At 38.9% G+C, this 114,656-nt stretch overlaps 1 protein-coding gene across 1 annotated transcript; it reads right to left on the bottom strand.

Moving 5' to 3' along the window:
* Window positions 1-28,912: 28,912 nt before the first annotated feature.
* LOC136668111 (protein NLRC5-like) lies at window positions 28,913-112,783 on the bottom strand. Its single transcript, XM_066645381.1, is given in 40 exon segments — window positions 28,913-29,497; window positions 29,828-29,983; window positions 30,070-30,240; window positions 30,622-30,798; window positions 31,470-31,640; window positions 31,856-32,023; window positions 32,178-32,351; window positions 33,802-33,969; window positions 34,056-34,226; window positions 34,598-34,774; window positions 35,835-36,005; window positions 36,222-36,389; window positions 36,547-36,720; window positions 39,599-39,775; window positions 40,233-40,403; window positions 40,744-40,914; window positions 41,075-41,248; window positions 42,792-42,965; window positions 45,278-45,454; window positions 45,616-45,789; window positions 52,277-52,450; window positions 54,275-54,451; window positions 56,341-56,514; window positions 59,041-59,217; window positions 63,258-63,431; window positions 67,988-68,154; window positions 71,877-72,051; window positions 72,269-72,436; window positions 75,634-75,794; window positions 82,217-82,237; window positions 90,573-90,738; window positions 99,758-99,931; window positions 101,631-103,371; window positions 106,250-106,442; window positions 107,766-107,832; window positions 110,086-110,196; window positions 110,587-110,697; window positions 111,334-111,444; window positions 111,936-112,085; window positions 112,728-112,783. Coding segments are annotated over 39 exon segments (7,608 nt in total). The 5' UTR covers window positions 112,007-112,085; window positions 112,728-112,783; the 3' UTR covers window positions 28,913-29,466.
* Window positions 112,784-114,656: the final 1,873 nt, after the last annotated feature.

Raw genomic sequence — 114,656 nt, 5'->3', positions numbered from 1 at the left:
TGCCATTTACAAGACCACTTGAATAATCTGATAACTGCAGAAATCTGATTAAGATAAGATTATTAAGTACTTGTTTTAAAGGCATTCAAACTGTATCTGGCACTAGTGTGTGTGTGTGTGTGTGTGTGTGTGTGTGTGTGTGTATGTGTGTGTGTGTGTGTGTGTGTGTGTGTGTGTGTGCACTCACTGCAGTTGCTGAACTACTTTGGATAGACTGAAGCAGGGGGAAAGTTAGGAGACAAAAATTATCACACTTTTGTGGCCATACTTTCTATGTTTTAAACATTTTTCAGCTTATCAAACAAAATCATTTAAAAGGAAAAAAAAAAACTACAAGTAACTTGGGGCCGTCAGGGCATTGTTCTGAAAACACCTGCAGATTATTTGTTGGATTTATTCTTTTGTGTTTATTTCCTTTTCCTTAGGAACTGCTTCTTAAAGCAAAAGTAGGTAATATATTTACCTAAGACATACAGCTTTAAAATCTCTGTGATAAGCTGTAATAAGGAGAACAGAGCCTCTGTTGTTGCTACTCCAGGCTCAGCCCCACAGAAACTGCACTATGTAACTTTTGATAAAACTGAAGTACACTCTAAAATGTAGCAAAAATGACCAATGCTTTAACAGCTCCACACCCTTCCAGACTGTATTTAAATAAGTGTGGATCTAAGATTGATCATTTCTTCTGATCAAGTGGACGTTGAGGGGAAGAACAAGGTGGGTGTTTCTAATAAAGCGGGCAGTGAGGAGGAGTGTAATCCTTTCTATATATTCACAAATAAATTGCTGTCCCAGAGTGTCTCCAATGAGCCTGGAGTAGCTTAAGGTCGCTATAATTACCAGACCTTACCCTGGCTATTACACTTATTGCTTAATCCAATCACTGTAATCTTGTTTGGGATTTTGGCCTCACAAATATGAGGAACAGTTTTAATTGATGCACCTTTTCCCAACCCTCACTGAGAACATCTGTCCAGTTCTGTATTTGGGAAATAAACCGCTCTATTTCAGAGAACACACATTTACACATTTTAAATAAGTGTGTTGTCTTAAAAAAGGCCAAACAGGTATATGTTTAACTGTGTTATGACCATTTAAGGACAAGTAAAGATTGGAATGACCAACTTCTGTCTGTCCTTTGTACTTCAGATAATAAACAACAACAAGATGATGGAATTTACAGCCTTTACTGACGAAGCCGAGCGATAAGAACAACAGCTCGTAGCTGCTAGGGTTAGAATAGGGCCTATGAAATAATCTGAACCAGTTGATCCTGTTCTATCAGCTGTAATTCACGCTCTCACAGTGTGTATTAGTAATCACAGAACTGATCTAGGTCTAAAGGTTTAGTTCAGCAACATCAGCTCGTGTCTGATCTGTTCTAAAACACCTGGAGAGTAAACACTGACCTGTCCAGAGAAGTGTAAATCATCACTCATTAATAATAGTGAATAAGTGTAGTATGTGAGTGTTGTGTATTGACTTTTTTATTTGGCAGCGTCTAAAAATGAGGTATATTTTGGATTGGAGCGGATTGAAACATGGCGAGGGTATTTTCTGAGTAAACAGTGAAGCCATTTTGTAAGTCGCTCTGGATAAATACCTTAAATGTAAATGTAAATGTAAATGTAAGTGTCATAAAGAGCTGATCTGGGGTTAGATTGTTTTCGGTTGACAAAAGTATTTCCTTCATATCAAAGCAATATAAATCAGTTCAGTTTAATCAATAGTTTCTTTAATTTTACATTAATTCACTGTGTTAAACTTTAATGACACTGCATCCTTATAAAATAGCAATACAAGTGTAATAATAATAGTAATTATTAGTTATAATAGTTAATAATTCTAATGTTTATTATTATGTTGTTTATTTTTGAATAAAAAGTCAGCAGTTAATTTTCCCTTGCCCCAAAATGATGTAATTATGATTGTCTTTAGTATTATTATTATTATTATTATTATTATTATTATTATTTTATTGATCATTTTATCACCTCATTCTTCTTGAACACAGACACACACACACACTCTTTAATGAGATGATGTACTCTCTCTTTTGAGCCTGGGTCCTTGAGGTTTCTCCACTTTAAAATCTGAGAGATGTCCTTGCCGTCGGCGTCTTTGCCTTGCCTTAATCAGGATGTGGACATCCGACGTTTCTGTTGTTTTGTCTGTGCCACAATAACCAAGTGTTCAGGCCTTGGAGAGGGTTCTGTAGGTCAGCCTCTGTGTTTCAGGGGACTGAGATGTTCTAGGTACAGGGGTGAAAACTCTTTCTTGTAATAAGCCTTTAATGTGCAGTAAAACATAGGAGTGCTGTTTACACAGCACACCCACTCTCACAGCTGCGTAAATGGTGTACTGTCTCTTTAAGACATACTGATGCGCTTCTACATGTGTGTTTTCAGTCCCCAGCAGCAGAGAGGCTCTGGAGGAGAGGCGCTGACAGCGGGGCATGTGGGCTATTCAACATCTTTACACCAGTACTCAGACCTGGGTAATACAGGCTGTCATACAGAGAGAGGAGAGGGCAGAGATCACAGCTAACCATGACTCCCCTACTCCTGATGTCCACTTTATCAGAAACACCTAGCACAGAGCTCCACCGGGCTACAGCTAAAACAGGGTGTTTCTAATAAAGTGGCCAGAGGGTATCAATAGAAGGGGGTGTTTCTAATAAAGTAGCCAGTGCGTGACAGTAGAAGGGGGGTGTTTCTAATAAAGTGGCCAGTGCATGGACATAAAAGGGGGGTGTTTCTAATAAAGTGGCCAGTGAGTGTCAATAGAAGGGGGCGTTTCTAATAAAGTGGCCAGTGAGTGTCAATAGAAAGGGGTGTTTCTGATAAAGTGGCCAGTGCATGGGCATAGAAGGGGAGTGTTTCTAATAAAGTGGCCAGTGTGTGGACATAGAACTGGAGCGTTTCTAATAAAGTGGCCAGTGTGTTTTATTTTTCCAGTATGTGGAACACAGTGAGATGATAAGGGGGGCTCCACGTGCTGTGGTTAGTGTTACTGTTACATGATTAACATTTTGCTTAAGGCTTTCCTGTTTGGTCTGGGAGCGCATGCTGTTTATAATACAGCGCATTACTGTGTCCGTGGCATTTTGATACATTTGGCAACAGAGCTGGGTTGCCAAATCTGATTTGGAAAAAGCACAACCTGTTGCATGGACAGCCATTTAATACGGTTCCCAAACTTCTTCTGCAGTTTCCTACTTATATAAATGAGGTCAATGAGGTTCAAGCTCCCAACATCTCCCACCTCCACCCCCCCGCACCACATACACGTCTTTTGCTTTAAAGATTGTAATTCATACACATCTGCAACTCTACATATTCAATAAAGCAAAGTCACAAATCAATTACAGTGGCATCATTCCAAGTGAAGTATTATGTATCAACCAGCTTGAGAACGTCACATTTATGATGTGTTTCTACACTATGTCCAACTGAGATGCAGTACTGCAGCTGCACATGAGCTTAAAGACACCTTGTCCAATGTTAACTGCCAGGTAGAGGGGTGTAAAAACCCCAGCACTGGGCTGTGGAGCAGAGTAAACTATGTTCTCTGATGAGATGGAGCTCCATCTACGTTGTTATTATATGGGATTGAGCACTAATGGCGCTTTTCCACTGCTTGGTCTCTACTCAGCTCTACTCGTCTGTAAATCTGGTCCTGGTACCTGGAACCAGGTTCTTTTTTAGTCCCTGGTAAACCTTGCAGAGCGCTGATTGTCCAGAGAGAGTCGTCAGTCTACGCCAAACAATGCAGACGACCAGCACCAACTCTCGATCTGTAAAATCGCCAGCTGCAGCAGAGATCACGTTTGTTTTTATCCGACTCACGACGGCAGCTCGTAAAATTACGCCGTGGTCTTTTGAGGAGGTTCAAACGCTCCTTGGATCGGTTCCTTCATGCAACAAGGAAGGAACAAACTCTACTGATCTGTCTGAACTGATGACGAAGCTGTGTTCAGTCCCAAACAACAACAACAACAACACGCCAATACATGAGTAAACAACGCTTAACGTTACTGCCGCCGTTGTTGTGGTTTCCGAAGCCTGCTGTTCCCATTAGAGACAGGGATTTGAGACGACACTGGATACATTTCAAAGGGGAGCTGTGGTTGTGGAAAATGAACCAGGTTCCAAGCAGAGTATAGAGTCCAGTAGAGTAGGTACCACGCAGTGGAAAAGCGCCGTAACTGTCCAACATCAGCAGCTGATCTCATTACAGAAGACTGCTGTCAAATGCTCACTGAAATGTCCCACTCTCTTGTCGTCTGCTCTGATATTCTCCACTCATCTCGCAGCTTGCTTTTCACCCTGAAAGACCTCAGTGAGGAAGAGCAGGAAAAATAGAGAAGGAATCTCCACTCGGGCCAAACCACAGCAGAGAGAGATATGGGAGAATTTTCAGCTTTGATTTTTCTCAGTCAGAAACGCTGGCCTGGTTTTGTTCTTTCGGGCCGGGTTCCTCTCAGGCCGCTTTGAACTCTAATTGCTGTACTTGTTTGTGAAAAAACAAAGCTGCTTTTGTGTAAACCCAATGCTGCAAAACAGCCCGAGGGACGGCACTGTCCAGCAGTTTTGGGTGCATGTTTTTGAGAGTGTGAGCACGTGTATCTATGTGTGTGTTAGAGAGAGAGAGACTTGCCCCCGGTGCCGTCTCTGCTAACAGGAAGTGCGGTGTGAAATGGAGCAGTCGTGCTGCTGGGCTAAAGCTCATGAGCAGTCCCAGACCTGGCTTTAAAAACCTCAGCTCTAATTAAACAAGCATCCTGTAAGTGTTTATTAAACATTTAATATTTTTTTTTTACCTCACATGAGATAAAAAAAAAAACTAATTTCCTTGTTGTCCCTGAATAAACCACTTTATGCTCCATGGAGAGGGTCCACCCCCTGGGGAGAGGCCATATTTAGAACAGGTTTAATACAGAATCTCACATCCAGACCAGTAGGTGTCAGTGGAATCATTGTTTCACAACACGAAGAAGTACTTTGTAGTTCTACAATTAGACTGTAGTCCATTGGTGGCTCTGCATGCTTTGTTAGCCCCCTTTCACTCTGTTGTCCCAATGGTCAGGACCCCCACAGGACCTCCAAAGACCCTCAGCACTGCAGTGACACTGACACGGTGGTGGTGGTGTGTTAGTGTGTGTTTTGCTGTTATGAGTGGACCAGACCCAGCAGTGCTGCTGGAGAACTGTCCACTGCAGCTGGCACGTTCCTCATTCCCTGTGTTGTGTGAGTGTGAGTGCTGGATGTTTCAGGGTGGACCGCAAGCAGGAGTTCAACAGCAGAACACTCCCACACCGCAGTCTCATTGCCACAGTGTTTAAGAGTGGCTTTCAAATACAAACATCTGGGGTCAGTGCAGTGGTCAGAGTCAATGGCCCTGTAATGAAAGGTGTGGGTGAAGTTTACTTTGCCCCTGCTCAGGGATAACCCAGCGTTGTCTATGGGCTGTGGTCAGAAACTGACCGCTGTCGAAGAGCTAAAGCATGACTAACACAAACTCTGTGTCAACAGATGGACTAACCAGAAAGAGAGGTGTTTACCAGAAGGTGGCCAGGACACAGACTTTAAAAGATTTGGTAATTGTCGAAACAAAGTCCCTGCTTACTCCGAGCATGATCTGTCAGCCAAGACATGTCTGGTGTCTGAGGTTTTGCTGGGGTTTGTCTGAGGTTAATCTGCCAAAATAAATAAATAAATAACAACAAAAAACAACATAATACTGTAATAGTGATATCCAGTGTTACTCAGTGGTAGAGTTAATAAATACTTCATTATGCTAAAGGTGTCCACAATTTTAAATTTTTATTAAATTCAGAGAATGCTTCCTCGCCATTTGCTGCTCTCTACTCACTTGAAAAAGCTGCTGTGTTCGTACTCAGCCCTGGCTCTGTAAGTAGGGGTCTCATCCTGAAATGGCTGACTGAGCCACTTCCGAGAAATGGCATCTGGTGGCGTTTGGACGGTGGAGAGACTCTGAACATTGAAAAGCATGAAAAGAGATGAGGATGTTGCTCTGTTCCTGCTCCAGGGTAACACTGGTTTATTTTTGCTGTTACAGTTACATTACTTAAGGTGGAACCGACTCCAAATTTGGAAACTGCATGAAAGTAAACACAGAGCGAAAGTGCCACAAAACTAAACAGCTTGAGTTACAAATTAGTTTCTGTAGTAATTCAAACAGCGAATAAAAACTTACAGACAACCCAGTAAACAAGGAACGTCAAGGACATATTTTAAACGTCAGAAGACGTCCAAAATGTGTTTTATACAAGTAATTTATTTCGGGACCAATTAATAACGTCAATGGACGTCCAAAATACGTCTAATAGTCGTCTTTTCAACGTTCATTTTCAACCTTAAGAGAACGTTAATTAGATGGCAGTCATTACATTATTTCAACGTTGAATCAACGGCTAAATGTTTACTGGGAAGTTGCACTTCAGCCACCAACAAGCTACAGTCTTGTTTCATACTGACATACAGTTCCACCTCAGATGTTGCGGATTATGTTTTTGCTGTGAGAAAAGTATCTCCACAGAATTGTCTACATTCCCTTAAATCAAGAGTGATGTTGATTTTAAAAAATCTATACGATCAAGAAGAACATCTGAAAACAAACTTTGTTCTTCACACTTGCTCACGACACAGTGACTACTTTTTAGAAAATAAAAATACTGTATTTATGTTTCTGTATTTATTGTAATTATATGTATATAACATTATACAAGAACCACACATTTTGAAAAAAAATAAATTATTTTAAGTAATAATAGTATTAATAATAATCGTATGTGCCTAATACTTGTATACAGTACTGTAGCTAAACATCGCAATGCCTTAAAACCAGTTAGCATCATGCTAATCTGCAGGTTAAAACTTGCCTTAGTTTTTGTAAGGTTACATTAGCATGGCTAAGAAGGGCCACTTAGCTAATTATGCTAACTTTGCTAACTGCTACACAGTGTAGTCAGTTTATGTTTTCCAAAGGCTTTCATATGTTCTTCAGATGTGAAGGGTTTTGGTCAGGAGTTTGTTAGGGGTAAATTTATTGGACCAAGTTAACCTTTAACTTTAATGATCCAGTTAAAATAATACAAGCCTGAGTTTAAAGCAGGGAAAGCACCAAAATTCACCTGGATTCACATGACACACAGTAATCCTGGATATCCTTTAATGCACCTGTGATTCTCCGTTTCCTGTGCTTTGTAATTTCAAGGAGTGAGTCAGTCCTCCCAGCCCACACACTCATGCACACACACACACACACACACACACACATTTTCACTTTTCTATGCAGGTGAATTACAGCTCTGTTTTCTGTATAAATGCTATGAGCTGTGTGACAGCAATATGTAACAGATTCATCCTCATCAGGAGCCCTTCCATCGCAGGGCATCACTCACCCAGTCACTTACACCTGTGTACAGTTTCTCACAGCTACACCACCTATCACTGTGTGTTCGGACTGTGGGAGGAAATTGGTGCAGCTAGGGTATGGTATGGTGTCTAGCTGAATTATTTCAACTTTAGGTAACATCAAAACCTGTGTAAAATAGCTAACCAACTACAAATCTCTAATATAATTTAGAATTTTTCTCACCAAACCTGCCTACTTGCCATACTTAAGTCCTTTCCTTGCAGCCTCCAGGAGTTTGTTATTGGCCAGGAATGCGTGGTACATCTCTTTACACCCTTCTGTGAGGTTCACACAGATCTGAAGCTCTGCTCTGACACCATCCACATCAAGATGATTACTCTCATTTCTCCATGCGGTGCTCATTTTCACAACGTTGTGTCACTAAGTGTGGGAGTGTTTGGTGCGTTCTCTTGGTGTCTGCATGGGTTTCCTGCCATTAGTGTGCTCCTACTTTGCCATGTTATGGTTTAAGCCCAAGGCATAGGGTTCATGCGTGGGCTCTGCGTCGAGTCAACACAAAAATATAAATCTGCCTCGAGTCTGGTCCTTTTCTTTTCCCTTTTTTTATGTGTTTTGAAGTGACTCACACATTGACATTTATTTTCCTGAGTGATGCAACACGCACCAGCACACACACACACACACACACACACCTGTTTACATACAGGAAGCTCATTGTACTGCCAGTCCACCACATTCTCCTAAGATTACTCACAATAAACACCAAAAAAAAAGGGAAATTCAGCTCAATTTTATATTCAAATTATTCAAAACATATTTACATATACAGCATATGTAACCACGGGACCTGAGGCATAATGATACTTCACTGCTGTACGCTAATACTTCATTGGTACATGCTATGTGTATAAATAAACTTGCTTTAAAATGAGTTATTATATTACTGACTTTATATTTAAACAACTTTTCATAGCCTTTGACCTGGGGTCAAACTGGGGGTCACTTTATTTGTTTTATTTTTTTAATTGTTAGATCCTTCATATTATTGATATTTATCTGCACTAATTTGCATGGTGGGTGGCACGGTGGCACAGCAGGTAGTGTTGCAGTCACACAGCCCCAGGGTCCTGGAGGTTGTAGGTTCGATTCCTGCTCCGGGTGACTGTCTGTGAGGAGTGTGGTGTGTTCTCCCTGTGTCTGCGTGGGTTTCCTCCGGGTGACTGTCTGTGAGGAGTGTGGTGTGTTCTCTCTGTGTCTGCATGGGTTTCCTCCGAGTGACTGTCTGTGAGGAGTGTGATGTGTTTTCCCTGTGTCTGTGTGGGTTTCCTCCGGGTGACTGTCTGTGAGGAGTGTGATGTGTTCTCCCTGTGTCTGCGTGGGTTTCCTCCGGGTGACTGTCTGTGAGGAGTGTGGTGTGTTCTCTCTGTGTCTGTGTGGGTTTCCTCCGGGTGACTGTCTGTGAGGAGTGTGGTGTGTTCTCTCTGTGTCTGTGTGGGTTTCCTCCGGGTGACTGTCTGTGAGGAGTGTGGTGTGTTCTCCCTGTGTCTGTGTGGGTTTCCTCCGGGTGACTGTCTGTGAGGAGTGTGGTGTGTTCTCTCTGTGTCTGTGTGGGTTTCCTCCGGGTGACTGTCTGTGAGGAGTGTGGCGTGTTCTTCCTGTGTCTGTGTGGGTTTCCTCCGGGTGACTGTCTGTGAGGAGTGTGGTGTGTTCTCCCTGTGTCTGTGTGGGTTTCCTCCGGGTGACTGTCTGTGAGGAGTGTGGTGTGTTCTCTCTGTGTCTGTGTGGGTTTCCTCCGGGTGACTGTCTGTGAGGAGTGTGGTGTGTTCTTCCTGTGTCTGTGTGGGTTTCCTCCGGGTGACTGTCTGTGAGGAGTGTGGTGTGTTCTCCCTGTGTCTGTGTGGGTTTCCTCCGGGTGACTGTCTGTGAGGAGTGTGGTGTGTTCTCCCTGTGTCTGCGTGGGTTTCCTCCAGGTGACTGTCTGTGAGGGGTGTGTTCTCTTTGTGTCTGTGCGGGTTTTCTCTGGGTGCTCCGGTTTCCAAACACACGCCAAACACACAGGTGGACTGGCGACTCAAAAGTGACCATAGGTGTGAGTGTGTGTGTGTTGCCCTGTGAAGGACTGGCGCCCCCTCCAGGGTGTATTCCCGCCTTGCGCCCAATGATTCCAGGTAGGCTCTGGACCCACCGTGACACTGAACTGGATAAGCGGTTACAGATAATGAATGAATAATTTGCATTGTACAAATGAAATCATAAATGAAAGAGATGTGAAAGCTTGGTCAATAGGTAGTCATAAGTACTGTCTGCTTGGCCTGAAGGTGGCGCTATAGAGATGGTCAATACACTAGTCGCTGGATCTCCTTTCACTTAAGTTGCATAAATAATATCCTTGTATAATTAAATAAACAAAATAAAAAACTCTTAAGCTCCACCCACTTTTTTGCATAATATCTACAAAATAGTCTCTGGGGTTTCACCAGTATGGACATATGTGGTGTCAGCAGAATCCTAAAAACCTGAAAAATAACTATATAATTATAGAATTATTTTATCAAATTTTCAAACATTTATCTTAGGAAATTGATCAGAAAAAGAAATCCCATGCTGTTGCTTGTGAGCTTGTTTGTTGATGTCCCTCCTCAGTTCAACCCCATCATGGTCTTGGGATTGTTTTAGCCTTCGCCGACATTTGAAGGGTTAACTACCCCCTTTGTCTCTTTATTTACACCGAGTGATAATCTGATGGGTCTCAGCAGGTTGAAGAAGCTGCCGCTTTCCGTTGGACTGTGATGTCACTGGATGTCGGCACTTGACCTGGGCGGCCAGCCCATCAATCTGCTTTTCCTCTGAGAAACAGATGTAGAGAGCTGATAGAGGAGAGGAGATGGAGGGGGGGGAAGGGGGGATGGAAGGAGAGAGGGAGGGCGCCTAATCGCTGCAGAGGAAGAAGGAGTGAACATGAAGGGAAGCGAAAACTTCCCGAGCGTCACCGGCTTTATCTAGGGATGCCGGCCCTTCATTGTTCCTCAATAGTTCTAAGGACCACACTCGAGGTCAAGCTCACCTACAAGAGCCTGTCGTGTTGTCTGAACACCGCTGTGAGGATTTGATTGTACTCAAACATAAGGGATTTGGCTGTGGATCAGAATGGTCAGCTGGGTTTGTCTGGGTTGTAAAAACAATGACGTTGGTATTCAACACTGGTACCTGGCCTAACTAATGACTGTTAAAGGAACGGTACATAATATTTTTATCTTAAAATTACAGCTGGAAAATTACTGCGATGATCCACTGAGCTGTAATAGGGAGAGTAGAGCCTCTGTAGTTGCTAATCTAGGTTCAGCACTGTAGAAACTGTACTATGTAACTTTTGGAGGCAAGTAGGAACACCCCCCCCCCAGCCTCCCAAACTATCCAGAGAAAAATTGTTGGTGTTAATGCTTATAATCGCTATTATTTAAAGTTTGCAATTTGATGTATTTCATTTTAGGTTTACGACCCCATACAAGACCAGCAAGGCTTACTGTACTCTACTGATTTTGATGTTCAGGCCCTTAATAAACAGCTGTCCATGTGTTTTGTTATTGGATAACCCCCACAGCCACCAACATTCCCACTAAACTCCAATGAATTGCGATATCCATATTACACATACTGTACACACTCCCTTCCTGCTGCAGACACAAATGTTCCTTGTAATGATTTCACCATTGGCCCTCAGCGTTCATGAAAAGGCATTTGTGAAGGCTAAAGCACCTAGTTGTTTTAATTCCCTATGTATCCTTTAAACACACAAGTGTATTCATCCACTGTGTCCAAGGCAATTCCCCCACGTCTTCCAGCTTAAAATGCTTAGGGGCAGATATTCATCAAAACAAAATCAAGTCCCAGTGCTGCAATTTAATTTGGCTATCACCAAGGAAATATGGCACTGGCTTGTAACTCTCACTCACCCACTGTAAGTAATTGCACCACAAGGTGCTTTTTCTCAAAAACACCCTCATAATAAGGGACTGCTCCACAAAAGACTGTGTCCTTGTTTATTCTTTCCTGTTTTTAAAAATGTCTTCACAAAATGAGTTCATGTGATCATTCCTTGTTTTGGATAACAAATATCTGAGAAAATAAAAACTGCCTAAAGTGACTAGAAGTGAAATAAAGGAAAACGTCCTGTTAAACTTAGACAGATATATTAAGCCTGAAGTTGAACATTGTCCAAACTGTAGTGTAAATCAAACTGTGCCATTGGCACTAGCCTTTAACCTAGTCCTCCTGCTGCTGCAGTGACAAGATGAGCTGTAGTGCCTCTCTTCATTTGCATGTGTGTTTGATTGTAGGTTTTTTTTTTGTGTGTTTTTGTGTGATGTACACACTTGCGGCTTCCAGGAAACGTCACATCTTTAAATGGGTAAAGCACTGAGCAAAAGTCAGAGACCACTATTTACTTATTTACATGCCAGTCCAAACAGGAAATCAGATTCAAGTCATTGTGTCTAAAACGAGGAAATCCATGCACTCAAAAAAAAAAGGGGTAAGTTTGGCAGCAGGTAAAACGTCAAGAGAGAAAACGAACATAAATATTTGTTAAACAATAAGAATGAGGAATTGAATTAAGTATACACTTCACTTTGTACAATACTATAAAACGGACCCTCTTTTCAAAATGGCTCCCTATTCACTATTCCGTACATTACTCACTATATAGTGCACAATTATAAGGAACTGAATTCAGGAGGGTAGTGAACAATAGTGCTCATGTGGATTGTGCATTGTGGGATAGTTTAGGTGCACTGAAAATTGTCTGCTAAGACTTTGGACACTACTGTAAAATGGTGGAACCCCCAAATAGTACAGTATACAGTGAATAATGCGTAACTACATATTTAACCCAGCCGGGGATTAAAAAACAAAACAAAACAATGGAGGGCGGCAGTGTGCACACACACAATCACAAACACACTAACAACCTCATAAACCTGGAGCACTTGGCTGCCACCTCAGCATTTGGGGGTTAGGTCCTGTGTTTAAGGTCACCTCAGCTGTGGATGCTGAGGGAGGATAAACTGCTGTTCCTGCACTCCACCATCCCCAATTGTTTCTGCTGGTCCAAGCAATCGAACCAGTGATATTTCCAATGGAAATCTGCTTCTGTAACTTTGTGGCCATGGATAACCCACTATAGCCATACAAGACCTGCACTATTCATTATGTAGTGTACTTTTTTTGGGGGGGGGTCCGCCATTTTGCTGTGGTGTTTGAAAACAAATTTCACTCAAACAATCCCACAATGCACCGCGATTAGTAGTGTACAACTGATGTACATTAGAGGATACCCATAATACAGCAGGATGAGGAATAGTGAATAGGGAACCATTCCGAACACCAACCAAACACATCCACAGCTGTCTCTCTCCATCCTTCCTTCCTTCTGCGGGTCTGAAAGGATGTGGACCCTGCACTGACAAAAGGAAATTTTGTAGGAGTGAGAAAATGCCCAGACGCTGTGGACACAGTAAAAACTGAACAGTATCTGACCATGTCACCAGAGTGATCTGACCACACTGTGTAACACAGGAAAACACCTGGAGAGTCCTAAATTTAGGGCTTATGTTATCTGGCTCATGGTGTGGTCAAGTCTGGTCATGCTGCAGTAATGACATACTCTCAAATCACACAGCATGACCCAACCACAAATACACTATTAGAAGTAGTGGAATATGACTTACATAAGTCCAGTTTACAGCTACACACATCTTTCACACAGCAAAACAAACTCCCCTCCCCTCCCCTTCGTGTTTATTCAGGATCTCTGCATCTTTTAAGGTGGAATGGTGTGTTTGACTAAGAAGTGACTGTAGCTTGTTTGTGGCTGAAGTGTAACTCATTTGTAAGTTTTTATTGACTGATTGAATTACCACAGAAACTCAGTTGTAACCTGAGCTGTTGAGTTTTGTCTCACTTTCGCTCTGCGTTTACTTTCATGCAGTTAGCGATCACCTGAAATCAGAGTCAGTACCACCTTAAAGGTGACATTCATGACTGTAATCAAATGACACTTTTTATAAGATTCAGAAGATGTTTCCTCATTATTTGCTGCTCTCAAGTCTGCGCTGGAAACCAGTCTAATGTGTTTACGCAGCCCAATTTTCTGTAAATAAGTTAAAAAAAACAAACTGTCTCGCTCCGGTATGCTAGGCGTTTTCTCTCTCTGCTCATGGCAGAAGCATCTGGAGTATTTTTGTACAAAGGAAAGAGCTCCAAATGGTGAACAGCATGAACTGAAAATAGGATGTTGCTCTATTCTGTCACTTAAAACTCTCCAAACCCAGAAGATGGTTAACTGCATTACCGAAAGTGCTACAAAACTAAACAGCTCGATTTACAAATGAGGATCTGTGGTAATTGAAACAGTGCATAAAAACACACCATTCCACCTTAAAGGATGCTGAGTTTCTGAATGTAAACAACCAGAGATATCTTCGTTTTCCCACAACCATAGACTTTCCCTTTAAGTGACTTAACTGTAACAGTATAAATACATCAGCGGTGCCCATCTATGAAGCAGGAATAGAGCAACATCCTGATCTCTTTTCATGCTTTTCAACATTTAGAGTCCAGAGGCTGTGGCTGAGAGAGAGAGAGAGAGAGAGAGAGAGAGAGAGAGAGAGAGAATTAGTTTCCTATCTACTGAGCCAGGGCTGTGTACTAACACTGGACCTTTTTCCAAAGCACAAACAGAGCAAAATGATGAGGAAACATTCATTAAAAGTGTATTGGATTAAAATTGTGAACATCATCTTTAGGTCCAAAGTCATGGCCGTCCAATAAGAAAAAAAACTAGTGGACATTTCAATTTGACTCAAAATGGACCTCAAGTTTTCCGAGGTTCAGTCTCGTATGGGTTCATCGTCCCATGGTTCAAAGTCTGATGATGCTGGAGGACTGACTGACATTTGACTCCAGAGCGGGTCAACACCCATGACCCACTCTAACATAACTGCAACTTACGCAAACACTCCCCACATTCTCCACAAATCTGAGTGTTTGATAACACTGTCTGACCTCCCACATCGTCTCACAGTGTGACATCGGACCATAGTGTCACACCACAAGGCCCACTGGAATAAAACACAGATAAGTGCAGCACACACACACACACACACACACACACACACACACACACACACAAAGAGACATGCAAACCCTCCCTTTGTTCACCACATGACCAACTAAAGTAAACACACACACACACACACACACACATACATTTACTTCCACATTGTACAGTGCACAAATCAGTGTTTTGCAACAATCTGGTTTTGATCATTTCTCATAGTGTGACATGTTTGAGTGACAATTACAGTGAGTGATTTTAGTGTTGGGTCACACCACATGACTCACTACAGTATAACGATTTTGCTCTCTCTTTCTGACACACACTCACACACACTTACACAATGTGCAGTCCAGAGATCAGTGTTTGCCTTCCCTGTGTTGCCCTGGAATGTTCTAGCGGCCCCTCCACTCCTCTCCTCTCCACTTGTTTGTCCCCCTGAGCGACCAGAGCCGGCGGTCCGCTGAGAACTGAACCGGACGCGGCCAGTGGCCTAAAAATAACCTAGCGGCCTCTTCTCGGGGACGCAGCATTACTCACAGTCTTATGCAAGCCTCCCCCCCCCACCCCCTTCAACAGTGAAAGGAATTGTTTGATGGCAGAACGTCGTCCACAGAAACGGACAAAGGAATTACTCAAATGACCTGCACTGAGCTTAATTAGGGCCTAAATTTTCTGGCCTAATTGGTAGTGTGGTTTTTCACCTGTTCTCTCTGAGCAGTGTGTGTGCGTGTGTGTGTGTGTGTGTGTTACTGGACAGCAGTTTATTTAAAACAAGGCCCTGGATAAACCAATGCGAACGTGCCGCGGAGACTGTTATCCGAGAGTGTATCCTGAATCCGCTGATGGCCTGTTATTCCGGAGCGGCTGCCGGTCATTCAGCCGTGTTTTTTCCTGTCACGTCGTGGCTTCAGAACGCTGCAGGACACATTGCATCACCTGTTATTATTAAACCCTTAACCCCATGAACTCTAGGATGATACTATGACAATATTATTATTATTACCTTTACTCTCATTGCCATGGTAACTCATATAAAAATTCAGTAACCATTAGACTGATTTAGCAATGATGACTCAGCTAATTAGTTACATTAATGACTAATTTATAACTACTTTTTGGTTTAATAATCCAACCACACACATAATATTGCAAAATTGTGAATTGTGGGGACTTTACATAGACTTCCATTAATATTTCCTTAAGTACAACAAGCTTAACCCTAACTCTAATGTGTACACAACTTTAAAACATGTCTTTACCTTTTATTTAAGTTGAATTAATTACGTTATAGTGTCCAGCTGGAGGACAAGTCCCCACAATGTGACATATTCCTGTTACACTCACTCACACACATATGGACAAATATTACACACGCACACATGCATGCAGATAAACGCATATGTTTATACACTAATATAACACACACACACACACACAAGCAGGTGCTGGTTTGTTCAGGTGTCGTAGACTGTAAACATGTCAGTAAACCCGTGCCCATTTTTGTGGTCCGTCTGATGATGTAACACAGTGTGAGTGAATGAAAATGGCTGTTTCTGCTCAACTGTGTCAACACTCCAATCTTCACCTGCTCTGGAGTCAGGTATTAATCAGCCCCGGACACGTCTGACTCACTGTGGTCAGGAGACATTGGGCCTGAGGTGAAGATTAATAAAACAGCTGATTTAATAAGAGAAGGGTTGTTTATTTGCGTCCCACTGAACACATTAATACCGCCCTAAACTGAACATAAAGTGTGTGTTTGTGGGTGAAATCATGTTTCAAGCTGAGGGTCAGGGTGAGGTCAGGGTCAGGGTCAGGGTCAGGAATTATAATTATGATCAAAAGTGATGGCAAATCTCAATAAAGGGAATGCAATGAAAGTAATGTCCCCACTATGTTTGGAAACAAATGTGGTTGTGTGTGTGGAGAGAGAGAGAGAGAGAGAGAGAGAGAGAGAGAGAGAGAGAGAGGGAGAGAGAGAGAGAGAGAGAGGGACAGAGAGAGACAGACAGAGAGAGAGAGGGGCAGAAAAAGAGATAGTGAGATAAGTGAGTGGTACACACACACACACAGAGAGAGAGAGAGAGAGAGAGAGAGAGAGAGAGAGAGAGAGAGAGAGAGCAGTTCTTTCTAAAGCTTCACATAGATCACAGTAAATCTTTCAACAAATGGCATTGCAGTTGAGTTAGCTCATTGTAAAGCTAACTGTGGCTGAAATGCTAATTAGGATATCTGAGAGAGAGAGAGAGAGAGAGAGAGAGAGAGAGAGAGAGAGAGAGAGAGAGAGAGAGAGAATGTGTGACTCATACATTAGCCCCTATCAGTGGGGAACAGTCTCAAAAGCTTTGCAATGCCCCCCTCCTTTCATTGGCCTTGACCCCTATTCACTCTCTCTCTCTCTCTCTCTCTCTCTCTCTCTCTCTCTCTCTCTCTTTCTCTCTCTCTCTCTCTCTCTCTCTCTGTGTGTGTGTGTATGTGTTTGCAGGCTTAGAGACTGTGTCTAGATCTTTATAAAGGTCTGTATCATGGGGTCACTGTGTCCAAAGTGTGCACACGCACACGCACACACACACACACACACTCACACACACATGAGGCCTACAGATTAGCAACACAACAGGCTGGTATGCTTGTGTGGGTGGAAAAGAGTGAGAGGGGGAGATGGGGAAAGAAGAGGAAGCTGTAGTAAGAACTTTAAAAGCTGTGCATGTGTCAGTGTGAGTTTTATTTGCTTTTTTTTTTTTTACTTTTCAAGACAAACCATATAATGCTGGAACACTGCAGCGAGGATTTGATGGCTTTCATCCATATGCACATTAAAGAGGGCAGTCCACCATTCCGACTCATCCCCAAGGTATTGGAGGGAGATCCATCACTCCAGAAAACACAGTTCCGTTGTTCCACAGGGATTAATGCTGGGGGTTTTATCCTTGTAGCACAAGCTTGGCACATAATAAACAATAGCTGCTCAGCGGTGGTCTGGGGGGGGTCTTAAACATTGATGAAAAGGGTAAAGGGGGGTTAACAAACTATACAAGGAAATAAATGGACTGTGAGTGTAAAACTGCAAAGTGCACCTGGTAAAGGGCACAACGGAAATGAGGGTATAGTACTCACCTTACTTTCCATGATAGCAATAAGGGGCCATCTTTGTTTATTCTGTGTTAGAACGTCAGGTGAGATGCAGACCCCTTGATACTGATTACACACACAACAATAATGAACACACAAACACACACACTTTCTGGACTCTAAATTCAGTGAGTGTTAAAGTTGTCTATGTGCTGTAGTCACAATCAAAAGAGCTGCCGCTGTATTTACTACTGGAGGAGCCGCAGAGGGTCACTTGTTTACCAACTTCATTTCTGAATTTTCATTTCCACCTTAACATTAGAAGCTGTGCGCTTTCTTTGACGAACTGAGACCTGGAAGCCCAGAGAGATGCTGGATTAACTCTGATTCCTTCTCACACCAAAACCAACACTGTGTGCCGAGTAAAGTCAGTCAATCAATCAATGTTTCTTATTCTCAATATTTGTATTCAAACGTTGTTTACAAGACTACTGCCGTAATTCACCAGCATCTTATTACAATATTCTGTTCCACCTTAAAACGTTGACTGGGTGAGGTACAGAGTGGGTAGCCCACTGCTAATCCATGTATATTTTGCATGTTTTTCAGCCTAAATATGAGAATTATAAGTGGAAAATGAATAAGAATTCAGCAGTAGGTGGCGCTTTTGGTTTTATTTTGTTAGTACGTGGAATCTTAAATGGTCTTGACATTTATTTATAGGTTTTTCATATATTTATTTTCCATTTTGTCCCATCTGTTGCATACTGCATCTGAAAAATGAAAAGCTAAATACATATTTAATTTTCATTTTGACACTTACTCTGTGGTTCATGAGGAAAAGTGGGTTGAATGTTCTTTATTAGCTTTAAAATTAGCTTTCATTTTTTAGATCTGACCATGGAATACAAGCATAGATTTGAAAAATAAATGACAAAATATTTTTTAATCTAAATTTAAAATTTACAGCGACTCTGAAATTTGAATTTTGAAAATTATATTTTGTCAGTTCTGCTACTCTGCCTTGTGCCCTGTGTGTATTATTGTGATTTATTGTGATTTCTTATTTTAATATTCAGTAAGTGTCCTTGGCTTTCTGGGAAGTGCTATAATATTACGTGTTATTATTGTTATGTACTACATATAGGTAACGTTACTAATTACATAAAATCAATGTAAAATGTACCTATAAATAAAGTGATATGTTCATTTGTAATTATATATATATATATATTATACAGGTACCAAATCTATAGTTTGTTTACGTCTGTTGGAAGCTAAGAAAGTTTTTCCTTCTGTAAAGTTACTATTTTTGGAGATACATGTTTTCCACTGGACAGCAAAGATATATGTTTATCAAAGACAACCACACACACACACACACACACACACACACACACCAACTGGTTGTTGTGTTCAAGTACTTCACAGCATGATCTGAGGGTGGAGTTGAACTTATAATCACACTTTGGTATGTGGTCTGATCACCTGACGTCACTCACACACACACACACACACACACACACACACACACACAGGTTGAAAGAGAGGCAGTAAAGCATGAAAGAAAACAAAAGAAAGAATGAGAATGAATGAATGAGAGCGAGAGAGAGATAGATAGAGAGAGAGAGAGAGAGAGAAGGAGGGAGTGGGGGCAGGTGGGAGAAAGGTTTCCTAGGTGCCAATAAAAAGAATGTGTAATGGACTTGGGGTGCACAATGAATAAAGGAAAGACAGAAACAGACAGAGAACAAACAAGCAGAGAGAGAGAGAGAGAGAGAGAGAGAGAGAGAGAGAGAGAGAGAGACTGTCTTCAATGCCAAGTATGAGTTCCGCGGCTATGATTCAATTAGAAACATATTCCTAAATATGAAAAACAGCCCCAAAGTCCTGAGAGAGAGAGGAGTTGTTTTTTTTACACAGGACTTAAAGTAAAACACTTAAGTAACTTACTACTTAAAATCAGGGCTGACCAAAGTGTGTGTTACAGGCCAAAGCTGACCATGGTGTTTGTGTAGTAAGCCTTACCTGAAAGATACAACATAATAATTGAGACACAGCTGTATTTCAAGTTTATTGATCACCAGCTCCTGTGTAATCGAAGACTCCCCTCAGTCACACTCAAAGACCCCCACCCTGAAGTCAACTACCGCTACTTTTCAAACTGTTAACACAACGCCACTGGAGCGCTACACGCTTAGAGGAGAACATTAACTACTAGCTACACACTGCTCACTCAGAAAATGAATGATGCCCATGTTGTTGCTAGTGTCACATGTAATCGATGTTGATGATTGAGCTGGAAAAAGCTCCAGTGTTTGTATGCAGCCCTGGCTCAGTTAATGGGAAGTGTCTCGGTCTGAACTGGATTAGGTCTTCTCTCTCTCTCTCTCTCTCTCTCTCTCTCTCTCTCTCTCTCTCTCACTCACTCTCTCGACCCCCTGCATTTATTTGCACAAGTTGAATTATGCTGAATGTTTTCACTTCGCCTCACACTGCCATTAACCGCAGTGGCTAAACCTCTAATTGAATCGAGTAGGACAAAGCACAGTTGTATATATTCTCTAAGAATGGGAGTCTTGGGAGCCCTTTTAAAGGAGATAAAAGAAAATACATTGCGGTTTTTAGCCTCTTTTGGCCCTTGTCCCACCACAAACATGAGGTTATGGCACCTCCAGCACTTGGAGACAATAACATGTGGTAGTTTGTTTCTGTTGTGATTTCCATAGAAGAAATTAATAATAATAAATGTCCTGTAACATTCAGCCAATAAACTACTGCTGAGAGAGAGAGAGAGAGAGAGAGAGAGAGAGCCTTCTGTTCCACAGCAGTTGGTACTTGGCTCTTCACCAGGCACAAATGTACAGTAATTTGAAGCATGCGACCCACAGTGGACTACAGTGTGTGTGTGTGTGTGTGTGTGTGTATGTATTCATCCACACATACAGTCAGACAGACAGATCACCCACGATCTCTCTCTCTCTCTCTCTCCCCAAAACAGGATTCAGCAAGCTATTTACCATCTATAACTCTCCTGGCCAGTTACACTGCTCCATTCAATGATCCTCACAAATGTCCAGCAGCCACCCTCCCGTGAGCTAGCCAATCAGTGTAGAGGACCCAACTGGCCAATCAGGGTGCAGTATTTAAGGACTGAACTTCATTCTCTTAATGGAGACCTTCCCGTTATTAAGTCCCTGTGGCATTACGTTGAGAGACACCTGGAAAGATTAGCCTTAATTCCTTTAACTCCACTTAATTCCTCTTATTTCCCAGATCCGTGTTTGATTTTTTGTCATTCCACTTTAGACAGAGCAGGTACCGGAACGTAACTGCTGCACCATTTATGACGCTGTGGAATCAGAACTTTAGAATAGGAAACTCTCTCTTAAAGGAGACGTAGACGATTCTGAAGACCTACTGTTCTCACAGCACAACAAACACTCCCCTGCTGTTTGTGTTCATTCAGAAGCTCCACATCTTTTAAGGTGGAACGGTGTGTGTGAGTAAGAAGCAACAGTATCTTGTTGGTGCCTGAAGTTTAACTCGTCTGTAAGTTTTTATTCACTGTTTGAATTACTAAGAAATTCATTTGTAACTCGAGTTTTTAATTTTGTAGCACTTTCCCCCTGCTTTTATGTTCATGCAGTTAGCTCTATCCTGAATTTAGAGTCAGTTCCACCTTAAGTAATATTACTGTAACAGCCAAAATGAGTCAGAGTTACCCACCTATGGAGCAGGAATAGAGCAACATCCTCATCTCTTTTCATGCTTTTCAACGTTAAGAGTCTCTCCACCGTCCAAACGCCTCCAGATGTCGTTTCTTGGCCGTGGCTGTGAGAAAGAGAGAGAGAGAGAGAGATGCCTGAGCCAAGTCAGACCCTGCGTACAAACACAGTTTAGTTCAGTGCAAAACAGAGCCATAAACAGCATATTATGAGGAAATATTCACTACATTTTACTTTAAAAAATGAATATCACTTTTAAGGTGCATTCCCATTAGGTACTTACTCCCAAGCTTCTCGTTCGGATTTTCCCGTTCCACCTTACATAGTGCAGCAGTTATTTTCTGACCCTGTTTTTGACTCCATAAGGGAGCATCTCTGATACTCATAAGGAAACTGACTATATCTAAATATGCTGAGAAGCAATGGTTAGTTAGAATCTTTTATTCCAAAGCATTGTGGCATTCGAATGGGAAGAAAACCACAGGACGGTGTGAATCCGGAAGGGACTAAACTCACGGCTGAGTTTGGTGAAGAACAGCAGGTTGATAAGCCTGTAATGTTCTCTGAGAAGGAGGGATGGAGGAAAACAGAAATCGCTGATCTGGACGGCTTTTAACTCACAGAGGAGCTCTTATGTAATAATGTCAGCTTGAGATTCATGAAGGTTTCAGAAAGACTCTGGCTCTGGGTTTCAGGGCTGATGTAGAGGAGGAGAATATTCCAAGTCTAAACTGGTGAAGTCATGGAAGCACACGTTCCACAGCTTAGATGGAAAAGACAGACAGAGAGAGAGAGAGAGAGAGAATAAAAAAAAGTTCAGGGTGATAAAACAGAGAGGGAAACAGAGCAAGAGCTCGTATCCAAGCTACGGAGGAAATAAACTCCAAAACAAGGCAGAGAGAGAGAGAGAGAGAGAGAGAGTGTGTGTGTGTGTATGTGCGCCCCCACCCCCGTCTGAAGCCCCTGCCCTCATGAGCCTCACATGACTCAGTTTATTCCTCTCTCTCCTTCTTTTTCTCATTTAATCCATTATTCTCTTTCCCCCTCTTTCTGTGGGACAAAGCAGACCTTAGTGCTGTCTTGTTATCTCTCTGTCTCTCTCTCTTTTCGCCCTGTACCCTCTCTCTCTCTCTCTCTCTCTCTCTCTCTCAGCAGTACACAGGCATCCTGTGTGTGTTGGACTGAATGGTATGCGAATCGAGTGGGTGTCTGAGAGTCCTTTCATCCGGCCGATAGAGAGAGAGAGAGAGAGAGAGAGAGAGAGAGAGAGAGAGAGAGAGAGAGAGAGGAGAGACCACCATCTAGTGGTGTACTGTATCCTTTGCAAGCAATGAACAAATAATCTATTTATTATATACAAGACTTCATTGGCCACTTCATTAAAAACAAGTTCCCTAAAGTTGGGGGGTGATCCCCCACCCCTCCCTTCATTCAGAAGCTCGTCATAGTTTAAGGTGGAATGGTGTGTTTGAGTAAGAAGCGGCTATATCTTGTTGGTAGCTGAAGTATAACTTGTCTTTATGTTTTTATTCACTGAACCTCACCTGTAACTCGAGATGTTTAGTTTTGTAGCACTTACTTTCCTGCAGTTAGCGCTCTCCTGAGTTTGGAAACAGTTCCACCTTAAGTAATGCACTCTAAAAAGAGAAGAGTTGATCCAACTTAATTGAATTGCTTCAATTGGTAACAAGTAATTCAATTAAGTTTATCCAACTTAATTTTTTAAGTTCAACCTTCAAAAACTTAAAAAATTAAGTTGGATAAACTTAATTGAATTACTTGTTACCAATTGAAGCAATTCAATTAAGTTGGTTCTTTTTAGAGTGTGTCACTAACAGCAAAAATAAGTGTTACCCACCTGTGGAGCAGGAATAGAGCAACATCCTCATCTCTTTTCATGCTTTTCAGCGTTCAGAGTCTCTCCACCATCCCGGCGCCTCCAGGCATCATTCTCTGCTGTGGCTCACATCGATAGATAGATTTACGGAGCCAGGCCTGTGTAAAAACACTGGAGCTTTTTTTTCAGTGCACACAGATCAGAGAACAACAAACATAGAGGAAACATCCTCTGAATTTTTTTGAAAAAGTGCATTGGATTAAAATCACTGTGAATACTGCTTTTAAGGGAAGTTCATGGGAAGTTGTATTGTATTGTGAGGGCAGATGAGTGTGTGTGTGTGTGTGTGTGTGTGTGTGTGAAGAAGACATTTCCATAAGTCCCACAGCTTCATGCTGCATCTGCTCAAACAGATCTGTGCTTTATGTAAACAAGCGTAATGAACATAACAGAAGGACAGCTTCTCTAAGTCACAACTTAACAGCTCCATTCAGCTGCTCCTCCATGGAAACATTAAAACTGGGGCTTATTTTTATATCCAGTATCTCATTTTACAGATACAGCTCTAGTTTAGACAACACTTTAATCACTTCGGTCGTTAAAGAAAAAAAGGATGTGGACATAAATGTTAAAAACGTTACTATGATCTAGCTTCAGTGCACAATTCTCTCTGCAGCTCTGACAATGAACGCTAGGTTACTGACTTTCTTCATTCCTCGCCTGAGAGTTGTTGGGGTTTACAAAAGGCTCTGCTGCCCCCTGCTGGTTCTATTTAGAAACTACACAGAAACACAGCCATTTGCCCTCACAACAATGCCGTTTAACTTCGTTGTGGTGTTGAATCAGGGAAATAAACCCATGTTACTCGACTCATATTACAGTTAAGTCTTAAATGTTAATAAAAGATACAACAATGAAAGAGAAGGCTTTGAATAAACCAGTAGAACAGAGTGGAAACACTTAGCTAACGTTGCTAACAGACAACTGGGTACATTTCAGAAGGACATCAAAGCATGTAGCTTGTTAAGTGCCGCAGAATTATTGTGTGTCTGCAGTGTTTTTTCTGTTTGACCCAGGGGTTCAAATTGTGGTTGAACTCACCAACACAAAGCTAATTATCTCAGGGCATTTAGGGGTCAGAAATTCAAGTCTCTAGCTTAAGGCTATGTGTGGGGACTGACCAAGGCCCAGATGAAAACTACAATGGAGAAATAAGAAACGTGAGTGAATATGGACTAAAAACTGTGGAAAATAATAGAATGGGGAAAACTAAAGTAGAAAAATAAGAGAATGGAGCAAAAACTGCGGACTATTGTGGAGAAATAATTAGAGTTTCAGTACTGTTGCATACTAATGGGAGTGAGCAGTGTGTCATTATCACAAAGTAGCACTAGGTTGCATTTTCATCTTAAAATTACAGCTTCAAAATCACAGTTACAGTTCACAGACTTGTAATAGGGAGAACAGACTATGTAAATTTTGTACTCAACAAAGTTTTGGCTCACTGGTGAACAACACGCTGTCTGTTGCTGGGTTCTCTCGCCTGACCTGTGGAAGCTTTTTTCGCAGGACAATTTTGCCCGTTCTTTACCATGACCCTACTAACCTCTATATTTTTATTTGGTCCCTTTGTCTGGTTTTCTTTCTCCTGTCTCTCTCTCATGCTTTGAGATGTCCTGCTACTCTCCAGGTGTTGCCCTGACCCAGCCCCTGTGTCCTGTACAAGATCCTGGCCTTGTCTCATCTACACTATCATGCTTGGCCATGCTGTTTTATCTCAAATTAACTCTGCACCTACTTTTAACTCACACAGAATCACTGACCACCTCCTCCTTCCTCAGACTCATACATCACTAATATTCTACATTCACATTATTATAACCCCTTCATCTGTCATCATTTCACTTTTACTTCTGTTCTCTGTTGTGTCGCCGGTGTTGACTCGAGGAGTCTTGGTTCCTTCTAAGGTTTCTTCCTCGTGTGCTGAGGGAGTTTTTCATTGCCACTGTTGCCCCTGGCTCGCTCATAGGAGGCTTGGACCCGGATCTCTTTAAAGCTGCTTTGTGACGACTTTTTGTTGTGAAATGCACTATATAAATACAATTTGATTTGATTTGATTTGATTTTGAACACCAAAGACATTCGTTGGCTAAAGAACAAAATCTAGACACAGCTATTGATAAAGGAATAAGTTTTTATTCAAATGAAACTGGCACAGTACTTGTTTTCCAATAAGAACACAGAGGTTTCCAACCATTCTTTCTTCTTTTCTTTTTCTATTATTTTCAAATAGGTGAGAGAGCATCACACACACACACACACACTTGGATATTTACCTGAATTAACAGAATAAACTAATATAAGCTAATCTGCTTTGTCAAACACACACACTTGCCGTCACACTTCAGAAGCCCATACACACATGTTGCATATCAACATTAAGACATGGAGGTGTGTCCAGACAGCTGCACAGGTTTTTTTGGTCATTGTTATTTCCTGACCACTCTGAGTCTATCACAGTGTGTGATCTGCCGTATCTGTGACACACAGTCGTTTACCACCACAAGATTAAAACCACAGAGAGGTGAGGTGAATGTAACTGATGATCTGCCTAGAAACAAATGTACTGTGAAATTTTACAGTAAAACTGTTGAACCTGTAAAAGTTCATAGTTCTACTTTGACCTTTGTAGTTAGACCATGAACACAACTGTGAACTCTCATGATACTATAAAGTACATGGTCACCTCTTCCAGTGTTTAATGATCCTGACTGGAGATTACAGTTAAACTGTAGATGTGATACATTTTAACGGTGGCCAAATTTAAGTTTCACATTAAATCTTTTAAGCAATTCATAGTTTTATGGTGAAATTTCACAGTAAATTTTTTTCCTGGGTATTTCCAGCTTACTTGTTGAGAGAGGGGTGGGGTACATATCTGGCAAAATGAACGATTGGTTCTTGAAGTTCATTCTGGAAGCAGGAGAAATGAGTGTAAAGATCTGCTTTTTCTGCATTTTGCTGCAAGAGGGTTGCCGGTCATAAACTTTCCAACACCATGAAGAGAAGAACTCCTCTGTTGGTTTGAGGAAAGGGGAGTACGGTGGAAGAAAATCATTTAGGAAATCGTGGTTGATATTGAACCACTGTCTGACCTGGATGGGACTCACATTGTCCCACACAATGACATAGACAGACTGTCCTGTCTGTTCATGTTCCTGCTGCTCACGCCCTAACACAATATCTCGAAGATCACTCATAAAAGCCAAGAGATGTTGAGTGTTGTATGGCCCTGATGTGGCATGATGGTGGCGAACCCCATGATTGCTGATGGAAGCACATAACATGACATTGCTCCCACACTGGGCAGGGACTGCAACAATGGCTCATTGGCCAATCACATTCCTGTCTCTCCTCCTCCTTTTGGCGAGATTGAACCCAGCTTCATCCATATAAATATATTCATGTGGACGGTCTGAGGAATCCAGTTGAAACATCCTCTGCTGTATTTCATGCAACAATGAGGGTCACTTGGTGTGGGTTCAACATAGACGTCCTCCCCTGCGATGTGGCAGTCTTGCGATTCTACAAAAGAACATGCCGTTACAAAATATTGCATGCAGCACTAAGCCTACAAATGATTTAGGAAAATCATGTAATGAAAAACCTTTTTACAGATCTGTACTGAGTCGTACTGTAAACATATAAAGCAATTACCTTTTCTCCTCTCTGAATGTTTGGATTATGGTGGACACTGTGAATCTACTCAGGTTGGGCTGAATTTGAAGTCCTGCTTCCCTCATAGTCAATCCATGGACAAGAACATGGTCAATGACGGTTGTCCATATTTCATCAGAAATTATCATTCTTCGTCTCGTCCCTCCTCTTCTTCCACCTCTTCCCCTTACTCTGCCTCTCTGTTTCTATCCACAGTGAAACTTCTACGACCGGGACCCTTGTACTGGTTTATATTGGTTTCTTCACATCATTTGTCATGTGTGATCAGTTTAGAGTGGCTGTGTCTAAGTTGTGATACCGGTGCTTTATTTGAGTTTCATTTTTGCTACCTGTGCTTACCATTATGCAACCCACATGCATCACAGTGCAAAATGTGTTTTAGTGGGTGAAAATATGTTTACAAATTGTGTCTTAATAGGTGAAAAGTGCTTAAGGTTCTGCCAAATGTGTGACAATTTCAATAAATGGGTTTAGGACACAGAGAATTTGATTCAGACACCAGAGCTTTGTGTTTTAGCAGTTGAGAAAAACTGTAAAGGTAGATCAGGCACACAGCACCAAAGAAAGATTTTTCTCCACCCTCACCTTGTGACATTCATTCATTATCTGTAACCGCTTATCTAGTTCAGGGTCGCGGTGGGTCCAGAGCCTACCTGAAATCATTGGGCACAAGGCGGGAATACACCCTGGAGGGATCGCCAGTCCTTCACAGGGCAACACACACACACACTTTTGAGTCGCCAGTCCACCTACCAACATGTGTTTTTGGACTGTGGGAGGAAACTGGAGCACCCGGAGGAAACCCACGCAGACACAGGGAGAACACACCAACTCCTCACAGACAGTCACCTGGAGGAAACCCACGCAGACACAGGGAGACCACACCAACTCCTCACAGACAGTCACCTGGAGGAAACCCACGCAGACACAGGGAGAACACACCACACTCCTCACAGACAGTCACCCGGAGCGGGAATCGAACCCACAACCTCCAGGCCCCTGGAGCTGTGTGACTGCGACACCTACCTGCTGTGCCACCGTGCTGCCCACCTTTTGACATTATATTTGGAACTTTTATCTAATGTGACATGGCAAATGTAATTATTTATATATTTTGTTTAATCTGTATTCAGTACGTTTAAGTACATTTGTAGAAAATATGCCATAATCACTTTTCGTCCATGTAGATGTTTTGTTTTTTACTTATTTTCATTGAGAAAATCAACAAAACTTAACATTTGTTGAGAGATATTCCAAGCTTGAGACATAATTGAGCAGCAAGAAAATGCAGGTGTGATGTGGTGGTGGATCATACTCCGCGCTGCAGTGACACTGACGTGGTGGTAGAGTGAGTGGATCAGACACAGCAGTGTCTGCTGGAGTTTTTAAACCCTGTGTCCACTCTCTGTCCACTCTGTGAGACACTCCTCCCTCGTTGGTCCACCTTGTAGATGTAAAGTCAGCTTTAAAGGCCTGCTTAAATCTCCAGGCTGTGTAGCTTCTGGAAACTTTTTTACCGCTCCGGGTGACTGTCTGTGAGGAGTTAGTGTGTTCTCCCCGTGTCCACGTGGGTTTCCTCCGGTTGCTCCGGTTTCCTCCCACAGTCCAAAAACACACGTTGGTAGGTGGATTGGCGACTCAAAAGTGTCCGTAGGTGTGAGTGTGTGAGTGTCTGTGTTGCCCTGTGAAGGACTGGCGCCCCCTCCAGGGTGTATTCCCGCCTTGCACCCAATGATTCCATGTAGGCTCTGGACCCACCGCGACCCTGAACTGGATAAGGGTTACAGATAATGAATGAATGAATGAAAATCAAACATGAAAGTTTCTGGTCATTCTGCCATTGGAGCAGAAGGCTAAATATTCACTTGATTCCATTTTCACATTCACAGATCATTGTGTTTCATAGAAACAAGAATACTACAATAAATATAGAATTCATTGTTAACAACAAATGTGCACAGCTTCAGGAGAGAAGTAACATTTATATCAAACTTGAACCTTGAATACAATATTGATGGTAATAATAAGAATGGTATAAAATATATTACAAAAGTAACATCTGTATTGACAAATCAACTTAAGTTCTACACAATCATTTATGAACATTTAAAACTGTGTAATGAGTTTCACTATGACAAAATTCCATGACTTTTATTTCAGAATTTCTTTCTCTCATCTGCTCTTCATCTTTTCATTTTCACTGGTTGTCCCTGCCTTGTCAGTCCCGCCTGATTTTCTTCCAGCCTCATCCACTGCACTGTGCATTGTTTTCTGGTCACTCAAATTCATTCAACTCTGTCCCACTTCACTGTGGAATACTGATTCACCACAAAAATCCCCTCTATCACGTCCACCTTCAACCAGAAATGTTTTTCTGCTCTGTCCCTCTTCTCCCTGGGATACTGTCCGGTCACCCAAAAGACCAGTACTCTGTCCCTCTTCACCACGGGATACTTCCCCAGTCACGTGAACTCCCTGCCACCCACATTTTCCATATTCTGTCCCTTATCATCCTGTGAATTTTCTTCTTTAATTTTAGCATTTCCACTCTCCTGAGTTGTATCTGACTTTCCCTAGTACCTAAAGAAAAGAGACAGATCAAATCTGCAAGAAAACAGAGAAAAAATTATAACTTATGATGTGTGCATCTTATTTATGAAAATGTCAGAGCGGTGACTCACATCCAAACCTTGAAATGTAGCAATGTTACAGCTATAATCTCTAGAGTAAAAGATACTTATTAAAATAATATTCAGTGCTAAATGAGATTTAAAAACCTGAATAAAGTGGTTGTATTAACATTGTACACATTTATGTTAACAGTAACACTGTGTTGTCCTTTACTGTAAGTGCCATATTGTTTAACACATCTGTTTAGAGTGTAAACATCAGATAATAGCAACCATATATTTATATTGTGCTAAGTTCACTTACTTCAGTGTGCGTCCTGATGTTTTCCGCAGGTCTGAGAGTGCTTTCACTGACTTTCCTAGTTTATTCTCACAGAGATCCAGCTCTCTCAGATGTGAAAGGTTTGAAGTTAGAGCTGAGGTCAGAGCAGTAGTATCTGTTATACTGCATCTCCTCAGCCTGCAAACAGACATTTCATTAATCCAGAACACTACATAAATTACTCAGCATCAATTGTCATGTTACGTGATGTTGGAGTTACTTACAGTAGTTTCTGGAGTTTACACTCAGGATTCTTAATGAAAGTACAGAGCTCCTTCAGTCCTGAATCTCCTAGTGTATTCTCACTCAGATCCAGCTCTCTTAGGTGTGAGGGGTGTGTACACAGAGCTGAGGTCAGATCAGCACAGGATTCCTCCATTAAACTGTTAGCTAGACTGCAGAGAGTGAGGGATAAGGCAGAGGGATTTAAAAAAAAACAAAACTAAATATAGTGTATGAGATAAAAAAAAACATGTACAATACCAGTGAATAATATCAAATAAATAATACAATCCCACAAACATTAAATGGCCTTTTTTTATTTAAATAACATATTAAGCATAGTGTGACGTCACATGGACTGTTGTAAATATCACAAACTAACATCTTAATAAATGTTATTAATATGAATATATTAACATTAATATGAATATACTATATTTTATATTCTGCTACAACATTATCAGCTCCACACCAGCATTAATCTACTGACTGATTTAGACCTGCTCCTCTAGAACACATGTAGTTAATCCCTTTAATGAGAGAGTGTTACTCACTTCAGTTTCTCCAGTTTACTGAGAGGATTCTTCAGTAAATTACAGAGCTCTTTCAGTCCTGACATGTCTAGTTTATTCTTGTTCAGATCCAGCTCTCTCAGTTGTGAGGGGTTTAAATTCAGTGCAGAAACCAGAGCTGCACAGTCTTCAGGTTTAATACTGTCTGATTTATACAGCCTAAAGAGGGCAAATAAAAACAGAGGACATCAGGAATACTGCAGGGTAAAATGACTCAAACGTATTCTGAAAATAAAGACTCACAACTCAAGTCTTCTGCTCACTGACCCAAGGTGGCCACAACCATGGGGGTGAGCTGTTATGCTTTGTCTCTCTGTCCTTTTGATTTATGTCCTTGTGCTTTGTCTTGTTCTATTCCTCCCATGTGCTCTGTGTTTATATCAACCACGTGCTTGTGGCTCCTCATGTGATCACTTGCCACACCCCCTTCTGTCATGTGACTGATGTTATATGTGTTTCTCTTGATCTCTTGTCACGTCCCTCGTTTGTGTCACATGACTGTTCACAGGTGTCTCTCCCTGTGTGTATAAAAGCCCTGTTTCTTTGTCTTGTCTGTCTTATTGGTGTGTCATTGTCCTGATCTGTTTCTTGCTTTCGTTTATTATCTGTGTTGGGTTCTAGGTTCTCCTCTGTCTCTGTTTAGTATTAGTTTATTCTGATTTGTCACTGTGTATGTTATTAGACCCCACCTTCTACCTGCATCTGCCTTCTCCTCCCTTTCGTCCCACACTCCAGCCCTGACACGTGACACGTTTGACCCATCACTTTTGGATCTGTTTATGTTTTCACAATATTCTCTGTCTAGTGTATGTGTTTAACTATGTACTTACGTGAACTTTTCTAGTCTGTAGTGTGGATCCTGCAGTAGAGCTGAAAGCTGCTTCACTTTAATATCTTCTGTTCGTCTTTTACTGAGATCCAACTCCCTCTGTAGTAAGGGGTTACTGCCTAGAATGTGTTCAAGACACCTGCAGGCTTCCTCTGCCTCATATTCCAGCAGTCTATAGTATACAGAAGAGAACATTAATGGTTGTGTAATTCACATTTGTATCATCCCTGAGAGTCTGGAATCATATAGATGTCAACACTAACCTGGGTCAGTAAACTGTGATCTTTAGAGTGTATGAGCTAAATGAATGTTAATTTACTACATAAAAGAATACTGTGTAATAAGAGTCATAGCTAATGGAATAATGTTTAATTTTACATTTCTCACCTCAGTTTTTGCGTTTTCCCCTTAAATGTGTCAGTGAGTGCCTTCACTCCTTTGTCTCCAGGATCATTCCCTCTGAGATCCAGTTCTATTATTTGTGATGATGGGTTTAATTTTAGAGCTGAAGCCAGAGCAGTATATCCTCCTTCTGTTACACTGCAGTATTGAAGTCTAGAAAAAAATTGTTGCATTTAATGTAAGGTTATTGTGCTTTATCAGATAAACTAATGTTGGAATGTTGTATATGATGTGTTATGTGTGTCATAAAATTCTGTGTATGTCCATATTGTGCATTTACAATACTTTTTCCTAAATCAGGTCTCACCTCAGTGCTCTCAGTTTAAAGTTCTGATTTGTTAGTAGTGAACAAAGCTGCTGTACCCCAGAGTCTCCTACTCTATTGTTACTCAGATCTAGTTCTTCCAAATGTGAAGGGTTTGAACACAAAGCTTTTGAGAGAGCAGCACATCCTCTCTCTGTATTACTGATGCTCTGTAACCTGTAAATACAAAGTAATACTGGAGTTAAGACTAAGCCAAAATATATATTCATTCATTTCCTGTAACTGCTTCATCCAGTTCAACATTGCAGTGGGTCAGGAGCCTACCCAGAATCATAGGATGAATGGTGGGAATAAACCATAGACAAGGCACCACACGTGCAGTCACACAAACACACCTATGGACACTCTGCACAGACAATCCACCTAACAACAACTGTTTTTAGACTGGAGGAGGAAAAGGAGGACCTGGATGAAACCCACACACACATGGGGATGACACATAGTCACCAGAGGTAGCAACTGAACCCTGAAACCCAGGATCCTGGAGCTGTGTGTCAGTGTCACTACCTGCAGCACCACTGTGCAGCCCTGGTTTAAATATATTTACACTTGTCACAATTGAAGGAGGATGAGGAGATGGCCGTACACACAAGGAAGATTTATTTAAAGAAAACCAAGGCAAACACAACAAACAGAAAACAAACAGGAGCAGGGAGGGAAGAAAAACTAGAACTCAGTGGAACATAACATAACTGTGAACTGGTAGTAATGTGTAAGACAACAAACAAAGAAACATCTACACACACAAGAACCGACAAAGGAAAACTGAAACAAAGGGACTGTATACACACAGAGCACTGACAAGGAACACCTGGGGACAATAACGAGAGGGCAGGACTACAAAGGAGACTCAGACGAGAGGGCGGAGCTAAGGCAGGACTAGGGCCGAGACAGGAAGAATAAACAGAGCCATGTGCTAAATGAGCACATGGCTAGGAAAACAAACACAGGACGTGACAATATTCATATGTACATTTCAAACAAAATTTGAATGTGGAGATTTCATACATTGGTTTGTTATCCTCTACCACTGTGTTTACAGGAAAATAAATTATTCATTTAGTTCTACAACCACTTAATCCTCTACTGCAGGGGCGTCCAAACGTTTTTCAAAGGGGGCCAAACTTGATCATATCAAAACTCTTAAGGGCCAGGCTCTCTTTCCAAAATATTCTTCATAAATAGTTTATATTTATTTATTAAACAGTTTATATTTATGAACTACTGAATTTTATTTTAGAGCATTAACTGCTGCAGGAAATCAAAAGAGTGTAAAATCCAACATTTTACTGAAGATACATCCCTCTCTCTGTAAATCACTGCTTCTCACTGTCAACTTTGCTTCTTTTTTTTTTCTTTTTTTTTTTTGCTGCAGCCATCACCAAATGTTCTGTGAATTACTTTTCTGGCCCAGAGAAATGAGTGATGATTAAGTTTAGCTTTGTTCATTACACAGTGGTGCGATATGTCTGCAGAGAGTGAGGGATAAGGCAGAGGGACTAGAAAAACAAAACTAAATATGGTGTATGAGATAAAAAAACATGTACAATCCAGAAAACTACATAAATCACTCAGCATCAATTTACATGATGTTGGAGTTACTTACAGTAGTTTCTGGAGTTTACACTCAGGATTCTTAATGAAAGTACAGAGCTCTTTCAGTCCTGAATCTCCTAGTGTATTCTCACTCAGATCCAGCTCTCTCAGGTGTGAGGGACTTCTACACAGAGCTGAGGTCAGAGCAGTAGTATCTGTTATACTGCATTTCTTCAGCCTGCAATAAGACATTTCATTAATCCAGAACACTACATAAATCACTCAGCATCAATTGTCATGTTACGTGATGTTGGAGTTACTTACAGTAGTTTCTGGAGTTTACACTCAGGATTCTTAATGAAAGTACAGAGCTGTTTCAGTCCTGAATCTCCTAGTGTATTCTCACTCAGATCCAGCTCTCTCAGGTGTGAGGGACTTCTACACAGAGCTGAGGTCAGATCATCACAGGATTCCTCCATTAAACTGTTAGCTAGACTGCAGAGAGTGAGGGATAAGGCAGAGGAAAAACAAAACTAAATATAGTGTATGAGATAAAAAAAAAACATGTACAATACCAGTGAATAATATCAAATAAATAATAAAACTCCACAAACATTAATGGCCTTTTTTATTTAAATAACATATTAAGCATAGTGTGACGTCACATGGACTGTTGTAAATATCATAAACTAACATCTTAATAAATGTTATTAATGTGAATAAATTAACATTAATATGAATAAACTATATTTTATATTCTGCTACAACATTATCAGCTCCACACCAGCATTAGTCTACTGACTGATTTAGACCTGCTCCTCTAGAACACATGTAGTTAATCCCTTTAATGAGAGAGTGTTACTCACTTCAGTTTCTCCAGTTTACTGAGAGGATTCTTCAGTAAATTACAGAGCTCTTTCAGTCCTGACATGTCTAGTTTATTCTTGTTCAGATCCAGCTCTCTCAATTGTGAGGGGTTTAAATTCAGCGCCGAAACCAGAGCTGCACAGTCTTCAGGTTTAATACTGTCTGATTTATACAGCCTAAAGAGGGCAAATAAAAACAGAGGACATCAGGAATACTGCAGTGTAAAATGACTCAAACATATTCTTAAAATAAAGACTCACAACTCAAGTCTTCTGCTCACTGACCCAAGGCGACCAGAACCATGGGCGTGAGCTGTTATGCTTTGTCTCTGTCCTTGTGCTTTGTCTTGTTCTATTCCTCCCATGTGCTCTGTGTTTATATCAACCATGTGCTTGTGACTCCTCATGTGATCTCTTACCACACCCCCTTCTGTCATGTGACCGTTATAGGTGTTTCTCTTGATCTCTTGTCACCGCCCTCGTTTGTGTCACACGACTGTTCACAGGTGTCTCTCCCTGTGTGTATAAAAGCCCCGTTCCTTTGTCTTGTCTGTCTTATTGGTGTGTCATAGTCCTGATTTGTTTCTTGCTTTTGTTTATTATCTGTGTTGGGTTCTAGGTTCTCCTCTGTCTCTATTTAGTCCTTAGTTCTTTATCTCTGTTTATTCATTCATTTATTTTTCATTCATTATCTGTAACTGCTTATCCAATTCAGGGTCGCCAGAGCCCACCTGGAATCAGGTGGGCAAGGCAGGAATACACCCTGGAGGGGGCGCCAGTCCTTCACAGGGCAACACAGACACACACACATTCACACACTCACACCTACGGACACATTCGAGTCGCCAATCCACCTACCAACGTGTATTTTTGGACTGTGGGAGGAAACCGGAGCACCCGGAGGAAACCCACGCGGACACGGGGAGAACACACTAACTCCTCACAGACAGTCACCCGGAGCAGGAATCGAACCCACAACCTCCAGGTCCCTGGAGCTGTGAGACTGCGACACTACATGCTGCACCACCATGCCGCCCTATCTCTGTTTAGTATTAGTTTATTCTGATTTGTCACTGTGTATGTTATTAAACCCCACCTTCTACCTGCATCTGCCTTCTCCTCCCTTTCGTCCCACACCCCAGCCCTGACACATGACACATTTGACCCATCACTTTTGGATCTGTTTATGTTTTCACAACATTCTCTGTCTAGTGTATGTGTTTAACTATGTACTTACGTGAACTTTTCTAGTCTGTAGTGTGGATCCTGCAGTAGAGCTGAAAGCTGCTTCACTTTAATATCTCCTGATTTTCTTTCACTAAGATCCAACTCCCTCTGTAGTAAGGGGTTACTGCCTAGAATGTGTTCAAGACACCTGCAGGCTTCCTCTGCCTCATATTCCAGCAGTCTATAGTATAGAGAAAAGAACATTAATGGTTGTGTAATTTGCATTTGTATCATCCCTGAGAGTCTGGAATCATATAGATGTCAACACTAACCTGGGTCAGTAAACCGTGATCTTTAGAGTGTATGAGCTAAATGAATGTTAATTTACTACATAAAAGAATACTGTGTAATAAGAGTCATAGCTAATGGAAATTATGTTTAATTTTACATTTCTCACCTCAGTGTTATCGTTTTCCCCTTAAATGTGTCAGTGAGTGCCTTCACTCCTTTGTCTCCAGGATCATTCCCTCTGAGATCCAGTTCTATTAATTGTGATGATGGGTTTAATTTTAGAGCTGAAGCCAGAGCAGTATATCCTCCCTCTGTTACACTGCAGTATGGAACTCTAGAAAAAAAATTGTTGCATTTAATGTAAGGTTATTGTGCTTTATCAGATAAACTAATGTTGGAATGTTGTATATGATGTGTTATGTGTGTCATAAAATTCTGTGTATGTTCATATTGTGCATTTACAATACTTTTTTTCTTAAATCAGGTCTCACCTCAGTGCTCTCAGTTTAAAGTTCTGATTTGTTAGTAGTGAACAAAGCTGCTCTACCCCAGAGTCTCCTACTCTATTGTTACTCAGATCTAGTTCTTCCAAATGTGAAGGGTTTGAGCACAAAACTTTTGAGAGAGCAGCACATCCTCCCTCTCTAATACTGCTGTTCTGCAACCTGTAAATACAAAGTAATACTGAAGTTAAGACTGAGACAAAATATGTATTAATTCATTTCCTGTAACTGCTTCATCCAGTTCAACATTGCAGTGGGTCAGGAGCCTACCCAGAATCATAGGATCAATGCTGGGAATACACCATAGACAAGGCACCACTCGTGCAGTCACACAAACACACCTATGGACACTCTGCACAGCCAATCCACCTACCAACAACTGTTTTTAGACTGGGGGAGGAAAACAGGGCACCTAAAGGAAACCCACACACACATGGGGATGACACACAGTCACCAGAGGTGGCAACTGAACCCTGAAACCCAGGATCCTGGAGATGTGTGTCAGTGTCACTACCTGCAGCACCACTGTGCAGCCCTGGTTTAAATATATTTATATTCATGTGTACATTTTAAACCTAATTTGAATTTGAATGTGGAGATTTCTAACATTGGTTTGTTATCTTCTACCACTGTGTTTACAGGAAAATAAATTTTTCATTTTCTGCAACCACTTTATGCTCTATTGAAGGGGCGTGCAAATGTTTTTCAAAGTGGAGTGAACTGGATCATATCAAAATTCTTAAGGGCCAGGCTCTCTTTCCAAATATATTATTCATAAATAGTTTATATTTATTTATTAAATGGTTTACAAACCGGATTCCAAAAAAGTTAGGACACTAAACAAATTGTGAATAAAAACTGAATGCAATGATGTGGAGATGGCAAATGTCAATATTTTATTCGTAATAGAACATAGATGACAGATCAAAAGTTTAATCTGAGTAAATGTAACATTTTAAATGAAAAATATGTTGATTCAAAATTTCAGTGTCAAGAAATCCCAAAAAAGTCGGGACAAGTAGCAATAAGTGGCTGGAAAAAGAAAATTGAGCATATAACGAACAGCTGGAAGACCAATTAACACTAATTAGGTCAATTGACAACATGATTGGGTATAAAAAGAACTTCTCAGAGTGTCAGTGTCTCTCTGAAGCCAAGATGGTAAGAGGATCACCAATTCCACCATTGTTGTGCAGAAAGATAGTGCAGCAATACCAGAATGGTGTTACCCAGTGTAAAATAGCAAAGACTTAAGTTATCATCATCAACCGTGCATAACATCATCAAAAGATTCAGTGAATCTGGAACAATTGCTGTGCGTAAGGGTCAAGACCGTAAAACTCTACTGGACGCTCGTGATCTCTGGGCCCTTAAACGTCACTGCACCTCAAACAGGAATGCCACTGTCAAGGAAATAACAGAATGGGCTCAGGAATACTTCCAGAAAGCATTGTCAGTGAACACAATCCACCGTGCCATACGCCGTTGCCAGCTGAAACTCTACAGTGCAAAGAGGATGCCATTTCTAAGCAAGCTCCACAAGCTCATACATTTGCACTGGGCCAGGGGTCTTTTAAAATGGAGTGTGGCAAAATGGAAGACTGTTCTGTGGTCAGATGAGTCACGATTTGAAGTTCGTTATGGAAAATTGGGACGACATGTCATCCAGACCAGAGAGGACAAGGATAACCCAAGTTGTTATCAATGCTCCGTTAAGAAGCCTGCATCACTGATGGTATGGGGTTGCATGAGTGCTTGTGGCATGGGCAGCTTGCATGTCTGGAAAGGCACCATTAATGCAGAGAACTATGTTCAGTTTCTAGAACAACATATGCTCCCATCTAGACGTCATCTCTTTCAGGGAAGACCCTGCATTTTTCAACAAGATAATGCCAGACCACATTCTGCAGCAATCACAACATCATGGCTATGTAGGAGAAGGATCCGGGTACTGAAATGGCAGCCTGCAGTCCAGATCTTTCACCTAAAGAGAACATTTGGAGCATCATAAAGAGGAAGGTGCAACAAAGAAGGCCCAAGACGATTGAACAGTTAGAGGCCTGTATTAGACATGAATGGGAGAGCATTCCTATTTCTAAACTTGAGAAACTGGTCTTCTCTGTCCCCAGACGTCTGTTGAGTGTTGTAAGAAGAAGGGGGGATGCCACACAGTGGTAAAAAATGGCCTTGTCCCAACTTTTTGTGGATTCGTTGACGATATGAAATTTTGAAACAACATTTTTCCCTTAAAATGATAAATTCTGAGTTTAAACTTTTGATCTGTAATTTGTGTTCTATTCTGAATAAAATATTAGATGTTGGCACCTCCACATCATTGCATTCAGTTTTTATTTATAATTTGTTTAGTGTCCCAACTTTTTTTGGAATCCGGTTTGTATATTTATTAACTACTGAATTTAATTTTAGAGCATTAATTGCTGCAGGAAACCAAAAGAGTGTAAAATTCAACATTTTACTGAAAATATTTCCCTCTCTGTAAATCACCGGTTTGCACTGTCAACTTTGCTTCTTTTTTTATTTTTATTTAATTTAATTTATTTATTTGCTGCAGCAAATGTTCTGTGAATTACTTTACTGGCCCAGAGAAATGAGTGGTGATTAAGTTTAGCTTAGTTCATTACACAGTGGTGCAATATCTCTGCAGAGAGTGAGGGATAAGGCAGAGGGACTAGAAAAACTAAACTAAATATGGTGTTATGATTGAAAAAAAACATGTACAATACCAGTGAATAATATCAAATAAATAATAAAATTCCACAAACATTAATGGCCTTTTTTTTTTTTATTTAAATAACATATTAAGCATAGTGTGACGTCACATGGACTGTTGTAAATATCACAAACTAACATCTTAATAAATGTTATTAATGTGAATATATTAACATTAATATTGAATATAGTATATTTTATATTCTGCTACAACATTATCAGCTCCATACCAGCATTTGTCTACTGACTGATTTAGACCTGCTCCTCTAGAACACATGTAGTTAATCCCTTTAATGAGAGTGTTACTCACTTCAGTTTCTCCAGTTTACTGAGAGGATTCTTCAGTAAATTACAGAGCTCTTTCAGTCCTGACATGTCTAGTTTATTCTTGTTCAGATCCAGCTCTCTCAGTTGTGAGGGGTTTAAATTCAATGCAGAAACCAGAGCTGCACAGTCTTCAGGTTTAATACTGTCTGATTTATACAGCCTAAAGAGGGCAAATAAAAACAGAGGACATCAGGAATACTGCAGTGTAAAATGACTCACAACTCAAGTCTTCTGCTCACTGACCCAAGGCGGCCAGAACCATGGGGGTGAGCTGTAATGCTTTGTCTCTGTCCTTGTGCTTTGTCTTGTTCTATTCCTCCCATGTGCTCTGTGTTTATATCAGCCATGTGATTGTGATCTCTTGCCACAAGAGTGTTCACAGGTGTCTCTCCTTGTGTGTATAAAAGCCCTGTTCCTTTGTCTTATTAGTCATTTTATGTGTATGTCTTAGTCTTGATGTTTCTTGTTTTGTTCGTAGTTTAGTCTTAGTCCTGTGTTAGTCTTAATAGTTTAGTCTTAGTCCAGTGTTAGTCTTAATAGTTTAGTCTTAGTCCTGTCTCCTGTTAAGACAGAGAATATTGTGAAAACTTAGTGTATGTGTTTAACTATGTACTTACGTGAACTTTTCTAGTCTGTAGTGTGGATCCTGCAGTAGAGCTGAAAGCTGCTTCACTTTAATATCTCGTGTTCGTCTTTCACTGAGATCCAACTCCCTCTGTAGTAAGGGGTTTTTGCCTAGAATGTGTTCAAGACACCTGCAGGCTTCCTCTGCCTCATTTTCCAGCAGTCTATAGTATACAGAAGAGAACATAATGATTGTATAATGTTTGCATAATGTGGAAATGCCTTCCTCTGTTTTAGAACTGTCACCTCTTCATTATCTAACCACAGACAAACTGACATCTATTCTCCATCACAGTACAAGAATGTATGCAGCATCTCTATAGTCCTCCACTTTGTAACATCCCTGAGAGTCTGGAATCATATAGTTGTCAACACTAACCTGGGTCAGTAAACCGTGATCTTTAGCGTGTATGAGCTAAATGAATGTTAATTAATGACATAAAAAATACTGTGTAATAAGGGTCATAGCTTATTGAATTAATGTTAAATTTTTACATTTCTCACCTCAGTTTTTTTTCCGTTTTCCCCTTAAATGTGTCAGTGAGAGCCTTCACTCCTTTGTCTCCAGGATCATTCCCTCTGAGATCCAGTTCTATTAATTGTGATGATGGGTTTAATTTTAGAGCTGAAGCCAGAGCAGTATATCCTCCCTCTGTTACACTGCAGTATCGAAGTCTAGAAAAAAATATTTGTTGCATTTAATGTAAGGTTATTGTTCTTTATCAAATAAAGTTATGTTGGAATGTTGTATATGATGTATCATGTGTGTCATGAAATTCTCTAGAATATGTCCATATTGTGCATTTAAAATACTTTTTCCTAAATCATTTCTCACCTCAATGCTCTTAGTTTAAAGTTCAGATTTGTTAGTAGTGAACAAAGCTGCTCTACCCCAGAGTCTCCTACTCTATTGTTACTCAGATCTAGTTCTTCCAAATGTGAAGGGTTTGAGCACAAAGCCTTTGAGAGAGCAGCACGTCCTCCCTCTGTAATACTGCTGTTCTGTAACCTGTAAATAGAGAGTAATACTGGAGTTAAGATTAAGCCCAAAATATGTATTCATTCATTTCCTGTAACTGCTTCATCCAGTTCAACATTGCAGTGAGTTAGGAGCCGACCCAGAATCATAGGATGAATGGTGGGAATACACCATAGACAAGGCACCACTCGTGCATTCACACAAACACACCTATGGACACTCTGCACATCCAATCCACCTACCAACAACTGTTTTTAGACTGTGGGAGGAAAAGGAGGACCTGGAGGAAACCCACACACACATGGGGATGACACACACAGTCACCAGAGGTAGCAACTGGACCCTGAAACCCAGGATCCTGGAGCTGTGTGTCAGTGTCACTACCTTCAGCACCACTGTGCAGCCCTGGTTTAAAAATATTTATATTCATATGTACATTTTAAACCAAATTTGAATGTGGAGATTTCTAACAGTGGTTTGTTATCCTCTACCACTGTGTTTACAGGAAAATAAATTATTCATTTTCTGCAACCACTGTATGCTCTACTGAAGGGGCGTGCAAATGTTTCTCAAAGTGGAGTGAACTGGATCATATCAAAATTCTTAAGGGCCAGGCTCTCTTTCCAAATATATTATTCATAAATTATTTATAGCAATGTATTCAAAATATGACAAACACCAATTTACAAAACAGTTTATATTTATTAACTACTGAATTTCATTTTAGAGCATTAACTGCTGCAGGAAATCAAAAGAGTGTAAAATCCAATATTTTACTGAAGATACTTCCCTCTCTCTGTAAACCACTGGTTCTCAGTGTCATCTTTGCATTGATTATTTTTTTCTTTTTTGCTGCAGCCATCACCAAATGTTCTGTGAATTACTTTGCTGGCCCAGAGAAATGAATGGTGTTTATGTTTAGCTTAGTTCATTAACACAGTGGTGCGATATCTTATACATTAGCGCACTGCTGCCACCTTCAGGTGAAAGAAGAAAACTGCCAAGTTCCAGCGGGGCCTATAATGATGTAATCTTTATAGTGAAGCCGCTGGCCAATTAAAATCTTACAGCAGGTCGCATTTGGCCCAGGGGCAAGACTTTGGACACCCCTGCTCTACTGGGTCATGGTGGGCCAGAGTGTGTCAAGAATCATTGCGAGCAAGCCACAAACACACCTTGAACATGGTGCCAGTCCATCACAGAGCATCGCATGCTCACACATGTGGACACTTCTGAATAAACAGTCCACCTACCAAAATGCATTTCTGGGCTGTGGAAGGAAACCAGAGCACACAAAGTATACCCATGCAGACACAGGGAAAACAGCTCAGACTCTCCACAATATGAACTGAGGCAGGGTTTGAACCCACAACTTCAGAACCCTGGAGCTGTTTGGCCTGTTGTAGTATTATGCTTTTTAATGTGCCAATATATTTACATCAAAAGGATTTAAGAAATTACAATAGCATAAAATATACTGACAGCATGAATTTCCCAAATGACAAAAACTGCCATATTCCTTTTTAATTTGTATTACACAATACTTTGAATTCAAGTTTGTTAAACTACATACCTGAGTATCTTAGTTCTGCAGTGTGAATCCTCCAGTAGAGCACACAGCTGATTCACTTCTGAGTCTCCTTTTACTTTCCCACTCAGATCCAGCTTAGCCATCAGTAAGGGGTTTTGTTTGAGAGTTTCAGTCAGACGAACACAGAATGTCTCTCCAGCAGAACTTTTTATCAGCCTACAGAGACACGACAAAACACTGACATTTCTACTATTTAACATTGGACAGTTTTAAATATAATTCTCTTCTGAACACTAAACCCTTATGAAAAGTAAAGTCTCACTGGGATAGTACCCTCAGGTGGCTGGGGTCCCTGATTAGTGCATTACGGTAGAAACCAATTCTATTACATTGCAGCTATAGCTTATGTGCTTTTTAAAAGATGGTTTTATAGAGCTCTTTTTCACACTACATCTTTAATTTTCGGGTTATAAACATCTGCTTAAATAAAGGATAAATATACCAATTTTCCATGGAAAATATTCAAGGTTCAAAAATGGATTATAAGACCATTGCTGTAGCTTTGAACATATATTTACAGAATGTGTACCTTACTGAACCAAAACGTACTGGTAACTGATATATTTTACTGACAGCAGTGAAGGAAGGGCATATGTTTTAGCAGATTAATGCACGTTTGTGATTATAACAAAAACATTCTCATTCCTGAAAGCATCAATCACTGCTAGTCACTAATAGTCAGATCTTACTTTGTTTTTCATATTCTTGATGTGTTAAGTTTTTTCTTATTTTCTTAGATTTTTTCAGGGTACGTTCAGAAAAAAATTTGACTAAAATATTACTCTGATCCTTCAGTTTATAACACTGGTACAAAGAAGGAGTATATTTATGGAAGCAAATCTGTCTCACCAGACTATGAACTATTATCATCATCATCATCTTTTCTGCTTTTGAATTTCAGGACTTTGAAATATTACCACCTTTGAATTTGTATCACTGAGTTTTTTTGCACTGAAATTATGCATCTGAATGTTAATGCTTTTAAATTTAAGTCTTCAGATTTCCACCTCTGAATATTTTGTCTCGAAATTATGCATCTGAATATAATTGCTCTGGATTTGAACTTGTGAATTTTCAAAAACATATTTTCACTTTTATTATTCAAGGTTAATAAATTCAGATAAAATAATTCAAGCTCAATAAAATTCAAACAATATATTTCGAAGTTGCTCAAATTCAGTAGACGACATTCTGACACCAAAATACGAGTTTCTTTATTTTCAAAGTGTCTCAAAAATCTGAAAGGCTCATTGAAGGCACAATATAACAGACTATTAATATCCTGAAGATGAAGAAATTTTACTGTGGAAATTATTTTGTAATGGCCCTGTGAACATAGCATGTGATATGAGAGAATATGTGGAAACATGAACTGTGGGGATACAGTCGTGTGAAAATTAGAACACCCCATGAAAGCCTTTATCTTTTTAAACATATTTAAACATATGTACATTTGACTTTCATTTGAACAGCAGTGAGAGATGGAGATTATACAAATAAAACTGGAGAAACTGCTTATAAACATAGGTTGTACAATGTAATTGGCTTTGGCAGAGAGGATTTGGCAAATTTTTCATGGGTGCAACTCACACACTCAGCTCTACTGCTGCTCCCACAAATGTATGTTCCTTACAAATGTGGCACCATTGAAAAGGGAAATTAACAGGCTTTTCAACGGTATAAGATTTATTTCCAAGAAGCATTGCTACAACAAAGTAAAACACAGTAAAATTTCTTCATCTTCCCGATATCAATAGTCTGTTATATTGTGTCTTTAGTGAGCCTTTCAGAGTTTTGAGACACTTTGAAAATAAAGAGATAATATCCGTGGAAGAAGCTAAACGTGTAGTTTTTCCATGGTAAGGAAGTTGTATTCGTATTTCACCATCCAGCGGCGACAGAATGCAACTACTGCACCATTTAAGGTGAAAGAGAAAATCCAACTGAATCGATTGCTCATCCTTGGTGTCCCGGAAGTGTATCTGAATTTTTTCACTCGTATTTTGGTATCTGAATGTCGTCTATCGAATTTGAGCAACTTCGAAATATATTGTTTGAATTTTATTGAGCTTGAATTATTTTATCTGAATTTATTAACCTTGAATAATAAAAGTGAAAATATGTTCTTGAAAATTCACAAGTTCAAATCCAGAGCAATTATATTCAGATGCATAATTGTGAAGCAAAATATTCAGAGGCGGAAATCTGAAGACTTAAATTCAAAAGCAAAAAAAATTCAGATGCATAATTTCAGTGCAAAAAAATTCAGTCCTACAAATTCAAAGGTGGTAATATTTCAAAGTCTGATGAGACAGATTTGCTTCCATAAATATTACATGAAAAGCTACCAAATAGTTGGATTTATGATCTGTTTAGTTCTTTAGAGCGATCAGAGAAACACATCAGAGGTGCTATGTGGGAGCGGTGCTTTTAATTAGTTACACCATGTATCCATATTTTCACACTACCTCAGAGTCTTCAGATGATATGTTGGATCTTTCTGTAAATCAGCGAGAAGTCTGACTCCTGATTCTCCAGGATAGTTTCCTCTGAGATCCAGTTCAGTCATGGGTGATGATGGGTTTGCTTTCAAAGCTGAAGCCAGAGCAGTATATCCTCCTTCTGTTACACTGCAGTTTCGAAGTCTAGAAAAAATATATTTGTTGCATTTAATGTAAGGTTATTGTGCTTTATCAAATAAAGTTATGTTGGAAGTTTGTATATGATGTATCAGTGTCTGTCATGAAATTCTGTTTAATAATTTCATATTGTGCATTTATAATAATTTTTTTAAATCAGTTCTCACCTCAATGTTCTCAGTTTAATGTTCTGATTTGTTAGTAGTGAACAAAGCTGCTCTACCCCAGAGTCTCCTACTCTATTGTTACTCAGATCTAGTTCTTCCAAATGTGAAGGGTTTGAGCACAAAGCTTTTGAGAGAGCAGCACATCCTCCCTCTGTAATACTGCTGTTCTGTAACCTGTAAATACAAAGTAATACTGGAGTTAAGACTAAGACAAAATATGTATTCATTCATTTCCTGTAACTGCTTCATCCAGTTCAACACTGCAGTGGGTCAGGAGCCTACCCAGAATCATAGGATCAATGCTGGGAATACACCATAGACAAGGCACCACTCGTGCAGTCACACAAACACACCTATGGACACTATGCACATCCAATCCACCTACCAACAACTGTTTTTAGACTGGGGGAGGAAAACAGAGCACCTAAAGGAAACCCACACACACATGGGGATGACACACACAGTCACCAGAGGTAGCAACTGGACCCTGAAACCCAGGATCCTGGAGCTGTGTGTCAGAGTCGCTACCTGCAGCACCAGTTGTGCAGTCCTTGTTTAAAAATATTTATATTCATATGTACATTTTAAACCAAATTTGAATGTGGAAATTTCTGACATCGGTGTGTTATCCTCTACCACTGTGTTTACAGGAAAATAAATTGTTCATTCAGTTCTACAACTACTTAATCCTCTACTGCAGGGCTGTCCAAATGTTTCTCAAAGGGGCCGAAATGGATCATATCAAAATTCTTAAGGGCCAGGCTCTCTTTCCAAATATATTATTCATAAATAGTTTATATTTATTTATTAAATGGTTTACAAACCGGATTCCAAAAAAGTTAGGACACTAAACAAATTGTGAATAAAAACTGAATGCAATGATGTGGAGATGGCAAATGTCAATATTTTATTCGTAATAGAACATAGATGACAGATCAAAAGTTTAATCTGAGTAAATGTAACATTTTAAAGGAAAAATATGTTGATTCAAACTTTCACAGTGTCAACAAATCCCAAAAAGTTGGGACAAGTAGCAAGTAGCTGGAAAAAGGAAATTGAGTATATAACATACAGCTGGAAGACCAATTAACACTAATTAGGTCAATTGACAACATGATTGAGTATAAAAAGAGCTTCTCAGAGTGTCAGTGTCTCTCTGAAGCCAAGACGGTAAGAGGAGCACCAATTCCACCATTGTTGTGCAGAAAGATAGTACAGCAATACCAGAATGGTGTTACCCAGCGTAAAATAGCAACGACTTAAGTTATCATCATCAACCGTGCATAACATCATCAAAAGATTTAGAGAATCTGGAACAATTGCTGAGCGTAAGGGTCAAGGCCGTAAAACTCTACTGGATGCTCGTGATTTCCGGGCCCTTAAATGTCACCGCACCTCAAACAGGAATGCCACTGTCAAGAAAATAACAGAATGGGCTCAGGAATACTTCCAGAAAGCATTGTCAGTGAACACAATCCACCGGGCCATCCGCCGTTGCCAGCTGAAACTCTACAGTGCAAAGAGGAAGCCATTTCTAAGCAAGCTCCACAAGTTCAGACGTTTGCACTGGGCCAGGGGTCTTTTAAAATGGAGTGTGGCAAAATGGAAGACTGTTCTGTGGTCAGATGAGTCACGATTTGAAGTTCGTTATGGAACATTGGGACGACATGTCATCCAGACCAGAGAGGACAGGAATAACCCAAGTTGTTATCAACGCTCCGTTCAGAAGCCTGCATCACTGATGGTATGGGGTTGCATGAGTGCTTGTGGCATGGGCAGCTTGCATGTCTGGAAAGGCACCATTAATGCAGAGAACTACGTTCAGTTTCTAGAACAACATATGCTCCCATCTAGACGTCATCTCTTTCAGGGAAGACCCTGCATTTTTCAACAAGATAATGCCAGACCACATTCTGCAGCAATCACAACATCATGGCTATGTAGGAGAAGGATTCCGGTACCGAAATGGCAGCCTGCAGTCCAGATCTTTCACCTGTAGAGAACATTTGGCGCATCATAAAAAGAAAGGTACGACAAAGAAGGCCCAAGACGATTGAACAGTTAGAGGCCTGTATTAGACATGAATGGGAGAGCATTCCTATTTCTCAACTTGAGAAACTGGTCTTCTCTGTCCCCAGACGTCTGTTGAGTGTTGTAAGAAGAAGGGGGGATGCCACACAGTGGTAAAAAATGGCCTTGTCCCAACTTTTTGTGGATTTGTTGACGATATGAAATTTTGAAACGACATTTTTCCCTTAAAATGATAAATTCTGAGTTTAAACTTTTGATCTGTGATTTGTGTTCTATTCTGAATAAAATATTAGATGTTGGCACCTCCACATCATTGCATTCAGTTTTTGATTACAATTTGTTTAGTGTCCCAACTTTTTTGGAATCCGGTTTGTATATTTATTAACTACTGAATTTCATTTTAGAGCATTAACTGCTGCAGGAAACCAAGAGAGTGTAAAATCCAACATTTTATTGAAAATACTTCCCTCTCTGTAAATCACCGGTTTGCACTGTCAACTTTGCTTTTTTTTTTTTTTCTTTATCTTTTATTTAATTTATTTATTTATTTTGCTGCAGCCATCATCAAATGTTCTGTGAATTACTTTACTGGCTCAGAGAAATGAGTGGTGATTAAGTTTAGCTTAGTTCATTACACAGTGGTGCAATATCTCTGCAGAGAGTGAGGGATAAGGCAGAGGGACTAGAAAAACAAAACCAAATACGGTGTTATGATTGAAAAAAAACATGTACAATACCAGTGAATAATATCAAATAAATAATAAAATTCCACAAACATTAATGGCCTTTTTTATTTAAATAACATATTAGGCATAGTGTGACGTCACATGGACTGTTGTAAATATCATAAACTAACATCTTAATAAATGTTATTAATGTGAATAAATTAACATTTATATGAATATACTATATTTTATATTCTGCTACAACATTATCAGCTCCACACCAGCATTAGTCTACTGACTGATTTAGACCTGCTCCTCTAGAACACGTGTAGTTAATCCCTTTAATGAGAGTGTTACTCACTTCAGTTTCTCCAGTTTACTGAGAGGATTCTTCAGTAAATTACAGAGCTCTTTCAGTCCTGACATGTCTAGTTTATTCTTGTTCAGATCCAGCTCTCTCAGTTGTGAGGGGTTTAAATTCAATGCAGAAACCAGAGCTGCACAGTCTTCAGGTTTAATACTGTCTGATTTATACAGCCTAAAGAGGGCAAATAAAAACAGAGGACATCAGGAATACTGCAGTGTAAAATGACTCACAACTCAAGTCTTCTGCTCACTGACCCAAGGCGGCCAGAACCATGGGGGTGAGCTGTAATGCTTTGTCTCTGTCCTTGTGCTTTGTCTTGTTCTATTCCTCCCATGTGCTCTGTGTTTATATCAGCCATGTGATTGTGATCTCTTGCCACACGAGTGTTCACAGGTGTCTCTCCTTGTGTGTATAAAAGCCCTGTTCCTTTGTCTTACTAGTCATTTTATGTGTATGTCTTAGTCTTGATGTTTCTTGTATTGTTCGTAGTTTAGTCTTAGTCCTGTGTTAGTCTTAATAGTTTAGTCTTAGTCCAGTGTTAGTCTTAATAGTTTAGTCTTAGTCCTGTCTCCTGTTAAGACAGAGAATATTGTGAAAACTTAGTGTATGTATTTAACTATGTACTTACGTGAACTTTTCTAGTCTGTAGTGTGGATCCTGCAGTAGAGCTGAAAGCTGCTTCACTTTAATATCTCGTGTTCGTCTTTCACTGAGATCCAGCTCCCTCTGTAGTAAGGGGTTACTGCCTAGAATGCGTTCAAGACACCTGCAGGCTTCCTCTGCCTCATTTTCCAGCAGTCTATAGTATACAGAAGAGAACATAATGATTGTATAATGTTTGCATAATGTGGAAATGCCTTCCTCTGTTTTAGAACTGTCACCTCTTCATTATCTAACCACAGACAAACTGACATCTATTCTCCATCACAGTAAAAGAATGTATGCAGCATTTCTATAGTCCTCCACTTTGTAACATCCCTGAGAGTCTGGATGGAATCATATAGTTGTCAACACTGGGTCAGTAAACCATGATCTTTAGAGTGTATGAGCTACATGAATGTTAATTTATGACATAAAAAATACTATTTAACAAGGGTCATAGCTAATGGAATTAATGTTAAATGTTACATTTCTCACCTCAGTTTTTGTGTTTTCCCCTTAAATGTGTCAGTGAGAGCCTTCACTCCTTTATCTCCAGGATCATTCCCTCTGAGATGCAGTTCTATTAATTGTGATGATGGGTTTAATTTTAGAGCTGAAGCCAGAGCAGTATATCCTCCTCCTGTTACACTGCAGTATCGAAGTCTAGAAAAAAAAAATTGTTGCATTTAATGTAAGCTTATTGTTCTTTATCAAATAAAGTTATGTTGGACTTTTTATATGATGTATCATGTATGTCATGAAATTATCTAGAATATGTCCATATTGTGCATTTAAAATACTTTTTCCTAAATTAGGTCTCACCTCAGTGCTCTCAGTTTACAGTTGTGATTTGTTAGTAGTGAACAAAGCTGCTGTACCCCAGAGTCTCCTACTCTATTGTTACTGAGAAATAGTTCTTCCAAATGTGAAGGGTTTGAGCACAAAGCTTTTGAGAGAGCAGCACATCCTCCCTCTGTAATACTGCTGTTCTGTAACCTGTAAATAGAGAGTAATACTGGAGTTAAGATTAAGCCCAAAATATGTATTAATTCATTTCCTGTAACTGCTTCATCCAGTTCAACATTGCAGTGGGTCAGGAGCCTACCCAGAATCATAGGATCAATGCTGGGAATACACCATAGACAAGGCACCACTCGTGCAGTCACACAATTACACCTATGGACACTCTGCACAGCCAATCCACCTACCAACAACTGTTTTTACACTGGGGGAGGAAAACAGAGCACCTGGAGGAAACCCACACACACATGGGGATGACACACAGTCACCAGAGGTGAAAACTGGACCCTGAAACCCAGGATCCTGGAGCTGTGCGTCAGTGTCACTACCTTCAGCACCACTGTGCAGCCCTTGTTTAAATATATTTATATTCATATGCACATTTTAAACCAAATTTGAATTTGAATGTGGAGATTTCTAACAGTGGTTTGTTATCCTCTACCACTGTGTTTACAGGAAAATAAATTATTCATTTTCTGCAACCACTTTATGCTCTACTGCAGGGGCGTGCAAATGTTTCTCAAAGTGGAGTGAACTGGATCATATCAAAATTCTTAAGTGCCAGGCTCTCTTTCCAAATATTCATTCATTCATTCATTCATTATCTGTAACCCTTATCCAATTCAGGGTCGCGGTGGGTCCAGAGCCTACCTGGAATTATTGGGCGCAAGGCGGGAATACACCCTGGAGGGGGCGCCAGTCCTTCACAGGGAAACACACACACACACACACACACACACACTTTTGAGTCGCCAATCCACCTGCATCGTGTGTTTTTGGACTGTGGGAGGAAACCGGAGCACCCGGAGGAAACCCGCGCGGACACGGGGAGAACACACCAACTCCTCACAGACAGTCACCCGGAGCAGGAATCAAACCCACAATCTCCAGGCCCCTGGAGCTGTGTGACTGTGACACTACCTGCTGCGCCACCGTGCAGCCCCCTTTCCAAATATATTATTCGTAAATTATTTATAGCAATGTATTCAAAATATGACAAACACAAATTTACAAAACAGTTTATATCTATGAACTTCATTTTAGAGCATTAACTGATGCATGAAATCAAAAGAGTGTAAAATCCAACATTTTACTGAAGATACTTCCCTCTCTCTGTAAATCACTGGTTCTCAGTGTTAGCTTTGCATTGATTTTTTTTTTTTTCTTTTTTGCTGCACGGATCACCACATGTCGTTCTGTGAATTACTTTGCTGGCCCAGAGAAATGAATGGTGTTTAAGTTTAGCTTAGTTCATTAACACAGTGGTGCGATATCTTATACATTAGCGCACTGCTGCCACCTTCAGGTGAAAAAAAAACTGCCAAGTGCCAGCGGGGCCTATAATGATGTAATATTTATTGTGAAGCCGCTGGCCAATTAAAATTTTACAGCAGGTCGCATTTGGCCCAGGGGCCAGACTTTGGACACCCCTGCTCTACTGGGTCATGGTGGGCCAGAGTGTGTCAAGAATCACTGTGAGCAAGCCACAAACACACCTTGAACATGGTGCCAGTCCATCACAGAGCATCGCATGCTCACACATGTGGACACTTTTGAATAAACAGTCCACCTACCAAAATGCATTTCTGGGCTGTGGGAGGAAACCAGAGCACCCAAAGTATACCCATGCAGACACGGGGAAAACAGCTCAGACTCTGCACAATATGAACTGAGGCAGGGTTTGAACCTACAACTTCAGAACCCTGGAGCTGTTTGACCTGTTGTAGTGTTATGCTTTTTAATGTGCCAATATATTTACATCAAAAGGATTTAAGAAATTACAATAGCATAATTGTTAATATACTGTATTGGCATAACAATAGCATGATAGTTAATATACTGACAGCATGAATTTCCCAAATGACAAAAAACTGCCATATTCCTTCTTAATTTGTATTACACAGTACTTTAAATTCAAGTTTGTTAAGCTACATACCTGAGTATCTTAGTTCTGCAGTGTGAATCCTCCAGTAGAGCACACAGCTGATTCACTTCTGAGTCTCCTTTTACTTTCCCACTCAGATCCAGCTTAGTCATCAGTAAGGGGTTTTGATTGAGAGTTTCAGTCAGACGAACACAGAATGTCTCTCCAGCAGAACTTTTTATCAGCCTACAGAGACACGACAAAACACTGACATTTCTACTATTTAACACTGGACAGTTTTAAATATAATTCTCTTCTGAACACTAAACCCTTATGAAAAGTAAAGTCTCACTGAGATAGTACCCTCAGGTGGCTGGGGTCCCTGATTAGTGCATTACAGTAGAAAACAATTGTATTACATTGCAGCTATAGCTTATGTGCTTTTTAAAAGATGGTTTTATAGAGCTCTTTTTCACACCACGTCTTTAATTTTCGGGTTATAAACATCTGCTTAAATAAAGGATAAATATACCACTTTTCCATGGAAAATATTCAAGGTTCAAAAATGGATTATAAGACCATTGTTGTAGCTTTGAACATATATTTACAGAATGTGTACCTTACTGAACCAAAACTTACTGGTAACTGATATATTTTACTGACAGCAGTGAAGGAAGGGCATATGTTTTAGCAGATTAATGCACGTTTGTGATTATAACAAAAACATTCTCATTCCTGAAAGCGTCTATCACTGCTAGTTACTAATAGTCAGAGTTTACTTTGTTTTTCATATTCTTGATATGTTAAGTTTTTTCTTATTTTCTTAGATTTTTTCAGGGTAAGTTCAGAAAAATTTGACTAAAAAATTACTCTGATCCTTCAGTTTATATCACTGGTACAAAGAAGGAGTATATTTATGGAAGCAAATCTGTCTCATCAGACTATGAAATATTATCATCATCATCATCTTTTCTGCTTTTGAATTTCAGGACTTTGAAATATTACCACCTTTGAATTTGTATCACTGAGTTTTTTTGCACTGAAATTATGCATCTGAATGTTAATGCTTTTAAATTTAAGTCTTCAGATTTCCACCTCTGAATATTTTGTCTCGAAATTATGCATCTGAATATAATTGCTCTGGATTTGAACTTGTGAATTTTCAAGAACACATTTTCACTTTTATTATTCAAGGTTAATAAATTCAGATAAAAAAAATTTAAGCTTTAAAAATTCAAACAATTAATTTCGAAGTTGCTCAAATTCGGTAGACGAAATTCAGACACCAAAATACGAGTTAAAAAAAATTCAGATACACATCCGGGACACCAAGGATGAGCAACCGATTCATTTGGATTTCAATTTCTTCATCTTCCGGATATTAATAGTCTGTTATATTGTGTCTTTAGTGAGCCTTTCAGATTTTTGAGACACTTTGAAAATAAAGAGATAATATCCACGGAAGAAGCTAAACGTGTAGTTTTTCCATGGTATGGAAGTTGTATTCGTATTTCACCATCCAGCGGCGACAGAATGCAACTACTGCACCATTTAAGGTGAAAGAGAAAATCCAACTGAATCGATTGCTCATCCTTTGTATCCCAGATATGTATCTGAATTTTTTCACTGGTATTTTGGTATCTGAATGTCGTCTATCGAATTTGAGCAACTTCAAAATATATAGTTTGAATTTTTTGAGCTTGAATTATTTTTATCTGAATTTATTAACCTTCAATAATAAGAGTGAAAATGTGTTCTTGAAAATTCAAGAGTTCAAATCAAGAGCAATTATATTAAGATGCATAATTGTGAAGCAAAAAAATTCAGTCCTACAAATTCAAAGGTGGTAACATTTCAAAGTCTGATGAGACAGATTTGCTTACATAAATATTACATGAAAAGCTACCAAATAGTTGGATTTATGATCTGTTTTAAAACAGTAAATCAAAATGTTTACTTCCTCAGAACACAAATATTATTCTTTAGAGCGATCAGAGAAACACATCGGAGGTGCTACGTGGGAGCGGTGCTTTTCATTAGTTACACCATGTTTCCATATTTTCACACTACCTCAGAGTCTTCAGATGATATGTTGGGTCTTTCTGTAAATCCGTGAGAAGTCTGACTCCTGATTCTCCAGGATCGTTTCCACTGAGATCCAGTTCAGTCATGGGTGATGATGGGTTTGATTTCAGAGCTGAAGCCAGAGCAATATATCCTCCCTCTGTTACACTGCAGTTTCGAAGTCTAGAAAAAAAATTTTTTGTTGCATTTAATGTAAGGTTATTGTGCAAATAAAGTTATGTTGGAAGTTTTTATATGATGTATCAGTGTCTGTCATGAAATTCTGTATAATATTTTCATATTGTGCATTTATAATAATTTTTTAAAATTAGGTCTCACCTCAATGCTCTCAGTTTAAAGTTCTGATTTGTTAGTAGTGAACAAAGCTGCTCTACCCCAGAGTCTCCTACTGTATTGTTACTCAAATCTAGTTCTTCCAAATGTGAAGGGTTTGAACACAAAGCTTTTGAGAGAGCAGCACATCCTCCCTCTGTAATACTGCTGCTCTGTAACCTGTAAATAGAGAGTAATACTGGAGTTAAGATTAAGACAAAATATGTATTCATTCATTTCCTGTAACTGCTTCATCCAGTTCAACATTGCAGTGAGTCAGGAGCCTACCCAGAATCATAGGATGAATGGTGGGAATACACCATAGACAAGGCACCACTCGTGCAATCACACAAACACACCTATGGACACTCTGCATAGCCAATCCACCTACCAACAACTGTTTTTAGACTGTGGGAGGAAAAGGAGCACCTGGAGGAAACCCACACACACATGGGGATGACACACACAGTCACCAGATGTGGCAACTGGACCCTGAAACCCAGGATCCTGGAGCTGTGTGTCAGTGTCACTACCTACAGCACCACTGTGCAGCCCTGGTTTAAATATATTTATATTCATATGTACATTTTAAACCAAATTTGAATTTGAATGTGGAGATTTCTAACAGTGGTTTGTTATCCTCTACCACTGTGTTCACAGGAAAATAAATTATTCATTTTCTGCAACCACTGTATGCTCTACTGCAGGGGCGTGCAAATGTTTCTCAAAGTGGAGTGAACTGGATCATATCAAAATTCTTAAAGGCCAGTCTCTATTTCCAAATATATTATTCATAAATTATTTATAGCAATGTATTCAAAATATGACAAACACAAATTTACAAAACAGTTTATATTTATTAACTACTGAATTTTAACTGCTGCAAATTTACTAAAATTGACTGCTGCAGGAAATCAAAAGAGTGTAAAATCCAATATTTTACTGAAGATACTTCCCTCTCTCTGTAAATCACCGGTTCTCAGTGTCAACTTTGCATTGATTTATTTTTTTTCTTTTTTGCTGCAGCCATCACCAAATGTCGTTCTGTGAATTACTTTGCTGGCTCAGAGAAATGAGTGGTGATTAAGTTCAGCTTAGTTCATTAACACAGTGGTGCGATATCTTATACATTAGCGCACTGCTGCCACCTTCAGGTGAAACAAAAAAACTGCCAAGTGCCAGCGGGGCCTATAATGATGTTATAGTGAAGACGCTGGCCAATTAAAATCTTACAGCAGGTCGCATTTGGCCCAGGGGCCAGACTTTGGACACCCCTGCTCTACTGGGTCATGGTGGGCCAGAGTGTGTCAAGAATCATTGCGAGCAAGCCACAAACACACCTTGAACATGGTGCCAGTCCATCACAGAGCATCGCATGCTCACACATGTGGACACTTCTGAATAAACAGTCCACCTACCAAAATGCATTTCTGGGCTGTGGGAGGAAACCAGAGCACCCAAAGTATACCCATGCAGACACGGGGAAAACAGCTCAGACTCTGCACAACATGAACTGAGGCAGGGTTTGAACCTACAACTTCAGGACCCTGGAGCTGTTTGACCTGTTGTAGTATTATGCTTTTTAATGTGCCAATATATTTACATCAAAAGGATTTAAGAAATTACAATAGCATAAAATATACTGACAGCATGAATTTCCCAAATGACAAAAAACTGCCATATTCCTTTTTAATTTGTATTACACAATATTTTCAATTCAAGTTTGTTAAACTACATACCTGAGTATCTTAGTTCTGCAGTGTGAATCCTCCAGTAGAGCACACAGCTGATTCACTTCTGAGTCTCCTTTTACTTTCCCACTCAGATCCAGCTTAGCCATCAGTAAGGGGTTTTGTTTGAGAGTTTCAGTCAGACGAACACAGAACGTCTCTCCAGCAGAAATTTTTATCAGCCTACAGAGACACGACAAAACACTGACATTTCTACTATTTAACATTGGACAGTTTTAAATATAATTCTCTTCTGAACACTAAACCCTTATGAAAAGTAAAGTCTCACTGGGATAGTACCCTCAGGTGGCTGGGGTCCCTGATTAGTGCATTATGGTAGAAGACAATTGTATTACATTGCAGCTATAGCTTATGTGCTTTTTAAAAGATGGTTTTATAGAGCTCTTTTTCAAGCCGCATCTTTAATTTTCGGGTTATAAACATCTGCTTAAATAAAGGATAAAAATACCACTTTTCCATGGAAAATGTTCAAGGTTCAAAAATGGATTATAAGACTATTGTTGTAGCTTTGAACATATATTTACAGAATGTGTACCTTACTGAACCAAAATGTACTGGTAACTGATATATTTTACCGACAGCTGTGAAGGAAGGGCATATGTTTTAGGAGATTAATACACGTTTGTGATTATAACAAAAACATTCTCATTACTGAAAGCGTCTATCACTGCTAGTCACTAATAGTCAGATTTTACTTTGTTTTTCATATTCTTGATATGTTAAGTTTTTTCTTATTTTCTTAGATTTTTTCAGGGTACGTTCAGAAAAACATTTGACTAAAAAATACTCTGATCCTTCAGTTTATAACACTGGTACAAAGAAGGAGTATATTTATGGAAGCAAATCTGTCTCATCAGACTAAGAAGTATAATCATCATCATCATCATCATCTTTTCTGCTTTTGCATTTCAGGACTTTGAAATATTACCACCTTTGAATTTGTATCACTGAGTTTTTTTGCACTAAATTATGCATCTGAATGTTAATGCTTTTAAATTTAAGTCTTCAGATTTCCACCTCTGAATATTTTGCTTCGAAATTATGCATCTGAATATAATTGCTCTGGATTTGAACTTGTGAATTTTCAAGAACATATTTTCACTTTTATTATTCAAGGTTAATAAATTCAGATAAAAAAAATTCAAGCTTAAAAAATTCAAACAATTAATTTCGAAGTTGCTCAAATTCAGTAGACGAAATTCAGACACCAAAATACGAGTTACAAAAAATTCAGATACACATCTGGGACACCAAGGATGAGCAACCGATTCATTTGGATTTTCTCTTTCATCTTAAATGCTGCAGTAGTTCCATTCTGTCACCACTGGATGGCGAAATACAAACACAACTTCCATACCGTGGAAAAACTATACGTTTAGCTTCCTTCTGGGGATATTATCTCTTTATTTTCAAAGTGTCTCAAAAATCTGAAAGGCTCATTGAAGGCACAATATAACAGACTATTAATATCCTGAAGATGAAGAAATTTTACTGTGGAAATTATTTTGCAATGGCCCTGTGAACAAAGCATGTGATATGAGAGAATATGTGGAAACATGAACTGTGGGGATACAGTCGTGTGAAAATTAGAAAACCCCATGAAAGCCTTTGTCTTTTTAAACATATTTAAAAATATGTACATTTGACTTTCATTTGAATAGCAGTGAGAGATGGAGATTATACAAATAAAACTGGAGAAACTGCTTACAAACATAGGTTGTACAAGGTAATTGGCTTTGGCAGAGAGGATTTGGCAAATTTTTCATGGGTGCAACCCACATACTCAGCTCTACTGCTCATCCCACAAATGTATGTTCCTTACAAATGTGGCACAATTGAAAAGGGAAATTAACAGGCTTTTTAACGGTATAAGATTTATTTCCAAGAAGCATTGCTACAACAAAGTAAAACACAGTAAAATTTCTTCATCTTCCGGATATCAATAGTCTGTTATATTGTGTCTTTAGTGAGCCTTTCAGATTTTTGAGACACTCTGAAAATAAAGAGATAATATCCGCGGAAGAAGGTAAACGTGTAGTTTTTCCATGGTAAGGAAGTTGTATTCGTATTTCGCCATCCAGCGACGACAGAATGCAACTACTGCACCATTTAAGGTGAAAGAGAAAATCCAACTGAACTGATTGCTCATTCTTTGTATCCCGGAAGTGTATCTGAATTTTTTCACTCGTATTTTGAATGTCGTCTATCGAATTTGAGCAACAAAATATATTGTTTGAATTTTTTGAGCTTCAATTATTTTTATCTGAATTTTTTAACCACCACGACCCTGAACTGGATAAGCGGTTACAGATAATGAATGAATGAATGAATGAATGAATTTATTAACCTTCAATAATAACAGTGAAAATGTGTTCTTGAAAATTGAAGAGTTCAAATCAAGAGCAATTATATTCAGATGCATAATTTCAGTGCAAAGAAATTCAGTCCTACAAATTCAAAGGTCGTAATATTTCAAAGTCTGATGAGACAGATTTGCTTCCATAAATATTACATGAAAAGCTACCAAATAGTTGGATTTATGATCTGTTTTAAAACAGTAAATCAAAATGTTTACTTCCTCAGAACACAAATACTATTCTTTAGCGCGATCAGAGAAACACATCAGAGGTGCTACGTGGGAGCGGTGCTTTTCATTAGTTACACCATGTTTCCATATTTTCACACTACCTCAGAGTCTTCAGATGATATGTTGGATCTTTCTGTAAATCAGTGAGAAGTCTGACTCCTGATTCTCCAGGATCGTTTCCTCTGAGATCCAGTTCAGTCATGGGTGATGATGGGTTTGATTTCAGAGCTGAAGCCAGAGCAGTATATCCTCCCTCTGTTACACTGCAGTATAGAAGTCTAGAAAAAAATATTTGTTGCATTTAATGTAAGGTTATTGTGCTTTATCAAATAAAGTTATGTTGGAAGTTTGTATGTGATGTATCAGTGTCTGTCATGAAATTCTGTATAATATTTTCATATTGTGCATTTATAATAATTTTTTAAATTTAGGTCTCACCTCAATGCTCTCAGTTTAAAGTTCTGATTTGTTAGTAGTGAACAAAGCTATGATGTGAATGCAATGATGTGGAGATGGCAAATATCAATATTTTATTCGTAATAGAACATAGATGACAGATCAAAAGTTTAATCTGAGTAAATGTAACATTTTAAAGGAAAAATATGTTCATTCAAAGTTTCACAGTGTCAACAAATCCCAAAAAAGTAGCAATAAGTGGCACATTACGAGCATAACGAGCAACGAAATTGAGCTTATAACTTACAGCTGGACGACCAATTAACACTAATTAGGTAAATTTACAACATGATTGGGTATAAAAAGAGCTTCTCAGAGTGTCAGTGTCTCTCTGAAGCCAAGATGGTAAGAGGATCACCAAATCCACCATTGTTGTACAGAAAGATAGTGCAGCAATACCAGAATGGTGTTACCCAGCGTAAAATAGCAAAGACTTAAGTTATCATCATCAACCGTGCATAAAATCATCAAAAGATTCAGAGAATCTGGAACAATTGCTGTGCGTAAGGGTCAAGGCCGTAAAACTCTACTGGATGCTCGTGATTTCCGGGCCCTTAAATGTCACCGCACCTCAAACAGGAATGCCACTGTCAAGAAAATAACAGAATGGGCTCAGGAATACTTCCAGAAAGCATTGTCAGTGAACCCAATCCACCGTGCTATCCGCCGTTGCCAGCTGAAACTCTACAGTGCAAAGAGGAAGCCATTTCTAAGCAAGCTCCACAAGCTCAGACGTTTGCACTGGGCCAGGGTCTTTTAAAATGGAGTGTGGCAAAATGGAAGACTGTTCTGTGGTCAGAAGAGTCACGATTTGAAGTTCGTTATGGAACATTGGGACGAAATGTCATCCAGACCAGAGAGGACAAGGATAACCCAAGTGGTTATCAATGCTCCGTTCAGAAGCCTGCATCACTGATGGTATGGGGTTGCATGAGTGCTTGTGGCATGGGCAGCTTGCATGTCTGGAAAGGCACCATTAATGCAGAGAACTATGTTCAGGTTCTAGAACAACATATGCTCCCATCTAGACGTCATCTCTTTCAGGGAAGACCCTGCATTTTTCAACAAGATAATGTCAGATCACATTCTGCAGCAGTCACAACATCATGGCTATGTAGGAGAAGGATCCGGGTACTGAAATGGCCAGCCTGCAGTCCAGATCTTTCAACTACAGAGAACATTTGTTGCATCATAAAGAGGAAGGTGCGACAAAGAAGGCCCAAGATGATTGAACAGTTAGAAGCCTGTATTAGACATGAATGAGAGAGCATTCCTATTTCTAAACTTGAGAAACTGGTCTCCTCTGTCCCCAGACGTCTGAGTGTTGTAAGAAGAACGGGGGATGCCACACAGTGGTAAAAAATGGCCTTGTCCCAACTGTTTTGGGATTTATTGACGATATGAAATTTTGAAACAACATTTTTCCCTTAAAATTATAAATTCTGAGTTTAAACTTTTGATCTGTGATTTGTGTTCTATTCTGAATAAAATATTAGATGTTGGCACCTCCATCATTGCATTCAGTTTTTATTTACAATTTGTTTAGTGTCCCAACTTTTTTTGGAATCCGGTTTGTATATTTATTAAATACTGAATTTCATTTTAGAGTATTTACTGCTGCAGGAAACCTGCCCTCTCTGTAAATCACTGGTTTGCACTGTCAACTTTGCTTCTTTTTTTTTTCTTTTTCTTTTATTTAATTTATTTATTTATTTTGCTGCAGCCATCATCAAATGTTCTGTGAATTACTTTACTGGCCCAGAGAAATTAGTGGTGCTTAAGTTTAGCTTAGTTCATTACACAGTGGTGCAATATCGCTGCAGAGAGTGAGGGATAAAGCAGAGGGATTAGAAAAACTAAACTAAATATGGTGTTATGATTAAAAAAAACATGTACAATACCAGTGAATAATATCAAATAAATAATAAAATTCCACAAACATTAATGGCCTTTTTTATTTAAATAACATATTAGGCATAGTGTGACGTCACATGGACTGTTGTAAATATCATAAACTAACATCTTAATATATGTTATTAATGTGAATAAATTAACATTTATATGAATATACTATATTTTATATTCTGCTACAACATTATCAGCTCCACACCAGCATTAGTCTACTGACTGATTTAGACCTGCTCCTCTAGAACACATGTAGTTAATCCCTTTAATGAGAGAGTGTTACTCACTTCAGTTTCTCCAGTTTACTGAGAGGATTCTTCAGTAAATTACAGAGCTCTTTCAGTCCTGACATGTCTAGTTTATTCTTGTTCAGATCCAGCTCTCTCAGTTGTGAGGGGTTTAAATTCAATGCAGAAACCAGAGCTGCACAGTCTTCAGGTTTAATACTGTCTGATTTATACAGCCTAAAGAGGGCAAATAAAAACAGAGGACATCAGGAATACTGCAGTGTAAAATGACTCACAACTCAAGTCTTCTGCTCACTGACCCAAGGCGGCCAGAACCATGGGGGTGAGCTGTTATGCTTTGTCTCTGTCCTTGTGCTTTGTCTTGTTCTATTCCTCCAATGTGCTCTGTGTTTATATCAGCCATGTGATTGTGATCTCTTGCCACACGAGTGTTCACAGGTGTCTCTCCTTGTGTGTATAAAAGCCCTGTTACTTTGTCTTATTAGTCATTTTATGTGTATGTGTTAGTCTTGATGTTTCTTGTTTTGTTCGTAGTTTAGTCTTAGTCCTGTGTTAGTCTTAATAGTTTAGTCTTAGTCCAGTGTTAGTCTTAATAGTTTAGTCTTAGTCCTGTCTCCTGTTAAGACAGAGAATATTGTGAAAACTTAGTGTATGTATTTAACTATGTACTTACGTGAACTTTTCTAGTCTGTAGTGTGGATCCTGCAGTAGAGCTGAAAGCTGCTTCACTTTAATATCTCGTGTTCGTCTTTCACTGAGATCCAACTCCCTCTGTAGTAAGGGGTTACTGCCTAGAATGTGTTCAAGACACCTGCAGGCTTTCTCTGCCTCATTTTCCAGCAGTCTATAGTATAAAGAAGAGAACATAATGATTGTATAATGTTTGCATAATGTGGAAATGCCTTCCTCTGTTTTAGAACTGTCACCTCTTCATTATCTAACCACAGACAAACTGACATCTATTCTCCATCACAGTACAAGAATGTATGCAGCATCTCTATACTCCTCCACTTTGTAACATCCCTGAGAGTCTGAAATCATATAGTTGTCAACACTAACCTGGGTCAGTAAACCATGATCTTTAGAGTGTATGAGCTAAATGAATGTTAATTTACGAGAAAAAAAAAAATACTGTGTAATAAGGGTCATAGCTTATTGAATTAATGTTAAATTTTTACATTTCTCACCTCAGTTTTTTCGTTTTCCCCTTAAATGTGTCAGTGAGAGCCTCCACTCCTTTGTCTCCAGGATCATTCCCTTTGAGATCCAGTTCTATTAATTGTGATGATGGGTTTAATTTTAGAGCTGAAGCCAGAGCAGTATATCCTCCTTCTGTTACACTGCAGTATTGAAGTCTAGAAAAAAAATATTTGTTGCATTTAATGTAAGCTTATTGTGCTTTATCAAATAAAGTTATGTTGGAATTTTTATACGATGTATCATGTCTGCCATGAAATTTTGTATAATATGTCCATACTGTGCAATTACAATACTTTTTCCTAAATCAGGTCTCACCTCAATGCTCTCAGTTTAAAGTTCAGATTTGTTAGTAGTGAACAATTTTTTTTTTTTTTGCATTTAATGTAAGGTTATTGTGCAAATAAAGTTATGTTGGAAGTTTGTATATGATGTATCAGTGTCTGTCATGAAATTCTGTATAATATTTTCATATTGTGCATTTATAATAATTTTTTAAAATTAGGTCTCACCTCAATGCTCTCGGTTTAAAGTTCTGATTTGTTAGTAGTGAACAAAGCTGCTCTACCCCAGCGTCTTCTACTATATTGTTACTCAGATCTAGTTCTTCCAAATGTGAAGGGTTTGAGCACAAAGCTTTTGAGAGAGCAGCACATCCTCCCTCTGTAATACTGCTGTTCTGTAACCTGTAAATAGAGAGTAATACTGGAGTTAAGATTAAGCCCAAAATATGTATTCATTCATTTCCTGTAACTGCTTCATCCAGTTCAACATTGCAGTGGGTCAGGAGCCTACCCAGAATCATAGGATGAATGGTGGGAATACACCATAGACAAGGCACCACTCGTGCAGTCACACAATTACACCTATGGACACTCTGCACAGCCAATCCACCTACCAACAACTGTTTTTAGACTGGGGGAGGAAATCAGAGCACCTGGAGGAAACCCACACACACATGGGGATGACACATAGTCACCAGAGGTGGCAACTGAACCCTGAAACCCAGGATCCTGGAGCTGTGTGTCAGTGTCACTACCTGCAGCACCACTGTGCAGCCCTGGTTTAAAAATATTTATATTCATATGTACATTTCAAACAAAATTTGAATGTGGAGATTTCTAACATTGGTTTGTTATCCTCTACCACTGTGTTTACAGGAAAACAAATTATTCATTTTCTGCAACCACTGTATGCTCTACTGAAGGGGCGTGCAAATGTTTTTCAAAGTGGAGTGAACTGGATCATATCAAAATTCTTAAGGGCCAGTCTCTCTTTCCAAATATATTATTCATAAATTATTTATAGCAATGTATTCAAAATATGACAAACACAAATTTACAAAACAGTTTATATTTATTAACTACTGAATTTCATTTTAGAGCATTAACTGCTGCAGGAAATCAAAAGAGTGTAAAATCCAACATTTTACTGAAGATACTTCCCTCTCTCTGTAAATCACTGGTTCTCAGTGTCAACTTTGCATTGATTTATTTTTTTTATTTTTTGCTGCAGCCATCACCAAATGTTCTGTGAATTACTTTGCTGGCCCAGAGAAATGAATGGTGATTAAGTTTAGCTTAGTTCATTAACACAGTGGTGCGATATCTTATACATTAGCGCACTGCTGCCATCTTCAGGTGAAAGAAAAAAACTGCCAAGTGCCAGTGGGGCCAATAATGATGTAATCTTTATAGTGAAGTCGCTGGCCAATTAAAATTATACAGCAGGTCGCATTTGGCCCAGGGGCCAGACTTTGGACACCCCTGCTCTACTGGGTCATGGTGGGCCAGAGTGTGTCAAGAATCATTGCGAGCAAGCCAAAAAAACACCTTGAACATGGTGCCAGTCCATCACAGAGCATCGCATGCTCACACATGTGGACACTTCTGAATAAACAGTCCACCTACCAAAATGCATTTCTGGGCTGTGGGAGGAAACCAGAGCACCCAAAGTATACCCATGCAGACACGGGGAAAACAGCTCAGACTCTGCACAATATGAACTGAGGCAGGGTTTGAACCCACAACTTCAGGACCCTGGAGCTGTTTGGCCTGTTGTAGTATTATGCTTTTTAATGTGCCAATATATTTACATCAAAAGGATTTAAGAAATTACAATAGCATAAAATATACTGACAGCATGAATTTCCCAAATGACAAAACTGCCATATTCCTTTTTAATTTGTATTACACAATACTTTCAATTCAACTGTGTTAAATTACATACCTGAGTATCTTAGTTCTGCAGTGTGAATCCTCCAGTAGAGCACACAGCTGATTCACTTCTGAGTCTCCTTTTACTTTCCCACTCAGATCCAGCTTAGTCATCAGTAAGGGGTTTTGTTTCAAAGTTTCAGTCAGACGAACACAGAATGTCTCTCCAGCAGAACTTTTTAGCAGCCTACAGAGACAGGACAAAACACTGACATTTCTACTATTTAACACTGGACAGTTTTAAATATAATTCTCTTCTGAACACTAAACCTTATGAAAAGTAAAGTCTCACTGAGATAGTACCCTCAGGTGGCTGGGGTCCCTGATTAGTGCATTACGGTAGAAAACAATTGTATTACATTGCAGCTATAGCTTATGTGCTTTTTAAAAGATGGTTTTATAGAGCTCTTTTTCACACCACATCTTTAATTTTCGGGTTATAAACATCTGCTTAAATAAAGGATAAATATACCACTTTTCCATGGAAAATATTCAAGGTTCAAAAATGGATTATAAGACCATTGCTGTAGCTTTGAACATATATTTACAGAATGTGTACCGTACTGAACCAAAACGTACTGGTAACTGATATATTTTACTGACAGCAGTGAAGGAAGGGCATATGTTTTAGCAGATTAATGCACGTTTGTGATTATAACAAAAACATTCTCATTCCTGAAAGCAACAATCACTGCTAGTCACTAATAGTCAGATCTTACTTTGTTTTTCATATTCTTGATGTGTTAAGTTTTTTCTTATTTTCTTAGATTTTTTCAGGGTACGTTCAGAAAAAAATTTGACTAAAAAATTACTCTGATCCTTCAGTTTATAACACTGGTACAAAGAAGGAGTATATTTATGGAAGCAAATCTGTCTCATCAGACTATGAAATATTATCATCATCATCATCTTTTCTGCTTTTGAATTTCAGGACTTTGAAATATTACCACCTTTGAATTTGTATCACTGAGTTTTTTTGCACTAAATTATGCATCTGAATGTTAATGCTTTTAAATTTAAGTCTTCAGATTTCCACCTCTGAATATTTTGTCTCGAAATTATGCATCTGAATATAATTGCTCTGGATTTGAACTTGTGAATTTCCAAGAACATATTTTCACTTTTATTATTCAAGGTTAATAAATTCAGATAAAAAAAATTCAAGCTTAAAAAAATTCAAACAATTAATTTCGAAGTTGCTCAAATTCGGTAGACGAAAATCAGAACCAAAATACGAGTTACAAAAAATTCAGATACACATCCGGGACACCAAGGATGAGCAATTGATTCATTTGGATTTTCTCTTCACCTTACATGGTGCAGTAGTTCCATTCTGTCGCTGCTGGATGGCGAAATATGAACACAACTTCCATACCGTGGAAAAACTATACGTTTAGCTTCCTTCCGCGGATATTATTTCTTTATTTTCAAAGTGTCTCAAAAATCTGAAAGGCTCATTGAAGGCACAATATAACAGACTATTAATATCCTGAAGATGAAGAAATTTTACTGTGGAAATTATTTTGCAATGGCCCTGTGAACAGAGCATGTGATATGAGAGAATATGTGGAAACATGAACTGTGGAGATGCAGTCGTGTGAAAATTAGAACACCCCATGAAAGCCTTTGTCTTTTTAAACATATTTAAAAATATGTACATTTGACTTTCATTTAAACAGCAGTGAGAGATGGAGATTATACAAATAAAACTGAAGAAATTGCTTATAAACATAGGTTGTACAATGTCATTGGCTTTGGCAGAGAGGATTTGGCAAATTTTTCATGGGTGCAACCCACACACTCAGCTCTACTGCTGCTCCCACAAATGTATGTTCCTTACAAATGTGGCACAATTGAAAAGGGAAATTAACAGGCTTTTCAACGGTATAAGATTTATTTCCAAGAAGCATTGCTACAACAAAGTAAAACACAGTAAAATTTCTTCATCTTCCCGATATCAATAGTCTGTTATATTGTGTCTTTAGTGAGCCTTTCAGAGTTTTGAGACACTCTGAAAATAAAGAGATAATATCCGCGGAAGAAGGTAAACGTGTAGTTTTTCCATGGTAAGGAAGTTGTATTCGTATTTCGCCATCCAGCGGCGACAGAATGCAACTACTGCACCATTTAAGGTGAAAGAGAAAATCCAACTGAATCGATTGCTCATCCTTTGTATCCCGGAAGTGTATCTTAATTTTTTCACTCGTATTTTGGTATCTGAATGTCGTCTATCGTATTTGAGCAACTTCAAAATATATTGTTTGAATTTTTTGAGCTTGAATATTTTTATCTGAATTTATCAACCTTTAATAATAACAGTGAAAGTGTGTTCAAGAGCAATTATATTCAGATGCATAATTGTGAAGCAAAATATTCAGAGGTGGAAATCTGAAGATTTAAATTTAAAAGCAACAAAATTCAGATGCATAATTTCAGTGCAAAAAAATTCAGTCTTACAAAATCAAACGTGGTAATATTTCAAAGTCTGATGAGACAGATTTGCTTCCATAAATATTACATGAAAAGCTACCAAATAGTTGGATTTATGATCTGTTTTAAAACAGCAAATCAAAATGTTTACTTCCTCAGAACACAAATATTATTCTTTAGAGCGATCAGAGAAACACATCGGAGGTGCTACGTGGGAGCGGTGCTTTTCATTAGTTACACCATGTTTCCATATTTTCACACTACCTCAGAGTCTTCAGATGATATGTTGGGTCTTTCTGTAAATCCGTGAGAAGTCTGACTCCTGATTCTCCAGGATCGTTTCCACTGAGATCCAGTTCAGTCATGGGTGATGATGGGTTTGCTTTCAGAGCTGAAGCCAGAGCAATATATCCTCCCTCTGTTACACTGCAGTTTCGAAGTCTAGAAAATTTTTTTTTGTTGCATTTAATGTAAGGTTATTGTGCAAATAAAGTTATGTTGGAAGTTTTTATATGATGTATCAGTGTCTGTCATGAAATTCTGTATAATATTTTCATATTGTGCATTTATAATAATTTTTTAAAATTAGGTCTCACCTCAATGCTCTCAGTTTAAAGTTCTGATTTGTTAGTAGTGAACAAAGCTGCTCTACCCCAGAGTCTCCTACTGTATTGTTACTCAAATCTAGTTCTTCCAAATGTGAAGGGTTTGAACACAAAGCTTTTGAGAGAGCAGCACATCCTCCCTCCGTAATACTGCTGTTCTGTAACCTGTAAATAGAGAGTAATACTGGAGTTAAGATTAAGCCAAAATATGTATTCATTCATTTCCTGTAACTGCTTCATCCAGTTCAACATTGCAGTGGGTCAGGAGCCTACCCAGAATTATTGGAGGCAAGGTGGGAATAAAACATGGACAAGGCACCATTCGTGCAGTCACACAAACACACCTATGGACACTCTGCACATCCAATCCACCTACCAACAACTGTTTTTAGATTGGGGGAGGAAAGGAGGACCTGGAGGAAACCCACACACACATGGGGATGACACACACAGTCACCAGAGGTGGCAACTGGACCCTGAAACCCAGGATCCTGGAGCTGTGTGTCAGAGTCACTACCTGCAGCACCAACTGTGCAGCCCTGGTTTAAATATATTTAAATTCATATGTACATTTTAAACCAAATTTGAATGTGGAAATTTCTGACATCGGTGTGTTATCCTCTAGCACTGTGTTTACAGGAAAATAAATTATTCATTCAGTTCTACAACTACTTAATCCTCTATTGAAGGGGCGTCCAAATGTTTTTCAAAGTGGAGTGAATTGGATCATATCAAAATTCTTAAGGGCCAGGCTCTCTTTCCAAATATATTATTCATAAATAGTTTATATTTATTTATTAAATGGTTTACAAACCGGATTCCAAAAAATTTGGGACACTAAACACATTGTGAATAAAAACTGAATGCAATGATGTGGAGATGGCAAATGTCAATATTTTATTCGTAATAATACATAGATGACAGATCAAAAGTTTAATCTGAGTAAATGTAACATTTTAAAGGAAAAATATGTTGATTCAAAATTCCAGTGTCAACAAATCCCAAGAAAGTTGGGACAAGTAGCAATAAGTGGCTGGAAAAAGAAAATTGAGCATATAACGAACAGCTGGAAGACCAATTAACACTAATTAGGTCAATTGACAACATGATTGGGTATAAAAAGAGCTTCTCAGAGTGTCAGTGTCTCTCCGAAGCCAAGATGGTAAGAGGATCACCAATTCCACTATTGTTGCGCAGAAAGATAGTACAGCAATACCAGAATGGTGGTACCCAGCGTAAAATAGCAAAGACTTAAGTTATCATCATCAACCGTGCATAACATCATCAAAAGATTCCGAGAATCTGGAACAATTGCTGTGCATAAGGGTCAAGGCCGTAAAACTCTACTGGATGCTCGTGATCTCAGGGCCCTTAAACGTCACTGCACCTCAAACAGGAATGCCACTGTCAAGGAAATAACAGAATGGGCTCAGGAATACTTCCAGAAAGCATTGTCAGTGAACACAATCCACCGTGCCATCTGCCGTTGCCAGCTGAAACTCTACAGTGCAAAGAGGAAGCCATTTCTAAGCAAGCTCCACAAGCTCAGATGTTTGCACTGGGCCAGGGGTCTTTTAAAATGGAGCGTGGCAAAATGGAAGACTGTTCTGTGGTCAGATGAGTGACGATTTGAAGTTATTTATGGAACACTGGGACGCAATGCCATCCGGACCAGAGAGGACAAGGATAACCCAAGTTGTTATCAACGCTCCGTTCAGAAGCCTGCATCACTGATGGTATGTGGTTACATGAGTGCTTGTGGCATGGGCAGCTTGCATGTCTGGAAAGGCACCATTAATGCAGAGAACTATATTCAGGTTCTAGAACAACATATGCTCCCATCTAGACTTCATCTCTTTCAGGGAAGACCCTGCATTTTTCAACAAGATAATGCCAGACCACATTCTGCAGCAATCACAACATCATGGCTACGTAGGGGAAGCATCCGGGTACTGAAATGGCAGCCTGCAGTCCAGATCTTTCACCTATAGAGAACATTTGGTGCATCATAAAAAGAAAGGTACGACAAAGAAGGCCCAAGACGATTGAACAGTTAGAGGCCTGTATTAGACATGAATGGGAGAGCATTCCTATTTCTAAACTTGAGAAACTGGTCTCCTCTGTCCCCAGACATCTGTTGAGTGTTGTAAGAAGGGGGGATGCCACACAGTGGTAAAAAATGGCCTTGTCCCAACTGTTTTGGGATTTATTGATGATATGAAATTTTGAAACGACATTTTTCCCTTAAAATGATAAATTCTCTCAGCTTAAACTTTTGATCTGTAATTTGTGTTCTATTCTGAATAAAATATTAGATGTTGGCACCTCCACATCATTGCATTCAGTTTTTATTTACAATTTGTTTAGTGTCCCAACTTTTTTTGGAATCCGGTTTGTATATTTATTAACTACTGAATTTCATTTTAGAGCATTAATTGCTGCAGGAAACCAAGAGAGTGTAAAATCCAAAATTTTCCTGAAAATTCCCTCTCTGTAAATCACCGGTTTGCACTGTCAACTTTGCTTCTTTTTTATTTCATTCTTTTATTTTATTTATTTATTTTGCTGTAGCCATCAAATGTTCTGTGAATTATTTTACTGGCCCAGAGAAATGAGTGGTGATTAAGTTTAGCTTAGTTCATTACACAGTGGTGCAATATCTCTGCAGAGAGTGAGGGATAAGGCAGAGGGATTAGAAAAATTAAACTGAATATGGTGTTATGATAAAAAAAAAACATGTACAATACCAGTGAATAATATCAAATAAATAATAAAATTCCACAAACATTAATGGCCTTTTTTAATTTAAATAACATATTAAACATAGTGTGACGTCACATGGACTGTTGTAAATATCATAAACTAACATCTTAATATATGTTACTCATGTGAATAAATTAACATTTATATGAATATACTATATTTTATATTCTGCTACAACATTATCAGCTCCACACCAGCATTAGTCTACTGACTGATTTAGACCTGCTCCTCTAGAACACATGTAGTTAATCCCTTTAATGAGAGAGTGTTACTCACTTCAGTTTCTCCAGTTTACTGAGAGGATTCTTCAGTAAATTACAGAGCTCTTTCAGTCCTGACATGTCTAGTTTATTCTTGTTCAGATCCAGCTCTCTCAGTTGTGAGGGGTTTAAATTCAGTGCAGAAACCAGAGCTGCACAGTCTTCAGGTTTAATACGGCCTGATTTATACAGCCTAAAGAGGGCAAATAAAAACAGAGGACATCAAGAATACTGCAGTGTAAAATGACTTAAACATATTCTTAAAATAAAGACTCACAACTCAAGTCTTCTGCTCACTGACCCAAGGCGCCCAGAACCATGGGGGTGAGCTGTTATGCTTTGTCTCTCTGTCCTTTTGATCTCTGTCTTTGTACTTTGTCTTGTTCTATTTCTCCCATGTGCTCTGTGTTTATATCAACCACGTGCTTGTGGCTCCTCATGTGATCTCTTGCCACACCCCCTTCTGTCATGTGACTGATGTTATAGGTGTTTCTCCTGACCTCTTGCCACGCCCCCTTGTGTCACATGACTGTTCACAGGCGTCTCTCCCTGTGTGTATAAAAGCCCTGTTCCTTTGTCTTGTCTGTCTTATTGGTGTGTCATTGTCCTGATCTGTTTCTTGCTTTCGTTTATTATCTGTGTTGGGTTCTAGGTTCTCCTCTGTCTCTGTTTAGTATTAGTTTATTCTGATTTGTCACTGTGTATGTTATTAAACCCCACCTTCAGCCTGCATCTGCCTTTTCCTCCCTTTCGTCCCACACCCCAGCCCTGACACGTGACACATTTGACCCATCACTTTTGGATCTGTTTATGTTTTCACAATATTCTCTGTCTAGTGTATGTGTTTAACTATGTACTTACGTGAACTTTTCTAGTCTGTAGTGTGGATCCTGCAGTAGAGCTGAAAGCTGCTTCACTTTAATATCTCCTGTTTGACTTTCACTGAGATCCAACTCCCTCTGTAGTAAGGGGTTACTGCCTAGAATGTGTTCAAGACACCTGCAGGCTTCCTCTGCCTCATATTCCAGCAGTCTATAGTATAAAGAAGAGGACATAAATGGTTGTGTAATTTGCATTTGTATCATCCCTGAGAGTCTGGAATCATATAGTTGTCAATAATAACCTGGGTCAGTAAACCATGATCTTTAGAGTGTATGAGCTAAATGCATGTTAATTCACGACATCAAAAAATACTGTGTAATAAGGGTCATAGCTTATTGAATTAATGTTAAATTTTTACATTTCTCACCTCAGTTTTTTCGTTTTCCCCTTAAATGTGTCAGTGAGTGCCTTCACTCCTTTGTCTCCAGGATCATTCCCTCTGAGATCCAGTTCTATTAATTGTGATGATGGGTTTATTTTTAGAGCTGAAGCCAGAGCAGTATATCCTCCTTCTGTTACACTGCAGTATGGAACTCTAGAAAAAATTGTTGCATTTAATGTAAGGTTACTGTGCTTTATTGGATAAATTAATGTTGGAATGTTCTATGTGATGTATCAGTGTCTGTCATGAAATTCTGTATAATATGTCCATATTGTGCATTTACAATACTTTTTTATTAAATCAGGTCTCACCTCAATGCTCTCAGTTTAAAGTTCTGATTTGTTAGTAGTGAACAAAGCTGCTCTACCCCAGAGTCTCCTACTATATTTTTACTCAGATCTAGTTCTTCCAAATGTGAAGGGTTTAAGCACAAAACTTTTGAGAGAGCAGCACATCCTCCCTCTGTAATACTGCTGTTCTGTAACTTGTAAATAGAGAGTAATACTGGAGTTAAGATTAAGCCCAAAATATGTATTCATTCATTTCCTGTAACTGCTTCATCCAGTTCAATACTGCAGCGGGTCAGGAGCCTACCCAGAATCATAGGATGAATGGTGGGAATACACCATAGACAAGGCACCACTCGTGCAGTCACACAAACACACCTATGGACACTCTGCACAGCCAATCCACCTACCAACAACTGTTTTTAGATTGGGGGAGGAAAAGGAGCACCTGGAGGAAACCCACACACACATGGGTATGACACACACAGTCACCAGAGGTGGCAACTGGACCCTGAAACTCAGGATCCTGGAGCTGTTTGTCAGTGTCGCTACCTGCAGCACCAACTGTGCAGCCCTGGTTTAAATATATTTATATTCATATGTACATTTTAAACCAAATTTGAATGTGGAAATTTCTGATATCGGTGTGTTATCCTCTACCACTGTGTTTACAGGAAAATAAATTATTCATTCAGTTCTACAACTACTTAATCCTCTACTGCAGGGGCGTTCAAATGTTTCTCAAAGGGTCCGAACTGGATCATATCAAAATTCTTAAGGGCCAGGCTCTCTTTCCAAATATATTATTCATAAATAGTTTATATTTATTTATTAAATGGTTTACAAACCGGATTCCAAAAAAGTTGGGACACTAAACACATTGTGAATAAAAACTGAATGCAATGATGTGGAAATGGCAAATATCAATATTTTATTCGTAATAATACATAGATGACAGATCAAAAGTTTAATCTGAGTAAATGTAACATTTTAAAGAAAAAATATGTTGATTCAAAATTCCAATGTCAACAAATGGGACAAGTAGCAATAAGTGGCTGGAAAAAGGAAATTGAGCATATAACGAACAGCTGGAAGACCAATTAACGCTAATTAGGTCAATTGACAACATGATTGAGTATAAAAAGAGCTTCTCAGAGTGTCAGTGTCTCTCTGAAGCCAAGATGGTAATAGGATCACCAATTCCACCATTGTTGTGCAGAAAGATAGTACAGCAATACCAGAATGGTGTTACCCAGTGTAAAATAGCAAAGACTTTTAAGTTATCATCATCAACCGTGCATAACATCATCAAAAGATTAAGAGAATCTGGAACAATTGCTGAGCGTAACGGTCAAGGCTGTAAAACTCTACTGGATGCTCGTGATCTCAGGGCCCTTAAACATCACTGCACCTCAAACAGGAATGCCACTGTCAAGGAAATAACAGAATGGGCTCAGGAATAATTCCAGAAAGCATTGTCAGTGAACACAATCCACCGTGCCATCTGCCGTTGCCAGCTGAAACTCTACAGTGCAAAGAGGAAGCCATTTCTAAGCAAGCTCCACAAGCTCAGACATTTGCACTGGGCCAGAGGTCTTTCAAAATGGAGTGTGGCAAAATGGAAGACTGTTCTGTATTCAGATGAGTCACGATTTGAAGTTATTTATGGAACACTGGGACGCCATGCCATCTGGACCAGAGAGGACAAGCATAACCCAAGTTGTTATCAACGCTCTGTTCAGAAGCCTGCATCACTGATGGTATGGGGTTGCATGAGTACTTGTGGCATGGGCAGCTTGCATGTCTGGAAATGCACCATTAATGCAGAGAACTATGTTCAGGTTCTAAAACAACATATGCTCCCATCTAGACGTCATCTCTTTCAGGGAAGACCCTGCATTTTTCAACAAGATAATGCCAGACCACATTCTGCAGCAATCACAACATCATGGCTACGTAAGAGAAGGATCAAGGAATTGAGATGGCAGCCTGTAGTCCAGATCTTTCACCTAAAGAGAACATTTGGCGCATCATAAAGAGGAAGGTGCGACAAAGAAGGCCCAAGACGATTGAACAGTTAGAAGCCTGTATTAGACATGAATGGGAGAGCATTCCTATTTCTAAACTTGAGAAACTGGTCTCCTCTGTCCCCAGACATCTGTTGAGTGTTGTAAGAAGGGGGGATGCCACACAGTGGTAAAAAATAGCCTTGTCCCAACTGTTTTGGGATTTATTGACGATATGAAATTTTGAAACAACATTTTTCCCTTAAAATGATAAATTCTGAGTTTAAACTTTTGATCTGTGATTTGTGTTCTATTCTGAATAAAATATTAGATGTTGGCACCTCCACATCATTGCATTCAGTTTTTATTTACAATTTGTTTAGTGTCCCAACTTGTTTTGGAATCCGGTTTGTATATTTATTACCTACTGAATGTCATTTTAGAGCATTAACTGCTGCAGGAAACCAAGAGAGTGTAAAATCCAACATTTTACTGAAAATACTTCCCTCTGTGTAAATCACCGGTTTGCACTGTCAACTTTGCTTCTTTTTTTCTTTATCTTTTATTTAATTTATTTTGCTGCAGCCATCATCAAATGTTCTGTGAATTATTTTATTGGCCCAGAGAAATGAGTGGTGATTAAGTTTAGCTTAGTTCATTACACAGTGGTGCAATATCTCTGCAGAGAGTGAGGGATAAGGCAGAGGGATTAGAAAAACTAAACTGAATATGGTGTTATGATAAAAAAAAAACATGTACAATACCAGTGAATAATATCAAATTAATAATAAAATTCCACAAACATTAATGGCCTTTTTTAAATTTAAATAACATATTAAGCATAGTGTGACGTCACATGGACTGTTGTAAATATCATAAACTAACATCTTAATAAATGTTATTAGTGTGAATAAATTAAAATTAATATGAATATACTATATTTTATATTCTGCTACAACATTTTCAGCTCCACACCAGCATTAGTCTACTGACTGATTTAGACCTGCTCCTCTAGAACACATGTAGTTAATCCCTTTAATGAGAGAGTGTTACTCACTTCAGTTTCTCCAGTTTACTGAGAGGATTCTTCAGTAAATTACAGAGCTCTTTCAGTCCTGACATGTCTAGTTTATTCTTGTTCAGATCCAGCTCTCTCAGTTGTGAGGGGTTTAAATTCAGTGCAGAAACCAGAGCTGCACAGTCTTCAGGTTTAATACTGTCTGATTTATACAGCCTAAAGAGGGCAAATAAAAACAGAGGACATCAGGAATACTGCAGTGTAAAATGACTCAAACATATTCTTAAAATAAAGACTCACAACTCAAGTCTTCTGCTAACTGACCCAAGGCGCCCAGAACCATGGGGGTGAGCTGTTATGCTTTGTCTCCCTGTCCTTTTGATCTCTGTCCTTGTGCTTTGTCTTGTTCTATTCCTCCCATGTGCTCTGTGTTTATATCAACCATGTGCTTGTGACTCCTCATGTGATCTCTTGCCACACCCCCTTCTGTCATGTGACTGATGTTTTAGGTGTTTCCCCTGATCTCTTGCCACACCCCCTTGTGTCACATGACTTTTCACAGGCGTCTGTCCCTGTGTGTATAAAAGCCCTGTTCCTTTTTCTTGTCTGTTTTATTGGTGTGTCATAGTCCTGATCTGTGTTGGGTTCTAGGTTCTCCTCTGTCTCTGTTTAGTATTAGTTTTTTCTGATTTGTAACTGTGTATGTTATTAAACCCCACCTTCTACCTGCATCTGCCTTCTCCTCCCTTTCGTCCCACACTCCAGCCCTGACACGTGACACATTTGACCCATCACTTTTGGATCTGTTTATGTTTTCACAACATTCTCTGTCTAGTGTATGTACTTAACTATGTACTTACGTGAACTTTTCTAGTCTGTAGTGTGGATCCTGCAGTAGAGCTGAAAGCTGCTTCACTTTAATATCTTCTGTTTTTCTTTCACTAAGATCCAACTCCCTCTGTAGTAAGGGGTTACTGCCTAGAATGTGTTCAAGACACCTGCAGGCTTCCTCTGCCTCATATTCCAGCAGTCTATATTATACAGAAGAGAACATTAATGATTGTGTAATTTGCATTTGTAACATCCCTGAGAGTCTGGAATCATATAGTTGTCAACACTAAATTGGGTCATTAAACCATGATCTTTAGAGTGTATGAGCTAAATGCAAGTTAATACACGACATAAAAAAATACTGTGTAATAAGGGTCAAAGCTAATGGAATTAATGTTTAATTTTTACATTTCTCACCTCAGTTTTTGTGTTTTCCCCTTAAATGTGTCAGTGAGTGCTTTCACTCCTTTGTCTCCAGGATCATTCCCTCTGAGATCCAGTTCTATTAATTGTGATGATGGGTTTATTTTTAGAGCTGAAGCCAGAGCAGTATATCCTCCTTCTGTTACACTGCAGTATTGAAGTCTAGAAAAAAATTGTTGCATTTAATGTAAGGTTTTTGTGCTTTATCAGATAAACTAATGTTGGAATGTTGTATATGATGTATCATGTGTGTCATGAAATTCTGTATAATTTGTCCATTTTGTGCATTTACAATACTTATTCTTAAATCAGTTCTCACCTCAATGCTCTCAGTTTAAAGTTCTGATTTGTTAGTAGTGAACAAAGCTGCTGTACCCCAGAGTCTCCTACTACAAACCAGATTCCAAAAAAGTTGGGACACTAAACAAATTGTGAATAAAAACTGAATGCAATGATGTGGAGGAGGAGCCAACATCTAATATTTTATTCAGAATAGAACACAAATTACAGATCAAAAGTTTAAACTCAGAATTTATCATTTTAAGGGAAAAAAATTTCATATCGTCAACAAACGTTGGGACAAGTCCATTTTTTACCACTGTGTGGCATCCCCCCTTCTTCTTACAACACTCAACAAATGTCTGGGGACAGGGGAGACCAGTTTCTCAAGTTTAGAAACAGGAATGCTCTCCCATTCATGTCTAATACAGGCTTCTAACTGTTCAATCGTCTTGGGCCTTCTTTGTCGCACCTTCCTCTTTATGATGCGCCAAATGTTCTCTATAGGTGAAAGATCTGGACTGCAGGCTGCCATTTCAGTACCCGGATCCTTCTCCTACATAGCCATGATGTTGTGATTGCTACAGAATGTGGTCTGGCATTATATTGTTGAAAAATGCAGGGTCTTCCCTGAAAGAGATGACGTCTAGATGGGAGCATATGTTGTTCTAGAACCTGAACATAGTTCTCTGTGCCTTTCCAGACATGCAAGCTGCCCATGCCACAAGCACTCATGCAACCCCATACCATCAGTGATGCAGGCTTCTGAACGGAGCGTCGATAACAACTTTGGTTATCCTTGTCCTCTCTGGTCCGGATGGCATGGCGTCCCAGTGTTCCATAAGTAACTTCAAATCGTGACTCATCTGAGCACAGAACAGTTTTCCATTTTGCCACACTCCATTTTAAAAGACCCCTGGCCCAGTGCAAACGTCTGAGCTTGTGGAGCTTGCTTAGAAATGGCTTCCTCTTTGCACTGTAGAGTTTCAGCTGGCAACAGCGGATGGCACGGTGGATTGTGTTCACTGACAATGCTTTCTGGAAGTATTCCTGAGCCCATTCTGTTATTTCCTTGACAGTGGCATTCCTGTTTGAGGTGCAGTGACGTTTAAGGGCCCAGAGATCACGAGCATCCAGTAGAGTTTTACGGCCTTGACCCTTACGCTCAGCAATTGTTCCAGATTCTCTGAATCTTTTGATGATGATAACTTAAGTATTTGCTATTTTACACTGGGTAACACCATTCTGGTATTGCTGCACTATCTTTCTGCGCAACAATGGTGGAATTGGTGATCCTCTTACCATCTTGGCTCCAGAGAGACACTGACACTCTGAGAAGCTCTTTTTATACTCAATCATGTTGTCAATTGACCTAATTAGTGTTAATTGGTCTTCCAGCTGTTCGTTATATACTCAATTTCCTTTTTACAGCCACTTATTGCTACTTGTCCCATTTGTTGACACTGGAATTTTGAATCAACATATTTTTCCTTTAAAATTTTACATTTACTCAGATTAAACATTTGATCTGTCATCTATGTTCTATTACGAATAAAATATTGACATTTGCCATTTCCACATCATTGCATTCAGTTTTTATTCACAATTTGTTCAGTGGCCAACTTTTTTGGAATCCGGTTTGTATATTGTTACTCAGATCTAGCTCTTCCAAATGTGAAGGGTTTGAGCACAAAACTTTTGAGAGAGCAGCACATCCTCCCTCTGTAATACTGCTGCTCTGTATCTTGTAAATAGAGAGTAATACTGGCGTTAAGACTAAGCCCAAAATATGTATTCATTCATTTCCTGTAACTGCTTCATCCAGTTCAACATTGCAGTGGGTCAGGAGCCTACCCAGAACCATTGGAGGCAAGGTGGGAATAAAACATGGATAAGGCACCACTCGTGCAGTCACACAAACACACCTATGGACACTGCACAGCCAATCCACCTACCAACAACTGTTTTTAGACTGGGGGAGGAAAAGGAGGACCTGGAGGAAACCCACACACACATGGGGATGACACACAGTCACCAGAGGTGGCAACTGGACCCTGAAACCCAGGATCCTGGAGCTGTTTGTCAGTGTCACTACCTGCAGCACCAACTGTGCAGCCCTGGTTTAAATATATTTGTATTCATATGTACATTGTAAACCAAATTTGAATGTGGAGATTTCTGACATTGGTGTGTTATCATTTACTATGTTTACAATAATTATCCATTCATTTTCTGTAAGCACTTAATCCTCTATTGCAGGCGCGAAATATTTTTCAAAGTGGAGTGAACTGGATCATATCAAAATTCCTAAGGGCCATGCTCTCTTTCCAAATATATTATTCATAAATTATTTATAACATTGTATTTAAAATATGACAAACACAAATTTACAAAACAGTTTATATTTATTAACTACTGAATTTTATTTTAGAGCATTAACTGCTGCAGGAAATCAAAAGAGTGTTAAATCACACATTTTACTGAAGATATTTCCCTCTCTCTGTAAATCACCGGTTCTCATTGTCAACTTTGCTTCTTTTTTCTTTCTTTGCTGCAGCCATCACCAAATGTCGTTCTGTGAATTAATTTGCTGGCCCAGAGAAATTAAGTTTAGCTTAGTTAATTAACACAGTGGTGCAATATCTTATACATTAGCGCACTGCTGCCACCTTCAGGTGAAAAATACTGGTTCCAGCGAGCCACTAATAATGTATTATATATTGTGAAGCCGCGGGCCAATTAAAATCTTACAGCAGGTCGCATTTGGCCCGGGGGCCAGACTTTGGACACCCCTTCTCTACTGGGTCATGGTGGGTCAGAGTGTGTCAAGAATCACTGGGAGAAGGCCACAAACACCTTGTGAACTTTTTTCAGTCCGGATGCTGAATGCTGATCTGATAGTATCTGAAAGACAGGGACTCCGGGCAGAGAGTATGGGCACAGAGAGATTTTAATCGAACTTTAATGACAAAGTTGGACGAATGATGATAACAAGTTTACTTGCTTGTTTAGGGGTATGATTGCATGTGTGTGTGTGTGTGTGTGTGTGTGTGTGTGTGTGTGTGTGTGTGTGGTCTAAAGCAAGTAAAGAGAAAGAATGACATTAGATAATTCAATAGAGGCTAATATACACAGTAAGGTATATTATACTACAGTATAGTATGCTACCAGATGGGGTGTACAACAAATTATATATGAATTACTCTGATGTAATGAATACAAAGCAAACCACTGCGTTTCCCAGATTCAGAAATTAAATGGATTCCGAGGTCTCTAGAGTCCTCTAGTGGTGGAACTAAATAATTGCAGTGACAAAGGATACCATGTGACCAATGCGTGCACAACAAGAGCCTAGTTATAAAATTATGGACTAAGGCAAAAACACCTTACAGGCTTAAACATAAAGCAAACTTATGTTCTATTATATCACAGATTGCAGTGCTACATTTGGCGATGAACTTACATTTTCGTCATGAACGCACACGGATATCCACCATCAGCACTAACACTAACTGACTAAGGAGATCACATGGTCAAAGGGAATTGACATCACCAAAATAAGACCATCGGAAAAACTCACAAATTAAAGGTACTTCAAACAAATAGAAACAAACGACGCTGAAGTTGGTTACTTATTCGCCAGTTTCTTATTCGGATTCTCTGTTCCACCTTAAATGCTGCAGTAGTTGCATTCTGTCGCCGCTAGATGTCAAAGTACGAACATAACATGGAAAAACTACACGTTTAGCTTAATTCTGTGGATATTATTAGGGGTCCAAGCACTGCAAGTGCTGGAGCCCTATTGTTTTTGTTCCGTTTCTTCTTCTTCTTCTTCTTCTTCTTCTTCTTCTTTTTCTCTGATGAAACGCGATGGGCAGCCCAAACCGTAGGCCCTACAGACTTGCCGTTTGGTCAACTGGTAGGAGAAGGGTATCTCTGCAGGCCGGAGGCAGCTCCAAGTTGGTGGTACAGCTCCAAGTGAGCGCGGAAGAACATTTTAAGCAGGACTCAAGCACGTCGCTGGCTTCGAGATATGTAGTTGTCGTAAAGGCTCTGGAAACGACCCAGAGGCTAAAGAACCCGTTTTATTTGTTTTTAAAAACAGGGCTGATATGGAGCTGTTTCTAAAAGCTTGTGTTGATGAGCAGCGTCTCAGGGTCAATGTGATGTTTGTGGTTACGCCATGCCCCTCACCCCAGAATTTTTAAGGCATGTAAACTGGACTGTAGGGCCCTCACCTCAATTCTTAAAGCACAGATACTAGACTGCAGGGCCCCTTACACACCACAGTTCAGACAGTGTGTATAGTTTGATACTTTTAGAAACCTAGGCTGTCTGTTAACTGTGATGTCCTGCTTTGCGTAAAATGCCTTGCACAAAATAGGTATCCAAGTTATTTTCTTTCTTCTAACAAATCTCTATAACTAATGCGGCTCAGATTGCTCTGTTTGAGCATTGTTTGGAAGTGTAAGAGAATGTCAGTGAGTTTGGGACGTTGTGTTAGATTATTGTGTATTTTGTAGTACAGCTGTGTGCCTGGTGGCCACCTGGTGGTTTTGTTTTCAGTGTTAATATTGTACCTTGCAAACATTGAGTACATTATATGGAGTACATTTTCAGCATCATGTGACTTACAGACTTGTTTGTGGTTGGCTTAATATGTGAAATTCTTGCAATAAAAAGAGAATAACAATTTAACTGAGACCACATGTGCTGAGAATGATAATGTTTGCTTACATATAGGCTACTACTCACTTCCTAACAAGAGACATGACAGTAAATATGGGTTCATCAGCACAGCTCAGTGCTGGGGTGTTATATATTCTTCGCCTGGCATTAGGTTCATGTTTCTCTACTCCAGAGAATCCAATTCTATTGTCAGTGTTTCTCTACAGGGATTAGAGAGGCAGTGTGTGCACGTCTGTGTTAGTAACGGTTGCAACTTAATGTATTATATATTCATTACAAATTTGTCCTCATATATTTGTACATATGGTGTATTTCTGAAATAAATGAAACTGAATAAATGAACTATATTAAAATAAATTGATAGCCCTTCTGGCAGCACGGTAGTGCAGCAGGTAATGATGCAGTCACACAGCTCCAGGTTGTGGGTTTGAGCCACACTCCATGTGACGGTCTGTGAGGAGTTGAATTAGATCAGCAGTTTCAGACAATGAATGAATGACTGAGAGTCCTTCTACAAATTCACATGCACAATCCAGGTAAGAAGAAAGGGGGGCTTTCTGACAGTCTAAGCCATTCATTCATTATCCAATTCTGATCCTATTCTACCTGTTCAAACAAACTTGATTCAACTAATTTTGTGAGTAGGATGTTCCAGGACCTGGCTCTGATGCCAAATCAAAGCATATGTGATCATCTGAACGCAAAGAGTAATACATAATACTCTACAACAAGGACATACTTCTATAAAGAATCATTTAAAACCACACAAAGGAACTAGATGAAGTACAGTGAACTTCTCTGAACGTCTGTTTATATTCTTAATTGAGCCAAATTTCCTGAAAGGTTGCACCACGATCTTGGAATTCATTAAACAATAACTACACTACAGTGAATTTCCATCTTATTAAATTCACCTCACTTGTAGCTACATGCACTGACTCTAGTGTCATACACACCCACTATGACTGAGTGCTCATGGGAGGTTTGCTGAATATTATGATTATTTGCAAATTATTCGCACCATTTCTCCCATGTCCATTAATGGAAAGGAGCTGTTTAAATATTTATTTGAATAGTGGGCCATAAGTGTTACTTAAGGGTTTACACATTTAAACTGATTATAATCCAATACTGTGCTGAGTACAAAACAAATAAAACAGTCCTATAATTCTGTAATCAAATTAAAATAATGATTGTAGAAATGAGAGACCTAATATATTTCATAAGTTTGCAGTTCACCTCACGATCAGATTACCAAAAATATGTATCTAAAATATCAGAAGTTCTATGTATTTTGTTTTCACTGAAACGTAATATTTTAAACTATAACTAGTAGAGGGTACCTAGTTCTGTTGGAGATAAACTATGCCCTTTTTTCAAATCACAAAGGCTGCATTTCCTACATCCGCCTTCCCACAAAACATCTAGATCCCACACTTGCTGGTTTATACCCACTTGCTGCGTACGCCCCTCCTACTTGCTGGTTTCCGCCCACTTGCGGGCCTCCGGCCTGCAGAGATATGTTCTTGGGGGACTGGTAGTAAACCCTCCCGCTACTCAGGCGCAAAGAATCAGCCCGATCGGCCTGATGGTGGCGCTATAGCAACGCGGAACACCAAAAACAGGGCTGGAGCTCGCATTCCAAAAATCAGACAAATACAGCTATAACTCGCAAACGCTTTCTCCGAATGTTACGATACTTCACATGCTTGATCCCTATATGGGTTGGAAGACATAAGTACTTGGTTGTGCAACTGCAAGCATAGGGGGCGCTATAACAACAAAGAATTTGTTACACTTCACAGGATTGTCCAATTGACATGCCGATTGGTATGCATGTAGTGGGTGATGTCCTGAATGAGATTCTATGAGGATGATGTCATATTCGAAAAAACATGGCCGTCATCGGCCAATCAAATTTCAGCAGCTGTTTCATGACCTTAACAAGGTCCTATCTTCATGAAACTTCTATAGTATGTCCATGGTAGCACTTCCTAAGCCCATAAAAAGTTTCATAACGATAGCAACTAGGGGGCGCAATTCATATTTTCAACATGAATATATGGAATACCTCTGCGAAAATAAAACATATTGACAAGCTGTTTAATTTATTGTATTCTCTCCATAGAGTCTTACAACTTTGCAATTACAACTATTGTCAAAAAATGCATTGTTTATCCACAGTAGTCAGGTATGTGAAAATGGAGCTTTTCGAACTCCTCCCTGTAAATTTGTCTTATCAATAAACAACTGGTATTCTTGAAATCTGTATAGACTGTAGGTAAATAATTATCAAAAAAACTTTGAACTTTTGACACGCTGTTGTGGCAGTTATTTAACAAATATGCATGTGCGGGGCTCGATGCACCCTTTGAGCTATAACTACAACAAACTTCACCCAAATCAAACAAAACTTGGTACACATATTTATGTCGTTACTCTAAAAAGTAGTCTGCTAAATATGCCCACATTGCACAGAAAGGGAGCGCTACAATTAGACAACAACTGGTTGCATAGGTTCATAATTGATTACACTGCCACCTAGAGATGCAGTACCAGCAAGATGAGACAGATATATTCCGAAGACCATGGGAAAGGAGCTTGTGCGTTTTCATATCATATGGCTAAAGCATTTTTCCATTTCAGCTGTTAGTTGTGTGAAGTTTTGAAGACAAGCCATACTGCTCTTTTCAAGCAGAGCCTGCTATCACACAGTAATGAAAGTTCCACATTTTTTAAATAATTATTAAAGTTCGGGTTCTTAAGATTCTCATGATACCACATATGTCCATATTGGGTTTTGATCCAAGTACTAGTTTATGCTCAAATATATGTCCCCTCCCACTCATCTGCCTGGAGTCCTCTCTTTTTTGCTGAATCCCCCCTCAGCCCCTCCCTCTCCATCTCACACACAAATTGTCACCTCTCCCCCTCCCCTCCCACTGCCAGTCAGAGAGGGCCAGAGGACACAGACAAATGAAAGCAGATCTAAACAAATCAGAAATAATATCATGACTGATTCCTTATTTTCATTTCAGTGTCCATGTTTTCAGCTCCACTGTCCAAAGGAGCACTTTGTAGATCTAACATTACAGAGAGGGGTGCACCTCTTGCTCTGCATACTTTCATTGCTCCCTTTCACATGTTCTTCAATGGTGAGGACACCTACAAAGCAGATATGCTGAAAATGTATGACCTACTGTCTCTGCCTTTTTTATCTATAATGTGGACCAACAGAGTATGTGTGTGTAACCGTGTAGACAGTGAGTGGACACAGGTTTTAAAATTATCCAGCAGCACTGTTTTGTCTGATCCATTCATAAGAGCACAATACACACTGACATAGCACCACAATGTCAGTGTCACTACAGTGCTGAGAATGTATGAGCAACTGTTTCTGAATTTATGTCTATAAGTTTGACCAATAAAATATATGTATCTCAGTGTGGACAGTGAGTTGACACAGGTGTTAAAATCTCTAGCAGCACTGCTGTGTCTTATCCACTCATAAGAGCACTACACACACTGCCATATCACCACAATGTCAGTGTCACTGCAGTGCTGAGAATTATCCACCACCCAAATTATATATGCTTTGTGGAGGTCCTGAACATTGGGTCAGAAGCCAGGGTGAAATTCCAGAGTCAGTTCTGTGCTCTGTGCTTTCTCTGTAACCCAAGCCCCATGTTCACTTGTCTGCAGACCAGAAATTCACCCACTCATCTACGACCCCTTCTTACAATCCAGAACACCAAGGATCATATTTTAAAGCACTCCAAAATCTATCTTAAAGTGTGGCTCCTGTATCAGGAAATGTCATATGCTACGCTCTTGCTCTGCAAAGATTGCTTGCTTTCACCCTGCTCTTCAATGGTCTGGACACCCATACCGCAGGTATGACTCAGGTGTTGGAGTTGTAAATCCCTCAGCATCACTGCTGGACAGAGAATATTCCACAACCAAACACTGCCAGCAGAGAGTGTCTTCTGTCCACTGATGACGGACTCGAGTACAAGCCACTCCACATCATATCTGCTGTTTGGGGGTCCTGAACATTAGGGTGAGAAACCAGAGTGCAACTCCAGAGTGACTTCTGTGCTCTATACTGTCTCTGTCACCTGCTACTCCTCCATCTCATGCTGCACCTTCAAAGAGATGCCAGAACAGCATGGAACACCTTACAAACACTACACAAACTTCCCCAAAAGCCCCTACTATCTCAGGACAGCTCATATGCTAGCACGTTGTTCTTCTACCAGCGAATACCAGCTTGGACCCCGGGAATTGTCGCTTGCGGCTATATTCTCTTTATTTTCAAAGTGTCTCAGAAATCTGAAAGTCTCACTGAAGACACAATATAACAGACTATTAATATCCTGAAGATGAAGAAATTTTACTGTGGAATTTTTTTATAATGGCCCTGTGAGCATTGGAGATAGAATGTGTGGGGAAATTGCACTTTTGGCTAAATTCACTGGATATTATCTCTTTATTTTCAAAGTGGCTAAAAAGTCTGAAAGGCTAACCGAAGACACAATATAACAGACTATTGATATCCTGAATAAGAAAGAATTTTACTGTGGAATTATTTTGTAATAGCTCTATAAACATAGCATTGGACACTATAGAATGTGTGGAGAATTTGCTTATTTGGCCTAATTCATTGGACATTATGTCATTATTGTCACAGTGTCTCAAAAATCTGAAAGTCTCACTGAAGATGCAATGTAACAGACTATTGATATCCTGAAGATGATGAAATTTTACTGTGGAAATTTTATATAATTGCACTATAAACATAGCATTGGACACTATAGTATGTGTGGAGAAATTGCACATTTGGCTTAATTCATTGGACATTATCTCCAAATTGTCAAAGTGCCTCAAACATCTGAAAGGCGCAGATGCAATATAACAGACTATGCTATCTTTTTACTATTAAAGTGTCTCAAAAATCTGAAAGGCTTATTGAAGACACAGTATAAAAGTATCCTAAAATCAGAAAATCAAAATCCTAAAGATGAAGAAATGTCACTGTGGATTTTTTTGTCATGGCCCTGTGAACATGGCATGTGATATGAACATAGCATGTGGAAAAATGAACTTTGGTTATACATTCATGTGTTAGGACAACCCATGAAAGCCTTTGTCTTTTTAAATATATTTCATCATACGGACACATGAGCTTAATTTGAACAGTACTGAGAGATGGAGCTTATGTAACTAAACAAATAAACCTGAAGAAATTACTCATAAATATAAGATGTAAAACAGAGGTGGCACAGTGACAGGAGGTAGTGTCGCAGTCACACAGCTCCAGGGACCTGGAGGTTGTGGGTTCAAGTCCTGCTCCGTGTGACTGTCTGTGAGGAGTTTGGTGAGTTCTCCCTGTGTCTGTGTGGGTTTCCTCCGGGTGACTGTCTGTGAGGAGTGTGGTGTGTTCTCCCTGTGTCCATGTGGGTTTCCTCCGGGTGACTGTCTGTGAGGAGTGTGGTGTGTTCTCCTTGTGTCCGTGTGGGTTTCCTCCGGGTGACTGTCTGTGAGGAGTGTGGTGTGTTCTCCCTGTGTCTGCGTGGGTTTCCTCCGGGTAACTGTCTGTGAGGAGTGTGGTGAGTTCTCCCTGTGTCTGTGTGGGTTTTCTCCGGGTGACTGTCTGTGAAGAGTGTGGTGTGTTCTCCCTGTGTCTGCGTGGGTTTCCTCCGGGTGACTGTCTGTGAGGAGTGTGGTGTGTTCTCCCTGTGTGTGTGTGGGTTTCCTCTGGGTGACTGTCTGTGAAGAGTGTGGTGTGTTCTCCCTGTGTCCGTGTGGGTTTCCTCCGGGTGACTGTCTGTGAGGAGTTTGGTGAGTTCTCCCTGTGTCTGCGTGGGTTTCCTCCAGGTGACTGTCTGTGAGGAGTTTGGTGTGTTCTCCCTGTGTGTGTGGGGGTTTCCTCCAGGTGACTGTCTGTGAGGAGTGTGGTGTGTTCTCCCTGTGTCTGCGTGGGTTTCCTCCAGGTGACTGTCTGTGAGGAGTGTGGTGTGTTCTCCCTGTGTCCGTGTGGGTTTCCTCTGGATGACTGTCTCTGAGGAGTGTGGTGTGTTTTCCCTGTCTGTGTGGGTTTCCTCCGGGTGACTGTCTGTGAGGAGTTTGGTGAGTTCTCCATCTGTCTGCATGCGTTTCCTCTGGGTGACTGTCTCTGAGGAGTGTGGTGTGTTTTCCCTTTGTCTGTGTGGGTTTCCTCCGGGTGACTGTCTGTGAGGAGTTTGGTGTGTTCTCCCCATGTCAGTGTGGATTTCTTCCGGGTGCTCCGCTTTCCTCTCACGGTCCAAAAAACACACGTGGGTAGGTGAATTGGCAACTCAAAAAATTGTCCCTAGGTGTGAATGTGTGTATGTGTGTGTCACCCCGTGAAGGACTGGCACCTCTTCCAAGGTATGTTCCTACCTTGCGCCCAGTGATTCCAGGTAGGCTCTGGACTATGGACTTTTTATGTCCTATGGAATTTTTATTTTGTAATTGTTAGATTATCAAGAATCTGTAATTGATATGAGAAAAGGTGTAGTACAAATATAATATCTCAAAGTGTAGAGTTTAATTCATAAAGGTGTGTTTGTTTAAACACTGAATGTCAGTGTGTATATTCACGATGAATTTAGGCAGCTTGGCCCAGTGAGGCTAAACAAGGCATTGATAAGATTAAGTTTGCCTAAGCCCTAAAGCTTAAAATGTAAGGAAGTTTATTTAAAGGGCATTATTAACCACAATCATATAGAAATGTTTAAAATTATGAAAAGATCATTTAATTAGATCATTTCACAATTTTAAACATTTCTATAAAATAATACTCTGATTCAAATGTTGGTCTTGATTGACCTTGGGTGGGTCCTACAGCCAAGATGTGCTTTCAGTAATATTCTTTATGTCAACGAGGCTTTTACTGATGCACTGGGCATTATTGTCATGGGTATCAAAGTGTTAAATTGTATGAACCAAATTTTGAAGATTCTTACATACCATGTTCAAAATCTTCATTATAATCTTCATAGCTCAAGACATGAGAACGTATGAACATAGTTATTTATCATGATTAAGACCAGCTCTCAATAGTTATGGTCAAAAATGTCTTTTAAAAAAAATTCCTTTAATTTTTCTTACTCTGCAAATAAACACAAAGTCAGTTAGTCCTTCTGAAGCCTCACTGGCCCAAACTACCTAAGACTTAGTGTGTACTTACATTCATAACCTATTAACTAATGTTACATGTATAAATTTTTCTCTTGGCACTTTGACTGTTTGGGATGTAATTTCTAACCACACATAGGCTTGGCCTTTAGGACTTGTACTTGCAAGATTTGCCTTGTTTAGCCAAGCTGCCCAGTTAGGCTTTTTTACACCATGTTATTCATATTTAAGGTTCTTTTTTATGTTAAAATGTTGCCAGACAACCACACTAATTAAATGGCATAACATTATGCTATAAAATGGCATAAGAAGAAGAATATAATAACATTGGAAATAACCAGGCATCGTGAATATACACACACCGACATTCAGTGTTTAAACAAACATAACTTTATGAATTAAACTCTACACTTTGGGATATTATATTTGTACTACACCTTCTGTAAAATCAATTACAGATTCTTGATAATCTGAAAAATTATAAATATAAAAAATATAAATGCCATAGTACCTAGCCCCAAAGTTCATGTTTCTACATATTCTATCAAGTCATGTGCTATATTCACAGGATTATGACAAAGCAATTCCAAAGTGACATTTCTTCATCTTTAGGATTCTGTCTTTTTTTGTCTTCAATAAGCCTTTCAGATTTTTGAGACACTTTAAAAGAATTAAGCCAAATACGCATTTTCCCCACACATTTACATCCAATGCTATGTCACAGGGAAATTACAAAAAACAATTCTACAGTAAAATTTCTTCATCTTCAGGATATTAATGGTTTGTTATATTGTGTCTTCAGTGAGACTTTTAGATTTTTGAGACTCTTTGAAAATAAAGAGATAATATCCAGTGAATTTAGCCAAATGTGCAATTTCTCCATGTACTATCATGTCAAATGCTATGTTCACAGGGCCATTACATGTAAATTCCACAGTAAAATTTCTTCATCTTCGGGATATTAATGGTCTGTTATATTGTGTCTTTAGTGAGACTTTCAGACTTTTGAGACTCTTTGAAAATGTAGAGATAATGTCCAATGAATTCAGTCAAATGCGCAATTTCCCCACACATTCTATAGTGTCCAATGCTATGTTCACAAGGCCATTACAAAACAATTCAACAGTAATATTTCTTCATCTTCAGGATATTAATAGTCTGTTGTATTGTGTCTTTAGTGAGCCTTTCAGATTTTTGAGAGTCTTTGAAAATAAAGAGAAAATCCACGGAATGAAGCTAAATGTGTAGTTTTTCCACGGTATGGAAGGTGTGTTCGTACATTGCCATCTAGCGGTGACAGAATGCAACCATTGCACCATTTAAGGTGAAACAGAGAATCCGAATAAGAAGCTGGCGAATAAGTAACCAACTTCAACATCAGAAACAAACCCTTTCCGACACCTTGAATATGGTGCCAGTCCATTACAGGGCATCACATGTTCACACATGTGGATTGTTAATTAACATGTGTTAAGCCTAAATATAAAATCAGATAAATAGTCATTCACATTTACAAACTGAACTGTAACTGAAAATAATTAAAACAAAAATAAAGTGTAAATGATGCCTTATAAAAGATAAACTTACATCAGAATCTCCAGTTTACACTTGGGAGACTTTAGTGCAGTGGCCAACTTCTGCAATCCTGAATCGTGCAGACTGTTGTTACTGAGGTCCAGCCTTCTTAAACAGCAGGAGTCCAAGTACAGAACTTTGACTAGATCTTTGCTGCTTTCCATAGTTATGTTACAACTGCTCAGCCTAAAAAAAAAATAATCCATTGTACAAATAAGATCACAGCAGCCTGGTAACTGTCCATTTGTTATTATGTGAAGATAATATCAGTGACTACTGTACTGCTGGTATTAGAGTGACTTTAATTTTGGGAGCCTGTTTCAGTCTTGTGTATTGGGGCTCTTTTCTTGTCTGACTGCCTTATCACCACTGACTGTGTCCCTTTGGCTGTGTGTTTGTTTGTCTTTTGGTGTTTTTTTTTTTGGTTTTCTGTGCTGTAAAAATTTTATTTGTTTGTCTGAAAGTCAACATTAATCACATTTATCACATAACTTCCAGCATAATCATGTGTAAAATCTTCAAAACCTTTGTTATTGATCTCACAACAGGTTGCACTTAACAATATGAGTAGTTAGGGAATGGCTGCATTCTTTTTTATCATATATCAATGACCTCAGACAGTATTTTAAACCTGGTCTTCATAATTTGATATTGTAACACTTGTACCCTTAATCTTACCCTGTAACATGGAAACCATTTTATACAATAACAGAATTAAGAGTAGTACAAACCTGAGCTCCTTTATTTTGCAGTGTAAATCTTTAAATAAAGGACATAGCTGCTCCACTTCTGTGTCTCCTTGTATTTTCCCACTCAGATCCAGAACTTTCAGTAGTAAAGGATCTTTATCCAGTTTTTCTTTCAGGAAAACACAGGCTTTCTCAGCTGGAGTCGTTAACAGCCTTCAGAGAAAAAAAAATATATTCCATAATGAACCCTGTCACAGTAAGTGTTTTTTAAAAATCTAAATGTAGTACCAGACCTTAAACAACTAATGAGACATTAACAGTGGTGTGCAGAAATTTGGTGGAAACTGGATTATATGGTTATAAAGGTAAGGACTCCGCTTCAGTTTCAAAAAATGGAATTAGGATTCAAACACAGACAGGTAAGAAGAACTCACCTCAAAATGAATACCCAAATGGAAAGGAACATAATTCCTTTAAAGAAATAAATTATTATCATCTATGGGTAGTTATACATGTACAAACCGGATTCCAAAAAAGTTGGGACACTAAACAAATTGTGAATAAAAACTGAATGCAATGATGTGGAGGTGCCAACATCTAATATTTTATTCAGAATAGAACACAAATCACAGATCAAAAGTTTAAACTGAGAGAATGTATCATTTTAAGGGAAAAATATGTTGTTTCAAAATTTCATGGCATCAACAAATCCCAAAAAAGTTGGGACAAGGCCATTTTTTACCACTGTGTGGCATCCCCCCTTCTTCTTACAACACTCAACAGACGTCTGGGCACAGAGGAGACCAGTTTCTCAAGTTTAGAAATAGGAATGCTCTCCCATTCATGTCTAATACAGGCCTCTAACTGTTCAATCGTCTTGGGCCTTCTTTGTCGCACTTTCCTCTTTATGATACACCAAATGTTCTCTATAGGTGAAAGATCTGGACTGCAGGCTGGCCATTTCAGTACCCGGATCCTTCTCCTACGTAGCCATGATGTTGTGATTGGCATTGGTCTGGCATTATCTTGTTGAAAAATGCAGGGTCTTCCCTGAAAGAGATGACGTCTAGATGGGAGCATATGTTGTTCTAGAATCTGAACATAGTTCTCTGCATTAATGGTGCCTTTCCAGACATGCAAGCTGCCCATGCCACAAGCACTCATGCAACCCCATACCATCAGTGATGCAGGCTTCTGAATGGAGCATTGATAACAACTTGGGTTATCCTTGTCCTCTCTGGTCCGGATGACATCGTGTCCCAGTGTTCCATAAAGAACTTCAAATCGTGACTCATCTGACCACAGAACAGTCTTCCATTTTGCCACACTCCATTTTAAAAGACCCCTGGCCCAGTGCAAACGTCTGAGCTTGTGGAGGTCGCTTAGAAATGGCTTCCTCTTTGCACTGTAGAGTTTCAGCTGGCAACGGCGGATGGCACAGTGGATTGTGTTCACTGACAATGCTTTCTGGAAGTATTCCTGAGCCCATTCTGTTATTTCCTTGACAGTGACATTCCTGTTTGAGGTGCAGTGACGTCTAAGGGCCCGGAGATCACGAGCATCCAGTAGAGTTTTACGGTCTTGACCCTTACGCACAGCAATTGTTCCAGATTCTCTGAATCTTTTGATGATGTTATGCACGGTTGATGATGATAACTTAAAAGTCTTTGCTATTTTACTCTGGATAACACCATTCTGGTATTGCTGCACTATATTTCTGCGCAACAATGGTGGAATTGGTGATCCTCTTACCATCTTGGCTCCAGAGAGACACTGACACTCTGAGAAGCTCTTTTTATACCCAATCATGTTGTCAATTGACCTAATTAGTGTTAATTGGTCTTCCATATGTTCGTTATATGCTCAATTTCCTTTCCAGCCCCTTATTGCTACTTCTCCCAACTTTTTTGGGATTTGTTGACACTGAAATTTTGAATCAACATATTTTTCCTTTAAAATGTTACATTTATTTAGATTAAACTTTCTCTATCTATGTTCTACTACGAATAAAATATTGACATTTGCCATCGCCACATCATTGCATTCAGTTTTTATTCACAATTTATTTAGTGTCCCAATTTCTTCAAATCAAAACAATTTCTTTGCCGACTTGTAGAGTATTATTTATTAAGATTACGTTCACAGAGATATTAAAATTTCGTGACTGATTTTTTTGCCGCTGCTTATGATCAGACGTTTTCCATCTCTATAGACTTAATATCACAGACACCACAAACTCTAATATGTGTGTTGATTAATAAAAATGGCTAAGCTTTTTCAAGCCTTGTAACCAATGATGTCAGGGGCCCTGTCACACTGGCAGAAATTAGTCTGTGGTGGGAAGATGGGAGGGGGTTGTGAGAAACAAAGGAAAACAAGAATGTGATTGTGTACATGCTTCAAATGAGTGAAGCATGAGTAGAAAAGGCAAATGCCTAATCATCCAATGCACTAAAAAAGAACAGGCAATATTTAAACTTTAAGCAATGTAGCTCCAAATATAAAGCATTACAACAGCAGTCTGCAAATCATTCTGTAAGAAATTAATTACAAATTACAATAGTTTGATTATCTTTTATAATATTTTTTATTAAGTATGGACTTAAAATAAAAATCAAAATGGGGAGTTCCAGTAATGGCGGCTTGCTGAGAGGAGGTGTTCGCTTTGGCTCCGATACCTTTCTGTAAAATCCTGAGTAAGACTAGTTATATGAGACATTAACCAACATCTAAAGACAGCTGTGATGCCTCTCTCGCAAAGGAAGTCCAGTAAAAATCAGTAAGCCAACTCAGTCGAAGTTATCCAACTTTTTCTTCTAAGGTGAGCCCTGAAGCTAGCGGTGACAATAGCGAAGCTAGCAAGAGCACGGACCAGGCAATGGAGGAGGAAAATTGCGAGTCGAATAAGAAGGAAAAGACGGCCGAATCTGACTCAGACGCAATACTGGCTGCAATTGCAAATTTGAAATCCGACTTCTCTTCTAAACTTGATGGTATTCTATCAGCAATAGAGAATGTGAAAAAATGTTTTTGTGCCGGGTCGGTGAGGTGGAGGTCCAGATATCGGCAGCAGAGGATAGCATCACCAGTCTGCAAGCCAGGGTTCAAGCCCTGGAAAATAAAAACAAAGATTTTGAAGGGAAAGTGCTGGACTTGGAGGCTAGATCGCGATGGTCCAACCTGAGATTGGTTAATCTACCTGCGGGTGCGGTGGGAGAGGATGCGTGTGCCTTCCTGGAAAAATGGCTGCCGGAGGCTCTAAACTTGGCACCGTCACGCACCTCCCTGACACTGGAGAGAGCGCATCTGGTGGGTCAGAAGAGTTCATCAAACGCCGCTGCATCAAGGACTCTTATCATGAAGTTCTTAAACTTCAAGGACAAAACGACCGTGATAAGAGCCGCCAGGGCAAAGGGACAGACTCTTTTCAAGAGCCAACCAGTGAGATTTTATGAGGACCTCGCAACAGGTGGTCACAAAAAACAGAAAGAGTTTGACGGTGTGAGACAACAACTCCGTGCCATGGGGATATTGATACAGCATGATTCCTCCCGCATGACTGCTGGTGATACATAATGGTCAGTCTCGCATCTTTAACCAACCAGCTGAAGCAGAGAACTTTATAAGGACTCTGAAAGCAGAAAGTGGACCTGGGTGAGACAATGACGATATCACCATACTGCAGTGCATTGATAGGGATGAATAATTAGTTAGCCTTATGCCAAGTCAAAACAAGAAGGATAAATCACTTGCTTACTATATTGAAGGTATGCTGGTCCAGAAACCTACAGCCAATATTATTAGACAAATTTTTGAACGCATTTAATAACGAGTTTCTTACGTAGCAGGGTGGGGTAGGAGGGAAAAGTATTCAGGCACAGTTGGCTGATTTTCACCTTTGTGTGGAGCAGCCTCCAGCTGTTAGACAGGTACCAGTATACTAGGGGGGAGTAATAGGTAACAGAGCTCTAGTTAATAGGGGTATACTGTTCAGTGTTATGAATGTAGTTTTTAACGTCCAAGTGTTTTTGGTTTCTTTGCCTGTAAATAATTTGAAGGAACGGGGAAGCCCATTCAATATTATACAGTATGTCTGGTGTGTTAAGAATTAAAATATCTTCTTGACACTGCAGAGGATTACAAAAACTGAAAAAAGTCAAACAGATAATGACTAGGGTGAAATCTATACATTCCGATATTATGCTATTTCAGCAAACTCTCTGGTCAAGAGGCAAGGATTGGGAGGAGGTGCCAGGGCAGTATATATTCAGCACCCTTTACTTCTCAGGCAAAAGGAGTTATGATCTTGATCCATAAATCCATACCATTTCATGTGACAAGGGTTATTAAAGGCAAGACTGGGAGGTATATTATTCTACAGGGTACACTGGTTACAGAAACAATAAATCTGATAAATATTTATGCTCCAAACACTGATGACCCAAAGTTTTTTTCAGAATCTCTTGCTCACAATCCCATCTCTGTCTGGTAGTTATATTATAGCAGGGGATTTTAATTGCACAATGAACCCAGAATTAGATAAAAGTTCAGGTATTGACCATTCCCATCCTAAAAGTAGACAAACAATTCAACACTTTATGAAGGAACTTAATTTGATGGATATTCTAAAATACTCCTGTTATTCAAATACACATAAATCATATTCACGTATCGACTACTTTTTAATATTTGGCAATTTGAGACGTAAAATTAAGGACTGCCAATACAATAGCATCTTAATATCTGACCATGCACCGAATTCATTAATATATGAAGACCCAAGAATAAAGAGAGACCCTCCTAGGTGGAGATTTAAACAGAAATGGCTCCTAGACTCAGAATTTATATCTTTCATAGATAACCAAATTGACATATTTTTTGAAACCAATAAAGATGAAACATCACCCTCTTCAAGGTATGAAACCTTCAAGGCCTACATAAGAGGTCAAATAATTAGCTTTGCAAGTTACTATTAATGAACTGTCTGCCTCTAGAGCAGCTTCACACCTTTTGCATCTTAAGCAGGCATTTTATGACCAAGGGGGAAAACCTGGGAAACTACTAGCCTGGCGCCTCCGACAACTGCAAAATGAAAAAAAATATTACCTCACTTGAAAACAGTGAGGGACAGACTCTTACTGACCCTCTAGAAATTAATGAAATGTTTAAGGTCTTTTTTGAAAAATTATATGGCCCAGACATAACACATAAGGAACAGGTGCAAAACCTATTCTTAGATACCCTCCAAATTACTAATATCTCAGAATGAATGAGTGAAGACCTTGGTGTAGCTATAACTAAGGAGGAAATATCTACAGGAATAGATCACTAGAGAAAATATTAACTGACATAATTTCTTGTGACCAAAATGGGTTCATTATAGGCAGAGAGGGATTTCATAATTTGAGACGAGTGATGGATATTCTTTACAATATGGAAGAAAAAACAGACACTGCTTTGCTATCATTGGATGCCGAAAAGGCCTTTGATAGAGTTGAATGGCCCTATTTATTTGAGATATCAAAAAGATTTGGCTGTGGGGACAATTTCTGTTGGTGGTTTAAACTTCTATATAATGAGCCCTGTGCTGAAATATTAACAAATGAAGTTATATCTTAATCATTTAAAATAAAACGAGGATTAGACAGGGGTGTCCCTTGTTCCCATTACTGTTTATTTTAGCAATTGAACCATTTGCCATTGCGGTGCAGTCTCATAAAAATATAACTGGTTTGACAATAGGCCAACAGGGACACAGAATTGCTTTATTTGCTGATGATGGCATTCTTTTTTTGGAAAAACTAGAAAAATCTATCCCAGCCTTGTTAGACCTAATAAACACATTTGGAAGAATATCAGGATATAAAGTAAATAAAGATAAATCTTTATTAATGTTACTCAACTCAAAAGAAAGAAACTGTGCTGGGAATTCTTTCCAACTCAAAAACGTAGGCTGTTTCACATATTTGGGGATTAGGTTAGTACCATGTATAAACGACATTGTCGGAGTCAATTATAACCCCATGCTAGACTCGATTACTTTCTCTATAGATAGATGGAACCACATGCCCTTATCGCTTATAGCAAGAATTAATGTCCTTAAATTAAATATAATGCCCAAACATTTGTGTTTGTTTCAGAAAATCCCACTGCCACCTCCTGCCAACCCATTTCCATCCCTAAATAATAGTTTCACATGTTTCTTGAGGAATAATAGGTGACCGAGGCTACGTTTATCTCTTCTGTACCTTCCATATGATAGAGGAGGCCTCAGGTGCCCCAATCCACTTTGGTACTATAGGGAAGCTCAATTGAGGACCATGATGTATTACTTTACGGATAAGTCCCTCCCACCTTGGATGAATATTGAAAATTGTTCTGTCCCTCTTCCTCTCTCACAGTACACTCAACAACAGCCAAAATGTTGAAAAAAATACAAAAAAGACCCTATAGTCAGAAATATGATTTCAATTTGGTTTCAGGAAATGGGCTGAAAAAGGTCTAAAGACAATAGATCTAATGGGATCAGAGGGTGGGTTATTGATGTCATTTGAAGAGCTGATCACCAGTTATGCTATTCCAAGCAAACATTATTTTAAATATCTACAGGTGAGAAACTTTATCAGATCATCTCAAAATCAGTGTGTGTCAGTCCCCCATCTGTCTCCTTCGGAAAGTGAAATAAAGAAAGACTGTCTTGGAAAAGGAATTATTTCCAAATTATATAGCACAATAGCAGAGGGATCTTCTGAGTGTTCTTTATGGAAACATAGAGCCTGGAGGGAAGATCTACAGGAGAATTTGTCCTCTGAGGACAAAGAGGCATGTGCTGAAGCACAAACAAAAACTACCAATACATGCTTCAAAGTACTGCAATATAACTGGCTAATGAGAACATATGTGACACCAGAAAAGCTTAATAAGTATAATGGTGCCATGTCTGACTGGTGTTTCAGATGTGGAGAGGAAAAGGGAACGTTATTCCACTGTGTCTGGAAATGCAATAAAATTCAACAATTCTGGAGAGAGATTAAACAAGCCTTAGAGAGTATACTAGGTATAAAATTAGCTCTTGCCCTAAGATGTTCATCCTAGGTCTATACCCTGATAGTCATCGTATGTCCAGGAAAATAATCACTGCCATGGATTTATGTTTACTACTTGCAAAAAGAGTCATAGCACTCTCATGGAAGAGTACCAGCCAACCGAAATTCATTAATTGGATTAATGAAATTTCCACAACTTTACCTATGGAAAAGATAACTTACATTATAAAGGGGAAACTCTCACTATTTCAGAACATTTGAGGTCCTTTTATGGAGTACTTAGAGAGTGTGGATCTGAGGGGTGGGCGGAGTGGGGTGGAAGAGGTGTAGCTACTAGTGATCATCTGCAGTATCCTGTCCTAAAGTATTCTGATCTCTTTGGATACAGGACTTCCTTATTCTGTGTGAATTGTATATTCGAGTTTGTATTTTTTGAACCATACAAAATAGGGAATTCACTTGGGCTGTCTTTGATAAAACAGAGAAACCTGAAACCTTTATTGTTCTGGTTGTGTTTTTTTTTTTTTTTTGGTTCTGTTTTGGGGTTTTTCTCCCAGTGTTTTTTTTCCTTCCTTTTTTTCTCTCTTTTTTCTTATACACTGTACTTTCAATTAAAAGCTGCTCTAAGATATCTCATAAATACCTGAGTTACAAGGAAAGACAAATTGAAATTGGACTATAATTTTGTTGTCCTTGATGTTTCATTTGATGTGAGAGCATGCTTGTTTCTGTATACTATTGGAAGCCTTTTTTGAAACCCACTAAAGACAATGTTGGGGAAAAGAAAATCAAAATATCTACCTTAGTGTCCTCAGCTTGCATTTTTGGTCCATTTGTAGATCTGTGAGAAGCTGCACTCCTGTTTCTCCAGGATCATTTCCTCTGAGATCCAATTCTACTAGGTTTGATGAGGGGTTTGATTTCAGAGCTGAAGCCAGAGCAGTATAACCTTCCTCTGATACACCACAGATTGAAAGCCTAAAGAAAGGACAAATATTTATAATTCTTTACTTTCTGTATTGCTGAATACCTTAAATTCTTCAATAAGACATTTATATTTCTTTATACTCTGCCCTGCTGAACAACTCTATTTCCTATATAAAACATGCACTTTTCTAAACCTTTCATAGACATTTGGAGACATAATTTTTAGATACACGATATAAAACCAAGATGCAAACTTCTACTAAAAGGTTTCTAAGCATTTTCATGGCACTTAAGTGCAAAAATGAACACAAAAACCATTACATTTTGTTAAAGTATTTGACTATTTCTTTGTTTATTTGAAAATACTAAATAATCAACAACAACTTAAATAAGTTGAATGGTCTTAAGCTGTGGACCAGGGATGCAGATATCCAATCATGGGGTTGTGCTAGTTTCCAGCACTATTTCAAATCTTATTAAATATATACAATGTATTTTAAAATATTCACCTCAAACTCACAAGGACTCAGGTCACAAACTTACCTCAGTGTTTCCAGTTTACATTTTGGACTCTGAAGTCCTGCAGATAGCAGCTGCACTCCTTTGTCATGTAAACCATTATGACTTATATCCAGCAGAGTCAGCATGCAGGAGTCTGAGCTGAGAGTTTTACACAGATTTGAGCAGCTTCTCTCTGTCAGGTTACAGTCACAGAGCCTGAAAACACAATACATGGGACAGGGGAGTTTCATAAACAAAATATGAATCCTAAAAAATATGCTTAAAAAGGAAAAGTAGATTGCATTAATATCTTGACCTGTGGTTCTTTAAACACCAATAAGCTTTGTCTTAATTCCTATTTACAAGCCTCAAATACTCAGAGATTTCAAATAATGATTTGAATTTCAGTTCTCATTTCCACTTTACAAAAAATAATATTTATATATAATGATAGTAAACTGGTATAACATTATTTATAAAGGTTCTTACAGCCCATGATTTAATGGATGTCTGATAGACATATGCTGATTTTTTTCCATAAAGCATTCTGCTGTTGAGTTTATATTGTCCATCTGTGACTTAGCCTCTTGAGATATTGCATCCTCATATGCGGATCTTACATTTCTGCTTCTGATACTTAATCATTTAAAACGTTGCCCCTTTGGCCTCATATGGAGACACTACCCATAACATCTAGTGGTCACATAACAACATTACACTAAAAACAGTATGTCAAAAGTTTCTCGAGCCAGTCCAGACAGAAACATGGGCCACGTAACAATTATTATTGAATTTTATGTTTGAAACTAGTTTATTTATTTACAATAACAACATCTCTAGCTTCATATGGCATCCATTTTTGACAAATTTTGGCAATAATAGGAAGCTACAAAATCTGTAAATTTAAAAAATTTGAGGACATTGGGACTACAATACATCACTGGTTAATTGTATAATTACAGTTAGAGTTTCAATGTGAAAAGCAGAACAATTGCTCAGTGCATATGAGGACATTCTTTTTTTGGAAGAACTACTTACTGTAGAAAGCTAAAATTTAGTTTTTGTTTTTTTAACTGGGTTCCTCTGATCCCAAATGTCAAGGATAATTTTTAAATGTTAAAATAAAGTACTGTCCCCATATGAGGACATTGTTTTTTGCAAAAATGACTTCCTTTACAAAATTTAGTTTTTATACTTGTTAGGTCCTACTAATCCCAAATAACTAGGAGAAATTTAAAACGCACACCAAGCAAAAGTCTGGGTCTCAAGAGGTTAATGTCATATCCTGGCCCAATCTTGTTTGTTTTCCATGCCATGTGCTCGCTCAGCACATGGCTCTGTCTGTTATTGTCCATGTCTCCGCCTTAGTCCCGCCTTTTTATCGCCTCCTCAGCTGTGTCTCATTTGTTACCCTGCCCTCTCATTATCTGTCTCAGTTGCGTCTTGTCTGTGTTTAGTATTTAAGTCCCCTTTTGTCACTTCCTGTGATCGGTCATTTGTTTTGTTTTGCAATGTTTCAAGTCGTGTTCCTGTTACAAGTTGTTTTGTGTTGTTCTATTTCCTTGTCGTTTTGTTTCCAGTTTCTCGCTTCGTGATTACCCTCAAGTTCGTTTCTGTTTGTATTGTTATTTTGTTCTTTAATAAACCTCTGTGTTGTAGCGTGTGCATCCGCCTCCGTCAGTCCGCCCTTTCGCATCCCCTGACAGTTAAATTGAGTCTTCAGAACTTTCTGTTTGTTTTTACATTCATATCCTAATTTTACAGTAAAAATGAAATTAAATGAGAGTCACAGGAAATGCATTAATATTATTACAATTACAGGAACAATTACAGGAACATCTGGTGAAAAACATTTCAGATTTTCAATTGCTATAAATGCTTTAATAATTTGTGTGGAGTAATAAGTCTCACTTACAAAGCAGTTGTGGCATCTTTGACCACTGGCATCAGTCTGTAAAGACACTCATCTGATCTGATGAACTTCCGTAAATCAAACACTTCCAGCTTTTCTTTTGATGTCAGCAGCATAAAGACCAGAGCTGACCACTGCGCAGGTGAGAGTTCAGCTTCAGAGAGACTTCCTGAATTAATGTGTTTCTGGACCTCTTTCACTAGAGAATCATCATTTAGCTCATTCAGGCAGAAGAACAGGTTGATCGATCTCTCTGGAGACAGAGTGTTTTTAAATGAAGATTTGATGTGGTCGACTATGCCTTTCTGGGAGTCAGTCTTATCTCTTGTATGCTTCAACAGACCTCGGATGAGTGTCTCATTAGACTCCAGAGAGAGACCCAGAAGAAAGCGAAGGAAAAGGTCCAGGTGTCCATGTTCACTCTCCAAGGCCTTTTCCACTGCAGCCTTGAGCAAATCAATGACTTTTGTTTTTTCATTTTCTTGTGATGTGGACCCAGATTCAAAAACATTTATGTCATCATTTCTGAGGCATGTGTATGCAAATAAGGCAGCAAGAAACTCTTGAATGCTCAGATGCACAAAGCTGAAAATTGTGCCAAGATACCGGACTGTCTCCTGAGTGCACAATCCTGAGTACACCGATATCTTACTGAGGTCAATTCCACATTCTTCTAGATCTTCTGTGTAGAAAATCAGGCTGCTTTTTTCCAAGTGCTGAAAAGCCAACTTTCCCAGAGAGAGAATGCCCTCTTTATCCCAGGGGACATCCGAGGTTTTCTTTCCAGAGTACTTCAGGTTCCCCTGTATGGTCTGAAAGATCAGAAAGTACATGTACATTTCCGTCAGTGTCTTTGGTGTTTCTCCACCCTCTGGTGCTTCTAAAATTTTCTGAAGTACAGTTACTGAAATCCAGCAGAAGACAGGGATATGGCACATGATGTGGAGGCTTCTTGATTTTTTAATGTGGTCAACTAATTTGTCAGCCAGTGCCTGATCACTGATCCTCTTTCTGAAGTATTCCTCTTTCTGCTCACCGTTAAAGCCACGTAACTCTGTCACCCGGTCAATAAACTCAGCAGGGATCTTACTGGCTGCTGCTGGTCTAGTGGTTATCCATAAAAGAGCAGATGGAAGCAGATTCCCCTTGATGAGGTTTGTCAGCACAACGTCCAATGGGGCTGAGGTTGAGACATTAGTCAGTGACTCATTTTCATGGAAATTCAGAGGAAGCTTATATTCATCCAGGCCATCAAAGATAAACATGACTTTATCTTTGAATCTCATACCTTTGGTCTCTGGGAAATAAAAGTAGATTATATCCATCAAGCTCTGATTTCCCTTGTTCAGATTCAGTTCCCGAAAAGGTAGTGGGAATACGAACTTGATGTCTTCATATGCTTCACCTTCAGCCCAGTCCAAAATAAACTTCTGCAGACAGACTGATTTTCCAATTCCCGCAATCCCTTGGGTCATCACAGTTCTAATGGGTTTGTCTTGTTCAGATCGAGCTTTAAACAGGTTGCCGATTTTGATTGGTGTGTCATCATCTGTTTGATTTGCACTTTTGTCAACAGTTCTAATTTCATGTCCTTTGTTTCCCAGTCTTTCTGTGATGTACAGATCTGTGTAGATGTTGTTAAGTTCGTTGGACTCTCCTTGTTTTGCAATTCCTTCATGCACACGATGACACTTTTCACGTAGTTTCAGTTTGAGTTTACGTTGTTGAAATCCAATCAGGTTGTCTACATAAAGAATTTCAAAGCAAAACAGAGATGATTAGAAATAAAAAGAAAAAAGTTTTCAATATTCTAAATCAGAACAGAGACTATGTACAAGATTATTAACACAAAGATTCACATTTTAAATTTAAAACATCAATTTTGCATTCACAAATCCTTAAAACTTTGAATAAACAGTTTGGAAATATAGTATATGGCCAAATAATGTTCATCTAATATTTCTCCTGAAACCAAGAATGCTAATAAAAATAAAGTACTTTTTACTTCAGTAACAATTAGGGATGTACCGATCCCAGTTTAAGAATAGGTATTGGGGCTGATCCCAGCCTTGTTTTCCGATTGGTATTGGCTTTACTGAGTTGATCTTAAGTCTGATCCTGTTTTCTTCTCAATTACACGTGATTAATACGCATCTTTTATATCATCCAGTCGTGGGGCTCAGTGCTTGAAACATCTCTCTCTTTCTCTCTTATGTCCCTCTCTCCACTGTATTTCATTGATTTGGGACAGAGACACTATAATTTGTCTCGTATCACCATCCGTGAGCATGATATCGGTGAACATTGCACTGTGGCAGCCTTGACTGACATTAAAATCCTGGTTTATAACAGAAGAGTGGCATCATGCAACAAATGTGGCAAACAAATTAATGACATTGACAACATCAAACTTCATAAGGTGTCTGAAACCTATGGCTACATGATATATAGTCTTTGAATCGTTATCGCTATAAGCGCATGTGCAATTGTCACATCGCCAGGCATGCAATGTCACATAGAGCAGTGTGGACAAAGGATGGACTCACAGACAAGAGGTGAGGGAGAGAGAGGTGCACACAGTGCATGTCTGATGGGGAGAGATACAGTGAGGGGGAGAGAGAGAGAGAGAGAGAGAGAGAGAGAGATGCACACAGTGGATCTGACTGTGTAAACAATTAGTTTGAAAGCTGCGGTTTCCATTAAGACCTCACTGGCTTTTCGATTTAAAAAGTTGTACAAAGCTTCATTTACAACCTTTTTGCTGCTTGACACCTAAAGAAAATTCACATCGTTCTCACCTTCCACAATAGAGCAGATTATATCTGCAGAGTATCATTTATTTCACTCCAATCTTGAATACAGTGTGTTTGTTGCTGCTTGATGTTAGTGACACAACTGTGCAGTGTATAGCTGCATCGTATAGTCTTGTTTTAATGATGTTTTCTCCTTGCAAGTTAAACGACCCATTTTGCTGGTCATGTTAATTCCCAAATGTGATATGGAAACATTAATGATCTGTTTTAACAATGAGTACAGAGATGTAACTTTCTGTAATCTCCTGTATCCTTTCTAAACACCCCCTCTATAATTCACAGATGAGCCCCTTATTTAGGCTAAGAAACATGCATTATTAATAACACGAGTTGTAGTACCATTGACATCTGAGGAAAAATGCTGACCTTTTTATATATCACAAAGTTTATAGCTGAAAAAACTAATATCCCAATGCGATTTTTTCCCAATATCGTGCAGCTCTACTGAAAAAACGTTTGTGTAGGCCTGTTTAGTTTACACTCAGCTCTGGCCTACATTCATGCTCCATATAAAATGCAGTTCTTTTCCAACTCCTTACTCTCAGCTTACTCTGGCTTGATATAGTTACTATACACCTGATTACTGAAAATATATACAGAATTAAAGTGATTTTGCTTCTAGGTTGCTCTATTTGAGTTCTCATATTTTATTTTTATTTTTGGCTGGGGACCAAACAGATATTGTTGAGGTTTTTTTGAGTAAAAAGTGTAACGAATTAAACCAAGTAACAGAAAAGCTTTACATTCTACATTTTTACACATATATATTATATATATATATTAGTATTTTGCAAATAAAGTTAATCCATTGTGTTTTCTTTTTAATCTGAATATATAAGCAATTATTTTTATGTTACATTTCCCACATGCGCTTTCTGTATATTATATTGACTTGAGACTTGACTTGTACTCTATTCTAAAGACTTATGACTTGACTGACTTGTATTTTGTGACTTGTGAACCTTTTCCCTCAGGTGCAGTTTCTGAAATGCAGTGAGTGCTTTGTAAATGTTGTTGTAATTTGACTCAGCTGTAGTAGGACATCCTCACGCCTACACTTCCTGTAGCCATTATTTCAAATTAAAAGCCATAGGCAGAGATTTCAAAAGAGTCTGAAGCAGCGGTGCACTGATGGGAACTGTGGTTATTATTTGTTGTGACAGTGAATTTTAAGCTACTCTAGCACGTCAATGTATTATTGTGATTACTAATTTTGAGTGTTCTGTTTTTACTACTGCAGTGCTGCACTAGGTGGAATATACAAGACAACCTTTCTTTACTTTGTAATTTTGTAAAAATATAAAATATTTAACAGCAGCTAGGATGAAGGCATTTGTTTCTTAATGCACTGCAGAGATATTCAGTTGTCAAATTCACTGGACTGACTTTATAAACTATAATGTACTTGAAGTGTGTACTGTGGAACAATATTACCTAGAAAAATACAAATATGGGATTAGGATTTGGTATTGGCAGATAACCAGCATTAAAAACCTTGGATCAGGACTGAGGGCAAAAAAACTTGATCAGAAAATCACTAGCAATAATAATAACAATACTGACAGTGATAATATTCTTTAGTCTTCTGGAAATAATTTAAAGCAGAGCATTAATGATTTTGATGTTCGGTAAATAGACTCCGATGGGAGCTTGATGCCACAGATATTTCAGTTAAGGTACTCCTTATGGTGCTCCTTCACTCCAGTTAACACACTTCCACTGTTGAAATGCAGTTTATAGAACTTAAATTGATCATTATAAGGAATGTCTTCAGACTGTTGAACATACTGTGCATGTCTAAATTCTCACCTTGCAGTTCTTCAGCAAGATCCTTTTGTTTCATCATCTTCAGGAAGAAGAGTGCCGTATTAAGAACGCCCTCTTGCAACTCCCACATCTCTTCCTTTATATCCTTGTAATAATTAGTGCTTTCTTTTCTGAGAAGTTTTTTGTACTGATCCAGTTCTTTTGTTATAAATCCAAAGATTTTCTTCCGAAGATCCTTAGGACAAAATTAATAAAGAGGGTAAAAGAAATTAATTATCACAAATATCACTTTTATATTATAAACACGATTCAATGATGTTATATTTACATTGTACAAAATGCATTTTTTAAGTAAAACAACCATACGGCTGATTCTCCCACAGGCAGATATTTTGCAGAGGGCTGACTAGCACTAGTCCTTGTATTGTACTTCAGCTAAACCCTAAATTACAGCAACCTTAGGGATGAGGAGAGTTTTCTGTGGTGAGCCGGGATAATATAATTTTACCAAGGATGTCATTAATGTTTACCGTGGGTTTGGTGATCTCCCGCCAAAACTATCCTGCCATTAATGATTTTCTTTCAATTACATTTTATTTATTTATTTATTTATTGTATTTTTTATTTGTTTGTGCTGATATTCAATTTTATTTAAATTGTAAAATTAAAATAGATTTATAGGAAATGTGGCTAACAGTTCTCTCAGGAGACTCATTTCTTTTTTTTTTCTTTCTTTTTTTCATATACAGTTGGTTCAAAGCCCAAATTTGAAATAAATGTAAATTTTTTTGTATAATGCTAATCCGGTCCATCATATCCTTATCTGTATTTTTATGCCTTTATGCCTTTTTATGCCTGATATCGCCATCATTCCAGAATTCCCATATCGGAGCATCTCTACTGAAATAATCTACATTCAATAAGTGACTGAAATATTTTAGCAAACAATTGCCCTTTAGCTACTGGAAGTTGCTCTGAGTAACAGGTTGCATTAGGAAGATGACATTTTGCTTGCTGAATAAAATCGTTTGACTTTTTTCATTATTTATTATATAATCAGTCCAAATATTTTAATTCATTGTAATTAAAGTGCAGTCATATGAGACGACATTTACAGCAACTTTCAGACACTATGCACCCTTTACATATTTTCAGGAGCAGGTATAAATTTAGTTCGTACCTACAAAGATGTTGAGACTATGAAAACTACTGAATGCTGATATTCATTACAAATGTGCTTTAAAATGATTTATGGTCATATTCATTCTGCTCATGTGTCATGAATGAAGCCCATTGACTGTAAAACGTTTTGCTCGCTATCACTTTGTTATTATGTGGTAGGCTTCTATTAAAAAGAAGAATTTATTTTCAGATGTAAAATGTGCTCAGTTCCCCAGTCTGGTGTTGATCTGATCAGAGATGCAGTAGTGTGTAGTTTATATGAACTAGCTTGAGCTAGAGCAGTAACATCTAGAAATTTATGTTAAAAACAATGCAGGGAGTGGATGACTAACCATTAGAAATATTAAATAATCTTTAAAAATAAAAATATACTTACTTCAAAAATACTGAACTTTTTTTGGAGCTTGTCACCACTGATGTCAGACTCTGACTCCGTATGGTTTCTGCAATCAAAATAAATTTATGTTTTCAGTACAGCGTCTGTACATCAGCAAATTACATTAGATCAATAAAATTCAGAAGAAAATCCTCCCTTCATTCTTTCTTCATTCCATTTCTTCACAATAATGACTACAGCAGATCTTTGCTGTTACATTACAATAAGATCAACTAGGCTTTAGCAGCAGACTCAGTGCTACATGTGTTTATCTGTGATCTAGCTAATTATTATTATGGGTAATTATTATTCCTTATGGGAATAGTAATATATTGTCTGTATTTGGGCAGTTTATGTACTTTTTAGTGCATTTAGAATTGCTAAGAGAATGCCTAGCCAAATATCACCACTCAGCAAAAGCCAAATATTTAGCAGAGATAATTACTAAAACACCCACAACACTAATGTTTTGTTCAAAACAATTAAAACTGTACTGGACCCTGCTGTTACAGCTGCCTCTGAGACTACCTCAGAGATGTGTGATGACTTAAAGAACTTTTTAATGGACACAATTAGTCACATACTGCTGACTAATGCTGCCCCCTTTAGTGTCTTTGAAGCAGTGTCTATGTGTAGTTTTACTGATTTCCACTGATTTTCCCTTCAGAAAGCCCTTTAACACTACATTCACACATCTGTAATAGGGTGTAACTCACTCTAATGTGGTCTGAAAATGTAAAGAATATATTTAGTGCACCGTTCCACTTTTGCACTACTTAAACATATAGGAAAGTAATAAAAGCAAACATAAAATGTGCAGTTTTTACAAGTAAACAAAACATCTACAAATGTTATAAATAACTGCAATGATTTTCTGAAAATGCTGAAACACATTAACATAGAATGGTTACTAGAGAAATTGAAACGAGACATTTGCCAGATGTTCCATATAGAATAGAAATGTTGTTTCCAGTTACATTTGCCAGCAATATTTAATCTGCTCATTAAAATCACTTGATTTTAATAGAGCTGTTACATTATGATATGAAAAGTAGCAAGGGAATGAATCATTACTGTGTATTTGTAGACATGGACATACAGAATGAGGAAAAAATATTCACTGAATAAAAAGTTATGTCTGTTCTTGGCTAGATTACATGACAAATGTAAAATGTATAAAATAAGATAACAATAGACAAGACAAAGGGATTTTAAACTGTATCTTTGAGGTTTTTATTTGTGTTTTATTGTTAGTGTGCAGCAGTACAATGAAATCTGAACTCTACCTGTACAAGAGCAGGCTGTACTAACAGCAAGTGTTTAAAATGTGGTTTAAAACCACTGTCCAAATATAAACCATTGGGGAGAGTTGTCTGCCCCCCTCCCACTCCTCCCCAGATGAAAAACTCATGCAGGTTGCCAGGTTGAGGACACTGAATCTACAACAGCGGGTGCAAGAAAACTGAAAAAACTTCGACCTTCTTAGCTAAAATGTATATGTATATTTAAATGTTCTGTTCCATGTATTCCACACGTTCTTAGCTTAAAACACAGACACATTTACATCTTTTATCCATACACAGGCCTCTGTACTTTTATAGATTTTCTGAGATATAATGTAATATAATGAAGTGTACAATTATTTGTCATTTGTCACAACATACAACAAAATATGTGAACACACACCCAGAGTGGCAGGCAGCCATCCCGGGCACCTGGGCAGTGTTTGGGGGTTCAGTGCCTTGCTCAAAGGTACTTTGGCCATGGATGTTCCTGTCAGTCCTAGGGATCAGACAGATATTGTTCTGGTCATGGAGATTCTTAGACAGATACGGAGACTCTTTAAATCCAATAGAATCTCCCAGTTTGTCAGTTCGCTTGCTTTCTATTTCTATCAGCTGTGTATTGCAGCTGATACTGTATTTCATACCTGGCAACCCAGAGTGTTAAAACGGTACTGAGGATTGGACAGAGGGCAGAATCACAGGCAGAAATACCTACAGAGTCTGCTCTGGAAACATCAGTGCTTCAACTTCTCATGGGTCCTTAATCTCTGATGATACACCATGGTCATTTTATAATTGAGTACAGTAAATATATTACAGATTGCGCCTTTAACTCATCCATGGCAGAGAAACACACACACACACACACACACACCTGGAGCAGCAGGCAACCATCTCAGCACCTGGGGAGCAATTTGGGGGTTTGATGCCTTGTTTACGAGCACCTCAGCTGTGGATGTTGAGGGTGTCAATTAGGCCATAGTTGTCCCCTATGGGATGGGATCAGAAAGGGCAAATAACACATTAAAGATTACCTTTCCTGGGAGGCTGGTTCCTCTTTAAAGTTGTTAGGTTCATGCATTGAATGGTCACTCTTGAAAGACACACAGCTGGATGGAGGGGAGTTTGGCCTTCTCTCAGTGAAACTAAAACAAGACAGAAAAGTGTGTTAGTTATCATATCAGATAAAAAGCATTTATTCCCATCATAAGATACTTGTGTAAACACTGTGTAATAACTGTGGATCCACTATTTTCAGAAAAAAAAAGACAAACAGTAGAAAGTAAAAGGACCCCTAGTTGTGTGTTTACAGACAGATATATCACTTTGTTTCACATGGGTGTGTTTCTGGTGCAGCACTGTACTGATATCTCTTCTTATGTTAATGTCCCTGTTCTGTCAAAGTAGGCCTTTCTTATTCAAGCTGAATGACAAGACCTTAGATTTCTAACAGCTTTCAAGAAAGAACAATCAAGAAATGTGTATATTTCTATAGGCGTCTTTGAATGAGCTAAAGAAATGCAAGTAAAATATACCTCTCTTGAGGATCTGATTTCCCCTTAAAGTTGTTAGGTTCATGCATTGAATGGTCACTCTTGAAAGACACACAGCTGGATGGAGAGGAGTTTGACCTTCTCTCAGTTCCACTAAAACCAGACAGAGAAGTGTGTTAGACGTAATATGTAAAACAACGTGGTTCTTCACATTGCAAGATAATTCTCAATCTTAGAATTATCATCTACGATATTAATGATTTAAAAACTATATTCCCTACATCCAAAAATGCTACATGTTAATTACATTTAACAGTTGTATGCTCTACATTCCACAACAACAACGAATACTTTACTCTCTGAGAAAAAAGATTCACTGGATTGAAAAAAGCCTGCTATCTTCATGGCTATGTTTTAAATATTTAAATATGTCTGAAGCAAATAATAAACAAATGACACATTATCATGTGTTTACAGACAGGCGACACATTACTTATCATGGTGTATTTTTGGTGGATTACTGTTATGTTGTGTTCATGTTGCTGTTCTGTCAAACAATAAATATATCATAGATGACTCCTTTAACTCATCCATGGCAGAGAACACACACAAACATATCTAGAGCAGCAGGCAGCCATCTTGGAGCCTAGAGAGCATTTTTGGTGGGGTTAGGTGCCTTGTTCAAGGGCACCTCAGCTGTGGATGAGGAGGGTGTGAAGCCTACTTCTCTAAGTATTAGGCCACAGCTGCCCCCATGGGATAGGATCTGAAAGAATAATTAAAGAATACCTTTCCTTGGAGACTGGTTCCTCCTTAAAGTTGTTAGGTTCATGCATTGAATGGTCACTCTTGAAAGACACACAGCTGGATGGAGGGGAGTTTGACCTTCTCTCAGTTCCACTAAAACCAGACAGAGAAGTGTGTTTGTCATCATATCAGATAGAAATCATTAATTCCCATCATAAGATACTTGTGTAAACACTGTGTAATAACTGTGGATCCAATATATTCTGAAAAAAAAACAGTAGAAAGTAAAAGGACCCCTAGTTGTGTGTTTACAGACAGATATATATATATCACTTTGTTTCACATGGGTGTGTTTCTGATGCAGTACTGTACTGAGTATGGTTAAAAACCATATTTTTCTTAAACTCTCTTTAGCTAAGAGTCCCAATTATTCTTCTGGTCAGTGTACGAGACTGAGAATACCCTGAGGTACTGCCATATTCCAAGTTTAGGTCAAATGTAAATTTTCCACTTTCTAACACTAAACATACATATTATAGTAAAGATATTATTCTGATTGACTCCTGGAGAAATACATTGCACCAAACATTACATTTAAATATTTAAAAATGAGGACACAAGTCTTCAGCATTTACTACACCCACCTTTGACTCTGACAGTGCTCCTCCTGGAGACTCATTTCAGAGGCTTTAATTTTCCCGTACACCCCCGACATTACTTCAGAGAGAAAAGGTTATATGAAAACACCTCTTCAGCACTAAGTCCACTGGCTCAGTACTAACATTCAGCTACGTCTGGAGGGAAAATAAAAGGAATGTCATATTCTTTATCATAACATTAACATTTCTACATTTAGCATTTTAAATTTCAAACTTTGAAGATGGCTTTTTGTAAAAAATAAAAACATTAGTTTCTAGGCCATTGCTATTTTATCACAGGAGCTGTGCTGTTACGAAACAATTGCTGTGAAATTCCAGGTGATTGAAAATTTGGTTACTGCATTGTTGCTTTGATCTCTAAAGTCACTAAGGGTGTTTTCACACCTATAGTTTGTTTGCTCTGTTCCGATTCAATTCAAGAAATTGTATAGCGTTTTCCCCTATGTTTAGTTGGTTTTCACACAGTATTAAATCAAAGCACACCAAAATGCGACACAACAAACCATGTGAGAACAATCTCTTCACTTATTGGTCAGACCTGTGTGGGGCGGGAGCAAAGAAGTTCATACAGTAAGAAGCTCCTGTGTTGAGGAGTCGTGCATGTTTCTGTGCAATTTAACAAGGAGCAACGGCAACAATTCCACATATAGCACTGACAATTCGTTGTCAGTTCTATACTAAAGTTTAGTCAGTTCTTTGTTTACATGTTCTGCTATGTCCCATAAGGCAAAGCACACCTAGCTACAGGAGCCGTTAACACAAACTTGAGGTGTTCACCTGATATTTGAGTCAGATCGAGGACTGATCCCATTCTCACCACAAACTAACTGCTCCAGAGTTCGTTTGGGACCTGACTGAGACCACCTCCTCTCAAGCCTTGGTGCAGTTGTTTTGGTCCGCATTCAAGTGCAATTACTGCATTCACACCTGCACAAATGAATCACACCTTACTACACTTTGGTGTCATAACAGCTTCTACTATTCTCTGAAGCTACACATTGGGCGGGGATAGACTATTATTTAGAGGATTTGATTACAGTAACCAGTTAAAAATTATCAGATTAACAGATTGATGACACTGTTTGTGCAACTGAACATCTCTATCAGCAATGGATGAACCTTACGTATGCTGTGATCATTTGGTTAGAAGATGTTTGGAGAGTAAACAATTACTTTATAAAACATTTTACTAGATTCATTTCCAGTGGAAATACAACGCCTATACAAATAAAAAAAAATTGTGCACTCAAATGATCCCATGCACCGCAATGTGTGTCCAATCAATGTACCCTGTCACTAACAGATTTGGACTTTGCATGTGTGTTTAAAGTTACTCACTCTTGAAGATAACGCTCCTTGTTGTTCCCTGATTTGCACAGCAAAGGTATATGGGAAGCCGAACACCTCAAAATTCAGTCAAAATCAATGTACTCTGTTGAACCACGCAGCGTGGACCAATCACCCACACCACTAACTGGACAGCGCTGCGTGGAGAGGACCAATGAGCAGCATGATGAGCCTGCTGCTGCCGGATTTGGACTTCGCATTCTCAGACCACAATGTTAGTGTACACTTTACTGATAGCTCCATTATTTTACTAATTTCTTCTTCGAGTATAAATTATAAAGCGGCGTGGCCTTTTTGGCTGAATGCCATGTGTGTCCCATATCATTATTCGTCATGTTTTGTTTAAAGAGAAGTCTACCGCAGCACGGATATTGTCAGTTGTAATAACACACTTTGCCGGTTCTCCAGTTGTTTAAAACTGTAAAGGACAGTGAGGAAAGGCTAACTTATGTTTATGTGTGTTTAAAATTACTCAAGATAACGCTATAGAATAATAAAGATTTGGAAAACAGTCTAACGTCAGGGCATGCACAATCCAAATCGGGTTTCCTGTTCAAATTGACACTCAATTTAATCTTCAGAAAAACACTCTCTCTGAAGTTACATGCGTGAAGGTCTGTGCATACACAGTCCAAATAGGGCAGGTCATGCAAATCGTGTAGCCACATACCAAATCAGATTACAAAACTACCATAATACAGTTTAATATTTGGTAAAAACATGTCTGAAATAATTCAGTATCCTTTTGATTTTGATTCACATTTGCACTAAATAAAGAATAGTGTAGGGATTAATGAGTAGGGAGCCATTTTGGACACAGCGATGTTTCTGAACATGAAAGATGCCATTTACAAAGAGTTAACCAGAGGAAAAGGCAGAAGACTTAACTTTAACCTTCCCTCATTGTCTCAAGTCTTATGTGAAAACTATGGCTTAGTTACATCAGTTATTTATCTAAAATGATTCTTTTATTTAAAACACCTAAAAAAACATATAATTTACACAATGCACTTTAAGTTTCCTGATTTTGTCAAATCTGGTAAATCCAGCAAAAAGACAGTTATTATAATGTATTAACTGATAATTAATGTTCGCAATTTACAATTCTACAATGACTAACCTTACACGTGTTGTGTGTTGGTAGACTTCCGCATCACTGCTGCTGTCCTTGGTTTCGAAGTTCCATGCGGCTAGAGATATAATTGAATTCTTAAAACAAACAAATAAAACAATGAAAAAAAAAATCTATTGACTCTAATTCAAGGTTTAATCCTCTTCGCTGGATTTCCGTGGTGTGCAACTGCCTTGCCTCTTTCAGTTTCTTTTTGTCACAAAGCACATCAAAGCAAGAGTCTCTCC

The sequence above is a fragment of the Hoplias malabaricus genome, chromosome 15 (assembly GCF_029633855.1).
Source record: "Hoplias malabaricus isolate fHopMal1 chromosome 15, fHopMal1.hap1, whole genome shotgun sequence".
NCBI classification, from domain to species: Eukaryota; Metazoa; Chordata; class Actinopteri; order Characiformes; family Erythrinidae; genus Hoplias; species Hoplias malabaricus.
The sequence above is the reverse complement of the archived record's forward strand: the minus strand, read 5'-3'. Positions and strand labels throughout refer to the sequence as shown.